The sequence below is a fragment of the Notothenia rossii genome (genome assembly GCF_949606895.1).
Source record: "Notothenia rossii genome assembly, chromosome: 5".
Lineage (NCBI taxonomy): Eukaryota > Metazoa > Chordata > Actinopteri > Perciformes > Nototheniidae > Notothenia > Notothenia rossii.
The window spans coordinates 72834788-72951537 of record NC_136903.1 but is presented as its reverse complement, the minus strand read 5'-3'; the positions used below and the strand labels follow the sequence as shown (position 1 = coordinate 72951537).

The window sequence follows — 116750 nt, the reverse complement described above, 5'->3', positions numbered from 1 at the left end:
TTGAATTCTACATATTATTTATAATGAGATTTCCCATTCTGGGTTCATTATATTCAAATGACTTTAAGAATCATCCCAGCAGTTCTTAATATCTAATAAAAAATCATAGCGTAGTATGTCACATAAAAATCACATTTTAGTTTGTCACTTCTTGCACATATTTGACTTTTTGGGGGTTTGATAGTTATGGTATTTTATAATGCTGTAATATTAGACAGTATATTATGTTACATACCCGCACATTAGTTCCGTAATATATCAGTTAAGCTCATATTACAAATAAACAAACTGTTCCTCACAGCAATGAAATGCATTTTTAAAAATGCACTATTGCATCAAAAGACTTGAAAAATGATCACCTCCCGTGTCCTGTAATCAGATTACAAACTGCTCCCATCAGGAAGACGCTATAGGGTTAATGATGACTCGATGGATATAAAACTCTTTCATCCCTCTATCAGGGAATCTTCTAAGCTCAGTAAGGTAAGGAAGGTGTGAAACGAGGAGTGTGTTGAATGTTGAATGGCCTCTTTGTTGCCACTCTTCTGGTACGCACATTACATCTGTCACAATGTTTTTCTATATGGTAGCCTTTATGTTGAGGTCAAGACAAATCTCCTAAGGGATAGAAAGTGTGAAGTTGATCATTTTACCATGTTTTGCATCTTCAAGACTATTTTGTATATGTTCACACCACCATCTGTTTCAATAAGTATTACTATGCAAATAAGTTATTTTGCCTTTTATTGAATGCCATCCAGCGACATATTCTTATATGAAAAATATTGTTAGCAAACAATGACTACCATATAACGCAGCACACCGGAAAACCAATAGCACTAGACACAAATATCTAAGTATTTAGGTTAATCAAGCAGAAGGGAAAAAAAATTCAACACATTGCAGGCACAATTTTGTTTAATTTACTTATCATTGGTTTAAGTAATGTCTTAGTGCAAAAATGCATTTACATTCCAAATGGACTTGCTCATTACTGACACCACATGGCTGCATTTGTACCATAGCCAGGAGACCTTCAAGACATTGATCAAGCTTTTCAAGACGTGTTACTTTGCAACACAGATTCTTTCTTTCAATATTAGACTGGTAGCAGTGATTGAGCATTAGCCACATATTGCACTTCACTAACTGTAAACATATCTATGGATAGAGTATCGTTTTTCTACTCTACCATTTAACATTAGTCAAAATGTCTAAAGTTGCAAAATCCTTACGGATATTTTCTCTCTCGGGACAGGTTTATATAAGCATTTCTACTTGGATTAAATAATGCATAAACTACTCAAACTAGAAGAAGATGGCAAATATAACATCATGTGCATCATGTTATTTCTAACAAAACTGTGCAAATATATATAGAGGCATCTTAGAGAAGTAAAAAAGTAAATTGCTTCATTGCACCATGTGAAATAACAGTAGTGCAGTCTTAAGTACTCAGAACAGTTATACAGAGAGCAATATATAAGGCACAGAGAAGTCATTTAGGAATCAAATGGAGACATTTGCACCAGTAATAGGTGTAATAGTAAAGCAAAAAACCATATAATAATAATTATTATTATTATTATTATTACAGGAAAACAGAAAGCCAAGCTTTTTGAAAGCCCTTTACTGTATATAGAGGGAATCAAGAACTTCTTTCCTTGAGTGGAGTTAATACATTTGAAGCTCAAGCAGGTAGCGAAGGCGACACTGGCTCTCTTTGTAGATGAGATATTCACTGTTGCTGAAGTGGCTGTTTTTGAACTTGGGCTGATCTAAAGGCTCACCCTGAGGCACAGCAACCTGCTTGCCCTCCAGGGTGATGAAGGTGTCCTTGGATGGATCTGAAAACACAGAAAATAACCAAACAAAAGATGTTGCATGATTTCATAACACAGTGGTTCTAATTTTTGTAATACATATTGATAATGACATATATGTGTTTCCTGTGAGCATGTTTCTCATGAGTAGTTGTGCAAAACCAAAATAATCTTGAGCTTTTCTTGAGACACAAAAAACCTGTAGCTCTCTCTTTCATTTTAGGATTAGTACCTGGCTCCACAGACCCTCGCGCCACCACACTGTCAAAGCCGGCAGGGGCCTTCTTCAAGGAGCAGTCGTCTTTAGTGATGGTATGTTCTTTGCCCAGGGCTACCTCACTCAAAAACATCACTCCAGTAGTTTTAGAGGCACGCACTAAAAAGAAAATGGCAGAAAATGTCATTTGTAATGATTGCAATTCATTTAATCCTCATCTCTTTCAATCCCTGCATTTTTCATACAGACTCACCGTAACTTGCAGATTTGCTGTTTTCGGACGCAAAATAGATACCGCTACCAACACGGCCTCCTGAATGGGGCATTATCCTCAGACCGCTCTTCAGAATAGCGGCCACCACCGCTATGTTTGTACCGTGCCACAGAAGACGGCGGTTCTCCAGATCATCATGCTCCTCAAACCGCTCTCCCTGCAATGTGCAACGTATGCATTAGGCCAGAGGATTTCAGTCTCCTATGTCACAATAAACTTGATTGACTCCAATTCCTACCTCTGTCTCTCGATCAACAACCCAAACATTGACAATTTTGGGGTCGGTATTAGTTGCTTTCAGGTATTTTTCTATGATCTTTAAATGAGAAAAAGGAAATACAGTTTGACAAGCAGACACATGATCAAACATTGGAACATGGTTTAAGTGCTTTGTATTCACTAAACCTTAATATCACTATGACAGTACCTTGAATGCATCTGATTTGTTGTCCATTAGAGTGAGATGGCATTTGAGAGATCTGTAGTCCTGGTCTAGAGGGTGAGGAACTTCCTCTATCATCTCTTCCTGAGACTTTTCAATCTCTGACTTCAGATTTTGGGCGATCTCTATGTCAGCCAGGACCTTTACAGTACATGTAAAAGGAGAGTTACTTTGGGACGGAGCAAACACCAAAACGTTTTTTCCAGACTATTATATAAAGATACATCTCACCATGAGCATCTCCTTCTTCTGGTTCACAATTTCTTTGTTGTCGATGGTTGGCGGTCTGTTCCGGCCAAAGTTGTGAGGGATTGTGGTGAAGAATTTCGAAGAGAGTTCTTCCAGTTTTGTGTTTCTGCTTTTTTTGTTCATGGCTGCCTCAATCTCCTCCAACACTTCGAAGCCCTTTGCAATCTGAATTTTACTGAGTTTGCCCAAAGGCATCTTCTTGATGTCTTTGTACCATCCACGCATTAACACGCACGCAGGCAAACACACACATGCACGCACAAACAAACACACACACAAAAAACACAAATCTGTGTTATTATTTTATATTTTCTTAACCCTTAGATGCATAAGTGGGTCTATTTGACCCGGTGAGGTGGTTTTCTTGAAGTATCTTTGTAATTACATGTTGTTATCATTTCATATTCCAGCTATTCCTCAAAAAACATGTTTTGGATATCATGCCATTCAAATTTTAAATTTAAATTTTAAGAAATTGTAGTTTTTGTATTACTACCCCAAGCTTCCATAAGTGGGTCAAAAATGACCCGCATGCATTTTCTATGCATTTGTTTTTTTTCAAAATGTAAAGAACATTTCTAAAATTATAAATAGTGAAAAATTAAATATAAAATATTTCTAGTGTGAACCAAAATATAATACAAGTCCTTTTTGACCCACTTATGGAAGTGTAGGGTCCAATCACATCTAAGGATTAAGAAAAGTAATCTCACACTGTTTGTTTTGCTTATTTTATAAAGGTGCAAATGTTACCTTCACTACCTCCAAGTATTAAAAGAAACAATTAAATGACAAAAACATTGTTAGCAAAGCACAAGGCACTGCTAATTCTGAGTTAAAAGTGATGCATTGTGTAAATGTAGACTTCACCCTCAGTTGGTTGCAAAGGTCAATCATTAACATGTCACATTATGGACTCCTAGTTTTCTTAATGTACATCTAAGCAACACTAAAATGTAGCTAACAAGATACTATGCACAAATCACAGAGATTTTGCATATTCTTTGAATCCCATCTAGTTTCAAAGCCCAACATGTGGTACAGAACACTGAACTTTAGCAGACTTGACAGACAGGTTTATATTTCATGCTAGGTAATGTATGCCACACCCACCTAGGTTCATGCATTCCATCGCCTCTTTGAACATGTCATTGCTGAAAATAAGCTCGATAAGCTTCTTGGTGGGGTTGTCAAGGCTGCAAGGTTGGACATTTTTTGTGACTTTGACCTTCTTTCCATCAACAGTGTCCACCTGCAATAATAAAAAGCAGAGCCAGTGAGATTTTGCCAAGGCAGATAATGATTATAAAATGTCCCTGATGACTGCATCTGAAGGACGTTTTATAAGCAATGCTCCTTGTTCCAGTGAAGGTACATTATGGTTACCTTGACCTCAGCATCCTGCTCTCCATCCACCTCAATCAGGGTGTACTTCCCAGGGTGAGAAACAAAATTTGCCCGATCGCTCCAGTTGTTCTTGGTCTTGTCCTTAAACTTTTTTTCAAAGTCCTTGACAGCCTTTTCAAGATTATCAAACGTGTTGAGTTTGGATTGTCCACCTTCCCCCTGGACTCAGATTAGACGTGAGGCAATCAGGGCAAAATTGCTTTTATATAACAAAATGAAGAAAACTAAAAGATAAGAAACCCAGAGTAAAAGTACAGTTCTTAGTAATATTTAAAATATAATAAATCAGCAAAACTGAATAAAGTCAAAAAAGGTAATTTAGTAGGAATGTCTTGCAGGACAAACTTACCACTCTACCCCATCTGTTCCATGTATAGTATTGCTTGGTTCCTTTAATCAATTGATTGACATAAAACTTGTTATTGTTATGCCCGATGTTGGTCTGATTGAGCATGCAGTCATAGTCATCGTGTACCTGGTGAAAACAAATTATATATGTTTTGATTAAAAGTAATTTGCATTTAGCATTCTGAGTTAAGTGAAAAGTATATATTATTTGACTTACCTCTCCGGACACTGAGCATTGATCATCCACCTTCCTGTTGCATTTCACCTGTGACCCTGCAGCCAGAAGGGCCTCTTTTGCAGAGGTGAAGGCATCTTTGGGCGCTGGTGTCTCGGGCTCTTGTTTTACCTTCTTCCCACCTGCCTTAGCAGCAGAAGTAGCTCGTCTCTTTGGTGGCATGATCCTAGCTGAAAACCCTGAGGAGAAACTTGCCATGCTGAGTCTCGGCATGATGCCAGGACAAACTCAGACATGTCTACAGTGGGCACTCTCTGGCTGTCAATCATAGCAAATGAATGCATTGTCATCCATGCATGAACCTACTGAGTAGATATTGACTATGTACTTTTAAATGTAAAGCAAATCAAGATGATAAAACCGTACTTTTTTGGTAAAAGAAAGCTATAGTGGGTGTGCCATCTTGTTTATTACGAAAAAGGAAAGCTGAATTTCCTTCAGGAAATAACTCACCTTTTAACTTGAAATAGTGTCAGACGGGAGAGAAAGCAGAGTCTCGTCCCTTGTGAAGCTTTCACGGGACGACTGGAGGGCTGCTGAGCTGTCGGACTGAGTCAGGTTTTCGGGAAGTTTAGAGACTCTTCACCGTCAGAGGAAGAGGTGGAGCTCCACTGTATTTTCTTGCTGCTGCGGGGAAACTGCAGAGCTAGCTAACAGCTACCGCCACCTAGCTTATCTCAGTATGTATTGTCCCCTCAAAACCTTTCACACTAACAAGCTAAAGTAGCAGGGTAACAGATCTGATCCACAAGTCACAATAGAGCAATAGAGCTTGTTTTGATGATAAAACCAATGTTTTCCTCCATTAAGGCTATCAGTTTATCATTATATTAATATTAATACTATTAAAACTATACATATCGTTGACCACACTTCATTTTTTTATATTCTTAAATATTATAATACCATATTTGACCTATCATTTAAGCACATGTATTGGATGTTCCTAAAGATATCGTCTCATTGCAGGCTACAATCACTGTTAATTTCAGTTGAAAACAGGGCTCCTCTTTTATAACCAACTTGCTGAAGCCTTTCTCTGCTTAATTCACAAACAAATCAAAGACCACAACTCAGAAGTGTGATTAATGCACAGCTGGGAAGTGTCTATCTTTTACTGTAGGCCTATTTGGAAAATTCATATAAAGTCTGAGTTAGTAAATATATTGTACATATATATATATATAACATATAACATTGCGTATAACATTTACGCAATGTATAATCATATGTGGTGTTCTTTGCTATGTTTCCCATTGCAGTTTCATGTATCATGACATTGACTTCATTAGATCATGCAATGTGGAATTGCATGTTGAGGGGGACTCCTAATAAATGAAAATACCAGGACTGCTGACATGAACTGTGTCTAACGCACATAAATACTGGGAAATCTAGTTAGTCAAATTCCTCACAAAAAATATTTTCATAATTATGTCTTTAAATATTAAGTTAAATATGGTGGGGCTCTTTCTTTAACCTTAACACGGAAGTTTACACTCTTGTTCCTAACAGCAAAGCAGTTGTTGCAGGACATGTTGTACCTGGCTTATATAATAACAGTAATTTAATGATGGCCACCGGGCAGAAATAATGAGATAAGACAATGCTCAAATTATCCGTCCACTTCCTCCATATGCAAATAGTCTTTTTACGGCAGGCCCCAAGGCTGTCTAGATGTTGCAATGTGCAATATTAGATCAACGATTTGGACACAAGATGGCAGTGTTAAGATGCTGTTCAAGTCTATTTTCCAAAGCATCTGCCTCATGCACTCAGGGGTACTGACTGCTGTGGATATCCTCAGACAGCTTAGGTCGGTTTTATCCCCCATCAGCAGATGATGATATTTGGGCTGGTCATTTTCATGCGGAGACTGTTTGGTTTTGGCAGATGGTGTAGATTGAATTTGATATTAGACAGCTTGGAATTCAAACCAAATCTCCAGTTGAAATGTGCACCTGACTATCTTAATTCCACCTTTTCCACACATTTTCGGACTGCAGCTCAGGAGCAGGCATTATACTCTTTAGAGTTGATGGTTTGATCCCCTGCTCCCTTTGTCCACACAGTAGGAGTGTCCATAAGCAAGACTCTAATTTGGCCAGGTCAACACTTAGGCTGGCAGTTCTCTCATCATCAGTGTATGATTGATGTGAATGTTTGAATGAGAGACAAAGTACTAAAGTGTAAAGTAATCTGTTTTCTGTGCAGTTAATCTTGCAAACTACAGATATTAAGTTTATTGCAGCAGCAGGTAAGAAAGTGCAAATGACAACTTAACAACGACAGAATGTTAGCACATCTGACTACCAGATTTTTACATTTGTCCCAATGTTTACAGGTCAAGCCAAGCAAATCTCAAACCATTTTTGTATATCCTATCATCTGGAATATGCATCTCATGATGGTGTACAAGTAATAAGGCAGACTGAAAGTAACTTTGATATTAATAAAAAACACATTTTATTTACATAAATTACAAGAAAGCACAAACTGGTTCACCAAAATCTACATTAAAAACGTCTTATATATAGTACATTTAACAGATTTACTATAATTTACTCCATCGTTGTAAGTAGAATCTTCAATAAAAACAAGGGCTATATGCGACGTTATTTGCATCTCATTTCAATTGCTACGAGTCAAAGAACAAAATAAAATAATCAGGACATTGTACTCACAGTACTTTGAGGACAACAAAGTCAGGACGATGGTCTGTATGACCTCTTTAATATTTGAGACACCTGATTCAGGACTAGTGATTAAATAACTCTTTACAATGCTTGGCAAAGGAACTGTGTTGATCTTCACAAGGAGGACGTTGTGGAGTCCACTACTTCTCGTCCGTTACACACAGTTGGAACAACATTGGAGGCTGATGCTGAAAACCATTAAACAAATTGTTATTTAGGTTTACAAAAACAATACAGATACAGAAAATAACATATTCCACTTGCCCTGGCCATTTCATTTCCACTTAGCTATTCAGCAGTTGATAATCAAGTAATCAATTATACAAATTATGTTGATTTGTAGTCATATCTGTCAATATCACATTTGTAAATAATTTATTAGAAACAAAAGTCGTTTTTTAATATATTTTTTTAGAAATCGTTAGGAGTGAAGCGACAAATCGATACAGTAAAGTATCACAATATTATTTGCAAAGATGCCAAGTAACATTATTTGATTAAATATTGAAAATACGGATTCAACTTTTTGGTATCATTTGCTTTTTTAGTCCACTAGATGGGGCTGATAACATGGAGTCAAACTGCATGAATTGGAGTTGAAGAAAGGTAATTAATCGCAATATTTAACAATATATCACAATACACAGCATAACTTGTAAAGCAACCCTGGGTATCATGAAAGGCGCTATAGAGATCCAAGTTATTATTATTATTATTATTATTATTATTATTATTATTATTATTATTATTATTATTATTATAACGCTGTGTGATTCCTAAAAATTACACTTCACTGGAACAAGGTTCTGTATTTTATCTTGCGTACATTTCCAAATGTTTATTTCAAATGTAAAAATGTCTGATTTGTTTTGAGCATGATTTATACAAAGTTTTGAAGGAAAGGTGCTTACTATAGTTATAGAGTAGTCATACATAATGATATAACATCACATTTCAATTAAGTTCTGAGGATTATTTTTAATTGTTTTGGTTATAAGCTTGGCAGTAACTATGATCATGTTGTTGTATGTTAAGTGTTACCTTGAGAGAAACTGGAGCCTTGGCCGGTGGTGACGCTGAAACGGGTGGTGGCCACTCTGAGAGAGCTGACATTCTTCTGCGGCTGGAACAAGATGATGTGGACCTTGGGAGCGAAGAGGCAGCCCAGCACCACCGACCCACTCAGACTGACAGAGATACACATGGTGGTGGTCTGCACCTGAAGGAGAGGAGGGACATTCACAGATATTACTCAGTGGTTTGAGTTAAGAAACAGAAAAATAAACTCATATTTCTAGCTTTCTAGAACATAAAAAGGTCACACAGTGCCAGTATTAATGTTCTGACAGCTCGAGTCCCAGTGTTAATGTTGCATTCTTTTTGTGTGCAATGTTTGGATATTAATGTATTAGATCACCCTCAGAGATGATTTGTCTTTGAAACAACCAGAACCTTTTTAATTAAATGTATTCATGTGGAATCATACTAGAATTGACATCAGGTTGAGATGTACAAACATATTAGTTTTTAATAAAGAAGGAGCTCAGAAATGAGGAAAGAATTACATATTTTATAACTCAGAGTCAAAGTAAGGTGCAAAAGAGGAGGAAAGAGTGTGACTGATAAAGAGAGGTGTTAAGTGATCTGCTTATTTGCTTGTCAGTCAACTGCTTAACTCGCGCTCTTTTTCCCGCACCCTGCCCACACCCTGCTATGTATCATCGGTCTGCTCCTTCATTTCCAATTTCTGTTCCGATTTTTTTTTCCTGACTAACAGAATAAAGCCCAGCATTGTGTGGCAGGTGCATCCAATCTTCAAACGCCACAGCAGGTGTCTGTTTTCACTCTGAATGCTAATGTTGGTATTAAAATAATGGGGGCATCAAGCATTTCACTGTGCACAAAAAACAAATAACATGATTATAGCAATAACAAAAAAACAACCAATTAGTAAAGCCAGCGATGTTAGTGACACAAAGTCAGTTTATCCCTTTTTTTATTTACACAAGAGAGTCATCCTAGAATCATCTTCAAAATATGAATTGAGTTTCTTACTTTTTCACAATACATCATGAGTAATTATTAGAATAGTATTGGACAATTGATAACAAAATATAAAAAGAAAGGGATTAATAATGAATGAATAAGAATATCTATAGGAATTAAATATATATTTGATATGTTTGCAACTCTGAGATCACTACACTTTTTTTATTAGTTCAAATTCACATTAGGCTTCCTCTGAAATAATGTAGAAATACTGACACACTGGTTGGTCCTGGGTTAAGATGTTCATTTCCGAAATGCTGCGATCACCCCTTTTTCTTTCCTGTATATCTGAACTGTATATTTGCATACATGGAAAAAAGGATGAATAAAAAGGCAAACTGACAGCTCACACCTAATGATCTAAGAAATACCAAACTGCACCGAGGCTAAATGTCCTCTACTTAATTCAGAAACAGTTTTGAATAAAACGAAGGACAGAAGTCTATAGCAATGACCTGGTAAGTGGTTTTAAAAATCCACAAGATGTTGCTTTGGAAAAGTAGGGAACACGAAATCTGCCTTTGCAATAATATGTCTCCAAATGTCTTCTGCTCGAGCGTGGAGGACAGCATGAGCATGGCTACAACGTATTCTGCTAGTCTCTGTACCTTTTTTTTATTTATTTTTTTCTTCTATAACTTCAGAGGTTTTATTTTATTATACAGCACTGCTGTGTCGGAGGTAAAAAATATTGTCTGCTGTTTCAGGTATCTTAATTCCTCCAGAGAACCTCACAGCAGAGATTCTTCCTTGTATGCACATATTAAGCTTTATTGGATGAACCACCCACAAGCTAGACATGTGACATAGACCTTGAATTAATGCAGTGGAATAATGTTGATCATCTGTAAATAACCTTAACATACTGTATGAGTTAAGTTAATGAGCATTTATTGTTAAAAAAACAAAAATATTGATATAATACTTGTTCCCTACTGGTTCAGATGATCTTTGTCATTTTGTTTTTTCATGCTACATTCCTAGATTTTTTCCTGGTTCAACTCTTTCATCAAACACCGAGATATGAGTTTCACACTTTTTCCTGCATGTGTGAGATAACGCTCTTAAGGGGTTCTTTGCTATTTTAGAGACAAAAATACTATGATGTCGATTTAAACCAAGAAGAAATGACCAGAGCTGGCATATGGAGAATCCTCTCCCTCAGGGTGTGTAGAACATCCTCAGTATTTCATACGATAATCAAATGTGTTATTCATGGTTCATTAGTAGTAAGTTTGCTTTAACATTTCATGACATACCACAATCAAATATGTATTTGTTATTCATGTGACTATTTGCATCGGACTGTGACAACATTTTGAGAAGTGGTGTAATACAACTAGGAGAGCACTAATATGTCCCTGCCTGTGAAAAACTAAAGACACTTTGCGAAGTCAATAGCTTCAGTCATTATTTATCGGTCAAAGGGGATATCTGCGTCCAACTGATGAACCCTTTCTGGCTGTGAATGGCTGCTGCTGCCTGGAGGCCTGGTGAAGGTTCCTCTGAGCCTCGCTGCAGTCCCAGGACAGAGGGCACAGCTGGGACTCAGTATCCCAGGCCTTCACACTCCATTCCACACAGCTACGCATAGGGACACACAGGGACACACAGGGACACACAGGGACACACAGGAACGTTCAGTCCTCATGGTCTCGCCCACCTTCTCCATGTTTCTGCAGACGGGCTGGTGTCGGGGGATTCCTCTGCCAATTTCTCCCTTCTGCCTCTCTCTCGCTGCTCACTGTTCAGACCCCAGAGGAATAAAAGCCCACGACTCCGGCCACCCTTTGCTCTGACGTTCTATCCCTTCACTGTACAGTATGTCTCAGCACACAGGGTGAGGGACTGAACACGGTTTATCTGTCTTTCTAGATTCATGTTAAATGAGAAGCATTTCTGTGGATCACTTTAAACCTTGTTTTTTCAGCGTTAGATTGAGTTGTTGAAATGCTGAGGCTGAAGGGATAAAATCACTTCCTGTTATAGGTTTTTATTTCAGCAGGGATATCAAGAGCTCTTTCTCTCCATTTCTTTTGTTAGTTTTGAGCAAACTCTCTATGCTATTTTGTTCTTAGGAAAACCTAGATGACCAAATAAGATATTTGGCTGGTTGTTATACTTCTCCATGGTTTAAGCATGCATATGTTATAATTTACTCTCACTTCATTAATATTTTAACTTTGAAGGTAAACTAAGAGTGGTCAAGTTCTTATCTCTGGGAGCAAATGAAAATCCGTAGTATGCGAAGAATTAAAGTTGCTGAAATAAAGAATATATATTCCTAAGAGCAAGAGGCAACACAGACACGACTGACTGCTGAATCAATAATAGCCAACAATAATTTGTGATTTCATGCATATCAAATCCGAATTCAATATCAAAAGAAGTCATGAGCTGCTATATCTGCTCGGATCAAGAACCTAAAGCCATCTCTACAACAACAAAAATATTTAGGTGAGTAAAAAGGATAGATCGCATTGATAAAAAAAACATGAGTTTTGATTATTTACTGTATGAAGTATGTCAAATCTAACTTGACTCACCCTGTAGTCACTTGCAGTAACGTAGAAAATAGGCTGGAAAGCCAGCCAGATGATGCAGGTGGTGTACATGGTGAACCCGATGAACTTGGCCTCATTGAAGTTCTCAGGGCATTTTCGGGTCTTGAAGGCGTAGACCGTGCAGAGGATAATGAGGATGCAGTTGTAGGTGAGCGACAGGAGCATGCTGGAGTCCTTGCTGTTACACTTGAGGGTGACCACGTCTCTCCTCTCCGGGCTCACTTCCTTTCTCACCCCTGGGCTCTCCACCAGAAGCCAGAATACCACGACTACCAGCTGGCAGGAGATCAGAGCACCGCAGATGGCAACCTGGGAAGCCGGGCTGATAAATCGAGGCCGCTGCGCTCCATCCTTCACCCCGCTGAAGATCCGGGCGATGCGATTGGTCTTGGTCAGAAGGGCTGAGTAGCACACTGCAAATGAAGTGCCTAAGCCGAGCCGACGCAGTGTACAAACTGCCGTGGACGGTTTGGCTATGTAGATGAAGGTCATGCAATAACACATCAACACTCCCAGCAGAAGAATGTAGGAGAGCTCACGGCCACTGGCCTTCACTACGGGTGTCTCATTGTGTTTAAGCAAAAGGCCAATGACGAAGAGCGTACACATCATCCCTAGAAAGGAAATGGTGACGGGTCCAATGGCCCAGGCATCTTCCCAGCGGATGTACTCCTCAGGCAGATCATAACAGCCTGTCAGGTTGCTCAGAGGCCACTGTCCAAATCTGCACTCAGCACAGGTGAACTCATCCAGCAGATACTGGTAGGGCTGACAGGGGATACAGATCCAGCAGCACACATCTCCAGGCTGCATACTCTTCACCTCGTTCTTCCTGCAGGGGTCACTGCACTGGGAAGTGGGCACAACCTGGCTGGCCCAGGGGATCAGGGTGGTGTTCAGGGTCAGGCTCTGAGCCCAGTACCCAACCTTACGGTAGACATAGTTGCCATCTTCTTTGTGGTAGTGGAAAATGTTGTAACGGCCGAGGCTGTCCCCAAAGGTGTCAAAGCGGACCTCATTCTCTGTGTCTGGTGGACGAAATGGCGCTGAAGGAGTGAAACAAAAGAGTGTTAGAAATAACAGGTCGCCGTATAAGGAGGTCATTGTATCATAAGTGCAAGGTCTATATACAAACTGTAAAAGCAAAGCATAAATATCAATGTTTGTTAAACGTATGACAGTTTTGGGGCAACGCGACTGTCCATTGTACAATAAACAATAAATGTTTCTGATAGTGCAGTCTCATAGAACATTTATCTCTTTGTATGTATCTCAGCTGTCACTTAATTTTTTCTCGCAGCACAGACTGAGACGGAGCAGTGATTGCGACAGGACACAGGTGCACATTGTCAATTTACATGATGGACACCACAGTTTGAGTCTGTTTAAGCTGAAGGAAAGGTCCTGGATTTAACACTAGATTTGTGACAGACACATTTTTCAAATGGTATCAAATATGTAAAGTATCATTATATATCATAAAGTACATGTTATCCATTTCATCTAATGATTTTGAAATATGTAGTCAGGGGTCCACTTTTTCTGTGTTTTCTCCTCAGGGTTTAGCAATGCCTTTGGGGAATGACTAATTTAGGCCTTTAATCCAATTCATGGTCTCTGGATAGTAAAACCCTTTGGGTATTCTCCACAGAAAAAATGTGAAGAGCAGAAAAGCACAGCTGGATGAGGGCACACTGGTCCTCTTCTGTCTCCCAACAACTAAAATGACATTCTTTACATAAATCAAATGCTCTCAGTTTCATTTAACAAAGTGAGATCATTATTGTTGCGTCTGTGACTTGTGATGATACTATTATACATTTGTGTTGCAGATTTGTGTAGACGAACAGGAAACAAGTAATGTTTGCCTTATCATGTCTGCTGTGTTTTGGAAACTAACAGTTAGTTAAAATGTGTGAAAAAGGGAGCCTGCAGGCACGAGGGTGAGGAAATAGTTTAATCTTTGCAAATCGAATAATTTAAAACTTATTGCAGCTGCACTGTATATACATGTGGAATTATCCTTGCACTAATTCAACATCTTATATTAATTAGTACATTGAATCTTAATTGATATCAAATAATTTGGGAGCCTCCAGTGCATGCAGACTGCACTTGAGGAAATTCAATTATGTTATATTGAGGCTTGAATTGAGTTTCGTACAGATGACAGAATAATGACAAGAAAGGAATCTGTTTTACAAAGTAAGACATCATATCTGTTAGCAACTTGTAATAACAGTACTTCATTAAGATTTCACTCACCCTCAAACTTGACCTTGAGAATGTAGTCCCTGTAGAATTTCCTGCCATTGCCAGGTTTGAGAGGCTCACACACCTTGGTGGAATTGGGGCACAAGGCCTGCCTCATGTTATGTAAGGCAGCAGCCATTGCATAGACAGCATTCACTACGAACATGATCTTGGACTCTGGCTGAAATGGTATCTCGTTGAGTGAGTGCTTCCCACAGCCCAGGTCATGGAGGCTGCATTGGAACTGGTTTTCCCAAAACTCTCTGAACCAGGGATTCCTGGTGTTGTTGTACGGGTGCAGGGCAGTGAAGTAGTTATTGAACTGGGGGATGCCATAGGAAGCCAGCTCGATGGTGAACGCCCCGTCGGCTACAGCCTCACTGCCCCTCACCACACTCTCCTGCGCCCCCCAGCCATCACTGGCCACCCAGGTGAAGCTGACGTTCATGCGGTTGGCAGCCACCAGGAGCTCACGGGCGTCCTCGCTGCGCGTGAACAGGATGACCACCTTGGCGTTGGACTTCTGCTGCAGGGAGCGGATCACGTTCTCGTAGCTCCAGCGGCTCATGGAGCGGCTCACCTTGGCCGACGTGGCAATACAGATCTGGCGGGCACGAGCCTCCTGCTGGAAGGCGTCAATACCGGTCTCACCATAGTCACCTTCCGATGCCACTGTGGATACATAGGTCCAGTTAAAGTAACGCAGGATCTCTGCCATGGCCTTGGCCTGGTAGAAATCAGGGGGCACGGTTCGGGCAAAGAAGTCATAGCGGGACTTGTCGCTGAGCTTGGCACTGGTTGAGGCGTAGCTGATCTGAGGGATTTGGAAGAGGCGCAGCAGGTTGGCCACCTGGAATGAAGGAAGGACATAATGATTATGTTTGGTTCTTAAATCAGGCTTCAAACAATACTTTATTAAGTACGTACAGTATGAACATGCAGACTGTTATGAGATTGTCATTGAGATTTTTCTAATTAACACTCACAACACTTTACATAGAAAACATACCCCTGCCAAATGGGGTCATATTTCTAATTGCTCAATATCCCCAAAAAACAAACAATAAAATGTTTCCCCTGTAGATGCAATTAGCTCACCCCAGTCTCTAATTCCTTCACTGGATCCCTGCTGGGTCTTTCACAACTCTAACTCTCCTGCTGACTGAGGGACACGTTTCTGCATTTAACAACTATTGGGATTGACAGTGTTGCTTTTTTTATTTTTTTATTGCTGTAAACAATTGCAAGTTATTGCTCTGCTGTGGAGAAAATAGAGGAGTACACAGGGAGAGACAGAGAGGGGTTGAGGGCAGGGATTGGGAAACGAAAGGGCAACAAGTATCAAAGAGTCTTGAAACTCATTTTTCTGTGTAATAGGTTTTGTCAGTGTTGTGACACTGCGCTCAGTGTGCAGAAGCAGCTCCTGCCGAGCTTTTGCTTCAGGCCTTTCTGTGGAAGCCTAAGGGGAGCTGGTCTGATCAGTCAAAATCTGTTTGAGTTTAATGCCGGCTCTCACACCAGCCCCCTAAGTCATGGCACAACGTCTTGAATGCCAATGAATCATTCCTGAGAAAGTCAAAGAGGAAACTCAAATATAAATTCCTTCCCGCTGAATTTATTTTATCAGTCCAATATCGAATTACTACATTGTGGGGCAGGACTTCTGTGAAGCAATTTAATACAAATTAAAAGACACTCACCCTGTATAAGTAGATATTAGGTGTTCAGTATGATGTAGCCCGTATTTGGCTATTTAAATGGGTTATTTTGGCCGCCAGGATGAACATTGCAGAGCTGTCAAAACAATTACCGAAGTACTTAACTTAAGAAGGGAATAGCAAATATATTACAAATACAGACCAAATGTAGGAGAAAATAAAGTTGGAGTAGAACTGAATAAACAGGCTCTTCTTGATCAGTATGTGCTTGCTCAAAGAGAGGGCAGCACACTGAGACATCATAACAAATCTACTGTGATGTGCCTCAATGGATATTAATCATAGGATCTTTGTTATTCTGCAGGATCAGAGAAATGCATATTAAATGAGCCAATGGCAGTGATTTCCAGACCACTAGATTTATTGGAATTAATGAGAAAACATTTCTCAGGAAAATGAGATGCAACAGCAGAATCAGGAGTGACTGGGCCTGATCTTTCACCAGCACCCAAACAATGTCATATAGAGGCAATGTTGAACAAAATGAGCAGTTCGTCATTGGAGCTATTTCTGAATTGCGTTTGGTTAAGCAACTGAAGACAAAAGTTTAAAGTCATGAGAGTGAGCATTTCATATCAGATCAAAGCCTGCTCTAACCTGAGATTGTTCTGGTGATGATGTTGAGGGTCAAATTATTCAGACAGGCTAATAATAACATTTTTACATACAATTGTGTACCTCCTTAAACCGCCTTGACAGCCTTTCTGGCCATGTGGTGAGACAGCTGGCGGGCGTGCGCTCATCTCTCGTAAGGAAAATAAAAAACCTCACGCCCAAATCTATATAAAAAAAGTACCCAAAACCAATTCCTAGGTTTTCATAAAATTCCCTCCTAATCAAAAACGTTCCCTAACAAAAGATTGTGTTTCATTTCCTGGCTTTATTGGATTTAAAGAGCCTGTGACACGAGTTTCCCCCATCATCCAAACCCATCAATTTGAGTAAATATTGTCCCCTTGAAAACCGTTACTGAACTGATTTTGGATATTTGTACTTTGATAACCATTAATCTGCCCTTCAATGTTGACAATTTTCGAGATCTTCTCGGGGATTCTTCAACTTCCGCCAAATTATGTGTGACGTCATTGCGGGCACAGCGTTCCAGCTGCACCGTTCAGGATCCCAGCATCTGCATGTAAACGCACGATGGGGCACACAGCAGCAAGCTCAGACAGCGATGACAGTTTAATTTTGAACGTGTCTGAGAGCTCATATGAGGCTGAAGGATCGGTTTATTTTGTATCTGTTAGAAGTTTAGGAATTAGGTGCGTCAATATGGGCGATCATACGGTCATGTAGCCAGTGGTGGACTGGGGCTAAAAATCAGCCCGGGACTCTCGACCGGCCAACTTCGGTACCACTAGTAAATTGTCAACGGGGGGAGTGGGGGATGTGCTAGTGATTTATCCGACCGGCCCACTTCGGTACCGGCCCATCGGGATTCGTCCCGATGGCCAGTCCGCCACTGCACCCAGCCCAGCCCACGTAAACTGTCAACGGGGGGAGCCTCGCTGCGGGGAAACGGTGGACCTAGTGTCCCGATCGGAGTGGGAATAATAATAATAATCCGTGCATTTTATCCATTAATTTCCCCAACATTGTGGTAAAAAAAAACACACGTTTAATCCATATTGGTGTACTACTACAACCAGTGGTGTAGTGGGGATGTTTTTACTGGGTGGACGGGGTGGTGGGTGGACGGGAGACACTATGGACGCGCTCGTGAACTGTCAGGTGGGGGGGCGGCTTTGGGACCTTTGTGTCGCCTGTCAGCGCAACTTACATGATGCCGTTTAGACAATATAATAATAAAGGGCGGTGCCGGCTGTCAGCGAACCGATCCGGCCTTTCTGCGCGACTATCACTCAAATGCGGGACATAGTCTCAATGTGTGGGACGCGGGACAAATAATAAAAATGCTGTGTGTGCAGTCCCGCACAGTGCGGGACACATGGTCACCCTACACACACAGTTCTGCCCCTCACACACACACGCTTCAAATCAAGTCGCATAAATGCTTGAGCTACGTTTTTATTATTATTACTGTGAAATCTGCCTATTATGTTTTCGTCATTATTACAACAAACACACACTTGCAACTGATAACACTGGCAATGATTTTAGATGTATTAGACTATTAAAAAAAGAAATCATGCTTCAAATAAGTGGGGGTACGGCGTACCCCCGCGTCCAACGCCCACTACACCACTACAAAAAGCTAAGGTTTGTTTTCTCATCAGGAAATGCAGACCGGCTCAAATTTCATCCTCACGATCATTTAATGTATCATATGTTCGCCGAATTGACATGAAAGCACTAATAAATGTAGTTTCATCCACTTGAGTTTACAACTACAAAAATAATCGATTTGTTTTTATATCACATCCGACGGGAGGAAATTCAGCAGCTCTCACTACCGATTTTTAATCCTAATTTAATCATCATCTTCACCACGATCATTTATGTTTATGTTCACCGAATTGACATGAAAGCAATGACAAATATGAATATACTGTAGTCAACTTCATTAAAACGTTATTAACGTGCCTAAACTCAGTAATTCACAATTTCTACGCATGACAACACACTTTGTCCTTGTTTGGCTCTCTCGCCGCACAGTGAAGCGTTCCCGCATTGACGTCACTTCCGGCTTCCCTCAAAATGAGTCGAAGGAATTTTCCCGCGATGTTCGAAATTATTGATATTTATCGGAACGGTATCGCTTTTTCTTTTTTAAACTGACGGTTCGAGATTACTAGTAGCCCACTATTTCATTGCACAACAGTTGTTGGGTTCGTGTCACAGGCTCTTTAAGTTGTGGGTTGCTTTCAAGCCTCACAAGTGTTTCACATACAGCAAAGCATTCAACAACTTCTGCTTTAATTCCAGTCCACACAAGGACTCTTGCATGAAGGTGCACAATGAGTTCTTCCCATGAATAAAAACACCTGCTAATTGAAGCAGTATATCAGAAGGAAGGATTGGAATATGATTAATTGTATTGACTAAAAGTTGATCAAATCCAGACAGAAAACCTACTGAAAAAATGTAACTTCTCCAATCTTCATGCCCTAAATAGGAATTCCTGAGTTCTTCTTGTAAACATGTTTTCTTTGATCTCTTAGGCTACTTCAGCATGTGTTCAGAGAATAAAAAGCAGGATTTTTGAAGAGCAGTTATCACTTCAAACTGTTTTTTGATAAACTCGAATCACTTCAAACCATTCATAAGAAATACCTTTCTGTGTTACCGATAACATTTATTTTTCATGAGCATTTACGAGTGAAATATGTCTGCGATTTAATGGATCATTTAAATGTGTTACTCCTTGAGTGGGTATAATTTATTGGAGTTACTGTGGTAGAATAGTTGTGTTCACATTAAGGAGTGTGGACACATTCTGTTTTTTTTTGGTATGTTAAAATACAAAGACAAGTCAGAGAAGCTGAGCCGGCTCCTGAAGGGAACGTACAGGAGGTTCTGCAGGGATTTGAAACCAGACCAGTAAGACTGCACTCGGTTCTTAAGATGAAGCTCTTAACCATCTCTGAGCTTTGAGTCTTCATAGATAAAGAAAGCACAGAACCCACGTAAGAGCATTAACATATCAACAGATTCACGTGTAAATTGAGGTACGCATTAAACATTTAAAGCAGAAGGACCAGACAAAGGGAATTGCCAGGCATAGTTGTGTTAATGTGATCATTTTCTCCACACAGGTATAAAACTAAAAAAAGAAATTTCAATGTTTCTGTAATTTGGCTCTGCTTGCGCTTGTGAATGAGTAATTTCACTGCAGCGTATTAAGGGAGCTGAATGCCAGTTTAGTAATCCACTTACATGTGGTTTATGGAGGTTATAAAGCACCGTGCCAGACCTGTCACCAATACAAAGGGCTTATTGGAAATCACTATATAGATATTCACATGGCTTATATGAAAAGCCAAGACCCTTCCACCTGCCAGGGCCTATGACTGACACACGTGTAGAGACCATAGTATTTGCAAAGAAAAACATATAGTATTGAAAAGTTATAGTATTTTAGAGTAATATATCTTTAATAGATATTTTGGTGTCATAAATGGGACGAAGCCTGCGAGCTAGTTCAGGCAGTCAACTCGAGCACTTATGCTGCATTCCTACATAACGCCCCTTGCCACTCTACAACCAACCAAACCCAGTCTCCTTAATTTGCCGCTCTATTTAACCTGCCAGATCTCTCTCCATGCATTGCTTGCTCCAGCTACTTCCACGTCGCTACTGCTTGCCTGCCCCACCACCACCCCAGCTTCCACCCCAGCTTCCACCCAAGCTTCCACCCCAGCTTCCACCTGTAGGCTTGGGGGTTAGTTATTTAATCATCACTCATCGTGCTATGTATATCTGTGGAGTGATGAGGCCCGAGCCTAGTCGCCAAACTCAACTATATGCTGCTTCTAATAAACATGTTAAAGAAACACGTGAGTTGTCTGACTGAAATGGAGCATTTTGTGGTGAGGGATAGACAGTAACCACGTTCCTCTTTCCCACCCACTTAATATTATTATACATGCACTTGTTTTGTGATGCACCTCAACCTCAGGCCCACCTGCTTACTAGTTAGAACTGTACAAGGATCCTCATTCAGAATCTCAACTGTAACAGGTTCACAAGAGATACAAGAGTCCTGGAGCTAGAGATAAACGAGGACAAGAGGAGTAGACAGAAGAGCTTGAGGACTAAGTTACATGACACCAGACAAGCTGTGCCAAAAGGGAGGGAGATGCGTAGTGCTTTAAGGGTTTGTGTGTCAAGTTTACGTCCTGTGGACATTCAGCGATTTGCGCTTGGAGGGGGTTGTGTCTTCCTGCCTATAGCTGCAAGTTTTAAGGAGGCTGTGAGAATGTGTTTCTATATTTGTGAGCCTCCCTCCATTGAAAAGAACATATTATTACATATTACAAATATACGTTTTTCAATTTATAACAATTAAAAAACTGATTTTATTGAATTATCTTAATGGCGTTTTGTATTTCATTCGCATTGCTTCATCATGCATCTTTGCTTCTGCTGTACGGTAAATGTATGCAATTATGCATATGTATACACTGGAGATTAAAGACGTAAACAGTCTAGAATACATGTATTGTATTTAACTTAGTCATTATGTTTTACAATATTAGTACATAAGGCGATTAGAGTTTTTTTGAAATGCATGTCCTTTAATAATAATTCCACTTTACAGAAGTAACCTGTAACATATTGTGTGCTATTAATGTTTGCAGTACAAGAAGGAACCAAAAGGCATTACTTAATTGTATTCAGACCAAATAGGACACGAAGAGGGAAACAAATTAAGCATAAGAGGTTTCTGAACAATTTTGTTGAATTCATCAACAAGTCTAAACTGCTGGTATCTAATAAGTAGTTACCATTAGCTGCACAGCATGGTTTACAATCCCACCCATTCATCTAAAGGGATCATCCTACATCAGACTGCATTTTATTTAATTACGAAAATTAAGAAGTGCACTTTTGTGGCTTTGCACTGCAGGGTCGGGTACTGAGAAGATTACTGTGAGGGTGGTTTCATTTCAAGCAATGAGAGCAAACAGGACCCGGTAGCTGCATTTGACACAGAGACACGAGTAACAGGATGTTCTTTTCAGCTGTCGTATACTGTTTTTACACAGATACCCCTGAGGCACCAGCCAACACCATGTACTAGAATAATTCTGCTGCCCATGTGAAATGTCAAAATACAGTGGTATAACACATAAAGATAAAAGCTATTTATACAGCCTAAAGTCTTCCATAAAAACACTCCAAGAATGAAAGAAAGAAAGAAAGAAAAGAAAGAGAGAAAGAAAGAAAGAGAGAAAGTGAGAAGAGGCACAGTTGGGGCAATAGTCAAATGACAGAGCTAGAGGTATACAGGTATAGAGAAAATGAGAGACTCGTGGTCTAGAAAATATCAGGCCTACTTTGTAGAAATGTCAGGATTTTTTTCAACATGAAAAGCCCATCTGCTCTTCCCAGAAGACTGTCTCAGTGTGCTTCTACAGCAATAACACTGTGTTCCCAGAGCAGCAGTCCTTAGCTCACTCAGTATCACACATACACAGCCCACTGCAGTGCCCCGAAACACACATTCAAACACATAGTATACATGCAGCACAGTCAGTCCATGCATAGTATGCTGTGGATCATTATTAGTTTATTTCTTATGATTTAGTTGCTTGGCAACAGCTTTAACAGGGTGGAAAAACGAACTGTTGGATACCTAGAGCAAGGATGTTTTTTGATCAACCCCCTCATCCTGCTGGATAATATGAATCTCCTTTATGCTTGAGTCCTCTTTCAAAGCCTTCAGCCCATGGAACCATTCAGACCACACCACACGTTAAGCTATGGCTGTACATCCTTTCATTTACAATGTCAGTTACTCAGCTTTGACGTCCACCTGCATTCATATCATTCATTTTCTCTGCCGCTCAGTATACATTATCATCTCTTATCAGTTCCCTTCTGTCATACAAACACCACAGACTCGATAGGAAGCAGCAGGAAGCATGTTGGATTGATTTAGTTAACAACCTGTTTTTGATCAACTAAAAATCTAAAAACCTGACAACCAGCAATCAGCTTTCTCTCCCCCATGCTGTCACTCATATCTAATAACTGTGCGATGGTCATGATATGTATTTCATCTGCACAAATAGTGGGCTCTGCCAAACCACTGAATAATCCAATCACATGTGAATTATTTACCATTTCAGGAACACGTTCTTTACTTTTTACCCATGAATAATGCATTTTCACTGCATGGCTTTACTGATATGTTCCATCATTGTTGTTCTCTGGCATGAATTCTGTCATGTGTGTATCCATGTTTAAATCTTTTGTATGACTCATATGTGCTTCAGAAACTGGCACTGTCTACCCGCAGATGAAGACAATTCTATAAATAGGGTTGTTTGTGGGGGATAAAAGATGAGATTTTTGATCCGTCTGAAAGCCCATACATTTACGTTATTATTCCGCTCACACAGTTTAGTCTGCAAATGTCAAGCATCTGTGTTAATTTCAGAATCAATCTTTTTACTTTCCAGCATGCATCCTTTGCGAGTGTGTCTTCTCTTGTCTAATTTGTCACTGAATTTGACCCCATCTCAAGAAGTACGCAAAAACCATCCAATTCATTCAAAAGGTACCTTTAAACAATACTAACTTTCATACAAATACCCTGGAATAAGGCAGGTGTTCATCCCAGACAGATTGATGTGTGCTGCTCTGAAAGATCAGAGTAGATTGCTTTATATTGTTTAATTAGACGGGCTCCAGAAATGTCCTCTATCTGTGTATCATGACTGAGAATTGTTCTTTTGTGAGCAGTTGAGTGTTTGACATTCCAGAGGTGTTGTTCCACTAATGCGCGGCGGTGATTATAATGTTTTTCCTCTGGGATGCTCTCATACAAGTGAGTCATATCCAGCAGCAAAGACTGCCGTCAGGGTAAAAAAAGTGGAGTCCTTTCCATGGCCAGCCCCGAGGCTAGATGTTCCTGTACTGTAATTGTGGAAAATATCATATATCATCTCTGATTAACCCACGCCTTTAGGACAAAGAGCAGTAACAAGGGTGATTTTCACTCTATAATCAGATATTCAATGTAGTCTAACAGTGTTTTGAGGATTGTTTTTGATTAAAGCTTGCTTTCAGTATGCACCAACTCTAGGGTTAACGTGTATCTTGTAGTATCTGCAGCTCTTCACACATGAGGAGAGATTTCCTTTTTTTTTTTTCATTTCTCAGCCCTTACTCTCTTTGCACTGATAACCTGCTGTGTAGAGAGACCACAGGGAAGATGTTCAAGACCAACACTTCAATCACATGAATATTTCTACTCATTCAAACTGTCCAGATGGCATCACATACCTTCCTGTGGCTGTTTAAGAGGCAGGCTTTTATTGTCAAATGGTTTGTGACTCACTCCACCTCCCCCAGCCCCATGATGATATCTGCCTGTCACTGTGTCAGAGTTTCTGTGAAACATGATCTCTTGTTCGATCCCTCGACATCCTCTGTATGCAGGCACACCTCTGCCAAATCACAGACAGTCCAGCAGCAGCCACAGATGGGCAGGACAGGACCTCGCCTGTGAAAGCGTCATCGTCTTCGCCTCCACACTTTATTCAACCTGTGCCCATGTAACGCCAGCATGGCTAGGCCTGCCCTGCCGCCAAATCCGCCCCCTTATCTGCGATTGTCACACCACAACACCAGCAGCAGAGCAACACGCTCCTTAATTGTGACAGATTTAGACAGCACTCGCCACCTGTCAGTTCACCATGTTACACCATGTCACCATGGCAATAAGGGTCTTTAAAATAACATTGTTAGTTGTCCAGTAACTGCCATGCCTTCGGGGTGAAATACACACGTCTGCAGAAGGGCAAACATGGAAGCCTTTCACACAGCCAGGCAGGCTCACCCAAAGGTCTGACTGGCTATAGATTATGCACAGCGCAGCTAAAGGACAGAAACATTAGGTGGAGATCGTAAAACAACAACCAGCGGTAGCACAGAAGCCACCAATGCCCCATATGGACATCTCTCTGTAACAGCATTTCTCCAAAACTACATATGTAGGGAACTGTGTCCTGTGGTGCACTCCTGCTGATGAGGAAGATTCAGTGAGGAGCTGGGGCAGACCTCAGACCTCAGGCTTGTATAGTACATCCATAAATTACCACAAGACAAGGGCAATCTCTGAGGAGCCCCAGATGCAGAGTTTCAGTAAAATTACAGCTAGTTTATCAAATCTTTTATTTCCAAACTGTCCTTTTCTCAAGGGATCTTAATATAGGTCCTCTGAATCCCTCCTCTTGTTTCATAGTCTGTCTCTACCTGCGTAATGTATCATTGCACTGTACTGTCATTTTGGCATTGTTGTTTGTCAGCAGGGAGACCAAACCATTTATCTTGGAACTACAGGGCAGAAAACAGAGATGTTTGCAGAGTTCCAGCACAACGGGGGAAAAGTAAACCTTACATGTTAAAAGTAGCATTAAATCATTGAAATAAAATACATTCTTATTGATTTCTTTCCAAATTGCTTTCAACTTAATTCAAAAATATGAACAGGTCTTTAAAGTACCACCTTGAGAAAGATTTGTATGGCAGCACATAAACACTGAAGCAGCCCTGCTTTTCTTTCCGTTGGCATCTGAGTGCTGACATGTCTCCTGCTGGCCACTGTTTTTCTACAAATCATGACTCAAATGTATGGAAAGATTCCACCACTTGTCCATTGTCCTGAATTACCCACTGGGGAAAGCTGCTAACCGCACACTCCCTCTGTCTATGGCTTATCAATTATCTGAAGCCAATCATTATTTCTGGATGGACAGAAGTGTGTTCCTGTCTTCAAACAAGCAGATATCTGGAACACGAGGCTGCACGTCTCGAGTGAGGTGAACCATGCTCTTCAGCCGAGACAGCGAGAGGACGTTCCTCTAGCTGTCAGAGATAGGATGATGAGTTCAAGATAATGCTTAAAGGCATGTATATTTCTCAGTTTCACGTGACCCACCAATCTCTTTTCACAATAACTTGAAATTACACTGATGTGGCAGCCGTATCACAGCCGAAGATTTGGAGAACCAATTAGCAGGGCTTTCATCGCATCAGCGTGAGTGAGCCGAAAGGAGCGCTGCTGCTGAGAGAAATCATGCCGTCACTAGTCATCCTGTCATCCTGTCCCGAGCACAACATCTGTAGCACGTCTGCCTCTGACAGAATCACTGCCGAAGTGTGAGTTACCGGGAAAGAGAAAGGGATCTTCTAAATTAGATCAGGCAAGCATATGGGCGTACAGGTAAACAGATCCTCCTCGCGGAACTGATACTCATTAAGTCCCTGTGTTAACATCTCGCTAGGGGTAATTGCACATGGTACTTATGTCTAAATGGACAGTTATGTTACCATCCATCTCAGTCCCTCACATACCCTCTCTCTATCTCAAACCTGTATTAGCTGCTAGTTAAATACACATTTTGTAATTGCCTGAAAAAATGTAAGTCCCTTTAAACCAGCTCTTTCAAACAACACATTGAAACTTAATGATTCTACTGCAGATACAATATCTGTCACTCAGTTTGTGTGTTTGAATTACCTGAATGGAGACATCACTGTAGGAGCCTCCTATGACCCCTGAGATAGCCAGAGGGACGTCATCATGGATGGCATAGGAGCCGTCGGGGCATGTGTATTCGCTGTCATCCACTTTGGTGAGGGAGGCCCTGACAAACTCCAGAGACTGCTCCAGAGCGTAGGTGTCTTTAGAGCAAGTGTCCAATATGTGAGCTCCCAGTTTGATTCCAGGCAGGATGCGCTCATCCTTGTTGATTTCATCCAAAGCCAGCAGCATGGCCTCCAATCTCTGGATCCCTCTCTGAGCATTGATCTTCCCACAGTCCTCTGCTCCCTCACCCTTCTGGTGCACAGGGAACAGCCCTCCGATCATCAGGTCTCCTTCCAGTGTGATCTCCCTCTTGGCGTCAGTGGTATAACCCACCGCAGGCAAGCCCTGGGGAGCCTGGGCAAACAGAGACACATAGAAGCACAGCAGGCTGAGGCGGGACAGCCAGGGGGGTCGGGTCACAGGGCGCACCCCCAACACAGGGGATTTCCCCAATGACATATCCCTGGGCAAAGCAGGGTCACTGTGCTGCTTGAGGTTCTGGTCAGTGTCTGGTTGGCTTTTGATGACGGAGGCTCTGGAGAAAAGAACAGCGAGGCGCAGCAGCACCAGGTCTCACAGCACCAGAGTTTTTATTCTGACAGAGGCCATCTACAGCATCAGCCCCATCCTCTTCGTCCTTCTCCTCCTCCTCCTCTTCCTCAGAGTTTTTTGTAGATTACAGCCTGCAGATCAAACAGAGAGAAATTCAGTCACAGCCTTTGGGATGGAGTACAATGATCTCTTTGTTTCACACACACACACACTTGTGTCTGCCACTCGTCCCATTGGGTATTTGACATGATCTGCACAAGTGAGTAATATTTATATAATTTGATTTTAATGAATAATAGATGTGATATGTAGTACAGAAAAAGTAGACACTATAAAGGTTATTATACTAGCGTTAGCGTATCAGCGATATGATCCCTGAGGAGAGAGTTCACCATCGGAGCAGAGTTCACCGAGGGCAACAGAAACATCCTTCAAATGGTTTTCTCATGTTTTCAAGGAGCCTTCAATATAAGAGGTTTCATTTTTATTTTTAAACCTCTTTTTGACCTTCTGTTTAATTGTCTGTCCGACCTCCAGTTACTTCTCTTCCGAGGCAGATGATTGTACAACTCTTTTAAAATCACATGTGCACATGCTCCTCTACACCCAAAGTCTGCAGAGATACCAAATCATGTCCTGAAGGATTGTTTGTCAAATCACATTAACTACTCACGCAGTTTTACAAAAACACGATTTATGCACAACAAAAGCGAAATCCACACGCAAATCAAAAGAGATGAAGTACTGAAATCTATTGCAAGCATATCATTTGCTTTTTGCCAACATGTTGAATAACTGTGATTGTATCTAGAGCTACATTAACGTATTTGTCTCATGTGGTAAATCCTTTTTTTCAATGCAAAGTGAGATGCCTCTTCAAAATATTGTGAGCCTCTCTCACTCACAGCTAAAAAAAACAGATGTGACTCACGCTGAGACAAACAGCTCATGTTGGGTGTGTAGAATGGAGCCTCTCTTGTCCTTGGAATATCAAAGCATTTCATATTATTGTTGTGTTTGAATCAAAGTAAATAAAGCAGCTACTAGAGTCTAGGGTCAGCAAAAAAATGGATTTTCTGGATATACTGTAGAAGAAAGAAAAAAGGAGGCCAATGTCTGAGTTACTGCAAAACACAATTGACCACAGATTGCCAGATAGCACACTTTGGGGAGCAGTGGATATACTCTGCTGTAATTGCAATCTATAAAATAAATATGTCAAACTATAAACGATTAAAATACCCATATTAATCCAAAATGGCAAAGCTGTTTTTACAAATTCTACTAATTTATGTTTGAACTTTTACCACAGAGAAGTCTTTTTTGTCAGAATTTTGATAAATCTAGCATCAATACTAGCAGACTCACGTCCTGATTTAAGTGACACTGCACGCTGATCCAGATCATGCTTGGATTTCAGCAGAAGAGTCGCAGGGCCAGTCAGTCAGTCCCCACAAATCCCGGTGGCTTAATTAGGCAGAGTGTTGAGTGTGGGAGAAGTGTATTGGAGTAAATTATTGAGCCAGAATGATCTGTCTCATATCCACTGCTACAACAAGTCAAGTTAGCCTGACAAGCAGTAATTAACTGTATTGATGAGAGATTATTAAAGCAGAGCAGGCGGATATTAATGCTCATATTTCATTCTTGCTCTTCCAAAAGTACTGGCTTACCTATAAAAACAATGTACAGCTCTCAACAGGAGTCAGACTGCAGACCTCTCTCTCTCTCTCTTTCTCCTGTTGTTTCCATGGAAACTTGCTAGTGGATAGGGAGGGTGAAGAGGAAGTGGAAGACAGACCAAGACAAGTGGGGCAGTCTGACCATGCATGGTGCTAGGTCCTGTGGGAGAACTGGGAAACCTGCAGTGTGAACTGAGAATCTCACCCGACTCCAGTCACAGCTTCTCTCCCTTTGTATTCTGCCTTTTGAACACATCTCAAAAAGAACAATAACTGAAGGACACAAGCCTCTGTTTCACACCGCTAATGTGTTTTTATGACGTCTGGTGCAAACACTGCAGCCTTTTAGATAGAAATAAGATGTGTTGCATTACATTTGATTAACCATTATGAACGTGGGTACTTATCTCCCACACAAAATAAGTGTGTGGATTTCCTTCTGCTCCCTCAGCAGCTTGTCAACAAGTGACAGTCCATTGCAACAGCCTGTACATATGGCAAAGTCATTACTACTTCCCTTATATATAAAGAAAACCGCAGAAAAATTAGGGATTACAATTGTGTACTACAAGAAACTTTTGATGTTCCTGAGTTGACCCTAGTTGGACAGTGGCAGCGTGGGACACGTTGGTGCACAAGCAGCAAAGGCCCAAATGGCGAAATAAACAACAAGTCTGGGCTGTCAGCTGACTAAATGTGTTTATCTTTAATATAATTCTGCAGTGGAAAAAAAGCTGCCAATAACACTAGTAAAGCACTTAAGCACACAGCCTCCAGAGAGGATGGTGACAAAAGGATTTCTGGCTGACACGTTGTCAGTCGTCCCCCCCCCCCCCATTCACCAGGAGACCTTCATGTCATCAGAGCCTTTGCTGGTGATCTCCATATGTCCTTTATTTGCTATAATTTTCTTAAGAAAGGTACTTATAAAGCCAAACATTTTTTATTGTAAAGGTTAATCTTTGGATCATTTTTGATATTTTATTAAAAACTCCACTCCACAAAACATGTTTATGCTTACACTATTTTTATGTAGATTAACAAACTAAATATAACATCTGCTGATGCTATCTTTAAATGTGCCGCACAGATATGAGAGTGGTACCGGTCTATCATCTATGTGCATGAAAGCAAATAAGGTTACCTTCCAAATTGTTGAACAAATCATTATACATATATATATATATATATATATATATATATATATATATATATATATATATGTATGTATGAGGCGAACACACCTCTTTATAATTTGTTATGGCTGGCGTGGGTTTTAAAAAGAGAAAACATAAATATTTTTAACACCATATTATAGCCTTTGAGAATAACTTTGTTTCTACCTCAAATACTTGATCAACGCAATGCGTAAAACACTGCATAAATGACAGATGCTACTTGCACTATTTACACTTTCGATGAAATATCCCACCCAGGATTCTGTCTACACGTTAACTTCAAAGAAAAACTATGCCTCTCATTTTTCCTCTCTCCTCCTATGCAGCCTTCTCTCCTTCCCTCTTCACCAGATGGCCTTTTTAATTCAAGAGCGTAAAGCCTGCCAGCCTCACACACACTTCAAACCAGACTGTGAAGGAATGGGAGGAGGGGGTGCGTGCGGGAAAAAAATAATACAAAAACAGATAGCAGATGTGACAGGGCAAGAAGAAGAATAAGAGGAGTGTGGGCAGCACCCGAAAAGAGGGTTTGAGAAAGATGCTATACAGGCGGATTTATTTTATGACACTCATTTGCCCCAGGAGTGGAGTGCGGCATTAATATGGTAATATCCCCCCAGGCCAGAGCAAGTGTTGAACAGTGGAGGAGGTCTACAGTATATGCAGCTCTGGGCCTGGGGGGCAGGCTGGAGATCCCTGTGGAATGACTTGGAGGATGGCTGAGAGGAAGCAGAGGTAATGGGAGTCAGGCTTCCCTAAAATCACATTTCCAGCTGACAAAGAGAACGGACGTGTGCGGGGGAAGAAGACTGAAAATGGTCCGCTAATGGGAAAGAAGGCTCAAAAGTGCTCGCACACTTACACACACATTACTGAGCACAAACAATGCATTAAGCTCAAACCCCGGAAACACCTGTGGCAAATGGCTATGATAGTTTGTTATTAAATATTTGATACCTGATTGAATTTGATAAATATTAAAGGACAAGGGTGTTGATACTCTGTGTTTTTCACATTTTCATCAAATCCCATGATAAGACCAACAACAATCATCCTATTTACAAGTCTTTACTGCGTATGCCTGACATTTCTGTATTATAAACCGCCATTTTTACTAAAACTATTCAGCAAGCAATACGATTTCCCTTGGTGACATAGAATTACCATGAACATGGCATTTGTGTATCCTGCAATGATTTTTAGTTGTGTGGCCTGTTTTACTTTGATGTCGTTTTTATGTAAAGCACATTGTGTAGAATGTTATTATGTATGAATACAAATAATGTCATTAAAGATGGCTTGAACATGTGCACCCTATTTTGGGCTTATCTCAATACACTGTTCTAATGCAGTAAACATTTACTAGAGAACCAACAAGTGCAAAAAATAATGGCTGGAGAAAGTCCCATCAAGTGCGCAATCGAGTCCTTTTTGAGTAATGTTTGATAATACAGCAGTTTCCAAAAGTTATACAAATGACTAAACCTCTTTTTTCCTACATATATTGTCTGCATATATATATATTTCGCTCTTCCAGGCAGAGAATCCAACTACAGAGACTTTGGACATTTCGTTTTTTGTCATTTTAAGATTATGTACTTATTCTAAGAAAGATTTGGAATACCTCCAGTCTTATCCTTAAAACACACTTTTCGCAACTAGGACATGAAAAAGGAGTGGTGATTAGAATAAAAGCAAAGAAATCCTCACTTTCAAGAGGCTGGACTTGTCAGGAACATTTACAGGAAATGTTACGTGGATTATCTCTGAGAACAACAAGTATGACATGTTATTGAATTAATGATGCAAGAAGGATTGACTGGATAGATATTACGCACTGAAGTTATATCAGTACAAAAATGAACCGTCTCCCAAAAACCAAGCTGCTGACCTTTTCTGATAAGGTTATTTATACAAGTAGCAATTAAAGAGCGAGGAGGTCTTAGAGGTTTGGATATTGCTGAGGAAATCTCATGGCATTTTTGAGAAGCAGCAATTAGGAAGTCAATGTGGAAGTCTGCTGCATCTCTGGACATGTTGACTGCCACAAAATCAGTAGAGATTGTCAACATACGGAAAACAAACCGTATAATCTCTTATGTAGGCTTTTTATGCTTCTGTTTTACAAACAGCTCCTCCCCCCCCCCCCCCCCTCTCGCTCCACCTGTAAAGGGGATTCCCTTGCATGTGTTCACCGGTCTCCTCGCCTCCCAGGAGCCTCATTCTGCCTCCCTCATCAAACATTCATCCTCCCTCTTTGTCTCTCCGAGATCATTACTGCAGAGCCTATGATTGGTTGAAACACTGTGATGGATGTCTGCTGGTTTTCTTTCAGAGGATTGTATTGAATCCTTGTATTATTCATCCTGACAACACACTGTAAAAATAGAGTGGCCTGAAACACCAGATATTTGATTTTGAAAATCATTCAAAGTGTTATTCCTGGACTCATGACAGTCATCAGTGAGGGGTTTAAAGTTATTGAGATGACAACTCACATTTATGGTTTCAGATTGCATCATTTAGATAAGAAAAATATCAATATCCTAGAGCTGTGAGGGTTTCTTAAAGTAGAGGTTTCAATCTCTCTTAAATGAGTTCTTGCCTTTGCCAAATGAAAGTTAGAGTGAGTCGTGATGTGTTTTATTGAAAAACACCACGCACGATTACACAGTGCTATTTCCACCTTTATTTCAGAGAGCCTTTCGAATTGCCTTTTAAAATATTACCCTTTTTTATTCACCTATCCACTATCAATAAAAACAAAGGTGTGAACTTGTGACTGCACTTCTGTTGATGGATTGAGAGGATTTTGCAAACAAAAAAGTGTGGGTGTTTTCCTAAAAGCCTAAGGAAATCCAGAGTGTTTCTCTAAAACAATGAATAATGTATTCAATTCTTTAAAAACAATTAAGTCACTTAGCTGATTACCTTTATCACAACTGTGGGTGTGTACACTAGGTGGGATATATAGGTGTTTTCTTAATCATATATTAAACAGTAACTCTTGAGGAAATAAAAGATAAAATCCCACAGCAAGGACCTCCTTTCACAAAGAATGCCGATTAAAAAAATGAAGAGCTTAAGGGTTTTTCCCACTGGGAGTCACTTAAGGGGTCAGGAGAAAAGTATTTTCGGCCCCAGGCTCAGGCCAGATCCCCCTAGAGAAATAACTCCAATGTATCTGCTCCGACATATAGACACCAAGGGGTTACTGAAGATATAGCTTTTATATTAAAGGGGCAACATACGACATTCAGGGCATATCTATGATTAAGAGTCTGGGCTGGGATGGCCTGCACAAAGCTCTCAGCGTGGACATGGCTAGCAGCGATGGTGCTTCAAACGTTAGTGCTGCGTTCACACGATGAGTGATCAAGACTGAGGCTACAAGTCTTTCAATGAAAGAGGAGACTGTTACAAACAGACGCCGTCTCATGTAACATGACACACTAAATCAAAGTTGGGCTGGACTCAACTTTCTCAGCTCTCTCATAACAAAGCAAAGAGTTAACCAATTATATGTTTTTATTTTCACCATCTCCAGCCCCTTCTCTCCCCCCACGCCCGTTCCTGTAAAAAATGGAAGAAAAACATAGAGTGCTTAAGAGACAATTTGACGGTGACCTGGTGACACTGGAGCTGGCCATGTCTGCTTTTGCTGGTGTGAACATAGCAAAACAGTGCTAACAATGGCAATAGTGCTGACAGTGTTAACCTAACAGCAGGTCTGTTAAATCAATGCTAGTTCAAAAAGAATAGCACTAACTTTAACAAACAGTACTCTTTGTAATACAGTTAAGCTGCGACCCCGTTTGATGATTCAAGAAACGTTGAGCTCGAGAGCTTTGGCAGGTCAGAATTATATTGAGGATAAGGACACCGGGTATTTGGCTCACAAAAGAGAAATCCGTGCCATAAAGTTCTAAACTAAGGGAACATTTCTCTGGAAAGTTTGTACCATCGTTTTGAATATGGATATTTCTTGGACAGAGGGGGAAGCCACACATCAGTGGTTGTGCCAAAGATAGGAAACATGCCTTGTTCTGGTCCTGAGATCTTTGATTAACAGCTCTTTGTTGATCAATTCTCACAATTAAAGTTATTGATAGAGCTGAGTTGATAGAACATACACAACACATGTAAAATAGGAATGAGTCATTGGTAGTCGGTGCAGCAGAGTCATACGCACATCATTCATTAATTGTAAGATATGTTATGCTTTCAGTTGAGTAAGTCCATGCTGAAATGCTTTTACTTGAGTAGGAATGTGTGATTTAAAAATATTTGATTTATTTTTGATCAGGACCACATCTTCTGTGAATAGTAAGCAGACTTTTTAAACTCACTAAATATGTTTTATGAAATGTACACTCTGAACATTCTAGTTCTCTTTCATTTTGCATCTTTCTTCATCCCTTTACCTTTGTCTTTTTCACAGCCAAACAACTGTCCCTTGTTGACACTAAAGTAAAGATGTACCACATCCGATAAGCTCACAAAATACAAAACAGTAAATAAACAGCTTCATTGACCATGGTGCAGAGGGACTTTAAATACTCTATTAAACAGATGTCATGAGTATCAGGTGCACTGTATAGACCGGGCTCTGTGTGATATGTTACTGGCAGACATCCAGATGTAACCACACCTGCACATGTCTTAGGAAGCACATGACCATAAGGAAGAGAAAGCTATTAAGCTGTCCTCTTTGATAGGACCAGAGTGATGCATCTTGCAGGTAGCTGGTTGCTAATACAGTCCATATTAAGCACATTTCCAAACTCAATGGTTAGTTGGTCGTTTCTCTTTGAAGTTAATGAGTATTTATTTTTGCTTTGTTAGTTCCAAAACTCTTCCAGCACCCAGAGTAATTAACAGGAATCCCCGTCCGCATGTTACACAGCACTGAGCCCTCTTAGCATCAAGTGAGTAACAGGTGAGAAAGACTGCAATCAGGACTGAGCTGTAGCTTGTTACTTTTTTTGTTTCTGGATTCAGATGATTGCAGTGGAGCTCAGTCTTCTTCAGTCAGCCATGACCTGAATAATTTACTCTAATCAACATCTTCAGCTGTGAGCGCCGGGCTCAAACATCATTTCAGATTCTCAGTCGTATAGAAGGAGGATTTACAATGCTGACATTTTCTATAGTGTAAGACAAATAACATAAATGCATGTATAATGTTTATTTAAACACTTTCTTTCTGTGTGACTATGTGTGGTGGGGGAACTGCATTATGAGGGTTTTTTATTATGTTTTTATCTGCTGAACATGCAGCACAGATGCCCCTGGGACTGGAGGAAGCATCCACAGTGCATTCTGCTTCCCTTAATGACTTTGTCCAGGATTAGCGACACAGCCTCTACATATTTGCGCTTTAGGGTGTTCCTTTAGTGTGTTTAAAAATCTATTTTATTTTAAACTCCTGATGACACTATAAATAACGTATAACACAGGATCACAGCATCTATAGGCACACAGGCAATATCTCCCTGTTCGTGTGTTAACATGCAACAGCATAATGTTAATCTGTATTTTATGTATTAAATGTATGTATTTGATTCTACCAATCTAGATTATTCTCTAGTTCAAAGAGGAAAAAAATACAAAAATAATAGATTTTCATACATTTTCAGCATCGTCAAACTATTAAGAAATGAACCCGAACAATAGAAACCAAACAATAAGATAATCATCCTCTTCCCTCTGGCACCCTGTAGCAGTAAACCAATTCTTAAAGTTGTTTGGCTTTTAATTCGGCTTTCTAGGCAATCTTTAGCACTTTTTTTTTTTTTATCAAACAAGGAGATTTGCCAAATGAGCGACATCCGTGATCTGTTGTTTGTTGTGTGCAGGCTCGCACATGTGGATGATTTTTGCAGTGATGAGACATTGCTGTAGCATGCAAAGATTATGTATAATGTGCTTATTATATGGTGAACCCTTTCAAAAGTGTCAATTACAACAATTATCGCATTGACAGGAAATCACACATCACGCACTAATGTATTTCTCCCTCCCCTTTACTTCAAGATGACACAATATAGTTTAGAGACTATAAAGATAAAAGGTGATCTGATCTCCTCAAACCTGAATACACTACATTTCATTATCTAGAAACCAGCTCGTAGAAGTTCACAAAAATGCACCTATAAGTCATTAAAAGCATAACAACCTCGAGACCAAACTCAACATCTCTTACCTGAGCAGGGTTCTTCAGTTTCCAGCGCTGCCGTGGGAGGAATGGACAGTGAAAACCCAACGCATATCCTGTTGAGGTGTTAAGCCCGAAACCCGCATGGATGTGAACAGCGGAGATGAATGAATGAAGGGTGTCGCTGCCTGAAGTTTGAACCGCGTGCAGCTGAGCCAAGTGTTCGGAGCTGTCCGCGGTGCTGGGAAGAAGAAAAAAACACACACACCACAAAGACGAGTGTGTCCAGATACCTGGAGGTCCGATCCTGCGTTTAAAAGTCAAATGTCCTAATCAAATGTAACTCACACCCACTTAATGGAGAGAAAAAAAATACGTTTCACTTTCTTGAGCATCAACTGTGAATACATGAAAAGATCTGCGAGACAGTGTCGGTTTGAAGGGAATTCTAGGAAAAGTCTAATCAATTCTACCTGTTACGCGAGCAGGCTGTGCCAAATTTTCAGTAACTTGCACGAGTATTGTCAAAATGATCTAGCTGCAGATGAGCCAGAAACCTGTGAGAGCCTCAACTCTCAGAAGCTTTGGACACCTAAACAAAGGCGATTTTGCTCTCAGCAAAAACAGTCCTGAGTCTCTCTCCTCGCAAACGTGCATTATGTAATTCAGATCCTAACATAAATAAATCTCTCATCCGCTTTGTTCTTGTTTGTAAGATGTTGGATCGGATGTGGAGACGCTTTAAGAGTCGCTCCCTATTTGTTCAAGCAGTCAGGGGGGGCGGGGGGGGGGGGGTATACTGTATTAAAATAACGATTCTTAGGAGACCGATCACCTTCAGCGTCGGTAATCTTATTTGGGATCCGCAAACAAGTTGTGACTCGGCGCGGGAGAGTGTGAGGTCAGTCCCAGATGGCAAAGCGATGCGCGCGGGGGATTTAAGAGGGGAAGCTGCGACCTTTTTCCTCTGAAAGCAGCTTCAGACACGCATTGGTCGAGCATCTGCATTTTAATGTTCAGACTTCTCCCCCTATCCCTTTCGACGTGCAATGTAATGAGATTAATAATTAACATCATGGGAAGGCAATAATCTCCGCACCCTCAAAGCTGCATGACATCCCTGTGGGTTTCACAATTAATTAAATCAGTTTTTGACCCAGTGTGTCATCGCAAGTCTCTTCTAGCCTGATTTTCATTTTTGCCTTTGGATAAAGGTTGTGATGGCAGGATTAAAACTGAAAGTGCAACAGACATGTGGTGAGGGCATCTGTCCCTGCAGATTGATCACACTTCTAGGCTCTACGGATACCAATGAATCTCATACTCTAATCACTAAAGTCCCCCAGAGACTGTGAAATATTATAAAACTTGGTTTCTCCATCTTAGAATAAACATGTAAGGCACCATGTAAGTACATTTTCTTACAGATTGTTCTGAGATTCTTGATTTCTGAATTGGACGCAGGCAATAACGAAGCAGCGTAAAGATGGTGGGTCAAATTAGGGGTATGAAATAGAGTGTCTTAATAAGCTGCTCTACACCATACAATAGCTTTAATGCTTATTGGCATTGATTGTATCAACAAAAGCCTATTATTTTGATTTGGCATCTACGAGGCATCTTATGGGTTTTGTTCTCCAACACAATAGCCCTACCAATATTCAATTTTTAAGTAACATACTAGGGGTTTAAAATAATAGGATCCACAATGAGGCAATGGTTTATAATTTCATTTTTCTAAATAAGAATATAACAAACATTATGTACTGTGTTGGACATATTAAATGAGTCTTGTTTTATTAATGCACACAATGTAAAACATTATCAGTTTTCTTTTTTTATTATTATTACTGCCGATTTTTATTCCATATTGGATTCCATTGCATTGCAATGGAAATACTGTTATATTTTATTATATTTTGTATTATTTAAATATTTGTCTAGTTCTCTACCTGTGTTTTTAATTCTTGTTTTACTTTTATGTAAGCACCACGACACCAAGTCAAATTCCTCGTACGTGTAAACCTACTTGGTAATAAACCTACTTGGTAATAAACCTGTTTCTGATTCTGAAACTAGGACAGAAAAAAGAGCTCAAACACATTTTACATTTCAGTACAATATGATGTATGTGTAATAAGCCAATACCCACCATTATGATAGCCTTTGCCAGAGCAGGAAGGATGTTTTTCTCTCTCTGGCTGTGGGTGCTGGATTTGAATGAAAACATTTCAACTTATAGGTCATGATGCTCATTAACTGGCTAAAGAACACGTGTGCCCATCAAACATCAATAGTCTGTTGGAGGCTATTCTTCCATACTAACAGCTGATTAAATAAACTGCGACACAAATGCCAGATGTCTCATTTAACGCTGCTCCTGGGTGACAGAACTCAGAAACAATGAGATATTGTAATCATCTTTTTAAGAGTGTTCCCCTAAAGGAACCCGCAAGCCACTCAAGAAAATATAAGAACAGCTTCGCTTAACAACTTGCACTGAAAGATGAAAAATGCCATTATTGGCTTATTCTTAAACATTTCTCCTTTATTCAGCTTTTGAATTCCACTTTGAAAAAAGCAGTTGCAAGAGGCAGTCATCATACATTGAAAGTTAGAGAGCTTAATAAGTTATTGGGCTGTAACTTCTAAACAACAATGAGCCACCCACACCATTTGTTAGAGAGCTCCATCTCAGTTGGGATACAGAGAAATTAAATTGGTAATAATTGTCTTCAGAGGTAATGATGTGGCTTTGTATTAAAACGTAAAACCTTGTAAGTGTATGTATCTATGCACAATGGATTTCTGTCAATTGTGTATCTGATTTCTTTATTACAGACAGAAAGACACCACCATAGCAATGTGCTGTACATGACTTCCAATGTCTCAGCACCAACAACCTACAATCAAATCACAACTAGTCCCTGGAAGAGAGTGCATTTTGGCTACAACAGCACTGTAAAGTGGTTCAACAGACCGACTATAGAAGAGAACAATATGTTAAAAGCAATTATCTGAGCATAGGGCGAGAATAAAATGTTCTGTACAGTATCCAAAGGGAAAGGTTTGCATCTCTAAATTGCATTTTAAAATCCTAGGCTTGGTGACTTTGAGGCTTCGGTGATGTTACTTTACTGGTGTTGATAAAAGTTTGTATGCCTTGGTCTTCAGAATTTCCCCTTGTGTGAAAGATATTCTCCATATTAGGAAAAAAAAGAACACACTGACATAGGTCCATCAGAAATCTGCACATTTTCACCCCACAGTTACTGTATATCAAAACACACCAACAAGTTACGACAAAACTCTTTAGGACAAGACCTTGAAAGTGGGGTACAATATCAACAGTCATACACGGGGAACATTTGCTGTTTGATGATCCAGTTCATCAGCGTCCTTCCTTTATGTTAATAATAAACTCTACTTTCACTTTGTATCTGATCGGGAACAGAGGGGATTCACACCGGATTATGGTCTGAAAGAAAGACAGGGTTAAAATGAACTTTGCATTTCATTTGAGACATGTGGGTTTACTTAAAAAGACTTCAACAAATGGGGCTCTCTGTTTTAGTTCATATATAGGATCGAGGATATAAAAAGAAGAAGAGATTATAATATAACAAAAAGTACAGGCATCAGAAAGAGAATTAAAGGCGCAGAAATATGGCATGTTGGTCATGGCATGAACAGCTTTAGATCCACCAACAAGATTACATGACAGATAACCAGCAAGAACTGAGAAACTCTCTAGCGTTACACAGCCTCTTCTCTTATCTCTTCCTCTCCATCCCCCAAGGGCTCCTTCTTCTCGGCCACCAGTTCAACTGCTTCTCTCGCTCCGTCTTCACCCTCAGGGACCCCCGCCTCTCCCTTCTCCTCCCTCTCTCCTCCCGCCTCCTGCTCCTCCTGATCCATGTCAAGCTCTTCAAAGGACGAGCCGCTGCCCACAGACTCGTTCGAGCCTCTCTCGCTGTCGTCCCTGTGCTTAATGTCATCATTGGCGTCCATTACGTCCCTCAGAGGCAGGGAAGATACCAGGGAGGCGGCTGTGGAGGCAGCCAGCGACGTCTCTCTGCTGTCCCAGGGCACACCGCTGCTGACTGAACTCACATCACTGTGGGAGTCTGCACCTGCATCAACACGGGAGAGAGACAGAAACAATAGGCTCCGTGAGAGGGCAGAAACAAACTAAAGTGATTGCATGCAAGGAAAACTCAATTAGAGGGCTCTACAGGTGCTCTTGTGCTGATTTATTATGAGTTAATATGTTTACTCGTGGGATTCCCCCAGGAGGGACTGTAAAGAAGTTACTGCAACCTTCACAGTTCAGAAGGGAACACTGAAAAACGACAGTGTCACTCAGGGAGCAACGGTGCATTCACATGCTCCTCGGATGGTCCAATGTCCAGGTGGTGTAGGAGTCCATCTTCCTAGCCTAAATGTGTGAACAACATTGGCACCACAAAAAAGTTATGCTCAGAGCGTTTGAACAACACCATCTCTGTTCAATCTTGAGGGAATGATCGCTTGAACTTTCATAATCTTCCACCAAGTTTCATTACATCGTGCCAGAAGTTTCTCCGAACACCTGCTGACAAACAAACAAACAAACAAACAAAGAGGGGGAGGCAATAAAGTGTAGGAGAAAAAAAAGAGTGAAATCACAGCGCCCTTTGTTTTTTGAGCCTGCAGTGTGTGAGAAACTGATCAGAAGATCTGAGCTTTCCTGGTGCAGAGGTCATAAGTTCAGACATATAAGGGGATGCCATAGAGGGCTTGGTGCTGACCTCAATTTAGAAAAAGTACAGGAAGTAATAAGTGGGCCAGAATGGGGATAACATGCTCTTTTTGTTTAGTGTTGGTCAACAGCAGTTTACATTAACATCAGGATGTGTAATTCCTGCAAGTTGATCCAAGGGTGTAAAGATGTGTGTGAAGGCTTCTTCATTCCTTACCGTCCAGCGGGGCAAAAAGCAATAGTTTGCATTTTGAAACTTCTTGGCATCTCAAAGTTAAGCAGACCTGTGCCTTTAAGTTGCTTCATTATAATGACACTACACTTACTTCCTCCAGCTTGAAGTGGGTTATTAAAAGTCATCAGCAGTCCAAGCAGAACTCAGAGAAACAAGATTATTAACGTAAAAGAGAGAAACGATACTTTATTCATATAAAAAAAGAGCCATGTGAGTAGTTAGCGGAGGCAGAGCTAACTGAGAAAGTAGTAGCTGCGGCCATCTGCAGCACACAACACATATCTGAAGTCATCAGGAACAACTTCCAGTAGCTTAATTGATGGAGATTTCCTCACCAGCATGATCAGCTTGCTAATGCTTTCAAATTCTAATTGGCCTTTGATCTAGGAAACTCTGTTAGCGAAAAGCCATTCATTATCTCCAACTACTGTTAATGTGAGGTGCTTCTGAGTCAGCCAAAAATGTTGTGAGAAGAACATTGTTATTGCAGGAAAAGCCAGAAATATGAAAATCTTGACAGGAAGTATGAAATGAATTAGTGTTCGTAGAATAACCAGCACTCTGTGTCACGTAGGTTGAAGTTAAAGACAACTGCAATGAGGAATACAAAGGAAATACATGAGGCTTTGTTTTTTATGCAGAATATGAATCAAGACTTGTAATTGTAAGGGGAACATCACATCTCTCACCATCACGACAAATATTACACAGCGAGACTTCAGCGGATGTTTAGTTAAGACTGCTAAACACCTGGGGCATCATTTAGAAATGGTGCGTACGCTCAAAAAATGGCATACGCCAGTTTCTACGCAATGTTTGCGATTAATAAAAAACAAAGTTGACAGGAAAATGTGCGGTCCTCCATGCACACTCTGACCCATGCGTCTACGCACAACAACGGGAGAGACGAGAAACTGCGACACCGTTGGCAGAAGGAAGAATGGAGAGAAATATGTGGAAATAATACCATAAATAAAATGTTACCTCTCATTTATCAAATATGAAGAATTAATTTTTTAACATTGTTTAAAGCCAATCTTAAAATGATTAAACAAACGCCTGTTTGAGACTCCTCAGTGCACACAAACATAACTTGGAGAAATAAGACGCACAGGCTGCAGTGGAGACGCTGCGCACAGCTGATCGACAGCTGGAACACAAACCACCAAATACAAAATACAAATGTAGATCCAGTCGTCATGACTCCACTCCGGAGGGATTCCTCAATCATTTCTTACAGTTTCTCATCATGGGGGGTCTCATGTCCCCGGTACAAACACACTGACACACTGCCTGAGGAAGGCTATGTGTATTTTGTTATTAACTTATTTCGGACCACTTATTTATTTATCTTGGTGACGATCCGACCTCCATGCTGCTACTCTGGTTCAAACTGCATCCACCAAACAATGTGATTTGTCTCCACCTGCCCAAAAGAACCGAAATCTGACACGGTGAGAAATATCTTTTTTAGCTGTTCTGTCGTCATTTCCTGCGATCTTCTTCATGCAGTCAGTCAAAATGAATATTAATACGGGGCGTTTCTTTGACTATTTATAGGCAAATATGGGCGATACTTGAAGCCCGCAAAAACTGCGCCGCATTTCGAGTTGATTGTGATTTATAAAGGGAAACCGCACGTTCTACGCCGGTACGCAGTGTTTTATAAATCAGAAAATGTCTGTGCGTATTTATTTGCTTTGTCCTACGTCAGCAACCTTCCCACGTGAATCCTACGCAAGGCTTTATAAATGAGGCCCCTGAGCTCCTCTATAACCCAAAGCATTCATTTGGTTGCATCTTAGAATGTATTTAATGTATTATCTTAATAGTTATAGTTAATTGTATTTCACTGTACAATATTTAACCTTATCTTGCTCTGTTTCATTGCACTATTTGATTTGTTGTATTATACATTTTTTGTCTTATGTCCTATAAATAATATGTTGCATTGTTGGAGGAGCTCGGGATCTAAGATTTCCATTGCCATAACTACACTGTAGCTACTGTGCACATGATGATAAAACCCCTTGCAAACCTTGAAAACCCTTGAAACCTCAAGCAGAAAACAAAATGCCAAAACGTGCTCTGCGAACAAAATTATTTTATTCTATTTATGACTCTTACTCAATCGCTTTGATAACCTTGCCCCTCTGCTTATTGTATAATGTACTGGCGCTTTTTATATTTTTGAAGGAACCTAATATATCTCATTTGGTTAAAAATGAAAAGCCTAGATATAAAATCTCTTCTACCAATAACATCTGACACGAGATCACTTGACCATCCCAAAGGACACTAACACACTATTGTCACACTAGAAATAAACCTCATCCACACATCAAAGTGTGTTTGCAGAGAGTCTCCGGGCTCCTCCATGAAATCAGTCTTTCCTTTTCATTCATTGGAGGCTCAACATCACTTTGCAATCTAATTATCACATCCAGCAGATCTGATCCTGTCTGCAGTAAAGACAATCATATACAGTATGGGAAGTCCATTTGGTTTATTTATAATATCTATTCATAGGCCTGTTGATTAGCTGGCAGGTTCAAACAAAACCAGGGGGGGTGGTCTTCAGGGGACCAGGTCTGGTGTGAATGTGATGTCATTGAGAAGTTTAGTTAGTGTAAATGCATATAGGAGTCGACTGACTTCCATTTATATTCCATGTTGCAGTAAAAGGACTCTTCCAGAGGGACTCTTTTTGCAATACAAGGGATGTTATGTGAAATAATGGGCCTATTTAGGGTAATCGGGTGGACAGCCCCCCAAGGAAGAGCCTCAACATGCTGGACAACTTCCCCCCGCCTCTGCAACAGAAAGTCCTGAAATTGTTACCCTGGTTGAAGCCAGCTGTGCCTCTGAAAGTCTTTTGGATAACATTTGCCTAAATGAGTTGCTAAATTGGGCCCACTGGGATTATTAGCAGAGAATCAAGGTCTTGTTCTTCCAACTGTTTGGAAGAGAGGTAATTAGAAACAGATAGGGCTGAGGCATGCTGAGCGTAAGGAGCATCAGAGCCTGAGAGGATGGGGGGGGGGGGAAGTGCCACAATAAAATGTTTAAACACAAGTTAAGAGGTAGAAGGATCGTCTTGTTTACAGATTAGAGCTGGAAGGAAGGAGAATTTAAGAATAATCACACAAGTAATGCAAATATATGTGTTGCTATTGTAGTTATAGTAAACATTTGTTTCAGTCTAAATGTGGCAGAGATATGCGCACATCCTGATTAACAGTTGGTGGCACTATTTCTCCAGTTGGATGCCATTGAATCAAATGACTTGAAAGAGCAAAAGTCAAAACTCAAACAGTGAATCAAAGTGGAAAACATGATATAAATTCGGCATCTATGTTTGTTTCATGTATTACATTATGGTGTCATCGGTGGGTACACAGAGGGGGGGGGGGGGTTGCCGGATTTGGCACCCTGCCGTAACCAGGATGGTCATAATCTCCCCAAAAGGACATTGGTGTTAGATATTACCTTCTCTTTTGACCAAACAAACGCAATTTACTCAAAATTAAATAAAGGAGTGCTTCTTAATCTGGCAGAGGTGGCGTAATTGAGCCGGCACCCCCTCTATCCCTTTGGACCAGTCATAATCTCATCAAAATCAGTGGTGTTAGTTCGTCCCCTCTAGATATTATTATTTGATAATAATTGCGAAGGAATAGTTGATAGCTCAAACGGCGAGGTCGTGGGCTCAAGGAGAATAAACAATTTATGACATTTTACTGTACTGTGAAATTATTCAAAGCAACTAGCTATGGTTTTACCAATATTCACAAAAGTTGCCACATACATCATTCAAATGATTGTGAACATATTTAAAATTGGCTTTCATTAGCCCCACCCATCTGGAAGTTGGTTATTATGAATATTGTGTGATTGTCTTGTGTTTTAAAGTTCTTACACAGGCCACACCTCTCTCATCGTTATTCAGATTGACTTGGAATTTGGCACACATATCCAGCTGAATGTGCTCTACAAAAAAGGAAGCGCAGGGCCCCGCCCATCTGGAAGTCGGCTATCTTGAATAATGTGTGGTAATGCGCGTCCTAGAAGGTACTTCTGTCATGGAATATTCAAAAGCTTAAACAACGAGGTCATAGTTAAAAGAAGAATCCACCATTTTTTGCAAATTTTATGTGTGGACTCAAGATATCTGGGATTTTTTAAAGGCCCCACCGTTCTCAACGTTAGTCCGATTTACTTGAAATGTGTCACACATATCCAGCTGAATGTGCCCAGATGTACCACAAGGCCTCTTCTTCCTGGAAGTCTTCCATTGTGAATAATTTGAGTTATTGAGTTACTTCCTGTATTTTTAATGATCTTTTAGAAACCCATCATAGAAACATTTAAAAGTTTGGAAGTGATAACTGCATGTCAAATATGATGCAATAGCAGCATGAGGACGTCGTCATAGGTCAAGGCAGAACACACCATTTGATTTATATGTGTTAACTAAACATTATTTGATCTTCTCCAATTTCACAGGCTTGATGAAAGGCCAGCCATGAGGTCATCCAGGCAGTGATGTGGAGCTTTATTCGTAGCGTCGACTTGTTGTTTAACAAGCCTGCCATATTTTGTAAGGCTGTAACTCAGATGGCTGCAATAAGTCCCCTGTGGTTTTCTTTGGTAAAGGATCATTAATCTGTGTGGAGCTTGAATAAAAATGAAGCCCACTGGCCCATTTTACACAGAGGCTGGTTTGTGTCCTTAAAAGATTAATAAGCTTCTCACAGCACAAACAGTGGCTGCTGTGATCACCAGATTATCATAAAAGTTTCCTCATTCTGTTTGGGTATTTACTTGCTCTCAGTGTGCTGTGACGGTAGAAACAGGACAAATACTCAGGCACAGGCAGAGTTTATGAACAAGACGGTATATAATGTGGACAGTGGAGCAGAAGGATAAAAAGTCAAAGGGAATCTCACAGTTGACGGAGCTGGATTTCCTCCGCTGGCTTGTCAGACAATGCTCAGAAACACCGATTGATCTGTCTCTTGTTACCTCAGCTGTGTCGGGGAACATAAACAAAAACACAGGTTCTCCATTTTTGGAGGTGGCTATTGATGTAATGCACAAACGCAGAACCAGATAACACACAGGTATACCAGCCATGACGTAGGAACACTGCACGCATTCATACAGCCTCACACCTGCTTTCACAATTTATACCCCGCCTGACTCTGCAAAAGCTGAAAATGCACACCTCAACAAGAAACCAGAGTTTCAGACATTTAACAAAACTTTCTAAAGCAACAAACAAGAGTTTACATCTGTTGTTTACAAGTTGGTGCCACAAACACAACAGACAGTACAGCTATATAAAGGCAGGTCAAAGTAAAAACTCTATTCTAAGTAGCTCTATTCACACACTAGTGTCTTCTCAGCTCCTTTTTGAACAATAAAGAGGCTTTTTTAAAGTTTCCCAGGTTACTTTACACAGAGCCTAAAGCTGTTTAACTAAGACTCCTGATTTCTGCTTTTACCACTATTCGTTCCAACGTGATAAACAGGAAATTGGCTTTCACGATGATTTTTTAATACTCTAGTAAATGCCTTTAGTTTAAACCATCAGGGGATCTTTTTCAGGATATTAATTTTGCCTGACACAGTGAGAGGAAAACCTTTAGCTATCACACCAAAACTCCCTTTAAGACGCTCGAAGGAAGTTAAACGGTAGATACAAACGTTCCCCTTTAGCCATGTCAGACTATTACCCCGAACCATCGGATTTGGCCTGTTATGATGTTCCTCAGTTATACCCTGAATGCCAAGATTAGGAATGCATTAAGGGAGGTGAAAAATCCTTACCTGATTGTGTGTGAAATACACTTTAATCAAAAGATTGTAAAACATGAAGACAAGACCTAAATCACCATAGTTAAATGTTTTTCAAGCACTTCAGTTTTTCTCACAAACCTTCTCATTTGGTATCAAAGCAAACCATAATGGAAACGTTCCCTTGGTCTTGAAATGCTGACAAAGTAATTTAAAGATGTGAAACGCCTTGACTCTGGGTTCAAGAGAGAAAAGAGAAAAGAAAATCACTGGAACCAAAGCTGACAACTGGGACATTTCTGTCTGGAAAATGGCCTTATTCATTTCAGGCAACACAAACAGATCTGCTTCAATCTGATCTAAACATGCCAAAGACAGGCAAACATTTACAGACCATATAAGACCTTCTTCCATAACACATAAGCTGTGTTTACGAGGGAAGTTACCACAGGAACCTGACCCGAGTGTACTGCACGATATAAATCCACCCACCTCCACCCACTCTGTCCCTTCGCACCAACAGCATTTACTTTCTCTACTGATTTGTACAATGACAAAGTCAATACCGCCATGCGTCCAGCCTACCTGTGCAGCGGGTTTGAAAGAGTGATAGCAGCAGAGAAGACATTGCGCTTGAAGACACATACTTGTAGTGGCAGAACAATTACAGAGTCTCCTATATCACATGTCCTCAGTGATCAGGGGCAGGAGGGGAGTCAGTGGGATGTCACACAAAATTAAAGTTGTCACATATTTCCTCTTTGTTTGCTTCTCACTGACACAAGCTGTAGCACCAACGGAGCGGAAACTTCTGTTTCTATCAACACGCTTCAATGGAGTGCAATTAGATGGCAAAATACAAAGTATAACTTTTGTTTCAGTAAAATAACACTAACAAAACGATCATTACCTGTGATGTCAGTTCCTCGGTCTTCATCAGAGTCCTCTTCTTTAACATCTGCTTTAACCTCCTCCTTCATCTCTGGAACAAAGAAGTCTGTCTGGCGGGACAGTGGGACCATGTAGTTGATGACATCTGAGCCACAGATCTCTATAGTTGGGAATGCACACAGCTTCCTCTCCTGTGGAAGAAAAGGACACAAAATGGAAAATTAGATGAATAATGTTGGGGCAATGCTGAATGTAATCTTCTTCAGAGTAGCACATGATAACAAAGGCCCTACGTAGCTGTGTACGTAACAGGATGTATGATTACCTAGAAGAGCGTCAGAGGACACACTGTTTTAGGCAGATGATAGCTATGTGACAACGATTAACATGATGATCCAGCCTCTATGGAGACAGACATATGACTGTCATGTTTATTGCTTATGCAGGTTTAGCTAATCTGAACTAAACATTGAATACTGCTTTGAACCGGTATTCTGCATCTTGTGACTGTAACACCCTCTCTTGCATATAAGCATGTCGCATGTCAAGGACGCTATTTGTGGAACTATTTGTCCCACGCGACCTATGTGTGTGATGATAATAAATACATGTATCCTGATATTGAAGACCAAGCCGGTGACGAGGGATATTTTCTTAGCATATAACAAGAGAGATTGTGGCTTATTTTGTCTTCATTCGTGCACATACGCACATCCCTGAAGGAAATTGAAGTAAATGGAAGTTATCACACCACAGCTTTACTTTGACAGGTCTCTGTAATTGAGGTTTTAAGCGCTCATAATCACAATGTGCTGGAATTAGAAACAAAATGAGCCAAGCATGTGAAGTATTATACTGTGACTAGCGTTCAGTTATAAAAAGCAAAATGGCCTGATCAGTCAGGTAGATTTTGGGCAGTGTTAAAGACGCTGCTGTTCTGCTCGATCAAATGCTTCCTAAGATGTGGCTTATGAAAAGATCGACAGCAAAGATAATTGTGATGTTGTGCGATAGGGCACAAAACTTCCGACAAGCAGAAAATATCAGACATATGTAGATTGAAGATGTCTTCACTTTGCTGACATAACACTATGTCTGTGGCACATTAATATGAATATGTTCATCCATGCGAGTCCATTCAAGTTGCATTATCCTTTACATCAACATGTCTACTGTGGTGTGTGCGTAGAGAGTAGAGGGGTAATAGATATTAAAAAATGTTTTCTCTAGAGGACATTTGCCTTGCTTACGCTCTCCATCGGGCCGTCAGAGTCCCGCAGCACAAGGCTGAGCTGTGATCGGTCGCTAAGTGACACATGATTGTTTTAGTAAGACACACGATGCAGGAAGACATGACCAAAAAGGCTGTAGATCTCTCCTAAGCACTGCAAGATCCTTCAAATCAGCCTATTGATTAAAGCCAATCTTAACAGTGTATCTGAAATGTGATAATATGTTTGCCACATAGCCAATTCACAAAATGGTTACTCCTCCTGAATAAAAGATGATATAACAGCACACATTTCCAGTCATTAGTGCTGTTCCTCTTATATCCAAACTCTTCAACACATCAAACTATGTGGAGAGCGTTCTTGCGTTAATCCTATCAAATTTCTTAGCTAACAAACAACTATCAACAAATCAATCTTCGGCTACAGCTGTAGATATTTATTCAGATGTAACACTTGTAGCAATAAAACAAACTTAAATGACTATTTGAAGTAAAAGTTGTACTAAACATTCTACTTACAGACTATGCTGTACAAGTATCAGCAAAATGTAGCTAAACCAATTTTTTTTTTTTAAAGCAAATCATGCAGAATATTGTCTTAATAATGCTATTAAGTTATAAAAAAAAACACTGGCTCATTATCATCAATTCATTAGAAGTGTTAGCATTTACAGTGGGGCAAAAAAGTATTTAGTCAGCCACCAATTGTGCAAGTTCTCCCACTTAAAAAGATGAGAGGCCTGTAATCTGCATCCTAGGTATACCTCAACTATGAGAGACAAAATGAGAAAAATAAAAATCCAGAAAATCACATTGTCGGATTTTTAAAGAATTTATTTGCAAATTATGCTGGAAAATAAGTATTTGGTCACCTACAAACAAACAAGATTTCTGTCTCTCACAGACCTGTAACTTCTTCTTTAAGAGCCTCCTCTGTCCTCCACTTGTTAACTGTATTAATGGCACCTGTTTGAACTCGTTATCAGTATAAAAGACACCTGTCCACAACCTCAAACTGTCACACTGCAAACTATGGCCAAGACCAAAGAGCTGTCAAAGGATACCAGAAACAAGATTGTAGACCTGCACCAGGCTGGGAAGACTGAATCTGCAATAGGTAAGCAGCTTGGTGTGAAGAAATCAACTGTGGGAGCAATTATTAGAAAATGGAAGACATACAAGACCACGGATAATCTCCCTCGATCTGGGGCTCCACGCAAGATCTCACCCCGTGGGGTCAAAATGATCACAAGAACGGTGAGCAAAAATCCCAGAACCACACGGGGGGACCTACTCAATGACCTGCAGAGAGCTGGGACCAAAGTATCAAAGGCTACCATCAGTAACACACTACGCCGCCAGGGACTCAAATCCTGCAGTGCCAGACGTGTCCCCCTACTTAAGCCAGTACATGTCCAGGCCCGTCTGAAGTTTGCTAGAGAGCATTTAGATGATCCAGAAGAGGATTGGGAGAATGTCATATGGTCACATGAAACCAAAATAGAACTTTTTGGTAAAAACTCAACTAGACGTGTTTGGAGGAGAAAGAATGCTGAGTTGCATCCAAAGAACACCATACCTACTGTGAAACATGGGGGTGGAAACATCATGCTTTGGGGCTGTTTTTCTGCAAAGGGACCAGGACGACTGATCCGTGTTAAGGAAAGAATGAATGGGGCCATGTATCGTGAGATTTTGAGTGACAACCTCCTTCCATCAGCAAGGGCATTGAAGATGAAATGTGGCTGGGTCTTTCAGCATGACAATGATCCCAAACACACCGCCCGGGCAACGAAGGAGTGGCTTCGTAAGAAGCATATCAAGGTCCTTGAGCGGCCTAGCCAGTCTCCAGAACTCAACCCCATAGAAAATCTTTGGAGGGAGTTGAAAGTCCATGTTGCCCAGCGACAGCCCCAACACATCACTGCTCTAGAGGAGATCTGCATGGAGGAATGGGCCAAAATACCAGCAACAGTTTGTGAAAACCTTGTGAAGACTTACAGAAAACATTTGAGCTCTGTCATTGCCAACAAAGGGTATATAACAAAGTATTGAGATGAACTTTTGTTATTGACCAAATACTTATTTTCCACCATAATTTGCAAATAAATTCTTTAAAAATCCGACAATGTGATTTTCTGGATTTTCTTTTCTCATTTTGTCTCTCATAGTTGAGGTATACCTAGGATGAAAATTACAGGCCTCTCTCATCTTTTTAAGTGGGAGAACTTGCACAATTGGTGGCTGACTAAATACTTTTTTGCCCCACTGTATCTGTTGCCAAGGGGATGCCATTTTATAAACTAGTAAGTAGTAACCAACAACAGATCACAATGTGTGTTTAAGGAGTTTTAAAAAAGTTGGATCAGAGCTAATTAAATACATCTACTTAATTAGAAAGACCTCGGGTCCAAAATGTTCATTTTAATCTGTCAGGCATCAAGTGACCCTTTATTGAAACTAAAGTGCTTTCTTTTGAGAAGCAGATTTCTCTAAATCTCTACTCTCGTTTGAAGACACTATTTCTAATGAATATGTGCTTAATGAAAAGACGTTAAGTTTAATTAAAAATGTTCTATTGGATAAATGCCTTTCTTTTGTTCTCTTAGTTCAGGATGTCTTGTGGTTTTTCATAGGTACTTTCCCACATAGACACATTCAAGCCTTTAACACGATATCACTTGCTTTATTGGAATTGTTATGCTCTCACTAGTCTGCCTCTCGCTGCGTGAACATCCTCAGAATTACATGAAAGCCTCGTCTCTGAACGGAAAATGAATGCACAGGGTTGCCATGGTTGTGTGACAAATATGGCTTTTCTGGGCAATTCAAAGAGGGCAAGAAACATGATGGATGGTCCCACACCAGTCACCTGACTCCTCTTCCTCTGGGTCAGGGTGATCTAGGCAGATTTATTGGTTTTAATCTAATCCTCTTCAAAATAAGAGTGAAGGAGCTGGTGTGAATCACCTGGCTCTGACGCCCTGGGGCTGCTATGCAAATGAGTTCCCATCTCCTTGAACCTGCTACGATAATGAGCAGAGAAATGTAGACAAAGACAGTTCACGATACTGTAGGCGCGCACACACGTGTCTCCATGGGATACTGTCACAGATGAGAGGGAAAAAAACAGCGTGTGAGAAAGATGTGTACTAATATATGTGTGCATTTCTGGTGACACACTTACCTTGTTAAAATAGAACTTTTTCATAATTATCATATTATTTTTCGTTAACTCTTGAGGACAGCAGTTTTCTCCCAGAGACTACATCAGGTGATTTGACTGATTAACACACCATTACCATGAAACCCCCTCATAGCCTCTTTGGTAGAAGTGAGATCCTGAATATTTTCACCACTATTTGACAGTTTGAGTCCTCACTCTGCTGCATGTGTGGATTCTTGCCTTGAGCACAGGAAATAAAAAAAATTCTTCCAACTCCAAATAGGTTGTCACAGCCAAAATTAATTAGTGTTGACATTTCGACATTCTTGTGGCATGTGAAGCTGAGCAGGCAATGACACATTTTTAGTAGATTAGCTAACAATCATTTCAGTGAAATTGAATTTTATGTTTAAATAAAACGGATGAACTTTGATCGAATGTATAGTTCTAGTCCTGCTCTGCCACATTGTTGTTTACATTCCTTCCAGGAACTAAAACATTGTGATTTTTTTTGGGGAAACGTTGTTACTTTAGTGATTTGCGATTATTTTTCTTTATATTTGTATATATTTTACTTTTACTTAATTATGTTACATGATTTTATTTCTTCTTGCAGCATTTGTATGGATCATTGTTGGAGAAGCCTGGCCAAGAACTACACTGCAGCTGTTCTGAATATCACAATAAAGACTTAAAACATTTAAATCTTGAGCCTACTTGTGTGCATTGCATATCAATTAGTACAGTATATAGATGGTTGAGAGTGGGTATTTTTTCCGAAGGAAGATAGCATTGGTTCTTACTTTAAATAAACATGTTTGATGTGTGTGTTTATCTCAAACCTCTAACATATAGCTATACTGGTCAACAGTTTTACATTCACAGTCCTTACAGCATGATGGCTGACTGAGCTGTAGAAATATTTTTATGTTTTAACAAATCTCATCATCACCGTTTAACTCTCTCCTCACGGAGGTGTTAATTAAAAAGGTTTGCCACCCTGCAGGTATTTTTCCTGTTTAATCCGTGAATATACTATTCATTTCATTTCCACTTTCTATTGATATACAGAGTGTTGCCCTTTGATGTATTTCAAAGAACTCTGTGACTCAACATGTGCATATCAAGTTTCTTTCTTATCGCTCCCCTCTGTTGTTAGCATAAGATGTTTCATTAAATAAGGTAAAGTATCAAAATGATCAAAAACCCTTTTCATATAAAGCAAACTGCCACACATTATCTGCAAAAATAATAAAACAAGCTTTTTTTCCTATATCAGCCAACATTTGTATAAATTACAATCAGAAATAGAGGTACATTTTGATACAACAATAAACAATGATAAGCAGGTCTTATCTTTGATACATGAGTTGCTTTGACCAGTAGTCTATAATTCCTCTCAGCTGGGACATGAATAAATAAATAGCAAATAGATTAACTGTCCTATCATAACCCAAACCCGCTCCTGGCTCCAATGTCTAATTGTACGACAAGCAAGATGTTCAATTTCTCCCTGTGACCTTTTTGGAATGAAGCCTCCATGTGTGCTGTCTAATTGGGTGCCATCTATTTCCCTATAGCCTATCATGGAGTCAACACACATTCACTTGACCTAAAATGTGCTTTCCTGCAGGATACAGAGGAAGATGAGAACGAAACCGTTTGAAAACAGGTCAGCTGTCCGTCCCTGCCACCTCTGAGCAGACTCAGACACACTTGTTCTCTCATCAATGATTCATCATCCCGGGCAGTTAACCAGCAAGTGAACAACTGGCTGGTAGCAGCACTATTAAACCAATGTGTTAAATGGACAACCTTATAGTTGTTTTACAAAATGGGTCACTTTCAGTCATTTCATTTGCGCTATGTTATGTGATCTCTTTCTTACTGTGGCTGAGAAGTGCAAACGAGAATTACAAAGTGTGAAACACTCTTACAAAGCTAGAGACAAATTTACATTTTATAAAAGAACATTACATTAGCGAAACACTTTTACAAGAACTGAGACCAATTTACAAGTCCCGAAACACTTTAACCAACACACACACACACACACACAAAAGTACTTCATTTTATTGTTGGTAGCAGTCAAACTAGCACTGAGTACAGTGTCAGTTTTATTAAGAACTTATGGTACAAATGATTTGTATTGCAAATATAGCACAAAAACATGCATTCTTTTACTCTTGTACTAGCGTCAGTGCCGCTTCTCGGCGATTACCGTAAAGGCGCGATTAATCGCGCACTCAAAAATGACGAGCTGCTGATTTGACCAAGCAAACCCGAGAGACGGCTGAATTGACCGCAGTGTTTTCGGGTGCACTCCGACAGCACTGAGCACTACTGTACATCGAGATTAAGATTAAACACATTTATTTCATTTGGGAACACACACATATACCTATGGAGTTGGTCAGATGTGTGTAAATTACTGTTCATGGTAATTTGAAAACAAATGCCGGTGTCTGACACACAGAGTGGAGCTGAGCAGAGCACAATCACACACGTCATGCGCCTTTAAAACGGGTAATAGGGGGACTATTCGGGCAGTTCGATGTGTGTAGAGGTGTGTGTGGTTAAAACGAAGCAGCCTGCAGTCGCTCTTTAGCTTTTCTAATGAAGGTAAACACAGCGAAGGCTGTGTGTAAAAGGCACAGCTCCACGTCCTACTTAGTGAAACGGTTCTCGTGCGCACGAGAAAGTATATCGTGATGAGCAAAACCGTGTCACTTGGCCCAGGTGGTTTCCACAGAACGGACAAAACATGTTTAACGACCAACACTCGTACCGTCATTAGGTATACGCCAAAATAAACTTAATTTTGTGTCAATCACTTGTACGTCACTTCTGGTATGATGGACATTCCCTTTCCGGTTTGATTCTCTAGTTTGTTAAAGTGTTTCGGGAAATGTTAAAATGTTTCGAGACTTGTACATTTGTAAAAGTGTTTTGTATAAAATGTAAATTTGTCTCTAGCTTTGTAAGTGTTTCACATCTTGTTAATTTGTTTTTGTTAATGTTAAATAGTTTTTTAAAAATGTTTTTTGTTTTATAAAATGTAAATTTGTCTCCAGCTTTGTTTCACACTTTGTAATTGTCGTTTGCACTTCTCAGCCACCGTACTTTCTAAATAATGAATGACCTTGCAGTACTGAAGTGTTTTGTCTTTAAAACATGTCACAAAGAAATTGGTGGAGAATAAGTAATTGATGGAGTAATGTGATCCCATTATTATACAAATAAATCAGCCACTTTATTTTATTATGCAAATCATCTTATTTGAAAAAGAATATTCCAAACATTAGGTGTTGAACCAGCAAAAACTATGTCATTTTTTTTAAATGATGTGCAATCAAGTACTGAAAAGGTACACAGGTTTTAGATTAAACCAAATAATTACACTCATGAGTTCATGACTATACGTGGCTACAGCCTTTCAGGATAGGAAAGCATCCTATTTAATAATCAGAGAGCGTAGAGTTCAGTTTGTACGTTTTGTGGGTTAAACCGTGACTCTAACCACCACTTGGTTTTGTAACAATAAGACAAAAATAGATGTATTTTCTTGAAAGTTTACAGGTTTTATAAGACCTCTTTGCACTTCAATGAGCAGCAAGTTTTGCATTAATATAGGTATTGGGTCCGTTACGATATCTACTATCATACCTGATTAAAACAAATCTGTAATATCTTATCCTGTTATTAATTATTGTTATTGCTATTTACAAGATAGCAGTGTGTGAGAAAGCAACCCTGTCTCCTAAAAAGTACGTTCCCACAGAACTAAATTGCATTCTCAATTACGTTTAGCTAGAAACTTATTTTCTCCCACGTTACTAGCTAAACGTAATTGAGAATGCAGTTTAGTTCTGTGGGAACGTAATTTTTAGGAGACAAGGTTGGAGAAAGAGATGTGAACTTAATCACGTAAGCAAAGGTTTAGGAGCAATAGATAACCCGCTGTGAGTCCTTCATAACTCTCAACAGGACTCAGGTAATGCCTGCAATTCCCTTGACCCCCCCCCCCCCCCCCCCACCGGGTACAACTCCGTAGTTGACCTTTTGCGTCAATGGTAGATACAAGCAGTCATTTTTTGCAAAATCAATAAATGTATCACCATCTTACTATTATTACTCACCAATTGGCCTCACAGGAACAGTATGATGGGAACTATAACAATTACAATTAGCTTTATTATCTTCACAACTCAAACAGCATTTCAAAAATGCAAAACAATTAATAAACTATACTACTGTACTTTGAAAGATGAAGGTTTAAAAATCTGGGATTGAAAAGGATGTGTGTGTGTGTGTGTGTGTGTGTGTGTGTGTTTGTTTTTGTGTGTGTTTGTAAGGTGAGTTGAGGGACACAGGAACAGACAGATATAGGGGAGGGTCTCATGGGGCTTTATTGTGTCTTTGACCTCTCTGCCAGCTGCGCATAGAAATACCAATAAGAGGAAAGTAAACATAGATAACAACACCCCTGGAGCTTGATTTACTGCTTCACTTAACTAACCCTGAAACATAAACATAGCCACAGAGAAACTGGGCCATTAAAGGACAGAAGAACATCTCGACGACACTCTATAAAGTATTGCAGCCTTTCATATACTAAATCAATCCTATCCTCTGATGAATTACACTGACACAATCAATCTTACACTTCCAGATGTGGCTTGAAAGACATGACATCAAGCGGCCGTTTTCAAAGATATGCATTAGCTGGGCTCTTTTTGTCTCATCTCCCTACTCTGTTTGTTTTCAGCACAGTGGCTCATCTGGCTGATGGCCAGAGAAAAAGCGTCAGGAGACGGTGGAGAATCCAACTCTCAAGAGGCCAGCAGTCTCACAAAGCAGAGGAGCGAACCACAGCAAATATCAAAAGGTCTGGCTGGAGATGGACCAAAATAAAAGGGGACATTTTTACCTCAATATGTTGTGTTTTTAGAGCCCAGTGCAGTGTTTGTCTAAGGCACGGATACAACTTAAACAGTGTACACTGAAGGTTTGATGTGATACTAGCATGTATGCCAAATCCTTCTTCTTTAGTCCGTTTCTTTCTGCAAGTTATTTGTGTTTCTTATTCCTGAAGAGCAAATAGGGATGTATTATGTTCATAATATCTCCCGTAACTACGATAATAGGTTTTAAATAGAGAAAATATGATATAATATATTATCAGTTTAAGATCATGGTGTAATTCGCTGAAATAAATTGCTTTTGTTTAACACACTAAAAAGTTTTGCATGATTTTTCAACAACCGCCCATAAAGAAATCAATAACAGAATTAAATGATCATTACTCATCACACTTTCCAAAACCTGAAGACACTTCATTGAGTAAAAGGCTAATGCTTATTTGTTTTAAATGCACCACCCTGCCATTTCTTTCACTCCCATTAGGTTTATTACTCTCTCCACCAAAATAATACTCAGCTGGACACTTTAGGTCCTGTGGAGTTGCCTAGGAGACGTTACAAGGTATTCCAGGACATTCTGAAATCACTAACTTGGATAGAAGTAAGCATGTCAGGTAAAAGATACATGTAGGAAACAAAGAGGGAAACTACAAGACTTCAACACATCTCCTGGGATTCAGTGGACGTCAACAATGAATGTAGATGAGAGAACAGGAAGATCTAAGGCTGCATTTTAATTCAAAGACAGGGTGGGAGGATGGGATGCTGGATAGAGGTGCTGTTGCATAGGCAGAAGGTCCCAGATTGTTTCTTCATTATGTCCATCAAGTGTCCAGTCAGTGTCCATGAGCAAGGCAGAGAACCACTAATACCTCTTTACTGTTCCTGACTTCTACAGAAGGGGAAGACAAATTATTATTTCCCTACTTCAAACTTAAGCTTCTCCTATCAATTACTTTCCAAAGCAAAGTCAGCAGAGCCAAATTGTAACGAGCTATTGTATCTCGCAGATTAAATTGAAAGCAATTAGTTCATGCTGCTTCTGTACTTCTCACAGTCATTCCTAATGCAGGAAACATTACTTAAAGGTGGGGTAGGTAAGTTTGAGAAACCGGCTCGAGATACACTTTTTGTTATATTCCATGGAATGCTCTTAACATCCCGATAGCAATGAATATCTTTAAAAAATGTCATCTGTGGAAGCCGTAGCACTGTAAAAAGCATGACCAATCGTTTTAGCCGGACCGGCTAAAATAACTGGATGGCCTACCTGCCTGTCAGCCTTCCATCTGTGCACAAACTTATCTCGCCCTCATTGGTCATGTGCGCGTTCGTGTGTGTTGGAGGAAGGGCTCAGTAAGGAAGTAGCAGTTTTTTTCCGGCTGTGTATTTTCAAATTCTAGCGCACTCGAGCTGGTTTCTCCAAAATTACCAACCCCCCCTTTAAAGAACAAAATGATCAGGCTAAGGGAAAATACCCACCCCCAAAAATGTACTTAAAACTCAGCGTCACAACATGATACTACCTAAAAGACTATCTAAGGGTACATTTATCCTTTAAACATCCCTGACTATCATTCAAAGGATCTACTGATCCTGAGACAGAAAAAGGTGTCTTGCCAGCAGAAGGAGTCAGTGACAGCACACGTCCCCCTCAGGGGAGATCCCAGAGATATGGAGGAGAAGCGGTGGTGAATAATGAAAGGAACACAGAACCTTCATTCAGCAATGTATTCACAGTGAAAGTCTCAACTCTCATGGATGGGCCCTATGAAAAGATTGAAAAAGACCCCGCCCCCCCCCAGCTATGACTGTAGGACCCATTATCACAGCGGGTTCAGTACAGACCACACACACACACACACACACACACACACACACACACACACACACACACACACACACACACACACACACACACACACACACACACACACACACACACACACACACACACACACACACACACACACACACACACACACACACACACACACACACACACACACACACACACACACACACACACACACACACACACACACACACACACACACACACACACACTTATTTATCGGTGGATGATTTCTCACCCTTGTCCCCATGTGCACAAAAAGGAAAATTAATACAATAGCTGGGCGACTTGTGATGACAATTGGTGACAGTCCCCTGAGTTCTCTCTCTCCCCTAGTCTATTTACTCCCACTGTACTATTACAGCCACATATTCCACCCTCCTCACACCCACTATAACCTCCTCTTCCCCTTCCTATCTGTCGGAAGAGACAAAAACTCTACTTCACACCTCTGTGGAGGTGTCCAATTCCGACTGTCCCTTATGGTCATACACTTTGCCGGAATCGTGTACTTTCTTTTTGCCCTGCAGAGGGGCTATTTTCTGCATCTTGTCTTAGCAGGCCCGGGCCTCCTCCATCTTGCCTGCATGCCCTGGTGGAAGTGTGCAGAGGTGACTGTGGGTGGAGGTAGTGGAGATCTGAAGACTGAATATGGTATGCTGTAAAGGCTGTGGAGCGTGAGGAGCGGGAGGCAGATGGGTTTGTTGCAACCTCTGCATGCACCCATGCAATCAATAGGCAGAAACACTTGATGAGCTTCAAGTGTAGTGACTGTCAGCAGCGGCTGGGATCTCCAGAGGTCTTCCACAATTGATCTGGTGAGCTGGTGAGAGGTTAGAGGCAATAAGGGTAGCCGGTCTTGCTTTTGTAGATTATAAACCCCCTCCCAACATTTTTCTTTCTCTTTTTCATCACCCGGGAGCTTTTGGTCATAAAGCAACAGTAAAATTGCGCAATATTTTCTGGACGCTCTGTTCCACTGCTATATTTGGTTCACAAATCTCTGCTGAGCAAGTCATTCTGTCAACACTAAAGAGGACAAAAATACTACTTTCCCATGCAAAAAATAAACCAGGTGACCGGGAGAAATCAGGTTAAGGCATAAAATAAAATGTGTGTCCCACTCTTGACCATATTTCAGCCATCTGCATGGCTCACTGTAATAGCACTATGGGTGGTAATGATAACAAATATCTCATTAATTGCGATTACATTTAGTACAGATATCTTTGTTTTACAGAACGCCAATCATACAGACTTCGGTCATCCCTTGACTTTTAATGTAGCGCCACCATGAGGTTGACATTTTAGTATTTAGTGAAATGCCTATTCATTTTTGTTTTAATATATTGCAGTGAAATTCTGCATTTTTGCAGGAGGTCCGGAACGAGACTGTATTTATTTAGCATACTATTCATTCAGGAGTGAAAACTGACATTTTGTAGATTTTTGTATGTCAATGTATTAAGTGAGCCAAGCAGCACTAGCAGTATTGAACTGGTTGTTCATTTAACCAGTGACATGAGATGTATACTTTCCCTTTCTGAAGTATTTGTCCTGTAAAACCCACTGTTAAAAAGTAGTCTGAAACCTGGTTAAGAATTTTAAACAATTAATCCTCTGCCAAGTTTACAGACAATCATTAACATAATATTTAAGCAATCAGGTTGCTTACAGAAACACAACACTAACTAGTTCCTTGAAAGCACTTTAACACGCTGAGATCCTCCGGAGCTCTGAATGAAGCCTTTGAGGAGGAAACTTAATGTGCCTTTAAGGCCTTGTAAACACTCATTGAAAAGTGAACAGAGGCTGTGAGATTTCTCTCTGAAATGTGATTCAACAGAAAGCACTTGGCCATTAAGAAAACAATCGGAGAGGTTTGCATTAGTCCTGGCCTTTAAAACTTCAAAATTCAGTGAACCATTGCATTGTGGGGAGGATATGGAAATACATGAATATGAACAGTGATTCATTTTAAAACAGGCAGACAGATTCCCTCCTCTAATTGCGATCTTAATCTGGGAGTATAATGTTAAAGATATTCACATCTCTATCCTAATGAGATACAATTAGGAGGAGGGGATGTGGACAGTGGCTGTGCGACAGTGTGAGACTGGAGCATCTATTCTTTTCTGCAGGCTTCTCATGCACACAGAGAAACTTAAAATATATGCCATATAATAAGTCCTCCATGCACCGCTGCAAATCCTTTGTAACCTAGAGGCATCCAGTGGGTCCAAGAAAATATTAGTGAATAATTTCTGACCTGTCAAGGGAGCTTAATTCTACAGAAGTGGCATTTTGTAAAGTTTAAACTAAAAAAGGGAATCTCAAAAAACCTAGGGCTGATCATTAGAAGGGTGTCATTGTCTCTGTGGCATCGTTATGGTCACATGGTCACAATCAATTTCAATAGGTTCACCTTGTCTTGAGACATAATTCAAAGCTACAAAAGGCAGCAGCAGAAGAAACATATGTCATGCAAAGACGGGAAAAGCTGTGATGAATTTAGCAGCAATGTGATTAATGTAGCAGCAGTGTTTCCCCTACCATTGTCTTGGAGGGGCGCTGCGCCCCGCCAATGGAGCCCCGCGCCCCCCCCTGAGATTCAAGGTATTTTAAAAAATGATATTAAATTAAATTATAATTGTTTTTTTTTTATATATATATATATATATATATATATACACACATATATATATATATATATATACACACATATATATATATATATATATATAGCACACAAATAGCAACTAATATATATCTACTGTCACTTTTCACATTGAACATGTGCTATTTTATTAAATAAACTAAACGCTTTCATTTAAAGTTGTGAGTTTAGTGTTTTTGACCCTAAATCAAGAAACACTGATGCATTAATCAATAACAATAATCCACAGCTCCTCTCTCTGCTCCAGAGAATTACAAAAATATATATCCCAATTCCACCACCCCCCCAGGCATCACCCTCCCAAAGCAGTAAACCTAGGGGAAACACTGCAGTAATGAGTTCTGTCTGGTATTTTGAAAAAAATTGACAATTAATGAAATCACAGACTTATAACAAAGAACTGTGAGTTAAAGAAAAAGAGCAGCGCAGAATAGAAAGGACATAATGGGGGATGAAAATAACTCCAAACATCAATAACCATAATAAACGGAGATAAACAGAATTCCTTTGACCAGGTTTCACTTCGTCTATTGTCCATCATAAAGTCCTAGCCAGACTTGCCTGGTAGTCCTAGAAACAAGCCATCAGGCATTCTGCCACCTCACTATTAATAAACCATGGGTACCCATCTTTGGCATTCACACAGGAAGAGGGCACACACCAGCTCAAAGCACACATGTGGCCATGGTGCACACACACAATTAAATGTGGCAGGAATATAATACAAAGGGACTCTTCAAAAACAATTTTCTCTTTGAATATTATTTTAACTTGGAAGATTTTCACAATATCTAGTTTAAATATTTAATGTATGCGATGTTTCTTTCGACAGCGCTATTAGGTCAAATAAAAATGATAGATGTCTCTGCATAATTTTCTGCCCACACACATTCCCTCTTGATGCAAACTGACATTTTTGGTATCTTTGGTAACTCTGGCTCCAGTGTGCTTGTGCATAAATTAGAATAAAAGTCTGTGGGGTTTGAACATAACAGAATGCAATTCTGAGCACCTTGCCACACAGACTGGTAACCGGTGGAAATAATTGTCTCAAGTCTCAGCTGTCTTCCAATTTTTATATTTCTTCCATTACATCCCATCGCTGGGCATATTGGTTATTGAACAGCCTCAGTTCAGAACACAGAGACCACAATTCATCACTTAAAGCTCAACATGGAATATCCATAACCTTTGTTTCTGTCTTTACAAAACATATTCTAATTTGGTCATAAAGCAAAGTATTGATGGCAAGGAATTACCAAAGTTACATTTGATCCTGGGAGGAAACAAAGGTTTACCAAATTATATTAAAAGTCAATGAAGATTCAAATATGACTTAAAGCTCCTCTATTATACTATTTTTCATCAATATATTATAGGTCTCAGATATATACAAAATATGTCTCTGAAGTGTTTCCCTCGAAATACCAAACCCATTGTAGCATCCCATAAACCCCTCTGTTTCAGCCCTGTTTCAAAAGTGCTGATTCTCTAGCCTCATCCCAATACCCCTCCTCCGGGACTTGACCCGGAAATCGATCAAGACACGCCATGTTGAAGGACGTCCCAATGGCTGAAATGCACACGGAGGAGTCGAGGAGGGGTTAGGGAGGAGGGGTGCGGGAAGAGACGAAAGGGAGGATACACGCGAGCAGACTACGCGGAAGTTTTTTCACTACTCGCGTATAAAAGCCCCGCCCCCACCTTCACAGCTGGTCGATTTCAACAGAGGAAAACACACAACTGGAAGATGAGTGGAAAAGCATCACATAAATGTATAAGTGCTCACAGCTCCGTGGGAATTATTATGTGCAATTCATTTCTAAAAGGCTTTCACATTACTATAATTATATTTTTATTCAAATGTAGGCTATATTTTACACCAAAACGGAACACAAAAGCAGGACCAACCATCATACATTGAATTCCTTGACTAACAAGAGAAAGATTATTTCATTTATTTAACAACAAATGGGCCGGTTCTAAGGGGTTAATCAGTTAAGCCCGATGAGAGGGGATACAGCTGTGCACATGTCATCATTAACAGACGTCGTTTACAAGTGACGTTTGAGTGAACGAGGACATCCCAATTAATACCTGAGGACTCCTCTGTCCTCGCGTCACCTCCTCGTGTCTCTCGCTCGCATCTTACGGAGGCGGAGCTAAGATGCAAGGATAGGAAGCGAGTGAGGGAAAGGAGGAGTCGAGGAGGGGTATTGGGATGAGGCTTCTGTCTGTTAGTTTAGATGAAAATAAGGAGCCACTCCCCACGCCCCTCTGAGAGATATCTTTATATAAATGGATCAGGACAAAAAAGTGAGTGAATATTTTTTCCTGAAACTTTCAGAATCTCTTTACACAGAGGGGACACATGTTTATGTATACAAGACATGAAAAGGTGGATTTTGCATAATAGGTGACCTTTAATCAAATGGTACAGTATGACTCTATCCTAAAATCTACATCCCTTTTCTAGAGTAGACGGCAACCTCTGGGTCTGAAAAGTGGAGCCACTGCAGAAGTGCCTTAAACCTTCATTATCACATTTCAAGCAGGGGACGACTCCACTTCACTTCTCGATGCAAACACAACAAAGAAAACAACCTGTACACACAACCACCAAACGGCAAACTTAAGGCTTCAAAAACAAAGTGGACAATGTCCCAGAAATGTTGGGCGACATGTTGTTTGGAGTAACCTTTACCCTTCATGTTGTGCCTGTCATGAAGAACACACTGGGTGCGAAACCATTTGGCTGATAACTTTCTGCTAAACACACCTACAGTAAATCATGAATATGAGCCAATGTGACACCCATCAAAACAAATAGTGTTCAACCCTAAGTATTAACAATTATTGCAAAGTACAGAGGCTATTAGGAGTTTAATTCGGTTCAAGTCTTTCAATTAACCCCAATAAACTGCACACGACAGAGCGGTGATCCAGAAAGAAAACAAACTTCACTTCTACGGCCAAATCAGTATCAGATGAACAGAAAGAAAGATACAGGAAACTGGGGTTTATCTACCAACTAATGGCATGTTTTTAAGAGGTGCCAAAGATAGCAATTTGTTTCAGCTTCACGCCTCCTTCCCCAGAGAAAGGGGATAACAAAGTGAGGGATGATCGTGTGTCGGCTTAAAGACAAAAGCTGTTGTATCTGAGTTAAAGTTGCTCTAGCCCTGCTGCTGTCCACGGAGCAAGAGCCATGTTCAAACCATAGACCAACCACCCTCTATTAGAGCTCTGCCAGTACGGCACAATGGCAGCCTAATGGTCACAATTAACAGTCCCTCCTGCTGACAGAGCCTCTTTCTCAAGGCCCCCTCTGTGCTCCTCTCAGCCTGATGTGGCTCTAATGACTATGTTTTATGGGTGCAGTTAAAGAGAAACCAAATTTAAAGCAGGAATGTGAGGATCCAGGAAGAACAGAATTACAGAGACAGAAGTTAAAGATACATCTTGCTTTGAGAAAACCATATAGAATGGAGATAGGATATACTTTATAGATGCAGTCTGTGGTTAAGAGAAGCAATAGTGTTCGGTGATCAAATATGCTGTGGATATCACCAGACGAAAAGAAAGCACTATTACGCTATAAGAAAAATATGAGACAAAAACATTGCCAACCAATTCAGTTTTAAAAGTTTGATACATTGAAACAACAATTTGAACCAACTCTTCACGATGAAGGCTCTTTTTACTTGAAAAAAAGCTCACTATATTTAATCTATTTCCTGTTTGAATATGAATTATGTTAAAAAAAGAAAGAAAGCTAGGATCCATTTAAGTCATTTATGTATTTGATGATATTTAAACAATCCCGACAAATTATCACATCAAGAACTCTGACAAAAAAAGAAAGATATCTGGTATCTGTTGCAGGACTGTAATGAGCTTGTTGATTGAAATGATTGACAGTTGCCTGATCTACCTACACACTCTGCCTGTACATTACTGTGAGTCCCTGAAGTCCCCCAAAGGTTGCTAGCTTGACAGCCTTACAATACAAGTACTTACAATAGGCACGTTCTCCTTCAAGTCTCTCAACATTACCAACCCTAGCTTTAAGAAATAGAAACCTGAAAAAGTTATTTTCACTCATCTGTAAAATTATGTTACCTGTTCTTTGAGCAAGTAAACCGAAGACAACGGGGACTCCCACAAAGAGAGGAGAAGAAGTGCAATAAACACCAGCTTGTTTGAATTGCTTTTATTTCTTCTCATATTGCTCCAATCGTCTCTCTCAGTAAAAACACAATCTGTGGAAGAGGCACAGCTGCTTCTTCAGCCAAGTTTTTTGATTTCATTTTCTAAAAATAAACCTGAACCAGTTATGGTTATTTTGTTGTTGTTTGAAACTTAAAGTCTAATAGATGAAGAAAGTGGTCTGCCTTTTCAGATTAATGCTTTAGATATTTAGTTGCATAGATATTGGCAATCACATGCAGACAGGCCATCTGGAGGAGTGGGAGTTTTCCTGCTGCGGCGGTCCACAAGTGGGTTGGAGATGAGTCTAGCAACACTTACATAAAATAAGGGGAAAACATTTATCTTGTTTTTTTATCCTTCATTAAGCTGACTGGCTGACTTCGTACAGATGCTGGTCTGGCAGCGTTTGAATTCACATCTCATCAGAGCATCTTCCTTTACATGCCAACTTCATTTTGGTACATTCTGCCTCCAAAATCATCCAGCTGACAAAGCAAAAATAATCCCTAGGTTTTTCATTATCTGAATCAACCGTCTAAGTGCTGAAGGACACCATTGTTTCTGATTTGCTGTACAAAAGGGAAAATGGGATTGAGATTTTAAATATTGGTTGTTATAAATAAAATATATTTCACTTTTTGTGTTGCATTCAGTTATATCATGCTGGAACTTCAAGGTCACGTGGATCAAAACATATCCATAATGTTTTTATTTAAAATATATAACAAGCATGACAGAGAACCTCACACCATTTTGTAATTCCTGTATTTTTCAAACTATTTTCTCCAAAGAGCATATCACTTTTCTCCAGATGACACTTCGGTCTGACCCGTCTGCCTTCACAAAGGGCACTCCATTCAGTTTGGCCACACCTCACTGATTCTAAATTACTTTCTATATAATTAACTAAATCTTCTTCCGAAAAACCATGTGTCAGATTACCATGTCTACTTCACAGCTTTCCATCACTATTTCACTCATTTCAAAGTGTCTCTCCAGCTACTGTCACTCTAATTGTGATATTATGGGCTGTCCCTTGAGGTAAATCTTTAACTTCAAAACCTTTGTGCTGCGTGTCCATCTCGAAATTCACTTTTTAAAATTCACTTTTAAATTCACACTGACTTTTATGACACTAAAGCTACACATCAAAGATATAGCTTTGTACTCTGCAACTACAGGACTGTCTCAGAAAATTAGAATATTGTGATAAAGTTCTTTATTTTCTGTAATGCAATTAAAAAAACAAAAATGTCATACATTCTGGATTCATTACAAATCAACTGAAATATTGCAAGCCTTTTATTATTTTAATATTGCTGATTATGGCATACAGCTTAAGAAAACTCAAATATCCTATCTCTAAATATTAGAATATCATGAAAAAGTATACTAGTAGGGTGTTCAACGAATCACTTGAATCGTCTAATTAACTCGAAACACCTGCAAGGGTTTCCTGAGCCTTGAAAAACACTCAGCTTGGTTCAGTAAACTAAATCACAAGTATGGGGAAGACTGCTGATCTGACTGCTGTCCAGAGGACCGTCATTGACACCCTCCATCAGGAGGGTAAGACACAAAAAGAAATTTCTCAAAGAGCAAGCTGTTCACAGAGTGCAGTTTCAAAGCACATCCACAAAAAGTCTGTTGGAAGGGGGAAATGTGGCAGGAAACGCTGCACAACCAAGAGAGATGACCGCAGCCTTAACAGCATTGTGAAGAAGAGTCGCTTCCAGAATTTGGGGGAGCTTCAAAGACAGTGGACTGAAGCTGGAGTCCAGGTATCAAAAGTCACTGTTCACAGACGTGTCCGGGAAATGGGCTACAATAGCCGTATTCCCATGGTCAAGCCACTTCTGAACTCAAGACAACGGAAGAGGCGTCTGACTTGGGCTAAGGAAAAGAAGCACTGGACAGTTGCACAGTGGTCCAAAGTCCTCTTTTCAGACGAAAGCAAGTTTTGTATTTCATTTGGAAGTCAAGGCGCCAGAGTCTGGAGAAAGGCTGGAGAGGAGCAAAATCCAAGTTGCTTGAAATCCAGTGTGAAGTTCCCACAGTCAGCGATGGTTTGGGGAGCCATGTCAGCTGCTGGTGTTGGTCCACTGTGTTTCATCAAGCCCAGAGTAAATGCAGCTGTGTACCAAGAGATTTTAGAGCACTACATGCTTCCGTCTGCTGAAAAGCTCTATGGAGATGAGGAATTCATTTTCCAGTATGATCTGGCACCTGCCCACAGTGCCAAAACCACCAGTAACTGGTGTACTGACCATGGCATTACTGTCCTCGATTGGCCTGCAAATTCCCCTGACCTGAACCCCATAGAGAATATGTGGGGTATTGTGAAGAAGAAGCTGAAAGACACCAGACCCAACAATGCTAATGAGCTAAAGGCCGCTATTGAAGCATCCTGGGCATCCATAACACCTCAGCAATGCCACAGGCTGATTGCCTCCATGCCACGCCGCATTGATGCAGTAATCCGTGCAAAAGGATTCCCAACCAAGTACTGAGTGCATTAATGGACATTTTCAAATGTTTGATTGTGTTTTGCTGTTATAAATCTTTTTTTTTTACTTGGTCTGAGGAACTATTCTAATTTTTTGAGATAGGATTTTTGAGTTTTCTTAAGCTGTATGCCATAATCAGCAATATTAAAATAATAAAAGGCTTGCAATATTTCAGTTGATTTGTAATGAATCCAGAATGTATGACATTTTTGTTTTTTTAATTGCATTACAGAAAATAAAGAACTTTATCACAATATTCTAATTTTCTGAGACAGTCCTGTACGTGTTGTTTTGCCAATTTAGTTAAAATGGAAACTTTTTCTACATTGTTGTTTCCATACTGTTCAGTATATTGATAATGTCGCATTTCTTTAAAAATACAATAATAAGTAAGCTTTTCCTGAGGCAGTTTGCCAAGATACTACCACAAAGGAGAACTAACCCCAGCCACAGTGAAACAAATGAGATGGACGTTAGACCGCCCATTAGGTCCTGTGCCGTTGTATTCTGTATTGTATTCTGACATCAACCTCTTGGACGTTTACATGCAGGTTCTTTCATTTTCACTTTCCCAATTCGTCAACAAATTACTAATTGGATAGTAGGGTACCTCAGGAAACCATGACAGGTCTATAGGTCAGCACAACAGTTGCTTTCAGTGAAGATCAAACACTGTCAGCCCTGAGAGGGTCTGCAAGGGAGTCAATACCAGAGATACTGTCAGACAATTTAAATTACATGCTTTATTTATTCTTCAAAAATGTAGATGTTCAAAACAATATATAATCAATAAGGGGTCTACATGGCGGGACATAGAGCTGTAATGCTTGCAGGCCTTTCAAATAAAACAAATTGAATCACTTGTCAGTTTCACAGTAGCACACTAGAAAGAGATTCGGGTAAACCTGCAGCTTCACAGGTTCAGTTCTCAAGGATTTCTACTGGGGCTCACAGTAACATGGAGGCGAGAGATGTCGTGTGGAACACATGGCACTAACTTCAGCCTGACAGTCATCCTTCATAGACTCTGCTGCTCAGACATGTAGAGAAAACTGAAGTGCTCAGAAGCCCACGTCACAATATGGTGTGAACAACAGCAGCTAGAAAGTACATGTTCACAGAAAAAACACTGCTTTTGTATCTTTGACAGCAAATGTAAAAAGTTCCAGTAGAAAGAAATCTCAATATTTTTAATGAGGAAGTACCGCATTATAGCACTAAAATATACTGTTTCTAGGAGAAGGAGGAGGAAGACTTTAGGAAAAGAGAATAATTGTTTTGTAAAACTAAAATAGTGCTTCACTACAGAATCTTACATTTCATCAGTGAGAGGTGCAAAGATATATCAGTGCAAGTCTGTCTCCTAAGACACATTTTAAGATACAGGATTTTCTATGGTTTTCTCGCCCTGGCTGTCTCACTGAGCCGCGACAGGTAGGTTATCCAACCTGTCAACGGTCTGCCAACTTCCCGTTATGTGGTTAAGTCAGTTCTGTTTTACCTCTACTCGGGGCGGCTAATTTAACTGAGCCTGTTGCCAGGGCAACCGCCTTTACCAAAGATCCCCCTCTCCGTGTTCCATGGAGACCGGATACTTTGATAATTTGAGGGATTGCAGAAGACGTGGGGGAGTATGGAGTGGCTGCCAAATGGCTTTTGAAGCACAGGAGCTCTCTCAAAAGAGCAAAATGAGAGAAAAGGTAGAAAAAAGAAATGCCACCAGTGCTACTGTGTGTTATTGAGATGTCTATGTTTCTGTAACCGGCTCATTTGTAAGAGGTGTTTTCTTCCTACCCACGATTATGTCATCATGTTTTAATGGTTTGTAAAGTGCCTGTAATGTTTTAAAGCCCAACACTTGTGCATTTATGTTTAGTCCAATATTAAATCCATTTGATCATCGACAGCCGTTTCGTTGGACTTCCAAAATGCAATAAAAACATACATGTCAAACCTACTGTTCTTGTGTACTACAAAGAAAGCGCTTAAAAAACAACTTCCATGCCTTCTTTTTTGGCCAAAAGCAGGACTTTTTTATATTGATTACAATATTATTGGCCCAGTGTTTATTTACCAAAAATAAGAAAGTGGTCCCAAGTAAAACTGATCTGCAGTGTTTGTGAACAGCATCTATACTAATGTTACATTCCAATGGTCATTCATCAATGAGAAATGAATAATATGGTAATACCCCAAACATGTAATAATGTGTTTAGGTCACAGGAACAATGTTGCTCTCAATGATATGACTCAATACACTAAGTTATGAATCAATCAATTTGATAATATTTTTTTACATAGATGAAGAGCATATGCCAGTAGGATGATGAAACATGTTAGAGATGATTCACAAGCTGAGCTGCCAAAAAGAAATGCAACAAAGCCCATACAAAAATGTCTCCTCACCAACAGACCAGACCAATCGTTGTGCTCAAACTCTAAAATACAGGGAAACTTTCTGGTTTCAATGGTAACATAACATGTTGACACCTCACAATCATGACATTGAGAGTACCTTATCATTCTGGGGAGACGCCCAGATACATTATTCAGTTGACATATACTTCAGTGTAAACTTTCAGCAAAAGTACTCATTTCAATCTCTATATCATTACTACATCTATCAAAGTAAACAGAAGACAGTCCAGTTGCCCATGCGTAGAGAAACACAGAACGTTTGCATATATGGAAATTAATCAGGGAAAGAAGAAAATGTAAATGCATTCCCTGCTCTCCACATAAAACAGAGAAACAATTTATCTTCATTTTCCGTTGAATATGAAAAAGTTCCCCAGACATTAGAATATGGAAAACAATATGCTGCCAACGAGTCTCAGGGGACGGTGGATCCATATGAAAGTATTCCTCATAGCTGAGGCTGTGCTGGTGACAGGAGGGAGATGAATGAAGGCGTAGGAGATTGTTCTGTTCTCAACATTGGCAGAGTGGTGCATTTATGTCACTATTCATGTTAATGTACAGGAAACAGGGAGGACCCTCAATTGCAGATCATCGCCTGATTAAAACTGTCAGATGAAGTGACGAGAGACAACATGCATATACACACATTTAAGCTGATATATCCAAGATATCCACTAAGTCACAACGTGAGAAATATATCTGAAACAAATTCGACTTCCCACTCAATGTGTTAAGGTTCCAAGAAAACTCTATTTATAGTCCTTTCTCTCCAATTAGCAGACATGTGCAAAAGCAAAGCAGCCCACCCACAGACAGCATGAATTTAAGCCCTTTCTGTCTGATATTATCAATTCACCACTTTCTGGCTCATAATTCACTGATATATGTGAAAAGAATAGACATAAATACGATACAATATAGTATATCTAATATATGTAAACGAAAAACACACACTCCTTCAACACACATCAACATCAAAAAGCAATGGCTACATAGAAATTCAGGTCTTATTCACCCAATATTCATTACTGGAATAACATTATAAAAGCTAGCACATGTTAAATAGGAGTTCCACATTAGGGTCTGTCTTTTGTGTGTCAAAAGATGATTGTGGATCTGCAATTGTTTATCCACTCCATACGTACGTAACTTTATAGTTAGATTGAGGATTCTGTTTGTGCAAACATGCATGATATATTTCAGCTGAAATGAACTCAAACAGGATTCGCCCAATCAAGATTTATTTAGCCCTAGACAAGGGTGTAAGCAGAATGCATTGTAAAGTAACACTATTTCAGCTTGGTGTGAATGCAATCTGTTGAGATCCCCAGCAAATTCAAAGGTCAGATTTCTCTGCCTCTTCCTGTTAGCTTAAAAAAAAACAAGCAAAAGAAAAAGAAGTGGCAGTAGCGAGCAAGAAGCCCATCTAGTTCTTTAACTTAGGATACCCCTTGTCTAATTACCTCGATCGCCTAACTAATTTGCCGATTAAAGGGGACCTATCATGCAAAATGCACTTTTGTATGTCTTTTATACATGAATATGTGTCCCCGGTGTGTCAGGGAACTCACCAAGTGTCAGAAAACAAAACCCTCTCTTTTCCTCCATACCCAAATCTCTAAAAACGGGGCTGCAACAGAACTGATACAGATTTGAAATATCTCTGACGTCAGAAACGAGGAGCTCCGCCTATATGGGCAACTCTCCACCTATCAGGAGGAGACAGCCACGGCCATTGCCGTTCGAAAGCGCTGGATACGCTGTAGTACATATGCCAGGCCTGTAGGTGGCGCTGTAGTCTGCCACAAAAGCAGCGAAGAAGACTTCTCAGATTCAGCCCTATCAAAAACAGGGCTGAAAAAGAGCAAATAGAGCGAAATGAGGCATGGCTAAAATGCATGATCTGTTTGGTATTTTGAAAAAAAACTTTGAAGACATGTTTGTATGGCCCTACAAAATATTATTCAAATATAGCATGATAGGTCCACTTTAAGATAGAATCTTAAAGTGGGCCGAGCAAACAAAAAGACATTTTAAATGTTATTAAAACAATAATTATCCATATTGTTTCCGAATACACAAGGGGCCCCATTAACAAAGTAGGGATTTAAATGGGATTATTTCCAAATGTGAGCATCAATGGTCAAAATGATAAACTAAGTGCATATATGGATAAAACCACCTATCATCAAATGTATTACAAAGACCAACAAGTCACGATTAAAAAGAGAATTAAATCCTCATTGTTATATTTGTTTTCTGGAAAAGCTATTTTGGTGACTTCTATTAATGTTGGCTTTGGTGAGTGTTGCATTACCAATAATTAGCTATCCTTAGTCAATTTCTTATCCAGCAGTTAATCAATACTACCACACTCAGCATCTGCTCCATCTTTGTGTTCTAGTCCACTATGGCCACCACATTGGAAGGAATATTTTCAGGGCTATTGACAAGAGCAATGATTACAGCAACCAATAACATTTTCAAGACTTATATTGTATTTTTTTAGTAAATTGACTGATGCCACATATTGTGTTATCCACATCATTCGAGATCTGCCTTCATCGTCAACACCCCTGATCTACAGTTAAGCTCACTGGTGTCCTGCTACATAGTAAGTCTGCTCCTTCAGGGTTGAACTCTACATGCCATGAGCACTACATATAATAAGCCCTAAATATACACATAGGAGACTGGAGGAGGAGGAGGAGGAGGGGGATGTCTAGCGGTCTTCATGGCAAAACGTGCTCTTCACTCCTCTGCTCATGCGGTACTCTTCATTGCACTCGGGTGCTTCCCATCCCCTCCTGCCATCCTGCTCAGCAAACCGCTCAGTGCCATGGAGATTGTTATGGTAGTTCACACTCTGCCCTGCTCTGCCTCGTTGCTCTGAGCGACAGCCTCCCGAATGGCATTAATAAATTGAGTCGCCCCGTTAGCCGTCTTTACTTCAGTACACAGAGAAACCTGCACTCAGTCGGCATTTGTGAGGGACCTCGGGTCAGAAGGGTGGGTTTGTCTGAAGCATCATTATCAGCTGTAAAATGCCCACTGCAAGTCTGTACACTAGTTCATTTCTCATTATGCTACTGCATGTCAGTAAGGCACTGGTCTGCATCCATCTAGTCATTGGTATATCCTGAGTTCAATTAAAACTGTATGATGAACAGAAAGACCAGGTTCACGTCTGATCCTTGTTACTTTCCTTTAAAGGTCACCTATTATGCAAAATTTACTTTTTTGTCCTTTCATACATAAACATGTGTCCCCTCTGTGTAAAGAGATTCTAAAAGTTTCAGGAAAAAAGATTCACTCTCTTTTTCTCCTGATCCAGACCATTTATATAAAAACCTGTCTGAAAATGAGCTGATCAGATTTTGGCCACTTTATGATTTCATAACGATTTTTTGGCTTGTGTAACCAACAGTGTTGTGCTAGTTACTGAACACCAGTAACTAGTTACCATTACTAGTTACTTCATTTCAAAAGTAACTCAGTTACTTTACTGATTACTTACTGTGAACAGTAACGCATTAGTTACTTAAAAAAAGGGCTCCCATTAATGCCTTTATAGCCTTCATTTCAGTACTGTTATTGCATTGGAGAATAATATAATCTGTTGATCAAGAAATAGCAATAGAAATAGTAAAAATAGCCTGCATGTGTTCTACAACATACCGTGCAATGGCTTTATCAACTTTTCCCTGGATAGCAGTCCCTCGGTTAAAATCGAGCCGCTGTTGCTTAGGTGGAGGTGGAGTGGCGTTGGATGAGTCTGGGTCTGTGGTCTTAGCTAGGCTACTAGCTTCGTCCCAGCATGTTGTTTCTGCAGATGTTTCAACAGATTTGAAATGCTGTTTTGGGCAGTAGATAGGATCTTTGACCCGCCAAGGCACAACTTACATTTAACTAAAACTTTCTTTTCTTTGTGATCGACAAAAGTTAAATAGTGAGAATATCTCTGTTGTATATATAAGACTATGGACTACGACATTAAGGTTGACCGTTTATTGAACACGTTGTTGCATACGCTGCCATGACAACACCACAACAACACAACTGTATCCGGTTCACACATCCCAAAACTCCCGGTGCCATCTTAAAAAGGCACAGTCACACCTGATGTGACACATACATAACAATCTCCAGGCGGAGAAACTCGACTTGAGCTCCGCTGCTGCCATCATAGTCTTGTTAGTAAACACAATAACGCCCACAGCGCGTCTCCGCATGTGACACAGGAAGTATCTAAGTACATTTACTCAAGTACTGTACTTAAGTACAGTTCTCATCTCTGTTCGCCTCGCTGTTGGTGCTGCTCACCAACGTCTGGGAGCCGAGACTATATACAAAAAATAACGGAGTAACGCACCATGCAGTAACGGTAACTGAGTTACTGAATGCCAAAAATAACGGCGTTACAGTAACTTTGTAACGCGTTAGTCCCAACACTGGTAACCAATAGCCAATAGCCAACCAAGGTAACCCCCCTGCCCACCTTATCACCTGAATCTCCTCCTATACCTCATTCACACCAACGGTGTTTCAGGGCCGGTTCGGAGCTGGAGCTTGAAAAGCACCGGATTTTCCTCTTCACATCGCAGCGGAGCAGCCTCTTGGCTCCGGAATCCGGTTCATTTCAAGCACTAAAAAATTGTCCGGCCAGAGCAAAAGCACCACATACGTCACGCTTACGTCGAGGCGGGGGCAGGGGCGGGATCAACTCCTGAACAACAACAAAAAGCCGACGTTTTATCCAGTTTGTACACAACGATGGAGAAACTTAACAAGCAGCAGTGGTCCACTGAAGAGACCAGCTACCTACTGGGAATCTGGTCTTCCGAAGAGTTACAGAGGAAGCTGGAGCACAATCGGCCATTGTTGTTGTTGTCGGTGTCAGCGCGGGTTTCCGCGGTTTGGCTTTATGAAGCAGGCACGCAAACGGTTACGTCATGACGCAAAGGATGAGGCAATGACGCAGCACCAGTCGGACTCTGGGCAGTGTGAAAAGAGCCTGAGCTAAACCGAAGAACCGGTTCTGAACCTGAAAAGCTCTAGCACGGAGCTTGAACCGGAGTTGCGTTGGTGTGAATGAGGCACTAGAGCACCATTGTGTTCTTTTTAACCAAATATCTCTCAGAGGGGCGTGGCTCCTTATTTTCATCTAAAGTGACAGACAGAGAATCAGCAATTTTGAAAAAGGCCTGAAACAGAGTGGATTATGGGATGCTACAATGGGTGATCTGTTTGGTATTTGGAGCCAACACTTCAGAGACATGTTTTGTATATATCTGAGACATATAATATATTGATGAAAAACAGTATAATAGGGGACCTTTAAGAGAAGAAGTCCTAAACTCTCTTTATCTCCCAGTATCCGTATCACCCATGTTTCCAAAAGGCTACGGCTGGCATACGTCTTCAAAGCGCCTCCATTTGTATTCATCACCATCCCACATATGGTACATGTAGCTGTGTGGGTAAGCTCATTTGACTTAATAGGTGATGTTCTAAATATAAAAACACACATTTCAATAATTTGCCTCTCAGGGGGCTCACAGGGCTGTTTGGCTCAGCCTGACACTGAAACGCTTTCTGTTCAACATTAACCTTTCCTCTTGTCCCTAATTTTTCCACACCCTGTGGACAAACAAGACAATTCCCCAAGAGTGGGTATGGGATGGGATGGGAAAAAACACTTTTGCATGCAGTGGCTAAAGATGATCTAGGAAAGTGAAGGGCAGAGGGATGAGCCATACTGCTGATCCATAACCTGTGGCATGTTGAATGTTAAAATACCACATCTGCCCCTCGGATGAGAAGCCCTCCCCTCTTTCACTCTCTTCCCCCAGCTAAATGATTTAACATCACTACCAGGGCTGAGTGCTTCCTAAAGAACATATATCAGTGTGTATCCACCATACTTTTTTCACACATATTTACATATTAATTGGATGTTATCCCTGGGCTTATCCCTGGTGCGTGGCTGGCTTTGGAACCACCAATCTAGTAATATTAGATTAGAAACCAAATAAATCTCAGTTGTATGAGCAATATTCAATTCAAATCATTTTGAGAACTTTCATTATACATTTTAGAAAATAACACATAATGCGTATTACCGATAAAACCCAAAGTGTGAAATGAACAACATTTATACAGAAAGCTGACAAATGGGTTTTTAAGTATTATCCAATATAGTGTCACTCAAAATCCAGCAAACTTGCATTTCTTTCTTCATAAAAAAACATAATAACTTCAATAATGACTTGGTAATTTCCCAATTATGGGTTAAACAATTTTTTGGGGCCATGTTATACAACTTTACTAGAAATGGTGGAAGGTGAATAAACTATAGTGCATGGATGCTGATAGATCAAGCTCGGCTTACAGTGATAAGCTGGACATTTGCCCAAACAGGGCTGTTTGTATTAGAGAAACTTGGAACTAAATTCTACACAGGGTCCAGGTATGATTTTCCTCATCCACATTCGGCAGAGGCTCAGTCAGTAGGGGCTTGGACTGGGAGCTGTATGGTCCCTGGTTCAAGTCCCCAAACAGACTTAAAGTGTGGACTGCTAATTGGAGAGGTCCCAGTTCACCTCCTGCCCTGCCGTGGTGCCCTTGAGCAAGGCACCGGATAACCCCCCACCACCCCCGTTGCTCCCCGGGCGCTGTACACTAGCTGCCCACTGCTCCTAATACTAGACTCCTGGTACTAGGATGGGTTACAAGCAGAGAACAAATGTCACTGTGTGTGCTGTGTGCTCTGCATGTGTGACCATTAAAGAGGGGTTCATCCCTCCCAATTCTTCTTCTTTCATGTTCCTTTACACAATGAACAGTTGTCAGTTTTGATGTGAAAAGCCAAATGAAGAATAACAGCCACCTGTAGCTGTGCAGCATGTCATTTGGGCTGTTTAGTCTGACAGGTGTCTGGCCTGGAAATTGTCCGGCTACACCCTGCTGCTATGCTCCACATTAAATATAAAAGCAGCGATGAGGAAGGCATATGGTTGACAGTATGTCCCTCAAAAACAGTTGATGTGAATATAAGGGTCTGGTTGCAAACCTCCTTAAATAAAAAATGAAAAGGTAACAAAAGCATCACACTGTTTGATAAGCCACTGTGGCCCTTATGTCCAAGGCCAGTTCCCCAGCTGGCCGACCCCAACATGCCTGGGCTTTGATAGTGGAGCTGTATCGGTGAAAGGTGAAGGCTGAAGCACAGCTTTCATTGTCTTCTCAGAAACATAGACCCTCTTTGCCAGTTGTGACACATTACAATAGTACTCAGCATCAAACGTGGTGCACAGACTAGACATTAGATTGCATTAGATAGCACAAACATCACTCAATCCTGCTGGAGAGAATATCAAAACACAACCTGGTGCTTTTGTGATTACAAACTTGCATTGTTACATGCATTACACAGCCCTTAGCAATACCCTTGAAGTATGCAGAATAAAACAGGACCAGCGATCTTTCTCTAAGAAGACCTTTCCTACATTGCACACATTTTATACTGCCTGTCTGAATACTGTTAAAGATCCATGAAGAGTGAAGAAATGCATAAACCATGATGGCAGCTGCTGCTGTCTGAATAGGAGATCTACAGGCAGTGCAGGTATGAGAGCTGTCAGTGTGATGCCACTGTGGGATTGGGTCTCAGGCATGCTAATGTGGCATTTGGGTTAAGAAGTGAATGTGACAGGAGTCCATGGGAGCGGGTAGAGGACATGCAGGGCACCTTATGATCAGTGTGATAAGCAGTTCTTCTTTTCTTTCACCCATTTCATTTGAGGTCAATCTGAATTCAACCACAGAATCAATACAAACATGCTTACTGGATGATGTAGCTGGCCCCTGTGCTTTCCTGTATTTTAGTGTTCTTCACGACCAAGGACACAAACGCAAAAAATAATGGACTGACCTGGTGAGGTTTTTAAATCAACAGTTGGTGGGGCTAACGCAAAATTAATGGCAGCAATGCACTAATAAGAGACAAATAAAACTGAGCACATATGCAACCAACAATGGTCTCAAAATATAAAAGACACATTTGTAAATATTTTATTATGTAAGGAAAGCATATTTGAAAAGCAGAAGATTCATTATATACAGGACTGTCTCAGAAAATTAGAATATTGTGATAAAGTTCTTTATTTTCTGTAATGCAATTAAAAAAACAAAAATGTCATACATTCTGGATTCATTACAAATCAACTGAAATATTGCAAGCCTTTTATTATTTTAATATTGCTGATTATGGCATACAGCTTAAGAAAACTCAAAAATCCTATCTCAAAAAATTAGAATAGTTCCTCAGACCAAGTAAAAAAAAAAGATTTATAACAGCAAAACACAATCAAACATTTGAAAATGTCCATTAATGCACTCAGTACTTGGTTGGGAATCCTTTTGCACGGATTACTGCATCAATGCGGCGTGGCATGGAGGCAATCAGCCTGTGGCATTGCTGAGGTGTTATGGATGCCCAGGATGCTTCAATAGCGGCCTTTAGCTCATTAGCATTGTTGGGTCTGGTGTCTTTCAGCTTCTTCTTCACAATACCCCACATATTCTCTATGGGGTTCAGGTCAGGGGAATTTGCAGGCCAATCGAGGACAGTAATGCCATGGTCAGTACACCAGTTACTGGTGGTTTTGGCACTGTGGGCAGGTGCCAGATCATGCTGGAAAATGAATTCCTCATCTCCATAGAGCTTTTCAGCAGACGGAAGCATGTAGTGCTCTAAAATCTCTTGGTACACAGCTGCATTTACTCTGGGCTTGATGAAACACAGTGGACCAACACCAGCAGCTGACATGGCTCCCCAAACCATCGCTGACTGTGGGAACTTCACACTGGATTTCAAGCAACTTGGATTTTGCTCCTCTCCAGCCTTTCTCCAGACTCTGGCGCCTTGACTTCCAAATGAAATACAAAACTTGCTTTCGTCTGAAAAGAGGACTTTGGACCACTGTGCAACTGTCCAGTGCTTCTTTTCCTTAGCCCAAGTCAGACGCCTCTTCCGTTGTCTTGAGTTCAGAAGTGGCTTGACCATGGGAATACGGCTATTGTAGCCCATTTCCCGGACACGTCTGTGAACAGTGACTTTTGATACCTGGACTCCAGCTTCAGTCCACTGTCTTTGAAGCTCCCCCAAATTCTGGAAGCGACTCTTCTTCACAATGCTGTTAAGGCTGCGGTCATCTCTCTTGGTTGTGCAGCGTTTCCTGCCACATTTCCCCCTTCCAACAGACTTTTTGTGGATGTGCTTTGAAACTGCACTCTGTGAACAGCTTGCTCTTTGAGAAATTTCTTTTTGTGTCTTACCCTCCTGATGGAGGGTGTCAATGACGGTCCTCTGGACAGCAGTCAGATCAGCAGTCTTCCCCATACTTGTGATTTAGTTTACTGAACCAAGCTGAGTGTTTTTCAAGGCTCAGGAAACCCTTGCAGGTGTTTCGAGTTAATTAGACGATTCAAGTGATTCGTTGAACACCCTACTAGTATACTTTTTCATGATATTCTAATATTTAGAGATAGGATATTTGAGTTTTCTTAAGCTGTATGCCATAATCAGCAATATTAAAATAATAAAAGGCTTGCAATATTTCAGTTGATTTGTAATGAATCCAGAATGTATGACATTTTTGTTTTTTTAATTGCATTACAGAAAATAAAGAACTTTATCACAATATTCTAATTTTCTGAGACAGTCCTGTACAGATGTAAGTCTCTTGTTGTATATTTCAAAAAGGACACAGCTTTCTAACTTGCTGTTTCAGAAAGGGTTTTCTGAGAACGGCACAGCTGGGGAGAATGGGTAGAGCTTAGGCCTCTGTCTTTCTGTAACTTTTATCGATCACATTGCTTCGTGCGATCTCCAGTCTTCCAACTTTCCTCCACCTCTCCATTCCTGCTCAGCCTATTGGCACATTAATCCCAATCTGCAATAGCTGCCGTAACACAGATTGCATTAGCTGCTGAGTGATCAAATTAGGCAACAGCACGCTTTCCCGCCTCTGAAATCAGTGGCACTTTCCGATGGAGACAACTCCTCGCTTACAATCAATTTTCTACCCTAATCTAATCAAGCAGCACACACGCATCCCTGTGCCCCCCCACCCCCCCCATTTTATTTCTTGTACACTTGGGGACATGGAAACATAAGCTCTACACAGCTAAACAGTGACACACACATCCACGGGCGCACACCCCTACTTGTAGTGACACCATTGCATGCACGGACATGCATAAAGCCCTTCTTTTGTTTTTCAACATTCATAGCCACACATGTCCTCATTGACATGGTTCACTAGATCCACAATAAACACATTTGCCTCCTGCCTCTCCCAGGGGCTCGCTGCCTTCTTGTTAGGAGTTGGTTAAGATGTAGGAAGCAAGCCGAGAGCAGGAAGAAGATCATGTTGACAGTCTCTTAATCAACACCATTTACCTCCCGAGCATGCATTTAGCAGTTTCACAAACAGGTAAGAATCAATGAGAGCTCACGGTGGGACATGCAGGGAACGCGCCACCATGCTGCATTTTGTAAGATAAAACATATTATTATTGCGTACAATAAATATGAATTGATAAAACCACAGTGTAACCGGATCATCAGTAAATAAATAAACAAAAAACAAAACAAAACAGTTTTTACTGATTCTTTGATTACAGTAATCTAAAAAGTTTAGTTTTTTCCTGCTGCAATTAAAAAGACACAGTTCAGAGTAAACATTGTCATCTTGCAGCAGCACAGTTAAGAAAAAGACGATGAGAGAAAGCATAAATGAGCTCCTGAATATGCACACAAGCCTTTTTGTTGAAGTAATAAACAAACAGTGTCTGCACTAAGAAAGGCATTTTTCAATTTGGATTTTCACATACATGTTTCTACTATTGATATTTATGTATACATATATATAAAAAGGAAACAGTGGTTCCAGTGGTGATCAAGCACTCAGGGCTTTAACCATCAAACTGGGACAGGGGCTCCGGCAAATCCCAGAAACAGCATCTGAGATCTCTGAGCAGAAGAGTGCAGACCCAGGAACAGCTTAGAAACCACGAACCCTCAGGTTCCCAGGCCTTAGGTAGAGGGAGGAAGGACAACAGACGGCCCAGGATAGGGGAGTGGGGACATTTTGATATGCCCACTGTGAACATGCAAAAGGACTTCAGTCTTTGCTTAATAACCAGAGCACACATTCAACCACATGAACGTACAACATTCATCCCACAGGGAGAGAGTAAACAGAATCAATATTTGCACCCATGAAGCATTTCTCCAGGCTCTACAGTGCAAACCACTGATGTCTCATCTCTTTTAATGAGGGATGGCTCACTAGGCATCCGTTACACGTAGATTGTTCCCTTTAAAAATCCAGGCTGCTGTTAGTTAGAAAGTGACAAAGTAAGTGTGCAATCCACGGAAACATGCAAGAAGGGGATGAACACTTTAGAAGGCTTACTATGACATTCAGCGCATACTGTAACTATGATTGAGGAGTTGCCTCCACACGGCTCTCCAAATGAATGAAAACTGAGCGGGCGGTAAGCTTAAAGTGTTTACTTGAGGGTAAAGCAGAGGGTAGCAGTATGTGGCCAGCGCCCCATGTCTTTACCCAACCCATGTTCTTCACCTGGAAGACGCCACAAGTTCAAGGAAAGATGTGAAGGAGAACTCCAAAGGACTTACAGACAACCATGGTGCCAAGAGACTCCGACTCAATACAACTAGGCTATGGATGTTTTTGTATATGTATATATAAAAAAAGACAGAAAATGAGTACAGTGATAAACTCAAAGTTGTACAGTTTATGTAAGGATTCCTGTCAAATAGTTTTTACTGCTATATTAGTGCATAAATGCCTTATAAAGAACCCTTAAAAAGTGAATTCACATACATAGAGTTCACAAATGAAGTGACGATGCAAGAAGAAGTTTTGATAACTGTAAACACTCACATACAAACTGTGCTACTAAATTGTGAGGCCAGCTTAGTTTCGCTACAACAAATGCTGGCTGCTGATGGGTTATTTTTGCCTACAACTTCAGCTACAAACAGGCTTCCCATTAAGGGCAAATATGGAATTGAGGCAAATGTGTTCAACATACAGTAAGCCCATCGCTCAGTGGTTGTAGAACATGTAATGAGTTTCAACGACTAGTTTCTCAAGTAGCGGCATCAAAAGGGAAATGCAATCTGTCTGCTTGGGAAGTTTTCTACAGGTTACCTTCAAATGTTCCATAACATGTCTGTAGGTGTGAGTGCATTTGTCTGTGTGTGTTAGCTGTGTGATTGTCTAGTGACCTGGACAGGATGCATCGAGCCTCTCGCCCAAGCCAGTTTAACAAGCTACATTCACTCTTGGAGGCCAACCTCACTTACATGTTTAGTGCCACAGCGGTTCCTTGTTCATAATATCGTCTCATTTGTTCCTATTGCCTGCAGTCATGTTGTCATCCACATACATCGTCACAGTGGGATTCCCATTTTTCTCATCTTCTGCTCTATTAATTTGCTCCCATGAGCTCTTGTTGATGTGTAAAGATACTATTAATTTCAAATCACTCAGACGTACAGCCAAGAAGGAATGACTGAAATTAATTAGTATGGAAATATTTTTTCTGTTAAGAAATCAATGTGTTTTGTTTAACCAAGCTCTTAATTATGTATCACTTGTATATACTCTTACGGCATTACTTTTATTCTATTTTATTGTATCTACTTGCAATATTTTATCTGTTTTATTGTGTTGCACTGTTGGAAGAGCCTGGGACCTAAGATTGTCATTAACATAACTGCACTGTAGCTATGTACGAATGACAATAAAAGCCTTGAATCCTTGAAAAGAAACTTGAGAATTTATAGTTTACACAAGACCAGTAATGTAACATGTGCCTGTTAATGTTTTTTGTATACTTAAAACTTAGTCTGGTTTGGTTTCATAGTGCATATGAAGAGAGACTCATGCTGAACTACTCTGTGTTGTCTTTGAGCTTGATTTTCAACGATAAAATCAAAAGCTTTTTTCTATTGATAACTGCACGCTAGAAGGGGTGCTTGACAGGACATAATAACACAGCCAAAAAAACATACACCAAGTAAACACCTGCCTAATTAAAACGGTATTAAGACAAACTGCTCTCTTAAGTACACACACCCTCCAACACTGGCTGCTAAAGAGTTCATTAAAGGCTTAAATTACTACTGCACATTAAACTGTCTCCCCCAGAATAATCATTAAACAATAAATATGAGTTAGATAGAGGAACATGTTTTTGAGTTCAGATGTTTTTGCAGCAGGGCCACATTGAAAGTAAATCTGCCAGTAATAAATAATATATATATCGTTTTACTCTTCAGCTGCTGTAACATGTCCCCTTCAGTGGACCAATAAAGTGTTTGTATTATAATCTTGTATACATTGTTGGTATATATATTTGGGCGATTTCAAAACATCTGGTTAAAGACTGTTAACAGTCTATGTCCTGGATCCTCTATCCTGAGTTCTGGATTAAGTCGTGGACTTTGGGTCGTGGCTGGGCCTGTCTCTGCGGTCCTGCCTGGGTCACGTCATGCTGCCTCCCTGAAGGCTCCCACAGGATTGTAGTTGACATCTTCGTAGATTAATCTTCTTATTACAGACACATGCATTTCCTAACATTTGGACTACCTACGCTGTAAAATGTATTATCTCTTCGATTTACACACGGCATCTATTGCACGTCTGTCCGTCCTGGGAGAGGGATCCCTCCTCTGTTGCTCTCCCTGAGGTTTCTCCCATTTTTTCCGTTTAAACTGTGGGTTTTCTCTGGAAGTTTTTCCTTGTACGATGTCAGGGTCTAAGGACAGAGGGTGTCGTTTTTTCTCATACTGATATTCTGAACGAACTGTGCTGTTGTATTAGCTGTAAAGTGTCTCTACTGTAGGCTATTTTTATTATATGTACAGCACTTTGGCTCGACCAAAAATAGTTTATAAATGTGCTATATAAATAAAACTCGATTTGATTTGAACATTGCTAACGGATGAAAAAGGCTGCCATTTCTATTTGGATTTGTTTTCCAAGCTCTCTCTTTATATTCTTTTAAGTAGTTTCCCTCAGGACTTCCATTAATCCCATTAAAAGCACAGTGACATTTCCTTTCTCATGGAGGCTACAGGAATGGACCACAGGTTCAAAAGTAACATGGATTGTGAAGCCGCCTGGGACCTGGACAGACGGTACGCAGTGGTAAAAAGGGTTTTTGTCAATGACTTTCACATCAGACAACACAGCAGCCATTGTGAGATCTTCCCCTCTTTGAACCTCTTTGATTCCTCCGTACCTGCCAGAGCAGCAAGTGGCAGTGAAGCTGGCCTCTCCACAGGACAGCATGTTGAGGACAAAAGAGATGAAAGCTCAGGTGTTTTCTCTTAACATACGTGTCACTACAACAAAGGAATCCACTTCACACACTTCATTACTGGATGCAGATGTGATGAAAAGTCTTACCTGGACACCATGACACATTTCCAAACAACTGATAGAAAGATCAATAGCTTGTTTGTCCTTAAAAGGAAATTCTTTTTTAAAAGTAGGTGCAAACACAGCACACATACAGAGAATTAAAGCATAGAAGAGAGAAAACTGTATTGCTCTTATATATACAACAGACTGGATTACTTATCATTCAAGCAGATGTCCCTTATTTTAAGCTTGTAGGGCTGTAGATAGAAAGATCGGTAACACTTTATATTAAAAAAGGTACACAAATTAACCATCAACTAGTAGTTAATTAACATGCATATTAGCAGTATATTGGCTCTTTATTAGTCATTATAAAACACTTATTAATGCCTTATTTTGCATGACCATATTCTACAAGTAATAAGCCATTAGTTGAGAGTTTTTCCTCAATAACCCTCTAATTAGTGCTTATTTATTGCAAGTAAGGAAGTTGTTGTACATGAGTTTTGGTCTTAATATGCTCTGCTCAATATGGGCCTAATAAGGCAGTAGTACCACAAGAATAGTAATTCTCCCATAATAACACTTAATAACAAATATGATCTATTCTTATGTAACAAGACATTAAACTATAAGTGTTAATTGTGTCTAAATAACTCAACATTAGGTATTTATATCTAAGAACATGTTCCCTATTTTAAAGTGAAGTCTTGTTCATAACTAATAAGCTAGTAGTTTGACTCTAATTAGGTATTTCTATCTAAGAACATGTTCCCTATTTTAAATTGAAGTCTTGTACATAACCAATAAGCTATTAGTTTGACTCTAATTGACCTGAACAGGTGCCCTATTCTAAAGTGTTCTCCTCTTCACAATTTGTAAATACATTATAGCACACAACTACTGAAATTAACCTCAAAAGTACATGAACAAAGTAGGCACACGTTGAAATATCTGTTTTATTAATGAACCACTAAAGAGAGGTTCAGACACATCCCAAAACATGTCAAGTTTCTCCAAGGCTGAGAACACATTATGCAGCCTGTACTTTTTAACAGAGTTTTAACAGAGTTTATTTATTTGTGATCATACTGTGTGACCTGCTTGTACTGTATGTACTTACACACTAGGTTTACTGTTCTCTCTATGTGTTGTACTGTCTCAGTGTGAACAGAGATTAAACAGCCAGCCAAACTCTTTTGAGAGCCAGGGAATGAGCAGCCATGCTCCTTTATTGACTTATTTGTAGTCCACTGGCATTCAAACGGAGTGAATCTATTAAAAAAAGAAGTTACAAGGCACTTAATGATCTCATACATGCAAGTGTAACATACACAGATTAACACAGGACCGCTAAGTGTAAACCTGGTGTAAACAAGGTAAATATAGCTAATGCTAGCTGTGAAATAAGCATGTATACAGGCTAGTATGTCTAACACTAACATGTATGCTAACGCTACCGTGTATGCTAACGCATTTTCTCATTGTTTAGTGTAGTAAAGTTACTAATCCTTACAGTGTAAGTGTAAGGCTTAACCTTGCAGTCATTGCTTTCTGACGGACTTGACCCTTTTACTCTTCAGGTTGCATAGGGAAAATTAGTAGCAGTCTACTGCCATGCTATTCAGTTCACTTTCTCCTACTTCCTGTACCCGGTTTCCTGTCTAACCTTCAGTACAAATTTTACAAAAATATAAATGTGCAAATATGAAACTTACAGGCCAATGTCACCTTGCTATTGGTAGCTGAACTGTCAATAGGCCTACCCCAAAACATATTCTTAGATACCTACTTTTCATTTTGAGTTATTTAGGCACAATTAACACATATAGTTTCATGTCTTGTTACATAAGAATAGATCATATTTGTTAAGTATTATTGTGGGAGAATTACTATTCTTGTGGTAGTACTGCCTTATTAGGCCCATATTGAGCAGAGCATATTAAGACCAAAAGTCATGTACAACGACTTCCTTACTTGCAATAAATAAGCACTAATTAGAGGGTTATTGAGGAAAAACTCTCAACTAATGGCTTAGTACTTGTAGAATATTTTCATGTAGAATAAGGCATTAATAAGTATTTTATAATGACTAATAAAGAGCCAATATACTGCTAACATGCTAGTTGATGGTTCATTTGTGTACCTTAATATAAAGTGTTACCGAAAGATCTTGCAAAATTATCTTGTCAAAAAAGTCTGTACCTGCATCTACAGTAGAGGAAGGGGTTGGGGGTTGAAGTTCTGGTAGAGAGGAGGATCTGGGTCATTATGTGATTGTGAGGGTTTTGCTGATTAGGGATGATGAGACGCAATCAGAAAAGTTGGGGTGTTGTAATACAGATGAGTTTGCTGGCTAAATGAGTTTAGCTATTTAGGAGTTTATTCTGATTTGTGCTGTAAGCAAGGACCAATCATGACGTTACAGCAATCATGACGTTAGTGCTTGCACTGACTATAAGGATCACAGCATGTTCGTCCAGAGTGTGGGCGCAGTCTGTCTTGGACCTGATTATTCCTGCTCTGTTTATTAGAGCTGGGGGTTAAGCTTCAGAGAGCACCGTTCTTTTATATCTTTCACAGACAACAGTCAAACATAATGTTATTTTTATAACATGGTTCCCTGATATAAAAAGGAAGTATCTCCCTATCATAAAGCCCTCATTACTGTGAGGTGGAAAGTTTGTGCCCTACCTGTCGATTGCAGAGCCTCATCGATAGGAGGGCTAATTGACACTTGTTATTGCTCTGTCTCAGACATAACATAATCTGAGGTTTGATTATTAAAAAGCTGTACCCTACCGTAAAATAAACTTCTCAATAGGCCTAAAGCAAAACAAAACCACCACCTCGGTTAGTTTTTGTGAGATGGGGTTGTACAAGTTCGCCAAATGAGACGGGGCAAGCACCCACTGCTTCATATGCAAAGTATAATTATAGTAATAACTTCCAAAGCAAATGTTCAACGGACAACACAACACAATGAAACAAGTATTATTGTTGAACAAATTGCATTCAACCAGCATAGAGAGTGTTACCAGAATAATAACACTTTTGCAACATAATCGCAAAATGCCCCGTCTCCCCAAATAATATTACTGCTTTCCCCTGCTCTTGGTACAGAAGTGCCCAAAGGCTAGTGCGTGTCTGTTTGGCTACTTTACATAAGCCCAGCATCTTAGTATGCATCCACTGGAAAACAAACAAACACACTGAGAAGGAGATCTGCATCTATGACATTAAGAGACAGGAGAAGCAAAACAAGTGACACACATTTTAAGAAATGCCACCAGCTGATCTGCTTTACCACCTCTGCTCCTTTTCTTATCCGGTGTCTCCACTGCCAGGAGGGTTGTGGATTAGCTGCCGTGTGTCACACCCACAGGGGTGTTTCTCAGTAATCTGGCATCTATTAAATATTTGCTCACCCACAGTGGTAAGGCAGTGTGGCCTTTTCACTGCGGGACAGCCAGGAAGGCAGAATGACTGTTAGAAAGGACTGGATTCAAGTGGTCCAAAGGACAATGTGCTTCTGACCTGGAGGCCAGGACAATGTCTGAGACCCAGATCAAGGTTTGCCCATCAATTGTGCGACCTTTGATTGAAGTGAGAACTGTGGCTGTGGAGCAGACTTGGTGGGAATTTAAAATGCAGTGAGGCAGGTTCCACCTCTCGCTTGCTTAGTTATTCTGGGATGACACTGCCAGAGCACCTACAACTACAATAAGGGAAGAGTGCTTAACCAGGGATTACACAGATACTATCCAACAACCAGTAAAAACACACGCTTTTTTCATTTGTCTCGCTCCTTTTGTAAAACTCTTCCAAAGCACTGCACATAGTGTCATCCGAGAGATACCTTAATGCTAGGACGACTCCTGTTATTGATTTTAAAGTTTATATCAGGCCAACAACTTGAAGCCTAGAGAGACCCATTCTGGTCTGGCCTGACCCTGGCTCAGGTTACATTTTAAAGAAGACTCCAGCCCGACAGAGCACAAAGACCCCCACCAATGTAATGAGAAAACAAAAAAAGAATATTAGTTTACCAGTAGTTGTTGCAAATAAAGATATCATCTTAAATATGCATTACGACTTAATTATCTTTTTTATGAACAATTAACTGTGACTAACACCATAAACAATGTGATAATCCAAAATGAACCATAGCAGAAACAAACAAGACATCACTTAAACAAAGTAAGATGAAAACCCTGTGTACAAATAATAGGAGGACGATGAAAGAAGTGTCTCCATCTGGTCAAAACCATATGGCACAGGGTCGGCTCCATTGGATTCAGGAAGATATTATGCTATCTGTTTAGTTATTTGGGTGAAAATGTCACATCTTGTCTTTGTAACCTTTCAATATCTATCATCATGAGTCATGTTCACACTGCATATTCAGATTAGAAAGTTGTGCACATGGTTCATATCCACCATATCAAATATTACACTGCACCACAAGACTACAAATCAGATACTGATCCTCTGTATACCTTAAAATAATTGTTTTTATTGTTTCTTTTGACTATATAAAAACAAGGGACTACAGTATATGTTGCATTTCAATGTGCAACCCTGTGTGTAGGATACATTTACCTTGAACAGAAAGAGTGACAATTATATCTGATTCAAGTCAATACAATGGTTTACAAAAACTCCTCTTCAATCCGCTCTTTGACATGTCCACAGAGCCTCCTGCCTGAGATGAGACTACTACCTTTTGTTAGTACGATGACGCAAAGATAAGTCATCTTTTCAACCCCAATCGGTCACTGTCTGCTACTTCAAACCGACAGACTCACTGAGGCCAAAGACCCTCTGTAGAATCGCTTCTTAAAGGCTGTGAACTTCTTATGAAAGGCCAAGATGTCCTTGCCGATTTAGCTGGATGTAATATGCTGAAATCAAGTCAATACACTTCACCGAGTTATCTGAAGAACAAGCTACTTGACACACACACAAACATGATTTGTGAGAAGACGTTTGTGTGGAGAGGGACTATTGAACGCCTCAGCCATGTAACCTCGCTAGTTTTTAACGCTCCCTTTGCCCTGGTCTCACATCAAGCTGCCATTCTCCGTGCAATTGAAAGACCCCGTTTAAATGGACCATTATTAGCTGCCAGGTTTTAGCAAAAAATTGTTATCTCCGTAAGATAAAGTTAGCATTGAATGTCAAGGAAACATAATGTGTTACAGATGTATTCATCACAGCTGTAAAGCACGTTTAAAAAGTGACCACAACTGCGAGGACATGTTGAAACCTTCACATGCACTCATTTCCATCTAATGCTTATCCAAGGAGTTTGAAAAAAAAAAAATACATTGTGCTTTAGTGACATTATTGCTATGGCAACCGTTATCCACATATGAATAAGTGAGGCTGATAAGGTCAGAAAAAAGAGAGGCCAATTTAACAGCCCGCCAAACAGAAACAGCGCGCACACGGTAAAGAAGGTTGACGGAAATACACAGGTCACATATACGACAGTAAAAACACTACCTGTCAGTGTCCTCTAAGACAGAGTCTAATTGGCAGCATGGTGTGTTTCCCAGAGCCAGGAGGGAAGCAGGAATCAATAAGAGCAGCACAAACGTTTCTGTCTGCCATCAACCTCACTTACTGCTTCACCGGACTGTCACTAAGAGAGCCTTAAGACCCACGTCTCAGGACGAGCAGAATGATTCAAGCCCAGAAGTGCTTAAAGGTTTACAACATGATATTGAAAGGTAAATCAAATACTTAAAAGAACCGTTGGCAATTTAGGAATCACGCTCATTTGGTTTCTTGTGAATAATTAGATGAGAAGATCGATTCCACTCTCATGTATGTATGCTAAACATGAGGCAACAGCCAGGGGCCAGAAAATAGGAAAAGGCTCGCCTGGCTCTAATGTTTATATAATGAACGGCAATGTGTCGAAAAAGAAAAATAGTGTGTAACCATTCCAAAAAGTCAAAAATGTTCCTTTAATAGACTGGCACATAACATAGGCAATTATATTTTGCTGGATCCTTCTATTACTATTTTTTTTTAAGAAATCAGATTTATAAATGTCCCAGATTAGAAAAGCCTACGAGTGGAAGACGTTTTCGGCAAAATATGATATTCCTCCTACTCTTTCCTATTTATTGCCTAAAAAGGATGCAACAATTGTGCTCAGGGAGATGGGTGTTAAGAATAACACAAGGTTTAGATGTAACCAAGTACAAGGCTCTGGATGAAAAACAAATAATAACTGAATGACAGAAATGCAGCAGTTTTCAGAAAGTGTGGTACAGCAACAGAAAAGCAGGCGTTGTATGATATTTTGGGAAGAGCCCAGTGTGTACAAAGGGCTTCTGCACTTCATAGCTCAGTTTGTGGGAGGAAAGAAAAGAAAAAAGTGATGAAACTGTCATGAGCGTCATTGGTGTCTAAATATAGCCTTGTGCATCTACAGCCAAATGTGAAGGGATAACAAACTTGTAAACACACAATATGAAGAATTGCATGTCAGAGGCTGCCTCCACTACTGGACTTTAAACCCATAAAAGAAAATAAATGTTAAAAAAATGTAATGGAGGAAACGGTGCCAAGGAATGAGAGCATTAATAATACAGGAGACTTATCTCTCTCTCACCACAACCTGCATTTTAAAGCACACAGACACATAAATCAGACAGGCTGGTGTCTCCTGATTCAAATGTTCAGAAAGCTGCCAAGCAATCAGCCACAGAGACACATGCTCACTCACAAACTCACACTAAGGTTGCCATAATAGCAACGACCCCTGCCATCCTGCTCTATCCATGCAGACATTTCTGAACAGAGAGCCGTTAGGGGAGTCTCCGCCCTGAGACCAGGAGACATTAAAGATGTATAATCCTGCCACGCCTTCCCCCTGAAACCGTATCCCTTTGGGCTGGTTTAAAGTTCTCATTGCCTGACAAAATCAAGCTGGAAGGGTCAGCGTGTAAAACCTCATCATGCTTGATGACACCACATACAGTGTGCACCACTGCATTATGCGGCATTAGGGTCAGTGGTTTGCTGCTAGTAAGTGCCTCCTATTGGTTACCATGTCACTAGACAGCAAATCAGTTTTTTTTCAAGCGCTAAAATATTTAAAAAGGGATTTTTATTATTATTTCATTCTGGTGAGACAAATGGCTGCTTTTGATGGCTTGCAGTTTGATGAAACCATAAGCTGAAAATCTGCCTTTTGATCCAAAAAATAAAGAGAGTTAACTTAATACATAACAAGGGATCCGTAGGTTTGACTAACTCAGGGTGAGTAAGAAAACAGTACAATTCCCCCAAGCCAAACTATTCCTCGAGAATAGTTTACTGACAGCCTACTCCCAAAGACTCATCTTGTGTGATTGCAGTGTATGCACTCAGATACTGTATGTTGCCTGCTTGCCTTGTGTCAAAATATAACCTTTTAACTGAAAACAGCCAGCATCCATGCAAAATAATTAATATGCCTATTAGCATATTGCATTAACTCAAAAATGTGTCTAGTGAGACAGGTAGAACCAGAATGAATAAAGCACTATCTGAACAATGCCTCAAAAATAATCCTGGATAGATAATTAGATACTCTTGAAAGCATTATTATCTATGAGCCCAGAGGCTTCTGTGGGTGGGTGTCAAAATCCTGTAGCACAAAGCCAAAAAAGATTTGTTATCTGCAAAGTGTGTCATTTTCAAACTAGTACCTGCATGTAGCTTTGACAGCTAGATGACATAGAAAAAAGGTTAAATACAAGGAATGATTTTCAGAAATGCTGGGATGTGAGAAAGTGAGTGGGCAGATTCCTTCCACTGACGCAGAGAGGGAAATAATCGGATTCCTAACCATGTATGATCATTTAGCATACTTATTAATTAATTGTCTGAGTGTATGCCTGTTTCAGAAGCCGTTTGTGAAAGAACTGCGGTGGTTGAAAGATGGGCAGCATATAATATCAGCTGAACACACAGGGGGCAAGAGAAATACTGAGATATAAAGCAGAAGAAGAAGAAGAAGAACAAGAGTTACTCTCTAGAGTTTGCTAGAAACTAAGCCTATTGTGATTTGCTGAAAGTAAACCTCAATAACTGTGAACGAGAACACAAAATAATAACTTCAGAGTTCACAATTAATTCATTGTTGGTTGTTGTTTACTCCATGGGTACACCTGAAATCAGCGCAGTTCCACCGGCTAACCCCTAATCAGGCATTTGGATGAAATATAGATGCTGTGGGCAAACAAAACCAAATGTCTATTTTCAAGTCAACATATAACAAAAAAATAACATCAAAGAAGATGGAGGAGAGTGGCTGGTGAATAAACCATGAACAAAGTGGAGGTGAGGAATCAACACTTTGCAGTGGTACAGCAGGAAAGCGGCACTACCTAAAAAAGGTGAAAACAGAGACAGTCGCCTCCATTTTGCCAGCAAAAAACATCAGTTTAACCTCACATCACAATAGAGAGAAATATGGCAGTTATGACAAAGATTTTATTATAACTGGCCGAGGGATCTCCAATGTTTTTGTTCCATTTGATCATGTTTGGCAAGACTGAAAATCTACCGCCATTTGGCACTTGCAGGTTGTTCATTTCAGAACCAAATCACATCCGCCAATTCTCACAAGCAAGCAGCTTTTTAGCAATCAGTGTGTAAAAAATAAAAAGCAAATAACAGCCAAAACCGCAGGGAAATGTGACCCTCATTATTTGAATGATCTTAATATTCTATCCTTCCTTTATTCCATATCTGGTCAGACAGGTGTTGCATGGAATTGCTTTCTTGGAAAATGATGAACTTGTGTCATATAGAAAATTAATATAGGGGTTACTTCACATCGGGTCAAGCTTAGTGAGCCTTCACAGAAGAAAGCTGTGTCTCATGTCTAGCACAGAATGCTCAAAAATCACCATGGTCAATAAGAAGCAGGAAATGTTTTCTAATGCCTGCACTCCAGGTTACTGATCCTTACCCATGGGACCACTCAAGTCCCCCAAGCAGAACTATGGAGTGTTCAAGCGGCCCCTTCTCTGAGACCCCACCGAGAAACTCCTGAAAGGCTCCGAGTTGCTGCCGCACATAATTCAGACCCTTCCTAGCTGGAACTTGACTGTTCTGTCAGCACTGCATACGATTCTTCCTGAAATAACATTTGTATTCTATAAACACAATGTGAGCAACCATACAGAGCATCAAAAGACACAATGCATCCAAATTGTGCATTTGTTGAATACCCCAGAGGATAAACCCCAGAATATTCTTGGGGGTATAAAGATCTACATTGTAATTGCTGAGGGACCTGCAAGGCAAAAGAACGGTGGTGTGACACAGTGTAAAATAATAACTCTTTCATGACGCTTTAAGCTTCATTCAGATACATGGATTACTAAATGGACGGGAGCTATCTGTTTCTCATCTCGTTCCTGCTCACAGGGGCTATTGGGAGACGCAACCACCAAAATAACACCCTCAATGATTGTTTGCTTTCATTCTTCAGCTCCTGAAAAGGTGCTTTCACAAAGATCAAACAGGGCCTGACCAAATCCTTTAATATAGCGTGAAAGCTACTTCTTCTTCCGTTCTGACGCTTTTATCCAAAGCGACTTACAATAAGTACATTCGACCAGGAAGATACAACCTTGAAGAAAACCAAATCATATCAGTACATCAGGTTTCATAGAGCCAAACATTTCAAGTGCTACTCAACTGGCTTTAGATAAGCCAGTCCTTCGTTAGTTTATAAGTGCTCTGTTAGCAGTTCTTTGTTAGTAATTCTATCGCTCGAAGTGGAGTTGAAAGAGATGAGTTTTCAGTCTGCGCCGAAAGATGTGCAAGCTATCTGCTGTCCTGATTTTAATGGGGAGCTCATTCCACCATTTTGGAGCCAGGATAGCAAACCCACGTGTTTTTGCTGATGGGAACTTGGGTCCCCCTCGCAGTGCGGGTGCAGCGAGCTGTTTGGCTGATGCAGAGCGGAGTGCACGTGCTGGGTTGTACAGTTTAACCATGTCCTGGATGTAGGAAGGGCCAGATCCATTTGCAGCATGGTACGCAAGTACCAGTGTCTTGAAGTGGATTCTAGCAGTTACCGGAAGCGAGTGAAGGGAGCGGAGGAGCGGCGTGGTGTGGGAGAATTTAGGAAGGTTGAAGACCAGACGAGCCGCTGCATTCTGGATGAGCTGCAGAGGTCGGATGGGACATGCAGGTAGACCAGCCAGGAGGGAGTTGCAGTAGTCTAGGCGTGAGATGACGAGAGCCTGGACCAGAACCTGCGCTGATTTCTGGGTCAGCTGGGGACGTATCCTCCTGATGTTGTAAAGCGTGTATCTGCAGCATCGGGTTGTAGCAGCTATATTTGCAGTGAAGGACAGTTTGTTATCTAGGTTCACACCCAGATTCCTTGCAGTCTGAGTCGGGGAAACAACAGAGGTGCCGATGTTGATTGTTAGGTCAAGAGTGGGACAATCTATTCTCAGAAGGAAAAGCAGTTCAGTCTTGTCAAGGTTGAGCTTGAGGTGATGAGCAGACATCCACTGAGAGATGTCTGCTAGGCAAGCAGAGATGCGTGCGACGACCTGGGTCTCTGAGCGGGGAAAGGACAGAATTAATTGGGTGTCGTCAGCGTAGCAGTGGTATGAAAAACCATGTTGGCTAATGACAGATCCGAGCGAGTTTGTGTACAAGGAGAAGAGGAGGGGACCAAGAACAGAGCCCTGAGGGACCCCTGTAGTTAATTGACAAGGGTCGGACTCGGACCCTTCTCCAAGTTACCCTGTAGGTGCGGTCTTTGAGGTATGAGGTGAGGAGGGAAAGTGCAGTGCCTGAAACTCCAAGTTCTTGGAGAGTGCGAAGGAGGATCCGATGGTTCACCGTGTCGAATGCAGCAGACAGGTCCAGAAGGATGATGACAGAGGAGAGGGATGCTGCTTTAGCAGTGTGCAGTTCCTCAGTGACAGCAAGGAGGGCAGTTTCTGTTGAGTGACCTGCCTTGAAACCAGACTGGTGCGGATCCAGAAGGTTGTTCTGATGGAGATAACAGGAGAGTTGTTTAAAGACAGCGCGTTCAAGTGTTTTAGACAGGAACGGGAGGAGAGAGACAGGCCTGTAGTTTATAACATCAGACGGGTTGAGAGTGGGTTTCTTTAGGAGAGGGTTTACTCTTGCCTCCTTGAGACTGTTTGGAAAGTGACCAGAAGTTAGAGAAGTGTTGATGAAATGGGTGAGAAACGGTAGAATATCAGGAGCGATAGTCTGAAGGAGGTTTGAGGGGATAGGGTCCAGAGGACATGTGTTAGGGCGGGCTGAAGTAATGAGGGTAAGAACCTCACTTGGAGAGAGAGGGGAGAAGGAGGTTAGTGTGTGGGTGAAAGGAGGGTCTGGTGACCCAGCGGTGAGTAAAGGTGAGTCAGAAAAAGAAGAGCGAATATCATCAACTTTTCTTTCAAAGTAGTTAACAAAGTCGCTTGACAGAAGGGAGGAGGGGGGAGGGGCTTTGGGGGGGTCCAAGAGGGTGGAAAAGATTGAAAATAGTTTCTTGGGATTGGAATAGGAAGATTGGATCTTATCTTGAAAGAAAGTGCTTTTTGCCTTAGAGATGGAAGCAGAGAAAGAGGAGAGGAGAGCTTGATAGGTTAGGAGGTCGTCATGGTGTTTGGATTTCCACCGTTTCCGCTCTGCTGCCCGAAGGATGGTTCTATTAGCATGCAGTGCGTCATTTAGCCAGGGAACAGGAGGGGACTGACGAGCCTGCCGAGATGTGAGAGGACAGAGAGAGTCCAGAGAGGATGAGAGAGTAGAAAGGGGAGTTTCTGCAGCAGAGTTTGGAAGCAGAAGTTGAAACGAGTCAGAGGAAGGGAGGGCTGAGAGCACCGATGAGGCAAAGGTAGAGGGGGAGAGGGAACGGAGGTTACGGCGGAGAAGTGCAGGATGAGAGGAGATTAGTTTGTTACGTTTGGAAAGGGGTAGAGAGAATGAAATGAAGAAGTGATCGGATGTGTGGAGCGGGTTTAAAGAGAGGTTAGAAGTAGACAGTTGGACATTGCCAGCGTTATGAGTTGGTGGGGATGGAGACAGTGAGAAAGCAAAGGTGATTAGCAGAGATGTTAGTTCGTCTATCTTCCCTGTCTGGAGGTTGAAGTCTCCGAGAAGTACAGCGGGAGGGTTTCACGGATGTGGGAGAGGAGATTATCTAATTACTCCAAGAAGTCCCCCAAGGCGCCGGGTGGACGGTAGAGAACAACAATGGTTAATTGTATAGGATGTGTTAATGTGGCGGCATGGAATTTAAAGGTGGACAGAGTGAAGTTAGGTAGCTTGAAGAGGGAAAAGCTCCAGTTGGGAGAGAGCAGGAGACCAGTGCCACCTCCTCTGCCAGAGGGTCTGGGTGTATGGGAGAAGGAATATGCTGTGGAGAGAGCTGCTGGGGTGGATGTGTTGGATGGAGTAATCCAGGTCTCCGTGAGAGCAAGGAAATCCAGAGACAGCAGGGAAACGTTGCCAGAGATGAAGTCAGCCTTAGGAACAGCTGACTGGCAGTTCCACAGGTCCCCTGAAACTAGCTGTTGGATCTCAGTGGAGCATGTGGGATAGACGAGAGCAGGCCAGTTATATCGATTAGGAGATACACGGGGCCAGTAATAATTGTGAGCAGACACATGAACAGGAATGGAGAAAATACACATGATTATGGCATGAGGGGCTAGAAAACCAAATAAAATCAAATAAAACACCAGCGATACTTAGCTCAATTAAAGTAGGATTTGCCTCCTCTTTGCCTCCCTCGTGACTCCCACAGGACTCCAATGTCTTTGTCAGTCTTACTCCCGCAGGACTCTAATGTCTTTGTCAGTCTTACTCCCGCAGGACTCCAATGTCTTTGTCAGTCTTCGTCTGGCTGACGCTGAAGCTGACGCTCCAGCAAAGAGCTACCTAAGATGGACACCTGATTGCTGAGTTCTCACAGCTCTAATTAGTTAACTCTTTTCAGCTGATGGGCGACAGCAGAGTGTCCCTGCCTAATGCAGGGTTGAGGCGCGTGACCCACTGAGACCTGTGTAACAGGTTCTGTTCAGCAGATCTGAGATTTAAAATCTCTCAAAAGCGCAGTTTTAGCTACAATAGCTACAGAACAATTATACAGAGTAGAATAAATGAAACAGAGAAGTCTATTTAAACAAGAATATAACTTACAGTGATTGCTGAGTCAATAGGTAATGTCCTCACCCGGTCATAGATGCACAGTGAGTTATTCAGATTTTAAATGCGGTATTTGAGTGATTTTTAGTTTAGGGTTGACTAAATCACGCTGTTTGCACTTCACGCAATCAGCAGAGTGTCCCTGCCTATTGTAATTTTTAACTAGCAGATGAAACAACGCCAAACATCCTGTGCCTTTGCCAACTCACTGCTTTCATTTAGACTCACATGAATACTCAGCTATTGAGCATAAATGATCAAGATCTCAGAATCTCTATTGATCCCACAAATTCAATGATACCTTCTCCTCAGCCCCTTTGCATTCTGGGAGAGGATGTGGCTGTTGTGGAGAACTACAAGTACCTGGGAGTGCACTTAGACAATGGACTGAACTGGAGGATCAACACTGTACTGTGTACAAGAAGGGGATGAGCAGACTCTATTTTCTGAGGAAGCTGAGATCCTTCCACGTGTGCAGCAAGATGCTGGAGATCTTCTAGCAGTCTGTTGTGGCCAGTGCACTCTTCTTTGCTGGGGGGGGGGGGGGGGGGCAGCATCAGAGCCGGTGACACAAGCAGAATAAAAAAAACTGATCAGGAAAGCTGGGTCTGTCATCGGCATCAAGCTGGACCCCTTTGAAGCTGTGGTGGAGAGGAGGACACTGAACAGGCTGTTGTCCATCATGGATAACCCCACCCATCCTCTCCACCTGCAGCTGGACAGTCCTTCTCCAACAGACTGCTGCAGCTCCGCTGTCACAAGGACAGACACAGGAAAACATTCCTGCCACTGCAATAACTCTGTACAATAAATCACCTCTAGCTGGTAGAGAACTCTCTGCTCCATAGTTTCTCTTGGAATAAAACCACATTGTACATTTATATAATCTGTTCAATATGTAATATTAATATTCCATCCGTCATATATTTATGTATATATATATATAATACCTTGTTATGTTGTAATGTTAAATTCAACATGTATATTTTCTACTTTCTTGTTTATTTCTAGTCTTTGAAGTTTTATTGTGCAATGCCTTGTCTTTTTATGCTGCTGCAACACAAACATTTCCCAAATTGGGATCAATAAAGTACCATCTTATCTTATGTTATCTTTTGATTCAGGATTAAACTAAATGAACACCTATCACCTGTTTAAGAGCTTTAAAGTTACAATTAAACCTGTGGGTGTGCACCTGTGTATGTGTGTGTGCGTGTGTCATTTGTGCATGTGTATATATATATATATATATATATATGCTTATATGTTGTGCTTGGAAGAGATAAGGTAAGGTAAGCTGGTGTGGAGATGATGCTGCTGGACCGGAGAAAACGCGTTCAAGTGAAAAAAGGGAAGTTATGCTCTCTGATAACTGAAGTGCTATAGAAGGGCAGGAGATATACCAGAGTCTCTGAGAAAATTGAGCTTGTAAGACTTGGCACAGAGCCAGACCTTGAAACATCCCAACAGTCTGGTCTCCTTAGTCTTGTGGGTGGCACTACTTTGCAAGCTGCCCTAATGAATACATTTATACTGCATTAATCATTGGTTAAGAACCTAGGAACAGTATTTTGTTGTAGCCTGCCCATCACCAAACGACCTGCAAGGTTAGCAACTAGCTGCTGAACATGGTGGAGTGAGAAGCAGTAGGATATTTCCCTAAGGAGCTGGTGAAGACCCAAGCTACATGTACTAAACAAGACATTTCTACTTTATGTGAATGAATAAATACATTAATGAAAGATGTTAGATTATTGTTCTATTTATGTACACAGTACAGTACACACAGTGAAATGTAGACTGTGTATTTAACTCGTTCTAGGTTAGAAGCATTGGGTATCTGTTCTCACTAGGAAATACACCAGCCCATCACCACAAAGGGAATTCTAAATGACAATGGTTATTGTCTTTTATTGTCATATGCGCAAAAGCTACACTGTTGTTGGCAATCAAAAAATGTAAGTCCCAGGCATAAAGACAGTATGAGAATAAAAAGTGTTTTAAATATTCATAGATGTAAACATGTTCTGGAAGGAACCCCAAATAAATAAAAAGTATGAACTTGAAAATGAGAAAAACATTAAACTGAGAGGGAACAACACCATTGGTGGATGCTATTACTTTTATCTTTACATAGCAAATTGCTGCCATATTATTGCACTGAAAGCAGTACATAGAACCTCCACTGGATCTACAGTAGATAAAGAGTACAGAGCTGGGTCACGAGTGTCTCCCTGCTTCCAAAGTCCCTCATACTACAAACCTACTCAATTAATCATCCAAACAGTATAGCGCCAAACATTTATAGAACATTCACATACCACCTTCTAACCAACCCTCTTTTAACCATGCTCCATTATTCAGTAGCCTAGCTTTAGCAAGTATGCACAGTGCACTTGCCACTCCACAACTCAAACTGGATGTTAGTGTGTTAATAGCCCATCTGCTGTACAGGAGCGGCTCCTTAATGACCTGTGATAGCACTCCGGTCAACTGATGGACTGCGACAAGCACTTCTGCCTGATGGCGGACAAGTGAGGGAACAAAAACAGAAGCTCTCCCTACAGGGACATCATCTAGCCTGACGGACAGGGCTGCATGCTCAAAAAGGATGCACACTGACACTGGCCATTATTATGTAACAGCACAAGCGCCTTAAAGGGAATACTACTATATTTTAACACAGAGATGCTATTTCTATGCTTTCAGAACGTTTAGCCCGTGTCAGTGCACATGTTCGAGTTTGTCCTGCCCTCTAAAGTTGGGTGATAGTGCCGCAGAGACAAAACAAAACAAAAATGAAATTGAGTGAAAATAATGAAAAGCTGTATAAAAGTGTTACTTTGAGCATTATAACAAGTAGATCAGGACTGATATCACTACTTCAAAATAAGTGTTAAAAAAAAACGCTTAGTTTGCTGGCTTGGAAAGTCGATATGGGATGATATCCTTGTTTGTGAACTAGCTGGTTGGTCGAGCTTCCTGGCTGATGCTGGGGTGATTTTTTGGTTTAACACCCCGGGGCAGGTGAAAAGTGGCAGCTGGCGACACATGGCAGACCATAGCATGTGAAGAATTAGCCAATCCAAACCGGGCACAAATGACAGATTAGATTTTCGTGTTCGAGCTCATGCCACATTAAATATTGCATAACTATAATGTATTTTGAACAAATGAACACATTCAAAAAATGTTGTCGCAAACTGAAAACCTACCTGTTTACGATGTAACAACAGTTTAGCCCTTTTGAAACGAATGCACAGGCACTTACAATGGGTTGCCTTGTTAGAAGTTGTTATCTTAATAATTGATTGCGCTTATTGTAAGTTGATTTGGATAAAAGCTCAGCTAAATGTAATGTAATGTAACCAAGCACTTTCAGATATTGCATGCCTATTTACTTTCTTTGACAGATCACCAGTAATCTGAGAGTTAGTTTCAACTGATGAATAATGCCATCAGCAGCTAGATCATTTCCTCTTTACTTTCTGTGATGAATGCGACACAGAAAAACCCTACACCTATACCATAATCACATGGTGATTATTCATTTGGTTTATACAGGCAATTCAAACACTGCAGTTTACTGATAAAATACAGAAAAGTTCCAATATTTAAAGAGGAATACCAATGCATTTCTGCTCTCAAAACCACCCCCCTTGTGTGATCACCCTATCTCTCATGAATATGAGAAACCTGAGTTCCATTGACAGAAGAGAAAAAAACAAATCACCATATTAACTAGATATGATGGTACATTTCAGACTGAGTCATTCCTACCTCCTGTGAACAGACTAAAGACCAAATAAACAGATGGATAAATGAGTGAGCATGCACATGCATGCACTCAAACAGAAAGAAGGACACGCGGAGCATTATTCATGCAGTGGGACACCCCCAAATGAATCCGTGTGTGTAAATGTCATCAGTAAATGTCAATAGCTTTTTGAGGCCTGTCCCGAGGACATGGAGCCCAGCATATGGACACAAGGATTCACACCTACCTTCATTTCCTTCTACTTCATCTATTCTTAATCTGCTTTAAAGACCTCATCTGCTCGTGTGATGAATTAAACAACACATGAGTGGGGGTCTTTTGACAAGCAGGAAGTAGAAAAGAGGACAAATATGTTCACAAGATGATTGCCATCTATTGCAATAACAGACTAAAGGAAGATGTGATGGTGTACACTTTATGTGGAAGAAGGTTATCAAACAAGTAATGATGGTAAAGGAAACGTGTTCTTAAAATGTGAGACATTTGGAGACAAACACACCGTTTCATTCATCACACCTGTTTTCAGCGAGTTTTTTTTTATAAGAGCAGGGATACATTCTGATACACTAACTGCAGCTTTAAAGGTCCCCTATCATACTGTTTTTCATCAATATATTATAGGTCTCAGATATATATAAAACATGTCTCTGAAGTGTTTGGCTCCAAATACCAAACAGATCACCCATTACAGCATCCCGTAATCCCCTCTGTTTCAAAAGTGCTGATTCTCTGTCTGTTACTTTAGATGAAAATAAGGAGCCACTCCCCACACAAGATATTTGGTCAAGAAAACCTACAATGGTGCTCTAGAGGAGATTCAGGTGATACGGTGGGGGGGGGGGGGGGGGGGGGGTGTTACCTTGGTTGGTGATTGGCTAATGGTTACACAAGCCAAAACATCGTTATGACATCATAAAGTGGCCCAATTATGATCAGCTCATTTTCAGACAGGTTTTTATATAAATGGATCAGGACAAAAAGAGAGAGAATTTTTTGTCCTGAAACTTTCAGAATCTCTTGACGCAGAGGGGACACATGTTTATGTATAAAAGAGATGAAAAAGTGGATTTTGCATAACAGGTGACATTTAACTAGTGTGAGATAAATCCTAATGTAAGATGTGGCTAAAATAGCATCTGGGTGACTCAAGTGTTTATAGGTATATCTACATATCGTTGTGTTGTCTTTACCTCAATGTAGGAAGTGAGCCTGGGGTAGACCCTGTAAGGTCCCACCACGTGAGACAGAGGGCTGCAGCAGGGGAAGCTGGTGGTCACAGCATGGCTCACTTCAGGCAGAGAGAACAGCTTGAAGCCATACTTCTCGTACATCTTCTGGAGTTCTTCATCCGGCTTCTCTTCACCCTCACACAGGACACTGCCCACCACGTAGCGACATTTCTCTGCTGGCCTCTGAGGGAACAGAGAGAGAAAATATATATATTAAACAGCAACAAATCCACTGAAAACCCTACAGAGAGTGACCTCACACCAGCAGAAACTCATACTTATTTACAACCACACAGCAAGGTTACGCCCTCTGTTGGAGAAGAAATGTAACATTTTTGACGTAGTTCTGGCCATTTAGTAGATAGTGGGGAAGAAATACAGTGAGATCCAGAGACTGCGTAGAAAACACAAAGCAATGTTACAAAAGAGCAAATGTGATGAAAGTGAGAATTTATATTTGTCTACAACAAATTACAACGTAAAAAAAACCTTGCTATGAATAATAAAGCATGCACAGACCACCAATTTGCTCTTACCTATTCCTTTATATTAAATGATTATTAAAAACAATAGTTCTTAAAGAGAAGATGGGAGCCAAGAGAAAGAGAGCTTGAGAGGATGTAATATGTGTGTCACTGGTGCAGTTAGTGCTGTATCAGCAACAAAACTGCACCTGTACGGCAGTAAAGATAGAAGTAGTTTGATTTAAACCTGCGGGGACAATGTTCCCTCTCATAGTTTTACAGTAAGCGTCACTGACCGATGGATGCCAGCCCTGGTAAACATCCCTCTCCAAATATCCAACAGCCAGGTCACATATGGGGCAGTTCAAATTGGATATGAGCTGCAAAGCCTGCAGGTCAGATGTGCCAGAAAAGGCAACCTATTTTTGTAACTATTACAAATATGAACGGTTTTATATTTTACCAGAGTCAGATGTATTTTACATGCAAAGGATTTGTGGATTTCAATTAACAAGTGTTCCTTCCCAACACACATAACGGTTGGAATGAAGAATTATTGATACATTAGAGATCCAGCTTCAAATCAGCCTCTCCGGTGGGGAGGATTGTTTGTTTTGCCTCAGGAAGCAAAATATAAGCTGATGTGGAGGTTTGGTCTCCTTCACTAAAAAACGTCTCTGCTACTGTATTGTCTCTTACTGTGCCCACATGTCTGCATGCAGAAGTGAGGGAGACAGAATTACAATCGCTGAGCTAGTTATCAGTCAGACGGAGATCTGTCGTAGAATCTCCCACTCACATGTTTGCAGACAGTTAGTCAGTCTGTAGAGCTTCAGATGGAGAAATTGTTATTTGAAGGTTTTTGTCAGTTAACAAAAAATCCCCTAGGTAGACTTTATATTTCTCACCCACCATTTTTTAGATCTTCCCGCAGTATGTTATATCTCTCTAAGAACACGTTTCCTTACTCCGTATATTTCTTCTGTAAAGTTAAATCACAATCGTGAAGCATTGGTGGCCTGGAACGCAGGATTAACACCATTTATATTAAATATGAAAACATTAACTGCCCTAATAAGCTCTTTTGAGAGTGCTGCTGGTTTCTGCTCTGTGACAGTGGCCGTCTGTGGAGGGCTGGCACTGAGGGGGGCACAGATGGGAGTCAGCAACACTCATCATCGTGTCCCTGGCGTCCTCACACAATTATCACATCTAACTGCCCCACAACCTTCTCTTCCATCTCATTTCTCACATCGGGGGTTATTTTTGACTTCATTTTGCTGCTACTACGCTGCACTCTTTCCACTGTCCTACTTTGATTGTAAAGCAGCCTTTGTGCCATAATTCAGTGTTGCTGGCTGCCAGTGAGACTCCCGGGCTGAGATAAATCTATCTGATCACCCCACCCCAACCCTCAGTGCCTCTTAATGTCCGCATCATGTGGGTAATAATATTGACTGACAGTGCCTGTTGAGCATGAGCAGATAATCTTTACCGTCACCTGACAGAGACCGTTGCCACCATGTTCAACTGTGAGTCAGAGAACACAGATCACCTGCTTCTGACAGGGAGTTATTCATTCAAGGCAACCTGTGATACACTAGATCTATTTACAATGAAGCAATGAGTCATTGAACATACAGGCATGTGACAATCAAGGTGCATCTATTTCAAGGCCTGGTCAAAATATATTGAGGAACATTTAAAAAACACATGATAGTAGAGTTAACCTTTTGTAAAAGATAACATCTGATTCAAGAAAATAATTATTGATATCTCAGCTATTAGGGCCGGGAAATGTCTTGAATCAATTAGATCGGTAGATACTTTATTTATCCCAAATTGGGAAATGATTTTGTTCCAGCAGCAGTGCCAAGCATTACACAAGTTGAACATGTTTAAAAGATCCAATTGAATACAAATATAATAAAAAATAAAAGTACCTTAGCGGCAAGTATTTAGTAAGAATACAAATTTAAATTGACACTAGCAGCAAGTATTTACAAATTCACAATAGAAAGGCATTGGATTGAATAAACATTACAATTGTGCAAATATAAATATATATATATACAAAATTATACAAATCAATATAATTATAATTCATAAGAGCCAATAGCATGTTTCTGGCGCTGCAAATCATACTGGGAGCGCGCTACGTTTTTAGTAACTTGGGAACTAGCGTCTAAAATGAGCTACTATATTGAGGTTCTTGTCCCTAAAACTTTGCCTACAGTAGTGGTGTAAAAATACAAAATGTAATGTTTCTAATAGTCTATGTTTCTAATTACCTGCAAAACTAATGAAATTCCCATTATCCTCATCTGTACTTCATGTTTCGTGCCGATTAGCAAATATTACCATCTTAAAACGTTAACCTTAGCCTGCACACATTAGCATTTAGCTCAAATCTCTGTCCTTTAAATAGTGTCTTACAAATTCTTGTTCTGACATCTATATTCATTGTTATATGTCAAATGTAGGCAAAAACCATAAACATACAATTTGATACAATGGAACATATCCATGTCTCATTTAAATGGATTTATGTGCAGGAGTTGGACTCCTCTTTCCCACATGGACACATTCGATGTATAGGCTGTCAACCAGCCTCCTGTTCAGAGTTACTCTGTGTCAACACTGGTGGTCTATGATAAGACGCAACAATAACCATTCAAACACAGGGGGGATAACAACTGTCCTCCCACAGTGATGCTTCAGTATCTTCCCATCTCCCCATCTCTCATGCTCTCCGCACTGATAGACTGCAGTGTGTTAGCCAAACCAGTAGTTCACTAATGATATCATTCAGGGCTCTAGCCATCACTCACATCCCACACAGTGGCAAGAACAAACAGCCGCTCTGACTGCATCTCATCTCTGCTTCCCTCCAGATAACACACCCCAGAGAATACAGGCAATTAGGAGAGAGAGGAACACCACTCCATGTACTTGACTCGTCGTGTCTTCCACACCAGAGTTGTTTTGTTTATGAACAAAAGAGTAGATTTTCTGTCTCTGTCCACTTTAAAAGTCAGCTGCTGCCCAAGCTGTGTTTTGGGAGACAGTGTGTGATTCTATATTTCTCAGGGAGTTGATGAAATCCAACTGTAGGTTTTGATGGGCCGGGGACAGAAGCAGAGAGTGAGATATTGGGAAGACTGAAGGTTTTACCTCGGTAACTGAACACTGACATTAAGTATCTGTACCAAGCTGCAGAAAACCAATGCAGTTAACAACGAATTCTAAACTCCACTGAAGTGAAATAAAGCCATTAGCAAGATTTACACAAATGTTGTATTTCTTCGGAATATGTCTGCAGATTTCATGTGCAGCAAACATTCATTTATTTTATTTCCCAATGCATAGCAAGCTCATTAAATCAGTAAAAAGAAATGAATTCAGCCAACTTTTCTAGAACCCATGGCCCACAGGACGCTAAGATGTGTTCTTCTCACAATTGGTGCCATTCCCATCTCTATTGGATTCCCCTAAGCCAGGTCTCTAAGGACCTGTTGGGAAAGAAAGTCATTTCAAAAGCAATTCTTAGCTTGAGGCTACAAGGGCCTTTCTTTTGATGGATGAGGGCACTCCAACAATAAAAAGGTATGGCTGACAGAGGTAATTCTTTATTAGCAGACACATAATGAGGATTTACTCCCGCCATCTTTTTTTATCTTGGCCCTGCATGTCTTTGCTTCTGGCCATCACCACTTGGGAATCATTGATTTGTGTTGGAGTGCCGGCCGCGTCCACAAATGGTCATTTCTGAAGCGTTTGCAGATTGGGGAGGACGGGGACGAACAAGGAAAGCAGCCACGACTCTGCACTAACTGTAAAGACAGGATCATAATGAGTGTATACTCTGCCTGACAGAGGTGAGGTCCATCACCATGCTCATTAAAACACAACTGCCAAGTGACTGATCAACAAATGCAAAGCTAAATTAGCAAAGTGGGGGCGATTAAAATAGAAAAAGCAAAACATTAGCTCCCTCTTTAAACAAAGCCCAAAACCTACGTGATAGCAACTGCAGCACTGCTGGGAGGCAAGACACAAGTACTTCAAATGAATAAACACATTTATCTTAATTCACTTTTTACAGGCTGTATGCTGCATTGACACATTCAATTAAGCAACTACAAAGTATCTTTGAATTTAAAACATTGTGAGCATAACATCACATGCTCTTTTTGGCAAACTGGGTTTATGCCAGAATGGAGAGGCTGTAATTGTACAAGGGTCCTTCACTGCACTGCGGTCAATACATCTGCACATTTGGAGCCTTCTACTTCGTCTTCACATCAACGTCTGCAGTGAAGCATGACAAGCAGCAAATGCAGCATTCATGAAGAACACATCAAGTTAGCAAAGGGCACATAATGACCCTAAAACGATTTCATCCACAGTCCAAATGCATCAGATACATTTATCTCACAAACAATACACATCACTGCCTTTAGTGAGGAGATCTGTTAAGCACTACACAGTATAATTGTCTTTCTGTATTTGGAGCACGGAGACAGATGGTGTTTAGGGCATTTCCGTGAACAAGCAAAGAACCTGAGACATGTGGAAGGGCAGAAGACTAAGAAAAGCAACCTCTCAACGAGATCCGTCTTTCGCCTCAGTGTTCAGAGCGATAGCCTGTCTCAGCTGACTGGAAGCCAATCGCCCTCCTACGGGCAGACGAGGAGGCAGAGACAAAGTCACCAGGAGGGAAATTGAAACTAATAGGGCTGCACAGCACTGGGACCACAGGTATGCTGTGATGGACTGATTATAGCTGAAATAATGGAGCCAAAATTGCAATGAAGCAAGAATGCTAACCAAAAAAAATGCTATTAGAGCAAACTGGATTATGCAAAATCCACTTATTCATGTCTTTTATACATACATTTTTTGGGTAACCATTAGCCAATATAACCAACCAAGGCAACACCCGCCTTATCACTGAATAAAGTGACTGTTATTTTATACATATTGATTGTTGTGTTTTTATTTAGGTCTTAATGTGTGCACATGTAAAAATGTGTCTTTGACTGTGTGTGTTATATATGCATACATATTTTTATATACATTTGTTTTTATATTCGAGATTGTGGGAAACGGTATTTCAATCTCCGTCTGTACACACAAACTGGAAGATTGACAATAAAGTTGACTTTGACTTGACCTGAATCTCCTCCTAGAGCAAAATGATAAATATCTCTCAGAGGGGCGTGGGGGAGTGGCACCTTATTTCATCTAAAGTAACAGAATCAGCATTTTTGAAACAGAGCTGAAACAGACGGGTTTATGGGATGCCACAGTGCACGATCTGTTTGGTATTTGGAGCCAAACACTTCCGAGACATGTTTTGTACATATCTGAGAACTATAATATATTGATGACAAACAGTATAATAGGGGACCGACAAAGAAAGAAAACAACCATCACATTGAATTAAATAAAAAGCCATTTAAATATGTCACTGCTAGTTATAATTCAATAAAATAAAATAAAGACATCTCCAAGACATCACTACGGCTTCCTTTGGAAAGGGTGGGGGGGGGGGGGGGGGGGCCTCAAGCACACAAATCAGATTATGTTTCCACTGCAGTGGTGAGGAGTGGGCCCTTGAGTCAGGAGCCAATGTAATTTTTTTGGGTCCCTCTCTCTTTCACCAAGCGCCGCTCTGTGCCTTAAGGCTGTTCTCGGGCTTAGCTGGTAATTACACATGGCATCCTGGGAGCTCTGGCATGTATAATTACTGGCGTGGATAAGCAGCGTGCTAGAGGCATGACTCGGTCTTCCTTCGCCACAGTCGTCGAGTTGGTTCACCACTCGTCGGCGGCCAGCTGGATATAGTGTGGCACTCCTCCAGCCAGATGTCACAGAGCAGGTAGATCCTATTCTTTAATAGGAGATTTGGATGATATCCTCCTTCTTCTGCACAGGTTTACGCCCTCCCCTACAAATGTTCAACTCTGTTTCTCCACAGCTCCGATAAATATTGGCCTGTGTAATCCAATATCTCGCGCATCATAACATGGGGTGAAAAGCCGATACATGTCGCAGGATTGATGGCACAGAGGGTTTAAAGGCATTCTTCACCATCTTGTTTCACTGACTAATCGTTGTGCATGTCAGCTTGTAGAGTAATGTCTTCCTTTCTACACAGTGGAAACAGATCAAAATGGATTCCTTAATATACACTCAACAGTTGTTTTAGGGGATACAAAAAAAGCCAATTCCTGTTTTATAGATTCTGTCTGCATTTCTCCCCTCTGGTTTTGCAGCATCTCACTCAGTGTAGAGATGTCCATAAACATTAATGAGGTGCTTTACTATAGGGAGAGCAGGCATGTCAACGGTGTTTCATAATATTGACTTGAAGACCTGTGGGACCAGACTTTAGAGTATCAGCGTATTTATTTCTCATTTTATATCCACCTTTCCACCTAATACATTTGACTGGGAGTGCTGCGATGCTCGGAGCGCCGATCTGAAATTCCGATTGATGAATTGGAGGCTCTCAAGGTGAGCCAGTCTCCTACTAATTTATACCGCTCTTCCAAGGCAGCTCCACACCTCGCCTCATCTCTCACTGCCACTCCCATGTACGTCGTCGACACATGACATTTCATTTTCTCCCGCTTGTCATGGGGAGCCACTTGTGGGTTTGTTTCAGAAGCTAAAATAAAGATGGAATTCATGAGATCAGAGGATGAACCAAAGAGCAGCTCTGGTTTAGCCTCCAAAGAAACACATCATGTTCTCAGCATCAGATGCAGACAGCAATAATGGTTAAATAAATGACCTTTTCAGATATTTACACCACCTACTTATTCTATCAAGGTAACGAAATTAGATGTATCATTGGATGCCTTACTCTGTGGTAGTTTATTTTGAAAAGATACATACACTGGCCTCTAGGGCTGTACCCGAATATTCGAATATCCGAATATTCGTTCGTTGGAGTACTATTTGGGTTTCAATTTCGTTATTCAGATATTAGTTTTGTTTGTTTGTTTTTTCCCCGTTTTATTTTCTCAAATTGAATTTATTGAAATCTCCAATATCAACGTAAGAGCTTGTTTGGGGGGTGCTAAAACTTAACCATAAACTTTATTGTTTACTTTCTCCGTCTTTATATTTAGATATTACTTTTCTCCGTTAATCTCCGTCATGGCTCTGGTTGTTTCCAAAGCAACAACAACTTCCTTTCAACAGCGCTACGCTACCTCTCCTTCGAAAATAAAAGCATGTCCATAAATAGGAAGCCAAGCCAAATTACACTTAAAGACCCTGACACACCAAGCAGTCACCAGAGAACTCCGACTGTTGTGTCGGCGTGTTCTCCTGCGTCTTGGCCATGTGTTGCACTGGAACCATGGATTTACAATAAGACTGGAACACACCGCAAAGACTTCAGCGGAGCACGTACGAACTGCACATGCGTGAGTAGCAATAACTGTCCTTACCAGCAGGCGGCGGTAGTGTGTATTCGTCATTCAAAAGAGGCAACAACCGGAAGACAGAGAAGAAGAACAGACTACATGATTTAAACCAACAACAAATAGCGTGTGCGTTCCATTTTCACTCAACATGTTGAATCGGCCGTGCGTCGGCCATGAAAGGCCAAATAAGGCGTGTCACGGCCAATGGTGCGGGACACACCAAATTGAGTTTGGGCGACAGGGCACGCTTCGTCGTCCGACTAACAAAAACGGCAGATTTTGGCCTGACACCACAGAACACGTCCCGACGGAACACGACTGTTGTGTCGCCTCACGTCTCCTGCTTCTTGGCCAACAGTCACACTGGAACACACCGCAAAGACTTTAGCCGACGGCCAAGTAGCACGTACGAACTGCGCATGCGTGAGTGGCAATAACTCTCCTTACCAGCAGGCGGCGGTAGTGTGTATTCGTCATTCAAAAGAGGCAACAACCGGAAGACAGAGAAGAAGAACAGACTCCGTGATATAAACAAACAACAAATAGCGTGTGCGTTCCATGTTCACTGTCGTCCATCAAAAACATGTCTTGTGCGGTACTGGAGCTATCAGCCATTGGAGTATTGCTTGCGGAAGACATTCTTCGTGCCTTCTTAAAGCGTTTGTTTAAATCCCTCACTTCCGTTTCGCTTCTCATGCACTGATTCGCTAGCTGAACAGCCTGGCCGGCCGATTTTGAATCGGCCATGCTTCGGCGATGAAAGGCCAAATAAGGCGTGTCACGGCCGACGGTGCGGGACACACCAAATTGAGTTTAGGCGACAGGGCACGATTCGTCGTCCGACTAACGAAAACGGCCGATTTCGGCCTGGTGTGTCAGGGCCTTAAGACATATACAACTGCAACAAAAGTAACAAACACAATGCGATATCCTTTTCAATTTCAAAGTACACAAATTGGGTTAATAACTATAAAACAACAATACTGTAGAATAACAAAATGAATGCCGTGAATACACCAAAAATACCCTTTTTGAAGCGGTTCGCTGTTGATTACTACGACACCTCCCTTAAAGTATTTTTTTTACACAACTCTGCCTTGAGTGGTTTGGTGAGTTTGAAGTGTCACTCAGTGTTGTGGGTCACTGTCCGGCTAACTGACCCCTGAGAGCCAAGCGGCTAATCTGTGGAATCCCTCAGGCATTTGTGATAATAAATCTTGGCAATTATAAGCATACATGCAAACACACACATGTATGAATGGACATAAGAGCAACTAGATATAGTGCTAATTGGTGTCACCTCAGCCGAGTGAGGTGATAACAACCTCCCACCTGTACCAGTGCAGAACATTGAAATAAAACACACGTCCATGTCTGACTTGTCAAACATAGATAAGCCTCTTTAACAGAGCATGCTGTTTTCACATCCAGTGATAGTTTTAATCTGTTTTTGCAGTTAGATTTGAAATATGCCCCTTAAACGTGGATTGTATTAAATGTTTTATGCAAGGTTAATTTCCCATTTCTGCAATTTGACTGAAATACTGAATTAATTATGAGAGACTGAGCCTCATGGAAATAAATTAAGTATAAAGATCAATGTGGTTTTGAAGACGCACCTTCCTCTCACTCAACTTAATGCCAACAGTGCCATCTAGAGTCTGAACTGCGCATTACAAAAACAGACTTGACAACATTTGCTGAAAAAAAATTAATCAATTTAGATGAGCCTTGCTCGTGGATTTAATGGAGGAATAAAGTTAGTTTTAGTGGTTTATAAATACTTCTCTGTAACTTCTAAATGTATTAAAAAGCCAGTACCACTTTAAGGAATCTTATTATGGCTATGTATCTCCGTGCTTCAGCTGATAGAGACCCTATTCATTCCTCAATAGAGAATTTAAAGCAGCCTGCTCTCTGCAATGCATGGGATATTCCATTTATTGCACAACAATTTACATTATCATTCAACCCGGCCCTAACAACTGTGGATAGACACACAAAACACACGCACACAATACCTTTGAAGAATTAAAGGCACAGTAGCATAGTTAGGAGAGTTCATTTAAAGGCCACCTTAAGTATTGAGGTCAAATATAAACACAGTAAGTTCCAAAGTACGCTGTAAATTATGCAAAGGAAAGTTGACCCTTTCATTTTCTCAGTATTCACATTTGATCAAAAATGATATCCAATTTAGCCTCTCTCATTGAGTGTATTCATGTGGCTGGTGGCGAGTAATGAGACCCTTGGTCTTTGTAAACAAAGAAGGTCATCTCATTCCCATGTCAGGACACTAATATTGACAACAGCAAACATGAAATCCTTTCTTTTCGTTATTAAAAATGTAGAAATGTTTGTCTTAGCGACTATCTGAGACAAAGCTTTAATTGACCATTTAAAACTAGGGCTCCTTAACTTTGAATCACTTCAGCTAATGACAACATGTTGATTCTTAATTTATTTCATTGATGTGACGTCTAAACTCCCCAAGGAATTCCAGAGAGATCCATACATGTTGAGAGATTATCTCAAAATGGATACAGACCCCATGAACAGTCATCAGATCCATACAGAATCATCCTATAATGGTCTAGACTCTCCACACAACCTGAATGCAGAACATAATTAAGCTTCCTGCAGGAGCTTTCCACTGGTCTGACTCACAGTCATGGTTTCCACTAAAAGCCTTTACTTAAAAAAGGACAGCTGGCTACAGAAAACCTGGCAGGGGTAAGCAGAAAGACAAACACTAAGCGCTGCCAGTGTGGCACCTTCTTTAATCCACAAATGATCAAATGAAAGCAGTAACCGCAAGACACAATTGAGCTAAAAATACTCACTAACTTTAGTCTGTGCCCCCTGTCAACTACTCAGACTAAGTTACTTTGCACGTTTGGCTGATGAGCAAATAGCTGCTCTGTTGCCACATTCACGTCAAACGGCTCAACCCACCAAACCACAAAAAAACTCAGCACTCAAATGTCACCAGAATGGACACAATACAAGATAAGCTAAGAGCAAACCAGATTTACTATAAATAGGTTGTTTTGCCTTTGTGAATTTGTATCTGATGTGTACTCTACCCGCATCAGTTGGGAGTCCAATAAACACTCCTGTCTAACAAGCAGCTGTTGTGCAGACATTTCTTGTTTACTAAAAACACAACTCGTGATTCAAGAGAAAAAGAAAGTATGAGACAAATCAGCCATGGAAATCCTCAATCATTCCATATTAGTTTTGGATTAGGATCATCTTCGGAGTGACTCAGGGAGATCCATTGATTTTGGTGTCTGGCTTGTGACTGTATAACCATTCAGACTAAACCTAAAAAGTGTAAAGACAGGTGTATAAGCTCTCTCCAGACACATGTGAAGAAGGTGTGTTTGCATTCCTAGTTTAAAGTCTGGTTACCATTTTTGAGTCAGAGGACAAAAAAAAGACTGAAGCACCCTGGAGCCACATATGTGAAGGGAAAAAGTATCAACAGTGCAACGTGGCATGGGTCAGCTGACTGGTTTCATCATCCAGGCTCACTTCTTTAAAAAGGGAGCTTGTACATTTAACTCCTGCAGCCATACATGCTGAGTTACAGTGAATTACATTAAGTCATGATGCACATTATACCTCCGTGTCAAATCTCCAGGACATTCAGACATTACCATTTCTAATGAGATAGACAATTTCATTATTCATTCATCTGAACAAAATATAAAGCTTATTACACTTTTAGAGATGAATAGATACATTGGTGGACATAAGGTTCAAAAGCAACCATTTTGATAACTGCTTAAGTACATTTTAAAGCAAAGAAAACAAGTGCTGGTTCTAGCTTTTTAAATATGACAATTTGATATTTTTCTTTGTCACATATAAAACATGGGAAGTAAATCCGGGTTTTGGACTGTTGGCTAATTAAATAAGCTATTTAAGGATGCTAACTTGGCCTCTGGGATTCAAGCCCCATTTACATTACACAATCAAATCTCAGGGACTTTAGGCCAGGACAGTTCCTGAGTATACTAAACAATCTCAACTCTTACATAATATCCAACCATTTCTGTGACCTTTAAGACTGGCCAGGTCAAGTGAGGCATATCTCATTGTCTCCAACATCTTATCAGGAAACAAGGTACACAGTGCTTTGTGGTTATGTCATGAGGTCAAGTGTAAACCACAGATAAGTTGCTGTGGTGTAAGACTACAGGGGCTGGGGTCTCACCTGTTTGGGGTCATCGTAGAAGACCCCCACGGTGCTCAGCTTCGGCCCAATGCTGCAGCACTCGGTGTAGGCTGCACCGCAGTCCTTGTATGATCCCTCGTTGAACTTATAAGCAATAGTAACATTTTTGACAGGAGGTGGCCCAGTCTTTATAATCACATCACACAGTAGTCCGGAGTAAACGATTAAGGCACCAATTGTCCCAATCAAACACACCAGGAGCACGACTAACAGGACCACCAGAATGAAATCAGACATCGTCTCTTCTCAAAGCGGTACAGCTGCAGCCGGGCAATTAGCACGAATATCTTCTCCTCCCGGGTAAAAACACCGAGACTGGGGTCCAGTAGCTTCAAACAATAACTCAAGAACCGTGGCTACAAAAGAGACGGTGTTAAATGTGTGTTTCTAGGACACAATAACCGAAAACGAAAGGGGTAAATGCGTCCAAGTTGACAAGAAAGACTGTTTGTTTATGGTATTTCCCCCAAACACTGAACATGCTTCCCGGATATACTATTCTTGTTTACAGAGAGGGGTGACGTAAATGTATTTTTGTTGAACGATTATTTTCTACGGATAAATCATACTTGAGAAATATATCGGCATAATATTTAATAGATATAATCATTAGACATCACTTTTTTTGTTTAATTTAAAATTAAGTTATTCACCATAGAACACACATTCATGCATATAATCCCCCCTTTTCACAACCATGGGTTGACCCAAGAGCTGTGCAGAAAGCTGATAGAGTGCTTGTTAAAGTGATCTTCTGTGTTTTCAGTCAAATATGTAGTTCTTTCACTGATTCCCATGCAGGATGTTGGTGCTATCAATGCTAAATTTAGGGTATATAGTTTGGAGGTTTTGTTCAACCAGTATTGTAAAGTCCTGCTGACATGAAGTTCACCAAACTATGTAATAATAACATAATATGAATCGAAATACAAAGATGTTTTTGGGGAAATCAAGTTCATTTCATTGTCTGTGTTGATATTTGGAAGAACCAAACATTTAACAAAAATCAGTGGGGGGATGTCAACCATCAACGTTGGATACTCAACCTGAATAATGCAAAAACTCCAAAAGAATACAGTTCCTGAAGAGTTTATAGGAACATGTTGATTTCTAAATGTTGACTTTTATTGTCTAGATAGCTTGAACTAGAACATGTTAATGATGCTTTATGGTGATTTCTTTCCTTAAACACCGAAAAAG

At 40.5% G+C, this 116750-nt stretch overlaps 3 protein-coding genes across 5 annotated transcripts; all 3 read right to left on the bottom strand.

Annotated features, from left to right (window-relative positions):
• Positions 1-900: 900 nt before the first annotated feature.
• Positions 901-5606, bottom strand: parp3 (poly (ADP-ribose) polymerase family, member 3). Its single transcript, XM_079681253.1, has 11 exons — positions 5449-5606; positions 4978-5174; positions 4762-4887; positions 4392-4571; positions 4119-4257; positions 2988-3211; positions 2742-2897; positions 2553-2630; positions 2294-2471; positions 2056-2199; positions 901-1847 (listed from the first exon to the last, which is right to left on the bottom strand). Exons 2-11 carry the CDS (start codon positions 5155-5157, stop codon positions 1675-1677), a joined length of 1578 nt encoding a protein of 525 aa, XP_079537379.1. The 5' UTR covers positions 5158-5174; positions 5449-5606; the 3' UTR covers positions 901-1674.
• A 1831-nt stretch (positions 5607-7437) lies between these two features.
• grm2a (glutamate receptor, metabotropic 2a) lies at positions 7438-27176 on the bottom strand. Of its 3 annotated transcripts, XM_079685035.1 has the most exons (6): positions 16954-17015; positions 16258-16351; positions 14570-15407; positions 12287-13350; positions 8733-8910; positions 7438-7879 (listed from the first exon to the last, which is right to left on the bottom strand). In XM_079685035.1, exons 3-6 carry the CDS (start codon positions 15273-15275, stop codon positions 7806-7808), a joined length of 2022 nt encoding a protein of 673 aa, XP_079541161.1. In that variant the 5' UTR covers positions 15276-15407; positions 16258-16351; positions 16954-17015; the 3' UTR covers positions 7438-7805. The 3 variants fall into 3 exon arrangements, with proteins under 3 accessions (XP_079541161.1, XP_079541160.1, XP_079541162.1); XM_079685034.1 differs by lacking the exons at positions 16258-16351; positions 16954-17015 and adding an exon at positions 26432-27176; XM_079685036.1 differs by lacking the exon at positions 16258-16351 and having other exon boundaries at positions 16873-16954.
• An 11708-nt stretch (positions 27177-38884) lies between these two features.
• On the bottom strand, positions 38885-116030 carry tex264a (testis expressed 264, ER-phagy receptor a). Its single transcript, XM_079680124.1, has 4 exons — positions 115530-116030; positions 103363-103584; positions 47755-47926; positions 38885-40202 (listed from the first exon to the last, which is right to left on the bottom strand). The coding sequence occupies exons 1-4, from the start codon at positions 115785-115787 to the stop codon at positions 39826-39828; spliced, it is 1029 nt and encodes a 342-aa protein (XP_079536250.1). The 5' UTR covers positions 115788-116030; the 3' UTR covers positions 38885-39825.
• Positions 116031-116750: the final 720 nt, after the last annotated feature.

Coding starts and splice junctions, on each gene's coding strand:
- parp3 (XM_079681253.1), bottom strand. CDS start 5,157: ATGCCACCAAAGAGACGAGCTACTTCTGCTGCTAAGGCAGGTGGGAAG. Junction 4,888..4,977: donor AATGCTCAGTGTCCGGAGAG/GTAAGTCAAATA, acceptor TGTTTTCACCAG/GTACACGATGACTATGACTG. Junction 2,472..2,552: donor TTGTTGATCGAGAGACAGAG/GTAGGAATTGGA, acceptor TGCACATTGCAG/GGAGAGCGGTTTGAGGAGCA.
- grm2a (XM_079685034.1), bottom strand. CDS start 26,959: ATGTCATTGGGGAAATCCCCTGTGTTGGGGGTGCGCCCTGTGACCCGA. Junction 15,408..26,431: donor ACAGTGATGTCTCCATTCAG/GTAATTCAAACA, acceptor CCTTCATTCCAG/GTGGCCAACCTGCTGCGCCT. Junction 13,351..14,569: donor TCTCAAGGTCAAGTTTGAGG/GTGAGTGAAATC, acceptor TCACTCCTTCAG/CGCCATTTCGTCCACCAGAC.
- tex264a (XM_079680124.1), bottom strand. CDS start 115,787: ATGTCTGATTTCATTCTGGTGGTCCTGTTAGTCGTGCTCCTGGTGTGT. Junction 103,585..115,529: donor TCTACGATGACCCCAAACAG/GTGAGACCCCAG, acceptor CTGTTCCCTCAG/AGGCCAGCAGAGAAATGTCG. Junction 40,203..47,754: donor CCGAGGAACTGACATCACAG/GTAATGATCGTT, acceptor GTGTTGATGCAG/GTGCAGACTCCCACAGTGAT.